This window comes from Staurois parvus, unplaced genomic scaffold (genome assembly GCF_062004578.1).
Source record: "Staurois parvus isolate SC_StPar_1 unplaced genomic scaffold, SC_StPar_1.0 ptg001885l, whole genome shotgun sequence".
Lineage (NCBI taxonomy): Eukaryota > Metazoa > Chordata > Amphibia > Anura > Ranidae > Staurois > Staurois parvus.
In genome coordinates, this window is record NW_028319681.1 from 14,803 (window position 1) to 133,479 (window position 118,677).

At 47.5% G+C, this 118,677-nt stretch overlaps 1 protein-coding gene and 1 non-coding gene across 5 annotated transcripts; both read right to left on the reverse strand.

Moving 5' to 3' along the window:
• Positions 1-7,141: 7,141 nt before the first annotated feature.
• Positions 7,142-91,816, reverse strand: CHD4 (chromodomain helicase DNA binding protein 4). Of its 4 annotated transcripts, none has more exons than XM_089664329.1 (41): positions 91,696-91,816; positions 81,138-81,301; positions 56,154-56,272; positions 54,461-54,649; positions 50,715-50,833; positions 50,370-50,620; positions 47,606-47,730; positions 47,387-47,522; positions 46,149-46,196; positions 45,415-45,593; positions 45,087-45,323; positions 44,794-44,997; positions 43,501-43,709; positions 39,414-39,545; positions 39,236-39,332; positions 38,963-39,154; positions 37,359-37,559; positions 37,127-37,264; positions 36,921-37,042; positions 34,465-34,638; positions 34,009-34,150; positions 33,784-33,915; positions 31,378-31,495; positions 31,089-31,213; positions 29,160-29,397; positions 28,907-29,076; positions 26,044-26,224; positions 25,819-25,905; positions 25,613-25,701; positions 25,364-25,497; positions 23,480-23,624; positions 21,800-21,965; positions 19,973-20,055; positions 19,051-19,261; positions 17,393-17,440; positions 17,190-17,312; positions 16,148-16,256; positions 13,328-13,460; positions 11,126-11,321; positions 8,822-8,986; positions 7,142-7,672 (listed from the first exon to the last, which is right to left on the reverse strand). In XM_089664329.1, the coding sequence occupies exons 2-41, from the start codon at positions 81,214-81,216 to the stop codon at positions 7,551-7,553; spliced, it is 5,868 nt and encodes a 1,955-aa protein (XP_089520455.1). In that variant the 5' UTR covers positions 81,217-81,301; positions 91,696-91,816; the 3' UTR covers positions 7,142-7,550. The 4 variants fall into 4 exon arrangements, with proteins under 4 accessions (XP_089520455.1, XP_089520456.1, XP_089520454.1 ...); XM_089664330.1 differs by having other exon boundaries at positions 25,613-25,698; positions 28,904-29,076; XM_089664328.1 differs by having other exon boundaries at positions 28,904-29,076.
• LOC149433880 (small Cajal body-specific RNA 11) lies at positions 20,183-20,319 on the reverse strand. Its single transcript, XR_016308835.1, has one exon.
• Positions 91,817-118,677: the final 26,861 nt, after the last annotated feature.

Genomic DNA, 118,677 nt, shown 5'->3' on the forward strand with positions numbered 1-118,677 from the left:
CTACAGGAGTGGGAACATGTTACACCCCATGTAACATGTTCCCAAATATGAACAAAGATGAACTTATCCTTCAATAGCTGTGGTGCAAATGTATAAAATGTTTATGGGGAAAAAAAACAAAACAAAATTCGCAGCATTTTCTGTGCAAATTCCACACCGCATCAGAATCGCACTCCGTTCATTCGAAACGATGCGAATCGGTCCGCAAAACGCGGTGCGATGTGCAGAATCGGATCGCATAGGTGTGACTACCCATGCGATTCGATTCCAGTGCGGACCCAAAAAAAGATCCTGCACCTTTTTGGTGCGGGTGCGGTGCGAATAGAGCCATACAAAATGTACGGCTCCGATCGCACTGCACACAAATCGCATGCGATTTGCACATACATGTGGTGTGGTTCCTGTGTGAATCACATGTGATGTACCAGACCGCACAAGTGTGAACCCGGCCTGTCTCCCTTTATATCGTAAAGCACTGTAAAAACTGTTGGAAGTAAATAATAAATCATGTATATTTCCAGATGCACTGCATTCTGCAGGATTTCATGTGACATCATACCGTGGGTCAAAAAAAAAAAAAAAAAAAAAAAATCACAAAGCAAACTCTTTACTTGCGTTGTCCTGCATTGCAGTAAAATGTTGCTTGCATGTTAACACAATGGAGAGCGACAGTGAAGTGTTGACAGGGCACAAAACCCCCCCCAAATTTTTAGATATCTGTTTACCGACCTGAATTCTACAGCTGCACTGAAATGCAGAACACATCCAATGTGAATTAGCCCCTTAGAGGCAGGAAAAAAACCCCTCTGCCAGTACATCCAGGAGCAGCAGAGTTCTGACAGAAAATAAATGCTTGCCGCTTCTAAACACGCATTTAGGCTCTGTTCACACCAATGCGTTTTTTAGTGCTTTTTGCAGAAAACGCACTACAGTCCATTCAACATGGTTTCCTTTGGAACATGTGAACATCTGTGCTTTTTTTTTTTGAGTCGCTATGTTTTTGGAAAGGGTCAGGGACTTTTTTTCTTTTTTTTTTTAAAAGTAAAAAGCAGCATTTTTGCTACAATAGAGGTCAATGGAGAACCTGCTGAAATGCATGCTAGTGTGTTTTTTGCCACGTTTTGCATTTTTATTCTGCCCAGCAAAAAAATCCCCCAAAAAAACAAAATCTTTATATTACAGAAAAAAAAAAAACAAAAAAAACAAAAAAACAAAAACGCAAAACATGGTAAACACGCATCTAAAATAAGTGTAGAAAAATGCAAAACGAACTGCTAAATGGACAAAAAAGCAAACTGCATAGGTGTGAACGGAGCCCAATGCTATGTGTGTCAAGCATCTGAGTGTTCGTTCATTTCATTGGAAAGAGTAATTTATTCTGGCCATTGAAATGAATTAATGCCCAAATGCTTGACATGGATAAACATTCCTAAATACGACACCTTTTACAAGGAGTTTTCACTGCCAATACACTGCTGTCAGGAAAAGCTTCTAGAGTTAAAAGTGTTACTAAACCCCAGACCCCACCACTCACTACATCCGCTCTCCCCGGACCCCGCATTCACTACATCCGCTCTCCCCGGACCCCGCATTCACTACATCCGCTCTCCCCGGACCCCGCATTCACTACATCCGCTCTCCCCGGACCCCGCATTCACTACATCCGCTCTCCCCAGACCCCTCATTCACTATATCCGCTCTCCCCAGACCCCTCATTCACTACATCCGCTCTCCCCGGACCCCGCATTCACTACATCCGCTATCCCCAGACTCTGCATTCACTACATCTGCTCTCCCCGGACCCCGCATTCACTATATCCACTCTCCCCGGACCCCGCATTCACTACATCCGCTCTCCCACAGTACACAGAACTACAATTATTTTAGTAAATATAAACCTCTAAATACCTTCTCATCAACAGTACATAGCAGTCTTGGGACTCCTATCAGTGGCCAGCCAAGCACTGGTTAAAGCTTGTAGGAGTTTTCATTCTCCCGATTGTCCTATGAGGCTGCAGGACCTCAGACCCTCTGTCTGGACAGTACCGATTGGCCCTGTGCTGATCACATGCACTCTCCCAAGAAACAAAAACCCTCTAGCAATACACTCCAAGCTAGGCATGTGCAGCTTGCCCAGAAGGCTCTATCAGCAGATGGATTGGGGACAATAAAGGAAGCTTTACTGCATATACAGACCGATTTTACTGTTGTGAGTTTAGGACTTTCTGGGTGTGTACGAGGCTGAAGGATTAAACTGAAGGTAGAAAAGTTGTTCTGCAAATATTTACAGTCTCAGTGAAATTATTTCTGGATAAAATCTGTCTGCTTTTTTCCCTCTGCAGCAGTATTTGAGGCTTTTTTTTCTAATCCTCCATTTCAAATATGTTATATTTTTCCATCTTCAGTCTCAGGGAAAAAACAAAAAATAGACATTACAGATGCATACAGATGTTCTCCTGACAGAAAAAGTACATACTGTCCAGCAGATCAGTTCGATTTTGAAAGAACATATTTATTTATTATCAAATAATTGTCTCTCCTTCTTACATTGCTGCCCAGTGTAGCTGCTTACAGACTCTGCAGCCACTGTGCTGTGTTTGGCTGTTGTCTCTAAAAAATGGGTGCCATGTTGCAATTTGGCATAAAAGCCCCACCTCTAGAACTTGAATTAGTGGTTTTGAGGTATATTTGGTACACTATTTAAAAAAAAAAAAAACACACACAAAAAAAAGTTTGCACAATATAGTGTGGTACTGAGAGGATCACAAATTTGCAAATGCTGCATCCACTGCAAAATACGGACCTACTGTTGCTACACATGCCTGTCAGGTCCCAAGCCTTCTATTCTGGCTTTTTCACTTCATGGGTCACGGACCTGGCATAATCATGCAGGGAGGGACTCCACACCCTCTGGGCATCATGTTTCAGGTAAGAGATTGGTTAGGTAAAGTAGAATTATACACTTTTTTTTTTTATTGTGGAAAGAATAAGGCCATGTCAGTTTTTTTTGCCATCTGTGTCCTATTAGGGAAATTTACCTTCACTTCCTGTCCCATAGCCAAAACAGAAAAGTGAGAAGAAATCCCTGCAAATTAGGCAAATCCCTTGGGGCGCCTCCAGGTTGCCAAAACTAGGGTCCCCCATTGGAATATTTCCTATTACTGTTCTGCAAACAACCCAAAATGTAAGATTTTTACTTTGAGCCCTCAACACTAATGTGATGTGGGAAACGCAGCGAATCCTGGAATCGCACAGCATCCATGCGATCTGGTATGGGTGTCAATGTTACATTACCACCCTGAAACAGATCGCAAAACGCAGTATGATTACCAGAATTCACATTGCGTGGGTGTTAACACCCATGGGATGCAAATCAGGTGCAGGGGTGGGGGGGCGGGGTTCAGGGTCCTGCACCTTTTTGGTGCAGGTGCGATTTGAGCTATACAAAATGGCTCAAATCGCACCACACACAGACCATGATGTGTGATTTGCACAGAAATGTGGTGCGGGTCCTGTGCAAATCACGTGTGATGTCCAGCACCGCACTAGTATGAACCCGGGGGTCAATGATAATGATAAAACAGGACAAATAGAAAGTGTCAATCTCCCAATGGGGACACAGACAGCAATACAAAAATTGACAGGTGCTCTAATCTCACTACACTTTCCAAAGCTTAAAGAAGTTTTACTTTAATTATACTTTGTCAGAACCGGACACCTTTTTTTTTTTAAATAAAAAGACCCTTTTGGCTATCAATCATATTGTGCATTGTTTGTACCAGCCCAGATGGGTTGGAGTTTGTAGAGATGAATGTATAATTTTCCAGACTGGCTTGTTACCCCTTCTTTTCCAAGATAAAACAAACACCAATGAAATGGAAAAAAAAAAACAAGAACACAACAAAGCTCCCAGGGTTTCCATTTCCACAGGTCCCATTATAAGTTATTTTGTAAAAGCTAATTTCAATGCTGAACTGCAGGCAGATTAAAATGAAGAAAAAAAAAAAAAAAAAAGTATTTCTAAAAACAGTTTTAAGCAAAAATAAAAATGTCACTTTGTATTAACCTTTTGCATTCCTTGTACAACTCAGCGCTTACCGAGGGTGAGAGAAGCAGCACAAGGAGCCAATCAGTTGTGTTCAAGGAACATGCTGAGAGGAAGGGGGGGGGGGGGGGGGAGAGCGAGAGGAAGGGGGGGGGGGGGGAGAGCGAGAGGAAGGGGGGGGGGGGGAGAGCGAGAGGGAGAGGGGGGGGGGAGAGCGAGAGGGAGAGGGGGGGGGGAGAGCGAGAGGGAGAGGGGGAGAGCGAGAGGAAGGGGGGGGGGGAGAGCGAGAGGGAGAGGGGGAGAGCGAGAGGAAGGGGGGGGGGGGGGAGAGCGAGAGGAAGGGGGGGGGGGAGAGCGAGAGGAAGGGGGGGGGGGGAGAGCGAGAGGAAGGGGGGGGGAGAGAGCGAGAGGAAGGGGGGGGGGAGAGAGCGAGAGGAAGGGGGGGGGAGAGAGCGAGAGGAAGGGGGGGGAGAGAGCGAGAGGAAGGGGGGGGGGGAGAGAGCGAGAGGAAGGGGGGGGGGGGAGAGAGCGAGAGGAAGCGGGGGGGGGGGGGAGAGAGCGAGAGGAAGCGGGGGGGGGGGGGAGAGAGCGAGAGGAAGCGGGGGGGGGGGGGGAGAGCGAGAGGAAGGGGGGGGGGGGGAGAGAGAGAGGAAGGGGGGGGGGGGGGAGAGCGAGAGGAAGGGGGGGGGGGGGAGAGCGAGAGGAAGGGGGGGGGGGGGAGAGCGAGAGGAAGGGGGGGGGGGGGGAGAGCGAGAGGGAGGGGGGGGGGGGGGGAGAGCGAGAGGGAGGGGGGGAGAGGGAGGGGGGGAGAGGGAGAGGGAGAGGGGGGGGGAGAGGAGAGGGGAGGGAGAGGGAGAGGGGAGGGAGAGGGGGGGGGGGGGGGAGAGGAGAGGGAGAGGGGGGGGAGAGCGGAGAGGGAGAGGGGGGGGGGAGAGCGAGAGGGAGAGGGGGGGAGAGCGAGAGGGGGGGGGGGGGGGGAGAGCGAGAGGAGGGGGGGGGGGGGGGGGGGGGAGAGCGAGAGGAGGGGGGGGGGGGGGGGAGAGCGAGAGGGAGGGGGGGAGAGCGAGAGGGAGAGCGAGAGGGAGAGGGGGAGAGCGAGAGGGAGAGGGGGAGAGCGAGAGGGAGAGGGGGAGAGCGAGAGGGAGAGGGGGGGGGAGAGCGAGAGGGAGAGGGGGGGAGAGAGCGAGGGAGGGAGAGCGAGAGGGAGAGGGGGGGGGGGGAGAGCGAGAGGGAGAGGGGGGGGGGAGAGCGAGAGGGAGAGGGGGGGGGGGGGGGGGAGAGCGAGAGGGAGAGCGCGAGAGGGAGAGGGGGGGGGAGAGCGCGAGAGGAGAGGGGGGGGAGAGCGCGAGAGGGAGAGGGGGGGAGAGCGCGAGAGGGAGAGGGGGGGGAGAGCGCGAGAGGGAGAGGGGGGGGGGAGAGCGCGAGAGGGAGAGGGGGGGGGAGAGCGCGAGAGGGAGAGGGGGGGAGAGCGGGAGAGGGAGAGGGGGGGGGAGAGCGCGAGAGGGAGAGGGGGGGGGGAGAGCGCGAGAGGGAGAGGGGGGGAGAGCGCGAGAGGGAGAGGGGGGAGAGCGCGAGGGAGGAGGGGGGGGGAGAGGGGGGAGAGCGCGAGAGGGAGAGGGGGGAGAGCGCGAGAGGGGGGGAGAGCGCGAGAGGGAGAGGGGGGGGGGGGGAGAGCGCGAGAGGGAGAGGGGGGGGGGGAGAGCGCAAGAGAGGGGGGGGAGAGCGCAAGAGAGGGGGGAGAGCGCAAGAGAGGGGGGAGCGCGAGAGAGGGGCGAGAGAGAGGGGCGAGAGAGAGGGGCGAGAGAGGAGAGCGCGAGAGGATAGCGCGAGAGAGGGGCGAGAGGATAGCGCGAGAGAGGGGCGAGAGGAGAGCGCGAGAGAGGGGCGAGAGGAGAGCGCGAGAGAGGGGCGAGAGGAGAGCGCGAGAGAGGGGCGAGAGGAGAGCGCGAGAGAGGGGCGAGAGGAGAGCGCGAGAGAGGGGCGAGAGGAGAGCGCGAGAGAGGGGCGAGAGGAGAGCGGCGAGAGAGGGGCGAGAGGAGAGCGCGAGAGAGGGGCGAGAGGAGAGCGCGAGAGAGGGGCGAGAGGAGAGCGCGAGAGAGGGGCGAGAGGAGAGCGCGAGAGAGAGAGGGGAGTGAGAGCAGGGAGGAGGCAGGGAGGGAAGGGTAGTGTACTGCTTGAATATCCAATCAGAGGCTGGAAAAGCAACGACTTTGGATAAGTTCACCTTTCGTAGCATGTCATGCTACACGTTACACCTTAAATATGAGTATGTTCCTGTAGCACCGGCCCCTGAAGCCCGATCCCCCGTTGTGACAGTTAGTGGGGAGAACTTCTGCCCCCCCGCTAGCTGTCACAATTTTTTTTTTTTTTTAAACGCAGCTATGTGAGGCTAAGCCAACGTCATTCAGAGTTCTGTGATCAGGAAACTACAAGTCGCTTTGTTGCTGTCAGCTCGTAGTTCTCAATTAACTACCATGGTTCTGGGGAGCGCTCTGGTAGTTCATGGTCTCTTCCTGTCAGTGGGTATCTGCCAGCCCATAAGAGGTATAAGCAGACAGATACAGTAGCTAATCTGCAGGAGTCCCGCATGACACCCACAACCTGGCTTCAAGTAAAATAAATATCGCACATTTTTTTACACCTGCAAAAAAAAAAAAAAAAAAAAAAAAAAAAAGCGCATTTATTTATTTGTTTTAAAAAGGTGAACTTATCCTTTAACTGCAGCAGAGAAAACTCTGGGTCTCTAGTCTGACTGCAACCTCAGGAATGAACAAATACTTTATTTGCACGTAAACCAACTCCCTTCTATGTATGTAGCCGTATCTGGAGTTCTGCTTTAGGGTGTGCTAATCACATGGACTCTGGATCATCTGGTCATCTGCAGGTTCGGCCTACCATTTCACCCTGAGAATTGTGTCCAAAGTATTACCAGTGAGAAATGGAGACTGAGGACTATACTGGCACACAAAACAACTGCCAAGAGCAGGGGGGAGGACTAGAGTTTAATAGAAATACGCAGGGTAGAGTACCTCATGCCCACCAACCACCGCCATCAGCCAACTCTCATCAGCATACATGAGTCAGGAAACATCTCGATAGCATTTTGTGTTTTTATTATACGACAACGCGTTCTGTATTAAAAAGGATGGAGGTAGGGTGTCTGTCCTGGTTGACACCCCTCCTGCCCCCCTCGGGCAGTGTGAGGGGATTGGCGCAAATAAAATTAAAGACCAAAAACAAAAAAAAAACCCAAAAGTATTTCCTTCTTAACCCAGGCAGCAGCTCCTGTGCACAGGTCGAGTTTCTGGCCTTTGGGGCATTCGATGCAACCCTGAACTCCCCCCGAGGGAGGGGTGAACCCCATTGCAAAGCAGCAGCACCATAGGATCTGCCTCCAGGCTTGTGCGGTCACAGTGACGCCCTTGCAGGACCAGGATTCCTGTGACCCTCTAATAAAAATGTTCCCGGGGTGGGGTTCAGCTCTGCTGAGTCTTCTCCTGGATGACTATTCGGTGAACCGGTCCAATGCCCTTTTCCCCGGGGCCCTCTGCTCTTGGTTGGGAATGTTTGGGGTGGGTGGACACTGACCTCCTGACCAGAGGAGGGTGTTCATTATTGCTGAGCCATCTATGGGGGAAAAAAAAAAAAAAAAAGTTAAAAATTGGGAGAGAGAGAGAAAGAGAGAGGGGGGGGGGGGGAGAGAGCGCGCGAGGGGGGGGAGAGAGAGGGGGGGGAGAGAGGGGGGGGAGAGAGGGGGGGGGAGAGAGGGGGGGAGAGAGAAAGAGGGGGGGGGAGAGAGAGAGGGGGGAGAGAGAGAGGGGGGGAGAGAGAGAGAGGGGGGAGAGAGAGAGAGAGGGGGGGAGAGAGAGAGGAGGGGAGGGGGGAGAGAGAGAGAGGGGGAGAGAGAGAGGGGGGAGAGAGAGGGGAGGAGAGGGGGAGAGAGGGGGGGGAGAGGGGGAGAGGGGGAGGGAGAGGGGGGGAGAGGGGGGAGGGAGAGGGGGGGAGAGGGAGAGGGGGGGAGAGGGGGGGGGAGAGGGGAGAGAGAGGGGGGGGGAGAGGGGAGAGAGGGGGGGAGAGGGGAGAGAGAGGGGGGGAGAGGGGAGAGAGAGGGGGGGAGAGAGGGGGGGAGAGGGAGAGAGAGGGGAGAGGAGTGAGATGGGGTGGGAGGGAGTGAGAGGGGGAGTGAGAGGGGGAGAGAAGGGGGGGGAGGGAGAGAGAGGGAGTGAGAGGGGGAGAGAAGGGGGGGGAGGGAGAGGGAGAGAAGGGGGGGAGGGGAGGAGTGAGAAGGGGGGAGGGGAGAGAGAGGAGGAAGAGAGGAGAGAGAGGGGGAGGGGAGGAGGAGAGGAAGAGAGAGAGGGGGAGAGGAGAGGAAGAGAGGAGGAGGAGAGGAGAGGAAGAGAGGAGGAGGGAGAGGAGAGGAAGAGAGGAGGGAGAGGAGAGAGGAAGAGAGGAGGGAGAGGAGAGGAAGAGAGGAGGGAGAGGGAGGAAGAGAGGAGGGAGAGGGGAGGAAGAGAGGAGGGAGAGGGGAGGAGAGAGGAGGGAGAGGGGAGGAAGAGAGGAGGGAGAGAGGGAGGAAGAGAGGAGGGAGAGGGGAGGAAGAGAGGAGGGAGAGGGGAGGAAGAGAGAGAGGGGAGGGGAGGAAGTGAGGAGGGAGAGGGAGGATGAGAGGAGGGAGAGGGGAGGAAGAGAGAGAGGGAGAGGGGAGGAAGAGAGGAGGAAGAGGGGAGGAAGAGAGGAAGAGAGGAGAGAGAAGAGAGAGAAAGAGGGATAACTCACCTGTTGGGGTTGAGGTTCTCCGGTCCTGCTTGCCAGTCGGCTCCAAAATGTTTCTCTCTGACATCTGCAGTCGAACGGCCACAGGTGGAATTCGGGCAATGGTGGTGGGGAGTCTGGTGACATCTGCCTTCATGTCACTTAACAGTTCCTCCAACTGCTTAAGTACTACCAGTAGTGAGAGACACAATGAGATAAGATACAAACTAAAGCACGATGTCACAGAACATGTCCACTCTTAGCAGTTCATTCTCAAAACGAAGAGAAAACAAAAAACATAACAAAACCACAACCCACACCACATACACATGTGCATTACCCCTTTACACCAGTGCCACCCAGCCCTTTAAGGGGATTCTGATCAAGTGACCACCGTGACTGGCTGTCACATAAATCGGGACCGCAAGCAGCAATCAGGAGCTTTTCATCAGGAACTGGCAACTGTGCAGGGAGAGCGCAATCTCAGCATAGTTTGTTTACATTTTGGTACTCAAACATGCGGCCGCTCAGTGTCAAGGCTCAGTCGGGTTCGGAATCTTTTGTCCGCACGGCGGTGATGTCACTCCCGGGAGTGACATTGTTGCGGAATGCAAAGCAGACTGTAAATGTGGTCTGAGTTGCGCATGTGCAGCTCAGATAACATTACCCAACAGGCGGGGGAAATTGATCACAGAAGAGACCTCTAGGGTCTATGCCAGTGGTTCTCAACCTGGGGGGTCGAACGACCCTTTCACAGGGGTCCCCTAAGACCATCAGAAAACACATTTCCGATGTGTAGAAAGCAGCTACTCTGTTGAAAGCAGCAGTATTGGAGGTAAAAGGACACTCATGAATTATAATTTCTGGGTAAATAGTTTTATGGTTGGGGGTCACCACAACATGAGAAACTGTATTAAAGGGTCACGGCATTAGGAAGGTTGAGAACCACTGCTCTATGCCATTATATAAGCTCTGTCTGGGAATTTTGTATATCTTTAGTTTACTTCCACTATAGAGGCGATAGTAAAGGATTATATTTTATTTTTTAAAATAACAAACATGTTATACTTGCCTGCTCTGTGCAATAGATTTGCACAGAGCAGCCCTGATCCTCCTCTTCTAGGATACCCCGCTAGGTGCCCCTAGGGTCACTCCTGCATGTTTCTCCCAAGCCAGCTCTGTGTCCACAGACATCCCCTTCCCAACTCCCTCCCCTCCGGCTGTGATTGACAGCAGTGGAAGTGTCACCGGCTTCTGCTGTAGTGTCTGAGCCAATGAGGAAAGAACTGAGGGAGCCACTGCTTTCCTGCACAGCGCTGGATCAAGACCAGGCTCAGGTAAGTATCAGGGGGTGCTGCATGCAGAAGGCTTTTTACCTTAATGCATAGAATGCACTGAGGAAATTAAAAAACAAAACAAAAAAAAAAAAAAAAAAAAAAAACCACACAAAAAACAACCCTCTGCCTTTAAAACTGCTTCCCCGCCACCCTATAGCAGATATACTGCTACAGGGTAGCAGAGGTGTGCAAAATCACGTATATTATACATGTCATTCTGCATTTCCGGGTAGGGGGTCCGTGCGAGCCGTGCCCTAACCATGCCGCCGTCAATCACCGGGTCCTGGCCAGTGATTACCAAGCATCTCCGATGGGGAAGAAGACTGTTCACTGTCTTCCTCCCTGTCAGCTCCGGCACACTGCTCTGAATGGCTGTGCAGTGTGCTTACAGTAAAGCATCCCCCCCCCCCCCGGGGGGCACTGATGGGCACAGGCGAGTGGCACTGCTGAACACCGATCAGTGCCCTAATGATAGGTGCTGATCCCTCGTCTAACAATTGCCGGTTATTGGCTGTACTCTCCTCACGCTACGACAGCATAAGGAAAATGCAGCCGATAACCGGCAACTGCATTTACCGGTGATCTGCTATGTCATTGGACACAGCTGATCACATGATAAAAGGCAGCTGTGATTGGACTTTTACCACAACATGTGATCAGCTGTGTCCGTAGGACACAGCAATCACGGAGATCGCCGGGTGTGTGCCCCCGGGGAGCGCGGGAGGAGTGTTCTGGGAGGACGTCATATGATGCCCTCCCAGAACTGGCCGGCCGCAGTGAAGCCATCATTCGGCTATCTGCGCTCGGCAAGTGGTTAAAGAATTTAGCTGTGGATTTGTTACCAGTATATAGCGGGTGACAACTTGCAGAGCAGCTGGGCTTTAATCCCATGGAGAGCCACAGACAAGACGAAGTGAAGGCTGAGCATATATTAGCAGCTGGGAAGTTTAGAGAGCAAAAAAAGGGTAAAAGACGTCTATGCAAGAGTTACCTTTATGTAGAACAGCATTTGCTGGCTTGTTTCCTGCCATGGACTCTTTAGATAGGTGCTGATGACTTTCTGCCAAACACTCCACCTCTGCGAATCTTGTGTTCAGAGCCATGGAGGGGTGGGAAGGGTCTTCTGACATGTTCAGGTAAGCGGCTCTTCTAAGCTGCTCTTCTATGACAAGCGCTTGTTCTAAGAGCTGTGCAGAAACAAAAAAACACAGTGAGAACCGGGTGTGGTTCTGCCCATTGGGCCTCTTCGTATGTGCAGTGAATGCTTTAAACCAGGGGTATTAAACTGGCGGCCCTCCAGCTGTTGCAAAACTACAAGTCCCATCATGCCTCTGCCTTTGGGAGTCATGCTTGTAACAGTATGCCTTGCAATGCCTCATGGGACTTGTAGTTTGGCAACAGCTGGAGGGTGGCCAGTTTGATACCCCTGGATTAAAGCATTCACTGCCCGTAACACCCATGCTTTAAACCAGGACCAGAACAGATGGGCACGAGCGCGGATCACTTGTGATCTGGTACAGTTTGCTGCAGTGCGAGCACGAACCGTGCCGGAGCAAAGTTCTCTCCATAGAGAATGGTGTGGTGAAATAGGGAATGCTGGTCTGGGTAGCAGGGGGGGTATGCCCGGGAACATTTACTTACCATCCAGCACGAGTGCAAATCAGCGAGGTCTACTAATCGCACTATTAGCTTACGTATGGCATTATCGCCCTATCACAAAAAGAACCAGAGAAATACTGAAAGTAGCAGGATTAAAGGGATAAGTCCCTGGTCACACTGGGGGAGACTTGCATGCGACTTGAAAATCGCATGCCAAGTCGCACCCCATTGCCCACAATTACAGCGGTCATATCGGTGCAGTTCTGACTTGGTTAAGGCCGCACCAATTTCTAAAGTAGTGCATCCACTACTTCAGGTGCGACCTGTATACACATCTGTGTCAAATGTCTTGCAAATCGCAATTCCATCCCAACTTTGAAATAGTGCGATTTACAGTTAAGTCGCACGATTTCAATAGTCGGGGGGGATTGGAGAGGTTATGGGGGCTAAGTTCACTTTTTGTACAAAAATAATAAAAAAAGGCAAATTTTTTTACCTGGGGAAAAAAAAAAAAGAAAAGGGTATATTATTTTTGTCCACAGGAGTCTGGAAAGCATAGCGCCAGCGATCGGTAGATCACTGATACCATGCAGGTCTCCTGCAGATCTGTCAGAATATCTGCATGCTGTACCGGTATGTACGGACAAGCAGATATTCTGACAGGAAGCTGCAATGAACTACCACCGGACTCCACAGCACCGTGATCGTTCATTGAAAACTACAAGCCCACAGCCGCTAAGGCTGCTGGGACTTGCAGTTCATTCATTCACGGAAGTCCGTGAAGGCCCACACAGCAGAACTGTTTTCAAATCTGACAGTACAGAGAAACTTCTCCCGTATTATCTGTCAGAGGAAGGGGGGGGGACCAGGTGCAGTGTTGGTAACATGTTACATGTTCCACCCTAAAAACGTGTGGGACACGTAACATGTTCCCAAAGGTGAACGTCTCATTTAACATTTACAGGGCAGGTGTCTATGAACTTGCTTTAATGGCATCAGATAGTTTGAGATTCATCCAATCTCATTTAGAATTGATTGACCAGTTCACGTGATCTGCTTTAAAGCAGCTTTGCATTCCCATAGACATCTATGTGTATGCAAAACCTGTCTGAAGCAAACCAAAGCCAGTAATTACAAGCCTTTAGACAGAGAAATCCCCCCCCCCCAAAATACAGCACTTTCTTTCTGCTGTACTTCTACAGGGTGCCCCCAAAGTCTGGACACATAGGCAAAATGCATTTGGAGAAGAAAAAAAAACAAAAAACAAAAAAAAAAAACACATTTTTTGTTCCTCCAAATGCATTATATATAAAATATAATATAATCTATCTCATATATAATATATCTCTATCTATATATAGTTGTTGATATTTTATGTGTGTCCAGAATTCGGGGACACCTTGTATTTTCTCTCTCTAATATGGGCCTGCAGTAAAGGAGGGCCGGACCTCTCTAAGTCCCCCAAGAGCCAACTGTAAATGATTTTAAAAGTAGTTGGGGAATAGTTCTGAAGACTAGTACAAGAGGTAACTGCGGCGGTGTCAAATAATGACCAATAAAGACAGCCAGATCATTGCACTGAGGTTGGACTTACTTTGAATCGCCGTGCCAGGAACTTGTTCTTGATTTCCAGGAAGTTTCCTCTGTTCACCTCTCCCTTGAAGGGTTCATTGAGAATGGCATATCGAACATCATTCTGGATGTCTTGCCAGCGTGCATAGCCATGTCTGATCACAGCTCAGGAAAAACCATCTACTTTATGTGATATCAAATACCATCACTTACCACTAGATATCATCTGTGAGGAACGTCCTTAGTAAAGTCATGACCATCAAGTGCCATTCATATACAAAAACATTACCACTCCAACAAAATAAAATGGATGAAACAATATCCACTTGCCCTCCAGAAGATTTATACCCCTTCATGACCAGGCCATTGTTTGCCATTTAGCACTGCGCTACATTAACTGACAATCACAAATGAAATTTATATCTTTGGGTTTAAAAAAAAAAAAAGTTTTGGTGGGACATTTTTACCTCTTGCTATAAAAACACACACACACACACACACACACACACACACACACACACGTAAACATACATACACATATATACACACACACACACACTGGGGCAAAAAAATTTTTGCCACAAGATCTACATTTTGTATTCTAAAACCATAAGCACCAATATAAAATTTCCTTTTTTTCACACAAATAAAGCTTTTTGGTGGTACCTGATCACCACTGGGGTTTTGTCTATTTTTTGCACTATAAAACGAAAAAAAAAAAGCCACAATTTGTCTTTTTTTTTTATACAAACATTTTCTTTACTTTTTGCTATAAAAAAAAAAATATATATATATTATAATATATATATATATATATATATATATATATATATATATATCTATATCTTTTTTTTTTTTTCCTCCCCCCCCCCCCCCCATAAGTTTAGGCCAAAATGTATTCTGCTACATGTCTTTGGCAAAAGTCCCAATAAGTGTATATTAATTGATTTGAGTGAAAATTATAGCATCTACAAACAAAAATGGTATAGATACAGGATGTGTTTTCTTACGTAATGGTGGAGATCAACGACTTTTAGTGGGACTGATAGCACAGCGGTCATTCGGACATTGGGTGGGAACGGATTAACACAAATACAGAGATCAGTGCTAATAATAAAAGCACTGACACTGTACTAATGGCACTGGACAGAAGGTTAACATCTGGGGCACTCAAAGGGTTAGCTGTCTCAGGGACTGTTTTTACTGTGCACGGTTTTACTAGGGGATTTGCTGGTTTTGATCTTCCTGCTTTGTGGTCACCTAAAGCCTAGTGTCTCACAAAGATAAACTCAGCCTCTGTCTGACCATGCATATTATAGGGAAAAACCATTTTGACATCAGGTCTACATTTTGTATTCTAAAACCATAAGCACCAAAATATATACCGTATTTTTCGCTCCATAAGACGCACTTTTTTCCCCCCAAAAAAGGGGGGAAAATGTCAGTGCGTCTTATGGAGCGAATATAGAGCGGCCGGTCCGGTATTTCCACCGCCGCCGTGCAGAATACCGGGCCGGCCGCTCAGCTCTGCAGCGGGACCTTAAGGAGAGGACTGCTGACCTTTGGGGAGGTGGGGAGCGGGTACCTGAATTGGACAGGTACCCACTCTTACTTCTTTGTTCTTTGATCTTACCTGTTCCTCTATCCAGCGGCGCGCTGTCTTCCCGGCTTCTGTAGTGTGGGCACTGGGCATGACAGCCGGGTGCCAAGTGTGCATGCGCAAGAAGCGGTGCTTTTTGTGAATGGTAAGGCGGTACCTGGGACACATGACCGATCCCAGAAGCCGCCGGACCAATCACAAAGCGCAAGTGCTTCTCGCTCATGCGCACTGGGCACCCGGCTGTCATGCCGAGCGCCATTACAGAAGCTGGGAAGACAGCGCGCGGCTGGATCGAGGAACAGGTAAGATGAAAGAACAACTCCATGGAAGTGGGAGCGGGTACCTGTCAAATTCAGGTACCCGCTCCCCACCTCCCCAAAGGTCAGCAGTCATCTGTGCTGTCCGCAGTCTCTGGTCATCCCTGTGCTGTCCGCAGTCTCTGGTCATCCCTGTGCTGTCCGCAGTCTCTGGTCATCCCTGTGCTGTCCGCAGTCTCTGGTCATCCCTGTGCTGTCCGCAGTCTCTGGTCATCCCTGTGCTGTCCGCAGTCTCTGGTCATCCCTGTGCTGTCCGCAGTCTCTGGTCATCCCTGTGCTGTCCGCAGTCTCTGGTCATCCCTGTGCTGTCCGCAGTCTCTGGTCATCCCTGTACTATGTCCGCAGTCTCTGGTCATCCCTGTACTATGTCCGCAGTCTCTGGTCATCCCTGTACTATGTCCGCAGTCTCTGGTCATCCCTGTACTATGTCCGCAGTCTCTGGTCATCCCTGTACTATGTCCGCAGTCTCTGGTCATCCCTGTACTATGTCCGCAGTCTCTGGTCATCCCTGTACTATGTCCGCAGTCTCTGGTCATCCCTGTACTATGTCCGCAGTCTCTGGTCATCCCTGTACTATGTCCGCAGTCTCTGGTCATCCCTGTACTATGTCCGCAGTCTCTGGTCATCCCTGTACTGTGTCTGCAGTCCATTAGTTCAGAATTTTTTTTTCCTGTTTTCTGCCTCTAAAACCTAGGTGCGTCTTATGGTCAGGAGCGAAAAATACGGTATATATAAAAAAAGGGGAGTTGTGTGTCCTCCCCACTTCCCAACTAAAATGGTCACCTCCTTTTCAATGAAGGCCATCCACAAGATTCTGGAGTGGCTATGGCCAAATTCCCCCTCAGATCATGCCTTAAAGATGAGAGAGAAACGAGACTTCACAGAGGTCCTCAATCATGTCTTCTCTGGTTTAATAAAAGGATACGTTATAATGCCAGAAAGCAGCCAGTAATCATGTCTCCTGTGCCAGATCTCGTAAGTCTTCTTGGTTACAGTCGCTGCTCTTTCTTCATTTTGCCATAATGAGTGCAGCTCTGCAGGATAGAGAGAAAAGTGAGTACCATGGCTTTCAAATCCACCGTCTGGAAGGCTGTGGAACGACTGTCACTACGGCCATAGTGGAATTAGAATTATCAGCAAATCTTATACTCCCTGAAATTCCCAGTATTCAAGTCATTGCAGGAGTAGGTCTTTAACCTCTTGGCGCCAGCCACACGCAAACATGAGGCCTTCCGGCGTCTGGGCCTTGACGCCGAGCGGCCGCATATTTGCGCGCAATTAAGAAAAACGTGCTGAGAGCACGCACCCTGCGCACATGTCCGGTACTCACGGAAAGGTCCTGATCTCTTTAAAATCGGGACCTTTCCCGATAAACTGACTGCCGTGATGGTGAATCACAGCGGTCACATGACCCTAAAACCCCACCCCGCCTCTCGGCTTCTGAAACCCTTAAAGGGCCGGGAGGTGCCGGCACAAAGGGGTTAAAGTGCAAGTACAGTCTGCAAGATCTGAATTTCCTCCACCAGTGTGGACTCTACTAGCTACATTGAAGCAGACATCATTTTTGGGTCTTTGACCGGCTCAGGATGATGCAACTCACACACATGCACAGGGCAGTTGATTCTTCCCAGCATGAAGGCATGCTGAAAATGTACATCAGGGGTCTCCAAACGTTAAGAAAAGGGCCAGTTTACTGTGCTTTAGGGGGGCCAGACTGCCCAGTAGAAAACTCCCCGGCATCGGTGCCATCATTGGTTTTAATGGGAGGGAAAGCTCCCCATTGACATCAATAAGAATACTGCCCCATTGATGGTGTTAGTAAGGAAAACTGGTGATCCTCACAGGTACAATACCCACCAACATCTTCTATAAAACCCATTCAGGATGTGGGATAAGTACACCTTGTTCTAAGTGACACCCCCCCCCCCACCTTCCTTGTAAACTCCCACACATTGCACAATTCTCACCTGTGAAACCTCCATCCGCAATGTTGAACATGAATCTCTGTTTTGTGGCAACAACTTTCTTCTTCTCGTCCGCAGCTTCTTTAGGCGTCTCTCCATTTTGTAATGGGACTGGTTGGACGTCATCTAGAGAAGGAAGCAAGCGTCGATCAGAGTTTTCTTGCGTGCGGCAGGGAAGAATAATAACCAACGTCAAGGACACTCACCTTTCTTGTCGTCTATAGTGATGACGTCGTCAGATTTATCTGCCTCTGCTGGAAGAAAAAGGAACGCTTAGACACGAGACTTGAGGGCAGTGACAGCCTAAACACAGCATGTGAAACCACAAGCGTCCCTAGGGGCGGTGTCACCCCCCCGTGCGGTAACCGGCGGTGTCACCCCCCCGTGCGGTAACCGGCGGTGTCACCCCCCCGTGCGGTAACCGGCGGTGTCACCCCCCCGTGCGGTAACCGGCGGTGTCACCCCCCCCGTGCGGTAACCGGCGGTGTCACCCCCCCCGTGCGGTAACCGGCGGTGTCACCCCCCCCGTGCGGTAACCGGCGGTGTCACCCCCCCCGTGCGGTAACCGGCGGTGTCACCCCACCGTGCGGTAACAGGCGGTGTCACCCACCGTGCGGTAACAGGCGGTGTCACCCACCGTGCGGTAACAGGCGGTGTCACCCACCGTGCGGTAACAGGCGGTGTCACCCACCGTGCGGTAACAGGCGGTGTCACCCACCGTGCGGTAACAGGCGGTGTCACCCACCGTGCGGTAACAGGCGGTGTCACCCACCGTGCGGTAACAGGCGGTGTCACCCACCGTGCGGTAACAGGCGGTGTCACCCACCGTGCGGTAACAGGCGGTGTCACCCACCGTGCGGTAACAGGCGGTGTCACCCACCGTGCGGTAACAGGCGGTGTCACCCACCGTGCGGTAACAGGCGGTGTCACCCACCGTGCGGTAACACGCCTCCAGAAAGGAAGGAGCGGTGCCAGTGTAACGGTAAAATGAGCACCCCTTTAAGCAACGGCGCATGTGCTGGTTTCAGGCCGAAGAAGCCGATCTCCGACTTTAGCACAGAGCAGGCGATCGGCTTCTTCGGCCTGAAACCAGCACATGCGCAGTTGCTTCAGGGGATACGCATTTTACTGCTACACTGGGGCGGGGGAAGCGGTCACTGTGCCTGCATCCTGCTCCTGCACCCCCTGTGATGATGTCACCCGGTGCGGCCCGCACCCCCACTGTGTGAAACTTAGCTGCAGTCAAGATTGCTTTTAATCCTTTCAACTCTAGAAAGAACTCTGATAAATTCTGCATGTACTATTTGATATAAAAACAATTTAGATGGAAATATGCTAGTGTTTCAAATATTCTGTGGGAAAAACTAGAATGTCCTACCAGCTAGGGTACAATGCAAAAATGCAGGTCACACTCTGTGCTTGTAGAAGGGACAAGCTCCAGGGACCAGGCCGGTCTGCTTTGATTAGTGTCCTTTCTCCCAAGGACAGGGCTTATACCCCTAAAGAACATGTGAAAATGTCCCCTGATGAACACGTGTTACTGCACTACAACATTTACTGTAAAGCCCAATATGTGCTGACACATTCTAGGAGATCTTTAATGGCCGCCGACAGCAGAAAAAAAAACACAGCATCAGTAGAAAATAGCTGCCTAACTCTTGGCGCATGAACAAAAACAAAAAAAAAAAACAAAAAAAAAAAAACAAAAAAAAAAAAAACCATGCAACCCGCCAGCCCATGAGAACATTCCAAACTGCAGAACCTTTGATTGGGACTATACGGGAATCAAATATACTGCTGTGGCAGTTGCAAGTTTCCAATGTGGAGTCTGTAATATCCAACTGAAGATTTCCATTTCCCTCACCTTTCTGGGTCTCCGTCTCCATTGGCTCCACTGCTGCTGGAGGCTTCTCTTCTTTCTCCGGCTCCTCCGGTTTTGCCTCCGCTGGGGCAGGGGGAGATCGGTTCTCTGTGGAGGTTGTTGTGGAGGCTGTTGTGGATGGTGGTGGTGGTGGTGGAGGTGGTGGTGGAGGTGGTGCCGCCGCAGCTGCTGCAGCAGCAGGTTGGGTGGTCTGCTAAAAATAAGAGGCAACAGATCCCTGAATGAAAGCCCCTCAAGGATACTAATGGATATTTCAATAAAGTGTTGCTTAAGTCTGCAAATGCTAGATGCCTGGCTGTGTGGGCAGCCTGGACATCTCATAATGAAACATGGCAAGTGGTGCCAATTTCTTGGCTGAATCGTGTGGATACTTTTGCAGCGTAATTTTACATTACAGAACAATGCAGTGCTTCATTAAGTGCACCTCATGCCCGACTGTCTAGTACACGGGTGTCAAACTGGCGGCCCTCCAGCTGTTGCGAAACTACAAGTCCCATCATGCCACGGCCTTTGGGAGTCATGCTTGTAACGGTCAATTTTGCAATGTCTCATGGGACTTGTAGTTTGGCAACAGCTGGAGGGCCACCAGTTCGACATGAAAAAGAGAGGAAGGCGCCTCTAACAGCAGTACATATACTTCACTTAGAGGTGCCTTCCTCTCTTTTTTATGTTTACTGCATTAGAGCCTTGCATCCACTCTAAGAGCCGCCCCGGTGTTACTGCTCCCATCCATCCATCCCTGATATCCATCTGGCACCTTTATCCTACAGCTACAGAGGTTAGGCTCTAACAAGCATACCCTATATAATATACATCCACCAGTTTGACACCTGTGGTCTAGTAGTTTGGGGTAGGATATGGTGACAGGGTCTCTTTAAAGAGGAAACGCCAATCATTGACTCACCTCTGTATTTTCCTCTGGGGGTTTGGTTTCAGATTCTGGTGTGTCTTCCTTTACAACAACCTCTTCAGTTTTTGCAGGTTCGTCTACAAAAAAGGAAAACAGAATAGAACCAATTAAATACTAAAAATAATTGCTTTCACCCCAACATGGTTCATTTTACAGTTTGGTGTTCTATGGGTTACTGCCCTTTGCCTACCTACAGAAGGTAGCCATGTCCTGTCGAGCCTTTAAGGGAGAGCACTTTACTGTGTGCGGCCCTCCTAAACAGACAGGTTTACTGTTCGTCCAGCCATGGCTTCCCACAAATCATGAAGTGAAGAGGGGAGTCTGTGATGAAGACTGGACAGGGGAGCCGTGTGGCTCAACTCACACAAAGCCTATAGAATACAGTGAGGAGCCCATAGCAAGTGGCTTCAATTTTTTCTGTACATGTTGGAAATTCCCAGGCAACATGTTAACTTTACAGCAGGAATCACTGGAGGAGCAGCAGCACCATAGGAAGGTGTGCAGTTTTTTTCCCCCCTCAGCAGTGGGGGACAGAGCAAAGGAAGCTAAAAAAATACTCAAAGACATTTCTGTGAGACAAAAACGCACCAAAAAAGAGAAGATTACAGAAATTTGTTGTACAAGTTAACCACTTCCCGTCCGGCCCATGTACATAAAAGGCCGAACGGGAGCAGTGCAGGAGCGGGTAGCCGTTTATAAACGTCCTCCCCGCCTGTGTGCTCTCCCTGGAAGCACACGGCACCGCGATCCGGTGCCCGCTGTGTCCTCTGTGTGAGGTCCCGATCATGTGATCACTGATTGGCAAATCAGTGATCACATGAATAGTAATAACCAAGATGATCATTGCTTACTACATGTGAAATCTGAATGATTACAGAGGTCACATGGTACAAGGCTATTTACAAAAGCCTTGTACCATGTGACAAGCTGTGACCAATCACAGTATTTCTCAATGACTGCAAGAATGCAGCCAGAGAGAAGGAGAAACGATTGATATTACAGCTTTTATGGGTGTAAAAGCAATCCGTGTAAAAAAAAAAAAAAAAAAAAATCATCACCCCCCACAAGTAGAGTAGTAAGCAAGATGTCACTTCCTGATATTGCTTACTGCATGTGAAATCTGTGAATGATCAGAGATCACATGGTACAAAGCTATTTACAACAGCATTGTACCATTTGACAAGCTGTGACCAATCACAGCTCACACAGTATTTCTCAATGGCTGCAAAAATTCAGCCAGAGAGGAGGAGAAAGTATTGCTTTTACAGCCTTTATGGGTGTAAAAGCAATCCGTGCAAAAAAAAAAAAAAAAACTTATCACCCCCCACCACAAGTAGTACAGTGTCACTATGGTGACACTGTACTGCTAGGGTGACAGTATGTTAAAAGAACAAAAACAAACAATAAAATGTCAAATTTTAGTAAAATTATAATTTTGGTTATAAACGAATTTGGGTTATTTATTTTTTTGTAACTAAAAAGAGATGGCTGAATACATTTTGGCCAAGATTTATGAAGAAAGATTTATTTGCAAGATTTATTTGCAAAATTGTATGAAAAAAACACTTTTAAAAATGTTTGGACTTTTTCATTTATGTAGCAAAAAAATAAAAATCCCAGTGGTGAATAAACACCACCAAAATAAACGTTTTGTCTCAAAAAAATGCTAAAAAAATTCAGATGGGTATACAGTGTTGCATGACCGCGCAATTTTCATTCAAAGTGTGATAGCGCTGAAAGCTCGAAATTGGCCTGGACGGGAAGGGGGTGAAAGTGTCCGGACTTAAAAGTGGTTAATAATCTTTCACCAATATAGCTCACCAGTTGCAGGGGTAGGAGCTGGCGTATTGGGCTGTGTATCCCCGGGGGTAGATGGAGTGGGCGTTTTGGGTGATGGAGAATCGACAGGGGAATTCTTCTTGTTCTCCTCTGCCTCCGCCAGTTCCGGCATACTCCAGCGCCCGTTCACGTGCTCGAACTCTTGAACCTGTAAGAAAATGACAAGTATACAAATGAAAGAACAAGCCACAGCTCCATTCTGCATGAGAAGTAAAGTTTGATATAATCAACTCAAATATCTCCAAGCAGATAAGAATCAAAAGGATTTAAACTCTTTGCATCAACCGCACGCAAATGTGCGGCCTCCCGGCGTCTGGTCCGTGCAATTAAGAAAAACATATGCGCTGAGAGCGTGCGCTCTACGCACTCCCAGCACAGATGTCCAGTACTCCCGGAAAGGTCCCGATCTCCTCTTTCGATCAGGACCTTTCCCGATCATGTGACCGCCATGACAGCGAATCACGGTGGCCACATGACCCTAAAACCTCGCCCCACCTCCCGGCTTCTGAAACTCTTAAAGGGCCGGAAGGCACCAGCACCAAGGGGTTAAAGAGGAACTAAACCCATTGATTTACCAGTTTCCCAAACAGTTACATTCAAGGCATGCCATAAACGGTAACAGTAAAGCCGACTATACATGGATCAAATCTTGGCTGGTTCAGCTGGATCGACTTCAGTACAACCAGCCAGTTGGGAGTTTTTACATGCAAACACTGCTGGCAGCTATATCCATCTATCTATATATGTGTTCTGCCGGCAGGGAAGGCTTCCTCCAGCAAAACAAAATAGCGCTGTGGGAGGGATTCCCCCATCAACACATTGGCAGTTGCTGGAAAGAAAATTGCTTAATGTATGGTCTGTCTTATAGGTACTAGTGTGCTTATGTTGGCTTGACCGATTGGTTGAGAGCCATCTAATGGCTGCTGTCAAAACGGATCACATGTGCAGCACCATGCTAACAGCAGATAAAACAGAGGCCAAGATGGCAGCTTCCATAAATGCCGCTCACACCGGTGAGATTTGGGAAATGAATTTGCACCTGAAATTTCATCTAATGAATGTGAATGCCAGTGTCTTAACCCCCGGTTCACATTATGCGTGTGGTGCCGCTGCAGATCCGCACGAAAATCCGTGCAGCCGCACCACCCGCACAGAGAATTGCAGACCCGCGGGTGCCATTAGTTCTAACGGCACGCCGCCCGCACTGGGAAACGCAACCGTACTGGGAACCTCGGCTGCATTTTACAAAGAAATGCAGGGACTTCTTCCCTGCATGTCACGGGCACGGGAGTCCATTCAAATGAATGGGCTCTCGTGCCCGAGCAAAACGCGGCCCCCGCACGGCCGCATAGGTGTGAACCTAGGGTAACATTTGTGATTTGGATTTCAAAAAGTAGTTCTTGCAGGACTTTCTGCAGTTTATTGCGATTTCACATACAGAGAAAATGCAAAATCGCACTGAAAATTGCAAGAAATCGGTGAAACTCTTCTCAAGCAGCAATTAAGTCTCCAAAAATCTCTCTGAAATTGCACACAAATCGCAGCGGTGTGACCGGACAGTCACTGTAAAGAGGATTTAGTTCCACTTTAGGAATCCACCACAGTGACATTCTGATTTTTTTTGCCAATTCTAAATGATAAAAGTACACAGGAGATATTGACCTTCTTACGAATGAGCGACATAACGCCAATCCTGGTTAACACATGTTGGCGGGATAGCCCTTCTCTTGGGACTCCATCTGCAAAGGTCTCAGCCCCGTCTGCTCCAGGTTCACAGAGATGACGCATGAACAACGACACATAGGCCCTGGGAATTAAAGAGATTGAAGAAGGCTCATGAAATATTACATGAAATGAACAAATTTAGAAGCAGCCACTAAAGATCTATCTTCATATTGCTACACACATTGCAGAAGAGGTAAAAAAAAAAAAAAAAAAAAAAAAAAAAAAAAAAAAAAAGGACTAAAAGACCTGAAATGTATCTTAACCACTTCAAGTCTGGACACTTTCTCCCCCTTCCTGTCCAGGCCAATTTTCACCTTTCAGTGTTATCACACTTTGAATGACAATTGCGCGGTCAGTGTTGTACCCATACGAATGTAACTTTTTTTTTTTGAGACAGATAGAACTTTATTTTGGTGGTATTTATTCACCGCTGGGATTATTTTTTTTGCTATATAAATGAAAAAGTCTAAACATTTTTTTTTTTTCAAAAAGTGTTCTTATAAAATTTTGCAAATAAATAGTCTCTTCATAAATCGTGGCCAAAATGTATTCAGCTATATTTTTAGTAAACAAAAATAACCCAAAATAGTTTATAACCAAAAAGTATAATTTAAAAGTTTTTACATTATTTTTTATTAATTTTTTTTTTTAACATACCATCACCCTAGCAGTACAATGTCATCATAGTGTAGGGGGTGATGATTTTTTTTTTCTTTTTTTGCACTGATTGCTTTTACACCCATAAAAGGCTGTAAAAACAATCATTTCTCCTTTTCTCTGGCTGCATTCTTTCAGCCATTGAGAAATACTGTGAGAGCTGTGATTGGGCACATGGTACAAGGGTGTGTGAATAACCCTGTACCATGTGATCATTCACAGATTTCACAAGTAGTAAGCAATGTCGTCAGCAAGTGACATCTTGCTTACTACTCATGTGATCACTGATTGGCCAAATAGTGATCACGTGAATCGGGACCTCACACAGAGGTCCAGTACAGCGATTGGTGTTTCGCTGTGTCCTCCAGACACAGAGGTCCAGTACAGCGATTGTCTGGAGGACACAGCGAAACACCAATCGCTGTACTGGACCTCTGTGTCTGGAGGACACAGCAAAACACCAATCGCTGTACTGGACCTCTGTGTCTGGAGGACACAGCAAAACACCAGAGTGCGAGGGAGTGCACACAGGCAGTGAATGCAGGGCCCGTTTATAAACGGCCACCCGCTTTGGCACTGCTCCCGTCCGGCTGTTTATGTCCATGAGCTGGATGGGAAGCGGTTCACCAAGGAACAAAAATATTGCATCTTACAGTCTTTAAATATGGTGGCTGCATTAGTTCTCCTGTCGCCTTTATTCTTTATTTTCAGCTGGAGACCCTGTAGGCACCACGCCTTCCTGTTCTAGGACGTCAATGCTCGCTCATTGTACTGGATGCATGGAGGAGCAGCTTTCATTCTAGCACAGGAATGTATGACTACAGAAGACCTCCCCCACTCCATTCTTGTAACATGAGGGGATGGGGCTCTGTAATTCAGAGGTAACATGGCCAAGGCCTATAAAAACTGAGAATACTATAGCATGGATAGGACAGGACTGAATTTCTTGCAAATCTGGTCTAAAGGCTTTTTTGCACTCACCAGTCAGATATATATTAAATTAAAAAATCAAAAACAAAAAAACCCACACAATTACAAAAAAAAAAAAAAAAAAAAAAAAAAAAAGAAACAAATTTAATGGTCTTTTTCTAAAGAAAAAAAAAAAGAAAGCAAATAAGAGGGTTTGTTAGGGTTTACATACACAAAAGGAAAAGTGATCCTTACTTGAACTCCTTCTCTGATTTTCCACGCAGATCTCTCACAAGCCACTGGGTGGTAAAGGCATCCTGAGGGGGCATTCCATAGCGCATAATGGCATTCAAGAAGGCCTTTCTCTGTCTGGCATTGAATCCCAATACCTGAAAAGAGGAAGACATATTGCTCTGTTAATTCATAGCTCTTACGGTGCTTTTCTGCAGAGTACGATCCAACAGTCCTGGAAAACCAAAATCCCAGGTATCCATCCACACATACTTCGATATTGCCTCCCACGCGAGCCAGTAGCGGAGGGAGTGGTTTGTCCTTGTCATTTCTTAAGCCTTTCCTGTTGGGTCGACGAGCTGCTGCGGATGGATGAGATTTGTCAGGAAAAAATTGGCAGGATGGATAAGAAACAAAACAAAACAAAAAAAAAAAAAAACAACACCATCAATGAAAAATATGTCAAGATGATTACTCACCCTCTGATCGCTCATCAAAGTCTTCATCGCCTTCTTCTGAAGCCACAGAATAATCAGACTGGTTATCAGACTGATCATCCTGCCAATCTAAAATAAAATACACATAAGGATCACCAAATGGTAACCAAAAAAAAAAAGAAAAAAAAAAGGTATTTGACATTCGAGGACAATACTGAGAAGGATCACCAACATTGTAGGATAGCGGCAGGCGGGCCTAATTCTCACCTCTGTCCTCTTGGCTGCCATCATTATAATTGACTTGTTTTCGGATTCGCTTTCCTTTGCCCAGATTTCGTGCCAAGTCCTCCTGCTGCTGCTCATAGTGATGCCGGAGAAGTTTCTCCCAATAGTCTGGATCCACGCTCTCCTCCTGCTTGATGATCTCACGGACAACCTCCTCTTCATCCTGAGCAAGCAACAGAAAGCTGTAATAGCTGTTCGAGATTTAGGCCTCACTGGTTCATGGCCCAACATTACCAGGTACACATAGGGGGGAGGTGTACTAAAAGTGGTGCACATAGAATCTGAACATAATAACCAATCAGCTTCCAGGTTTTAGGCTGCGTTCACACCAATGTGTTTAGTGCTTTTTACAGATACACACTACAGTCCATTTAACATGGCTTCCTATGGAACATGTATGCTTTTTTGAGCGGATTCATTTTTTGAAAGGGTCAGGGCTGTTTTTTTAAAAGCTAAAAAGCAGCGTCTTAGCTACAATAGTTTAAATGGAGAAGCTGCTTCACGCAAGGTAGTGCATTTTTGCGTTTTGCATTATTATTCTGTTCAGCAAAAAAAAAAAAAAAAAAAAAACTGAACATAACACGAATCACGGTAAAAACATGCCAAAAACACACCAAAAAAACAAAAAACAAAAACAAAAGAAAACACTGCAAAAAGCACTGGAGAAAGCATCAAAAGCAAAATGCAAATATGTGAGCGGCGCTTTAGGCTGGCCATACACGGGTCGAAATTTGACCGATTTTTCATCAGAAAATTTTCAGACCTAAAAATAAAATCGGCCGATGTTCGCTGTTAGTGGGGTCAATGGCACCGGCCGATTTTCGTGGTTCCTCCCCTTTTCGGTGATCGGGCATGTTGGAAAATTTGTGAAAAACTACCGATTTTCGACTCAATGATGGTCAAATTGTACAATCGTTTTTCCCAAAAGAAAGCCGTGACCTGGAAGGAACAGAAGTTTCGCCTGTTATATGGGGTGAACTTTATTACTCGGTTGGCCGATTTTCTAAAGCATTGATGGCGCCATCGGATTACCGAGCGAACAACATTTCCGATTTTCAGACGAAAAATCATTCAGAATTTGACCCATGTATGGCCTGTATTAATGTCAAAGCTAAACTGAACAAGCTGAAGTTAGAAGCGGATTGGTTACTATGCACAGCTGCACCATATTCTGGGTGCTCCGGCTTTAGTAAATCTCCTCCATACTCTACAGATTCCCATGAGAGCCAACAGGAAATCCCCTTCAAGCTTTCAATCAAACCTTTAGGGTATGCACCTTCCTGTGCACAGCCCTCTTAAACAGATCTTGGGCACAAAATCCCCCAAAGAACATAAGAGCCGGGACAACTTAATTCCCGGAATGCCCGCGGCATAGCACTACGGTGGCGAGTCACACAGCCATCTGCACTAGAGCGTGTTCTGATATGTTCTAGCTCGCAGTCTCCTGGGTCGCAGACCAGTGGACGTAGCCATTACAGGGTAGTAGAAGGAATGACACGTGTGTGTTTTGCTAGTGGCGGAAAACGAGTGAAAGGAATCTGAAGAAGCGGATAAACATCAAATTTTGCGTGACGATTGACAACAGTGCAAGTGAAACTTTAGCTGTTACTATAGGCTTACAGGAAATATTCCAGGTAAAAATCAAGTGTTTTTGAATGGCATAGGTGGTGTATGGAGGGGTGAGTAGGCAGCCAAAAAACGCAAAGGGCGGATAAAAATGTGGAAAACGAAACCGTTACAGGAATCTGTTCGGAGGAAAAAGACCGGAACTCTGGCCTGACAAGTGGATTGTCCTCCCCGACAATGCTCCTGCACACGATGCATTGTTTGCGAGTTCCTGGCCCAAAGTCTATTCCAAACTTGACCAACCACCTTATTCCCTTGACTTGGCACCATGTGACTTTTGACTGTTTCCAAGATCAAAATATGGCCACAAAAAGGACATTCTGGACATCCAGCGTGCCACGACAAAGATACTGCGCAGCGCTGTGGAAAACTAATTCTAGAAAAGTTTCCAGCAGTTGCAAAGTCCTCAAAAAAAAAAAAAATAAATAAATAAAAGGCCGTTGCTCCACAAGGGGACTACTGTGAAGGTGACTGGTATAGGTAAGCAAGCATTTTTTCCAGTCCAGTATGAGAAATAAATTGTCACACCTCATTCAATGAATAATTCTAATCTTTAGGGATTTAGGTCAGAACAGGACTGAAGGATATTCTCTGAAACTAGGTCTTTATGTATTCTTTATTTCAGGTGCTTATATAGCGCCGTCAATTTACGCAGCGCTATATATATATATATATAAAAATATATATTTGTACATTCACATCAGTCCCTAACCCTCAAGGGGCGTACAATCTAAGGTCCCTAACTCACATTCATACATACACATACTAGGGACAATATACACAGGATCCAATTCACCTACCAGCATGTCTTTGGAGTGTGGGAGGAAACCTGAGTACCCGGAGGAAACCCAGGCAGGCACAGGGAGAACATGCAAACTCCAGGCAGGTGGTGCCGTGGTTGGGATTTGAACCAACGACCCTAGTACTGTCAGGTGGAAGTCCTAACCATTTAGCCACTGTGCTGCCCCAATCTTGCAATCAAAGGAGGAAAACTACTGCAGAAAGCGGAAGGTAGGGGATCCTAAGCCACAGAACAAATTTGTATTGATTCTAGTTCTAAAAGGCTCAAGGTTGGACACCATTTTTTCTTCTTTCACAGACATTTCTAACTAAGCATACAGTGCAGGTCTAATCGTTTTACTGCATCAGTCCAGCTTCAAAATGGACCGTGAAACCATTATCCCCGGATGAAACCCTTTAAGTGGAAGTTACTCACTACCATTTCCTCTTCTCTGACGACATACTGAGCCACCTTAAACGAGCTCAGATATTCGTTCATTCCTTGGATCTCGGTGTCCTCTATCTGATCTTGGTTCCTGTCCAGTAGTTTATCAATGGCTCTGTCATCATAGTGAATAACACTGATGTCTTCACCCTCCTTGTTTTCACCTACAAGGATACAAAAAGGTGTTAAGGCCTGGTAGACATTGTCCTTTATCACCTTCCCTCATGGAACTTCTATCGTGACTTACCGCCTTCTGTTGCTTCATCTTTAAAGAGCTCCTCAGTACCAAACTTCAGGATATCGTCCAACTCCTGCTTGGACATTGACCCAGTTTTGGAGCCGAGACCCGGCCTTACGACCAAGTGGGTCAGCATCATCTTCTTCTTTGCTACCTGAGTAATCCTCTCTTCTACGGAGGCACGAGTGACGAACCGGTAGATCATGACCTTTTTATTCTGTCCGATACGGTGAGCTCTGCTGAAAGCCTGTTGGGAAGGGTAACGTTCGTGAGAAGTGGGAGATTAAGAACATATCTGTGAGCACATGGGCAAAGTGCTTGATATTTAGAGCGCAAAAGCTCATCATGCAGAAATAGATTTCCCCAAAATATTGCCCCCTCCTTATGACAAGCAGAAACCAGAAAGTTGGTTAATATTCACTGTCTGAATTATTAATGAAAAATAAAGTGAAGGCTTCTCTCCCATGCAAAAACTAATGTATTAACATAGGGGGTGCCCTACAAAATTTTTCCAAAATTTTGGATCCTTGGCTGGCAATTCCTGGCCTACACAATTTTTTTTTTTTTGACAGGTTACTAGGCTGAATTTTTACTTTTCTTCAGATGGAGGTCACATGCTATGCAAATACCTACCTACATCTGTTTTGTCTCATTTCACTCAAATGTATGGATTCACAGACAGATATGACATGTAATAGGATGTCTTTCCATGACCCTTGCTGTAACCACTCATAATGGCTGAGATGATAGTTGCTGCCTGTGATGCATCATTGCTGGATATGCTTCAGGGGTGCTACATCACCTATACCTGTATAATTCTAAATATATGTATCCTATATGATGTATTGTGTATGGAGCTCCTCCATGATGGTTTTGCTCTACAACACGGCTGCATTTTGAACTTCTGCCCTTTTTCTATCAGGGCCCTTTCACACGGGCAGCTTCCATTCTTAACAGCAAGAGATCTGTGAGCTGATCCCCTGATAATCGGAGCAAGACAGGTCCGTTTCTGCTCAGCTGATTCAGAATGGACACAAAAACTGACCTTGCGCTCTATGGACGGTCAGGAGTAAACGGATTCCACTGTCAGTTTACACCTGGCTGCCTCTGATCATGCCCACCCAATTGGAGAAGGATCGAGTCTTTTTTTTTTTTTTTTTTTTTTTTTTTAGCAGGCCCAGAGGTAGGAAGGTGTAAATGGACACATTCACCTAACCAACTGAATGAGCCCCCCTGAAAAAGTGGCAGGCAGACTTGATCAGATCACCTGTGTGAAAGGGTCCTTATTGTAGGTGTTTTTTTCTTTAATATATATAAGCCTGCTGTTTGGTTTTGCCTGTTTTGTAACTTTTATAAACCTTGATAATTATCTGATAACAAAAAAAAAAACACAAAACAAAAAAAAAAAAAAAACACAAAAACACACACAACAAACACATGAATTAGCAAACAAAGCCTAGTGGGGCTAATTTACTAGTGCTGGAGAGTGCAAAATCTGGTGCAGCTGTGCATGGTAGCCAATCCGCTTTCATGTTTGTTTTGTTTTTTTTAAGTGGAATTGAACAAGCTGAAATTAGAAGCCGACTGGCTACCATGCGCAGCTGCACCAGATTGTGCCCTCTGCCGTTTTCGTAAATCAGCCCCAGTGTGTCCAAATGCTGGCATTTACCATTTCACCAGAATGACACAAATTACAACAAATTAAATGTTTCTGAATAACGGACCATAACCTAAAACTACAAGAGCTTCAAGAAAATAAAAAAACAAAAAAACAAATTGAGGCAAGTAGGTGGATAGATTATGAAAGGAGGCTAATAAACTAAAGCTGAGGAATACATGGGTGCAATGGACAAGTATTTTGCATGGCAAGGTTTGAGAGAGAAGTGCTCGGGGACAGGTTTTATCCAAATCGCAAGAGGCAAGGAGAGCCTTTCTTACCTGAATATCATTGTGAGGATTCCAATCCGAGTCATAGATGATTACAGTATCGGCTGTAGCGAGATTAATTCCCAGACCTCCAGCACGGGTGGAAAGTAGGAAACAAAACTGCTGAGCTCCAGGAGCTACAAGACGAAAAAACGCAAGACGGCATCAGGCACAGAGTGCGAAAAAAAACACAAGCTGTAACAGTTTACTAAATGCAGACCACACGGCCGCCTTCCGATTCTGACAAGGTGAAAAGATAATCATGAAAGCCAGCCAAAAGTTACTTGGACAGTATACTAACCATTAAAGCGATCGATGGCCTCCTGACGCATGTTTCCAGTAATTCCGCCATCTATTCTCTCGTATTTATACCCCTCGTGCTCCAGGAAGTCTTCCAGCAAGTCCAACATCTTGGTCATCTGGAAAGAGACATGGAAGGTCAAACACACCGCAGTAACCCTGTATACTGGAAATGGAAGGATGGTCATTTCCTTAACACAACAGATACAGAAGCTGAAATCGATTGGTCAATTTAGAATTTTGTGATTTGGGTGGGCTTTTACAAATTACTAAAATCATTGAGCAATGCTGAATAGTTTACTCAAATCTTAATTAGCTTTCTTTGGAACCCTTTCCTCATTTACTATTAAAGTGTATTTACAGCCATCTTGGTATCTCATTAGCGGGAGTAGAAAGGGATTGGAATTGGTCAGGCACTGGGGAGTTACACTCTTTCCCCCCCCCCCCCCAATATCTACTGTCACTGGGTCAGAAAAAGATATAAAATAGGATACAAATTTAAACAGGAAGTGAGGAGAAATCTAATGGTGACCCCTTTTTCAGTGATCAAAAGGGCATTTTCCCCACCATTCCTATTGTACATCCATGACTGGAAATAAAGAGGGCCTGTCGATCCCCTGATACAAAAACATGAACAATCTAGATACACAAAGAATGCTCATGAATAATGTAATAGTAACTAACATTTCTTCCCATTGTAAAAGCCAATATGCAAGTATGGCATGCCATGGTCAAAGGATTCACAAGTTAACTTTATACTCAAAGGGCATTTTAAAGCCACGAATGTTTTTATTCTTTGTTTGTGCATGTTAGTTTCATTTTTTATTTATACATTTTTTCATAATTTTTATTATTTATTCCTTTTTCTCTTTCTTGTTATTCCACTTTGTTTTTATTTTCTTCCCTGTTTTTTATTTCAATATTCTTTATTGAAGATTTTCAAGAACAGAATATAGCAGGAATAAATCGGTTCAATAGCAAATGTATTTATACAACATCAAAATGATAGTATTTACCCCACCTGTTGGCTGGGGTCAATAGCGGGATTTGGGCATTAACATCAGAGGTAGTCTTGGCTTTGTGTAGAACCTTGGTAAGGTGTGTGAGGTGATAATGGGCCTTTGAATAAGGGGGGGGGGGAGAAGAATGGGGAAGGGGGGGAATAAGTGTAACGGGGTGGAGAAGGGGGATACCAGTCTAAAGGTGGTAATGCAGAGGTATGCATAGTGTCAGAGTTGTACTGAGCAGTTAGGATTTTTTAACCAGCGATTCCATTGGAGTTTGAATTTGTGTTGGGTAGAGTTGTTAAAGGCGGATCTTTTTTCCATTCCACATTGGAAATTAAGGTCTGATTAGTGACTTGAGAGATGGAGCATTGGTAGTGTTCCATAATCTAGTTATATTGATTTTGGCTGCGAAGAGTGGGTGGACAGTGATAGTAAGGGAATTGTAGGGGAGTTTTTCAATCCCAATGTGTAGAAGTGCAAGTGAGGGGTTTGGGGTTATCTGTGTTTTGGATATTTCAGAGAGTAACTGGAAGACACTGTTTCAAAAGGATCTGATTGATTTACAGGACCATAGTATATAATATTGATCCAATGTCTCCGCATTGTCGCCAACAAGAGGAGTGTTTTGGGTAGTAAATGGCTAGTTTGACAGGGGTTAGGTACCATTGGTGTACAATTTTTAGGTATGATTCCCAGTGCGAACTACATCGGGTTCTTCCTTGTTTTTTGATAATGGTTTTATATGTATAAGTTTTGTTACAATGTACTAGTAGGTGTATCCTCAGGATTCAGGAGTCCCGATTAGGACAGGTGTTCTTTATTAACCAAGTCCTATATAAAAAGACAGCACTCGTCGGTTTCTGTGCTATGATTAACCACGAGATCGTGTGAAACACGTTAACAGGTCTTGTACACAGATCCTGGTGTTTTGTGTGTCCTATGGATTAATAAATATACAAAAAAAATTCCTTAAAAAAATCTCCCTGAAGAAGCCCGTGAGGGCGAAACATGTAGGGAGTAACTACAATTCCCTCCTAGATTGTAAGCTCCAAGGAGCAGGGCCCTCAAATCCCTCTTATATTAAACTGTATTGTTAAGCGCTGAGCAAACGGTGCGATATAAATCCTGTACAATAATAATAATCACCAAGTTTGAATCTCAGTTTTACCCTTAGTACGGAAATAGTTTTTATGTTTCTGTATTTTTTCCCTTTCTTGTGTTTTTTACAAAAAATATGAAATAAAAATTATATAACTTTTTAAAATGTTTAGTATTCATGTTCATGCACCCTGAAAGTCCCATCTTCTCTATTGACTATATACACTATATTCATCAATCCTCCGGTGTGCGGCTGACCCTTCGTCCTGTTGCAAAAGGGAACGCAGCAAGGGGTATCTAACCTGGGAAAAGATCAGCACTCTGTGTCCATTATCCTTCAAATTTCTCAACATCTTTTGTAGCAGCAGAAGCTTTCCGGCTCCTTTGATAAGAGCACTGCCATCATACATTCCATTAGGCATCTTGGGAGCTTCCTGTGAAATACAACATTGATCCAGTTATTGTCAGATAATGCAAGCCTCTCTTTGCCCAAGACTACTGTAAATAAACTGATTTTATCCTCTTACCATAGCAGCCACTGGGAAGAGGTATGGATGGTTGCAGCATTTCTTCAGATCCATCACCACGTTCAGCAGAGACACTTGGTTACCACCTCCTCGAGCATTCAGAGCCTCAAAGTTTCTAGTAAGGATGAACTTGTAGTATTTCCTGTAAAATGTAAGAAGCGTTAGCGGCTGTAGAAATCTTATGGCTCCTGCTTTTGTCCGATTCAATAAAAACACCAAAAAAAAAATTCTTACGGCTCAGAGATGACGGACTGCCAAGTTACTTACTTCTGCATAAGGCTTTTGTATCGATTCAATAAAACGCAAAAAAAAAAAAAAAATCTTATGGCTTAGAGGCCACGGACTACCAAGTTACTTACTTCTGCATAGGGCTTTTGTATTGATTCAATAAAACGCGAAAAACAAAAAAAAAATATATATCTTATGGCTCAGAGACCAGACTACCAAGTTACTTACTTCTGCATAGGGCTGAGCTCCACACGCACGATGAGTTCGGTCTTAGAGGGCATATTCTTGAACACGTCGGCCTTCAATCTCCTCAACATGTGAGGACCCAGCATGTCATGAAGTTTCTTAATTTGATCTTCCTTGGCAATATCTGCAAATTCCTCCAAGAAGCCTTCCAAGTTGCTACAGAAAGAGAGCACTTTGGTTTGATTTGCCGCTAACCACGTGTAATCCTTATGATGTGTGTAACACAAACAGCTAAAATATTACTTGCCGAAATATCTGTAATAAACATTCTACCCACACGAGCATCCGGTGTTCATAAGGCTACGCAAAAGGGCAACTCTGTTTAGAGTCAGTCATTGCTCAACTTCTCCCCTCACTTGAAGCACAAAAACCATTTAGGCTCAATTCACACTTTGCATATTGGAATCACAAGCAGAATTGCAGAGATTCCAAAACATGTGGCAATCCCAGCACAAAATTGTGGCGCATGTTTGGATGTGATTATCCTTCAATAGCATTTCAAACGACGCAATTCTGCTGCGATTGCCACACCTTTACAAATCTTGTAGCACAAAAAAAAAAAAAAAAAAAAAAAGGAAAAGAAAATGCAAGCTGTAAGTGATCACATCAGTACTATGTCATACCGCCACCCACCCGCCACGGTGTTGTAACACAGCAGCTGGTGTGAAATGTGTCCCGAAAATATCCTTGCATCTGCAACCACTAGTACACTCCCAGTTAACATTTTTCAAGCCAGCCTTTTTCAACCAGGGAGGGGAGAGGGGAGAGAAGGGGAGGGGGGAGGGGAGAGGGGAGAGAAGGGGAGGGGGGAGGGGAGAGGGGAGAGAAGGGGAGGGGGGAGGGGAGAGGGGAGAGAAGGGGAGGGGGGAGGGGAGAGGGGGGGAGAGGGGAGAGAAGGGGAGGGGGGAGGGGAGAGGAGAGAAGGGGAGAGGAGAGAAGGGGAGGGGAGAAAGGAGGAGGGGAGAAAGGAGGAGGGGAGAAAGGAGGAGGGGAGAAAGGAGGAGGGGAGAAAGGAGGAGGGGAGAAAGGAGGAGGGGAGAAAGGAGGAGGGGAGAAAGGAGGAGGGGAGAAAGGAGGAGGGGAGAAAGGAGGAGGGGAGAAAGGAGGAGGGGAGAAAGGAGGAGGGGAGAAGGGAGGGGAGAAAGGAGAAAGGAGGAGGAGGAGAGAAGGGAGGAGGAGGAGAGAAGGGAGGAGGAGGAGAGAAGGGAGGAGGAGGAGAGAAGGGAGGAGGAGGAGAGAAGGGAGGAGGAGGAGAGAAGGGAGGAGGGAGGAGGAGGAGGAGAGAGAGGGAGGAGGAGGAGAGAAGGGAGGAGGAGGAGAGAAGGGAGGAGGAGGAGAGAAGGGAGGAGGAGGAGAGAAGGGAGGAGGAGGAGAGAAGGGAGGAGGAGGAGAGAAGGGAGGAGGAGGAGAGAAGGGAGGAGGAGGAGAGAAGGGAGGAGGAGGAGAGAAGGGAGGAGGGGAGAAAGGAGGAGGAGAGAGGGGAGGGGAGAAAGGAGGAGGAGAGAGAGGAGAGAAGAGGAGAGAGGGGAGAAAGGAAGAGGAGAGAGGGGAGAAAGGAAGAGGAGAGAGGGGAGAAAGGAAGGGGAGAGAGGGGAGAAAGGAGGAGGAGAGAGGGGAGAAAGGAGGAGGAGAGAGGGGAGAAAGGAGGAGGAGAGAGGGGAGAAAGGAGGAGGAGAGAGGGGAGAAAGGAGGAGGAGAGAGGGGAGAAAGGAGGAGGAGAGAGGGGAGAAAGGAGGAGGAGAGAGGGGAGAAAGGAGGAGGAGAGAGGGGAGAAAGGAGGAGGAGAGAGGGGAGAAAGGAGGAGGAGAGAAAGGAGGAAGCGAGAGGGGAGAAAGGAGGGGAGAAGAGAGGGGAGAAAGGAGGGGAGAAGAGAGAGGAGGAGGAGGGTGAGGGAGGAGGAGGGAGGAGGGAAACAATGGAATACTAGTCAATACCAGTGTGCAAAAGTGTACTTGCTTTGGAAGACTAAATCACTGCTAACATTGGGTATGCGCTCTTTAAAACCATTTGTTTCGTTTTAATAGTTTGTAATGGATGCCTCGAGATTGTGCAGAATTGTTAAGGGTGACTTGACTAAAAAAAAAAAAAAAAAAAAAAAAGTCTTCTGGTAGGGGAACCTTGTCAGTGGTGACAACTCTTTACCAGTCAATGCTGCAGAGGTCAGAGGTTCCAGAGCCATTTTACATGCCCCTCTAAATACAAGGGCTAAGAGAGAAAGCAGCAACACAAGGGTGGGAGTGCCGAGGGCTCAGTTGTAAGATTTCCATCCTCAACTCAAAGAAAAGTACTCAAACGCAAAATAAGGCAACTGCTTTGTTAGAAATTAGCAAAAAAGGGAGAGGTACACATGGGCAAGGTACATGGGCAAGGTACCCTACTAAAATGTACCAATGCATCATTGTCAAATGTAATTATGTCAATGCTATTTGGATACATACTTGAAACGCTCTGGAGTCAAGAAATTGAGCAAATGAAACAATTCCTCCAGATTGTTCTGCAGAGGGGTTCCTGTGAGAAGTAGTTTATGCTGAAGACTATAGCCATTCAGAACTCTGAAAAACTGAGACAGGGCACACATGTTAGAAATGACGACACCAAAACCCACAGTATCCCTTTATTCAGATAAGCCGTAAAGCCTTCTTACCTTGGACTGGTTATTTTTCAGACGATGAGCTTCATCCACCACAAGACAAGCCCAATCTATTGATCCCAAGATAGCCATGTCTATGGTAATCAGCTCATATGATGTCAACAGTACATGGAATTTTACTGAGGCCTCTTTCTGTAGAGCAGACAATACAAAAAAAACAATAAGGGCAGGCTGTCCTTTCCAAGCAACACAGGACAGAATGAAAACAGATGCATATATTACAAACCTTCATCCGCGAGGCTTTCTTGCCCCCTCTGATTGCATTGTCTTCAAACGAGAACTCGTTCTCACGAATGACGGCTCGGCTGTCCTTGTCCCCAACATAAGTGACAACGTAAATGTCAGGAGCCCACATCTCAAATTCACGCTCCCAGTTGATGATGGTAGACAGGGGAGCACTGACCAGGAAGGGACCTTTGGAGTGACCCTGAAATGGACAGAAGAGTTGGACTGCATTGAAGTTTTATTAATAGACAAAAACGTTCTAAATCTGATGCTTCTGGTACTGCACATCACGAAAATGCATCAGAGAACCCCACATTGGTACTGGAGAGCCTGAGTGAAGGTCATACCCCAAGACCCCAGTCTTGTATAAAGGATGACCATCTTCAGGAGGTCCCTACATGACAGCCTGATAAAAAAAACAAACAAACAAACCGAGGATGTGTCCTATGTGGCTGGAGGAAACAGAACTGAGGTGGGCCCATGGCTTTTTTTGTAACCTGTTCCCGACCGTGCAATAGCCGAAAGATGGCTACAGCGTGATCGGCTAGTTCTGGGAGGGCGTCCAAGGACGTCCTACCAGAACCACGCCGTCCGGGGCACACACTGAACGTGATCTGTGATCGCTGTGTCCTTCGGACACAGCTGATCACATGGCCACAGAACGGACCAATCACAGCCGCTTTTACCATGTGACTAGCTGTGTCCAATCACAGCTGATCACCGGGTAACTAGGAAATGCCAGTTATCGGAAGTCCTCTCCTTATGCTGACAGTGTGAGGAGAGGATAGCCAGTAAGCAGCATTTTGCAGGGGGGACATCTACACTGATCCTCAGGGCGGCCCACGGGGCCCACCAGGGCGGCCCACGGGGCCCACCAGGGTGGCCCACCAGTGCGGCCCATCAGTGCGGCCCACAGCGCCCATCAGTGCGGCCCACAGCGCCCATCAGTGCGGCCCACAGCGCCCATCAGTGCGGCCCATAAGTGCAGGCGAAAACTTACTTATTTACAAAAAACTTTATAACAAACTAAGAAAAATGTTCTTCAAAATTTTTGGTCTTTTTTCAGTTTAGCAAAAATAAAACCCCTATAGGTGATCAAATACCACCAAAAGAAATCTCTATTTGTCTAAAACAAAATGATAAAAATTTAATTTGGGTACACTGTTGCATGACCACGCAATTGTCAAAGTATGAGACCGCTGAAAGCTGGTGTGGGCAGGAAGGGGGTAAAAGTGACCGGTAGGCAAGTGGTTAATAGAAGACGTGGATCATGTGTTTACTGGTGGGAGGAGCCTCCATCTCTTATGGAAGCGGTCCTGGAAGATGACTCAGGAAAAAAAAAAAATAGCATTTACAAATCACTAATATTTGGAGAGGATTATTATAATACAGTATTTATAAAGCACCAACAGTTCGCTCAGCGCTGTACAATACAATGGGAGACAATACATGACAGTACAAGAACAATACAATGCGATACACAAGGGGTTCGAGGGCCCTGCTCCTTTGGAGCTTACAATCTAGGATGAGAAATATTTGCTAGAAGACCAAAATACATCCAGTATACTGACCAAACATTTTATGGGTTAGGAAGACCAGACTCACCTCTTTATAAAGAGAGTACAAGAATACTGCAGTCTGCACAGTTTTGCCCAAACCCATTTCATCGGCAAGAATGGTATCCGTGCCCTGTGCCCATGAGAAACGCAGCCAGTTCAATCCTTCCAGCTGGTAGGGGTGCAAGGTTCCTCCAGTAGAATCCAAGTAGTCTGGCTGGCGGTCGTATTTCACTGTGGGCTGAGAGAACACAGGCTTATGAGAATCAACAAAAACAGAACAATACCTGTCTCCAGAGACAACACACACTTGGCAACTTACGTCCACAGTCGGGGTGTCTGGAGGTCGCTCGATCTTTCTGAGTTTAACTTTCTTCATTTTTTTGCCAGGTCGTCCTTCGTCACCACACATTAGTTCTCTGCGAATTCAGAGGAGGTTATATAACCAAAACGCAGCATATGAGATAGCAGCAGATACCCAACAAAGTGGAAACCCTCACCTGTGGTTCCAGTACGCCTGTTTGTATATGTCATAGTCCTGAACATCTGCATCTTCTAACTCCCAAGATGCCTGGTCGTACGGAAGATCTCGCCACTTGATCAAGTAATGGACATTACCTTTCTTGTCCACACTGAGGAAGCAAAAACAGAAAGCTGTTAAATCAGCAGTAATTCAGTGTTTCCCAAGCCTGAAAACTAGGACACCAAGCTAAAAAAGAAAAAGAAAAGAAAAAAAGGAAAGGAAGAGAAAAAAAAAGAAAAGAGAAAAAAAGAAAAGAAAGAAAAAGCAAGAAAGAAAAAGCAAGAAAGAAAAAGCAAAGAAAAAGCAAGAAAGAAAGAAAAAGCAAGAAAAAGGAAAGAAAAAGAAAAGAAAAAGGAAAGAAAAAGAAAAAAAAAAGGAAAGAAAAATAAAAAAAAAAGAAGAAGAAAAGAAAGAAAGAAAGAAAGAAAAAGAAAAGAAAAAGAAAAAAAGAAAAGAAAGAAAAAGAAAGAAAAAGAAAGAAAAAGAAAAAGAAAGAAAAAGAAAGAAAAAGAAAGAAAAAAAAGAAAAAGAAAGAAAAAAAAGAAAAAGAAAGAAAAAAAAGAAAAAGAAAGAAAAAAAAGAAAAAGAAAAAAAAAGAAAAAAGAAAAGGAAAGGAAAGAAAGAAGAGCTCTGCAGAGGATTATAATCCAAAAGTTATAAAATATATACAAATTTGGTGCTGGAGGGGCATAATGTAGCTACATAAAAGTCCATGTGGGGGACCATTAGTATTCACAATGAAAGTACATTCGTAAAGAGCGGCATCAGTGGCAGCACCCTCAGAGCAAAGCAGAACTTTGTATGTAAAAAAAAGAGAAAGAAGAGGGGTGCCGGACTAAGTGCAGCATTAAAATGTAAATTTATTGGTAAAACGACAATTAGCAACTCACAGGAAGTGAAAAAGGAAAGAGCCCATCACCAACGTGGTCCGGGCTCCCAGGAGGCAGCAGAGAACAAGCGGGATCCACGCATCCGATGTTGGTTGGAAGGGTATCCTGGAGCGGCCGGCCGCCGCAGGGAACCAGCGTGGAACGCAAACGGAACTGGGGTGGACGTAACGTCAGCGAAGGAGCGTGACGTGGGTGGGCGGTAACGCATTTCAAAGCACAGCTTCTTCTTCAGATCTTCCAGCCAACATCGGATGTGTGGATATACCGCTTGTTCTCTGCCTCCTGGGAGCCCGGATCACATTGGTGATAGGCCCTTTCCTTTGCGAGTTGCTAATTGTTTTACCAATAAATTGTAAATATTAATGCTGCACTTAGTCCGGCGCCCCTCTTCCTTCTCATAATCAACATACAGAGTTTGGCTTTGCTCTGAGGGTGCTGCCACCAATGCCACTCTTTGCTAATGTACTTTGTCTTGTGTCCAACCTCCTAGAGGCAGAGCATAAACCCACAAAAGGTCTGCTGTGTCCCCCAGTCAATGCTAGGGGAAAAAAAAATTAGAAAAAGCAGCAGCCTACCAACATGTAATGCCTATGAAATGTTTTGCCCTTGGACCCTTTGTTTCTTGGGTAATTTTTACAATAAAGCATTGTTGCCCAAATGCCAGGAGCATGAGAGGTGACTGATGTGTCATTTCTCTAGGTCAAAAGGAACAAAGTCACAAGATATCCTACAGAGAGCAAGATAAAAACTTGTTTATGGAATGAAACGTGTTTATGACATCTAGTAACCTCACATTAGGACAGTGTTTCTCAACTCCAGTCCTCATGGACCCCCAACAGGTCATGTTTTCAGGATTTCCCTCAGATGAAACAGCTGTGGTAATTACTAAGACAGTGAAACTGATCAAATCACCTGTGCAAAATAATGGAAATCCTGAAAACATGACCTGTTGGGAGTCCATGAGGACTGGAGTTGAGAAACACTGTATTAGGAGATAAAAACCTGTTTAAAGACGTCTAAGTTAGAAAGCCTTAATTCTGGGGGAGAGGAGAAGAGGTTTTGGGGCAGATAGGAAGAAAAAGTGTGACTTTTCAGATAACAAATATGGTGGTTGAACATGACTCTGTTATCCTCACGGGCCCTTCTGCTAGCTCCTCCTGTGGCGGGTGTGGCGCCGCCCACTATTGGACAGCTTCCAGAAAATTGGTTTATAAGGCAGAGGTCCAGGCGAGACCAGCAGAAGCCCATCCCCCTTAGTGGCCAGAGGACACACTGATGCTGGGATTTTTACCAAGGCTATATGGGCTCATCGACTGGTTGCGCCTACAGCTTCCCTGTGACCCCCTGGGCAGTTTGTTTCCGATGGGATCTGTTCCTTCCCGCCTTCACATAGCTTTGGTAATGTATTCATTCTATGCTGTAACGCTGTCAAATAATGTGTCTATTTCATGCTGCAATACTCACATTATAATTGGTGTGTGCAATTGTGCAGATTGTGATGATGAGAAAATATATCCTGTGTGTCATGATAATAAAAGTGGAGGTTTTGACAGTGCAAGAATACCGCAGTTGGATTCTGTTATTTAGTGGAGTGCCGGGTGAATGCTATGATGTGCCAGGACGCAGGTGTTCATGGGTGAATGCTATGATGTGCCAGGGCAAGTGTTCATGGGTGAATGCTATGATGTGCCAGGGCAAGTGTTCATGGGTGAATGCTATGATGTGCCAGGGGGCAAGTGTTCATGGGTGAATGCTATGATGTGCCAGGGCGCAGGTGTTCATGGGTGAATGCTATGATGTGCCAGGGCGCAGGTGTTCATGGGTGAATGCTATGATGTGCCAGGGCGCAGGTGTTCATGGGTGAATGCTATGATGTACCAGGGCGCAGGTGTTCATCCGGTAGAGGGTCTTTCACATGCGTAGAATATGTAATGCTTTAAATGCCGATTAAAAAGGTACCTGTGTGACTACATGTTGATTGTGTGTGTGTATATGACTTGCTTTTAGTTATTGCACCCAGCATCTCTATTACACAACATAAGAATTTATATTTTCTCTTAGCCGTCACCAAGTACTTTGTTGCAAAGTTCTCTGACCACCAGTAACCAGATAGCCTCAAAAAAACAGAAAATGTTGCTTTGCTCTATAGGCCAGGTATTCCCAATGTCTCCAAACACCATATACCCTTGGTAAAGGTCCACCCCATTCTACTTGTACAAGAGCTATAGTATTCATAAGTATTCCAACTTCAATACACAACTGTATTCTCCTGGAAGCCTTATGCAATTGTGGATGCACTGGGCAAGAGGCTGGAGTGTTGACGGCATGCTAAGCACCATTTCTGGCTTCATTTTAAAGTCCAGAAGAGTTTGTGCAGAAGTGGTTAAGTACACAAATAAAATGCCGAACAGACTGAATAGGTCCTACTAAATGGCCTCCAGTTGCTTGATTATACCCAGGGGACAGCAGCGTTTCTCCTGCTTGCATGCACCTTAAAAATGACTGTATACATGACATGTGAATAGTACCCTGGGTCTGTGCCTCTACACCTAGCAGGTAGGCTTTTAACCTAGTGCTCTAGGCCACAAACGTCAAAAACTAGGCCTACGGGCTGAATCCGACCCGCCAGGCCATTTCTTGTGGCCTTCGCACCTCTCCTGCAGCAACCCCCTCGTCTCAGTAGGTCGGCAGCCTAGAGGCTCTTCTCTGCATCCCCCCGTCTCAGCAGAGTGGATGACAGAACTCCTCCTACAGATCCTTCGCCTCAGTGTAGCCGTAGCACCCCCTAGTCTCAGCACTGAGCAGACTTTGGTAGCCGACTCCAGCCCTCCTCCAGACCCTGCACGTTCCACGTCCCAGCTCCACACCCAGCAGCACAAGGCAAGGGGTTGCATTGAAATGTAAGGGAGGCTGGGGGACTCAACTTCTGATGGTGGGTGGGCTTATGACATCTAATGAAAGGGGGGTGCTCTGAACATCTAGCCTTACAAATACAACTGACCCTTTAAGGGCAACCATAATGCTGATGTGGTGAAATTCAATTAGGCACCCCTGACCCACCTGGTTGGCTCTGAACCTAGTGCTTTAGGTTCTCCATAAAGACGGATCCTGTCCAAGGCTAAGAAAGGTTCAATTACACATATGACGTCTCAAGCTTTGTCACCAGCATCTTACCTGTGGTTTAGTACTCTGTGAATCATTATCCACTCAGGCTTGATACCATAGCGGAAAAATTTCTCTTCCAATTCTAGATATTTTGGATCTTTGTTCTTCCTTTTGCGGCTCTTCTCCTCTTCATCTACTCCATAATCGCCGGCTGGAGGATCGTCCATGTCGTTCTTTCGCTGGTAGTTCCTAAACATGACCTGACAGTGCAGCTCCAACTGTACAAAGAGGGACAATGATGAAGAACATTTTTTTCTTCAATAAAAGTTAGATATCTACATCGGTCAGCCATAACATTATCACCACCCACCATAACCAAAGCATGGACTCCACTAGACTTCTGAAGGTTTGTTGTGGTATCTGACACCAAGCCGTTAGTAGCAGATCCTGCAAGTCCTGTATGTTGTGAGTTGGGGCCTCCATGGGTCAGACTTCTTTTTCCAGTACATTCCACAGATGCTCAATTGGACTGAGATCTGGAGAATTTGGAGGCCAAGTCTATACCTCAAACCATTCTTGAATTCATCAGACTAGGTCCCATTCTTCCATTGCTCCGTGGTCCAGTTCTAAAGCCCATATGTCCATTGTAGATGCTTTTGGCTGTGGACACGGCTCATCATGGTCCCCCTGACTGGCTAAAAACAGCCAATACACAACTGATGCTCTGTGTGTTCTGATACCTTTCAATCAAAATGTGCTCGAACCTTCAGCTATCTGAGTTACAGTAGCTCTTCTATTGGATTGGACTATACAGGCCAGCTTTTGCTCCCCATGTGCACCAAAGAGCCTTGGTCACCTACGACCCTGTTTTGCCTCATCTTCCTTCCTTGGACCACTTTCGGTTGGTCCTGACCACTGCAGATGCGGAACATCTCACAAAAGCTGCTGTTTTGAAGTTGCTCTGACCCAGTCCAGCCATTACAATCCGGCCCTTGTCAAAGTTGCTCAAATCCTTACACTTGTCCATTTTTTCTGCTTTCAGCACCTCAACCTAAGGGATGAGTTTACTTGCTGCCTAATATATCCCACCCCCTTTCGGATGCCACTTTAATGAAATCAACAATATTCACAAAAAGTTATGGCTGATCGGTGTATATATTTCATCACAGGAAAAAAAAAAAAAAAAAAAAAAAAAAGCAAGAAGCCAACATTCCATCATAATCTGCAAAACATCCACATTAACACAATGCCAAATAGAAAAAAACAAAAAAACCCTGCAATCTATTTTCTGCATTTCCCAGAGGATCTCACTCACTCATTTGCAGACAGTACCCAGGACACGGTCCTATTCGTGCCACATACCTGCAGTTCTGTCACCCAAGAGCAATGTAGATAGGACATGCCCTGCCACTTGACGAAGAACTCCCGCTCTGGTCTGCCCTCCAAAGGTTTGGGAGGGGGAGCATCAAGATTGGCATCTGTTGATTTGGGCACAGGGGTGGGAGGCGGCGGCTGCCCCCACTTCCATGTCAGGATTTTCTGGATTTTACCCTTCAAGGCTGGACACTAAGGCATAGATGACATTAGGGTTTTAGAACCAAAAGCTGTGCATTTTATACATCAATATCCTTCAACAGAACGACAGAAATACATACCGTGCATCTTGGGCACAACCATTCTCCATTGGGTATCTCTGGCAGTGGCGGGTTCAGACAGTGAATGTGATAAGAGGAAGGACAGGCGTCACAGCACAGCAGTTCACCTCCATCCTTACAAACACGACAGAACTCCATGTGGTGATCCTCCTCCTCAGGGTCACCTACAGTCTCATCCAAATCATCATCACACTCGGAGTTATCTTCCTTAGCTTCCCATTGTACTCCCTCCTTTTCCTGCAAAACGTAAAAAGGGTCAATGAATTTGAAGGGCAGACAAGGCGGAACGCCCAGCGTCTATCACCGCGGTGCAGATGTAGCCACTTACACAATGTGGGCAGCTCCATTTGCCCTCGGGTGCCTTGTCCATATCTGGGTCCAGGCAAACCATGTGGTATGCTCGAGGACAGGTATCACACAGGATGATCTCCCCTCCTTGCTGGCAAACTTCACAGTAGTCCTGGTGGTCCGTTTCATAGCCATCAACGCCACCTGCTGTTTCATCCTCTAAAAAGGGGAAAGAAAAAAAAAAAAAAAAAATTCAAATACCCTTTTCTGTGACAATGTTTCTCCTATATCTACCTATTTCAGGTACTTCTATAGTGCTGTCAATTTACATATATATTGTACATTCACATCAGTCCCTAACCCTCAAGGTGCGTACAATCTAAGGTCCCTAACTTACATTCATACATACACTAGGGACAATTTAGACAGGATCCAATTCACCTACCAGCATATGTTTGGGATGTGGGAGGAAACCGGAGTACCCGGAGAAAACCCACGCAGGCACAGGGAGAACATACAAACTCCAGGCAGGTGGTGCCATGGTTGGGATTCAAACCAACGACCCTAGTACTGCCACGCGGAAGTGTTAACCATTTAGTCACTGTGCTGCCCACCTATAGTTCTACCTGAACTCTAGGCAGGTATAGAAGATACATAAAGGCTGCTCTGGATGCATACTTCAAGTAAAATTCCAGGCTAAACCTAACTAGTCTGAAAAATACCCCCTCCCCACCTTTGCTGACTGACATGTATAATAAAGATGTATATACTTGCCTATTTTCAGCTCGCTTTGGTCACGTGATCCCCTGTCAGTAGCGGCAGCTGCAAGGGAGAGGACAGAGAACTTGACAATGTTTGGGAATGCCTGGCAGCAATGACATCACCCTTATTCTTCTGTGACCCATCTGTTTTCAGGGCTCCCTGCTCTCCCCTGCCGCTGACTGACACAGGGGAGCTGGATTATGTGACCGGACCAAATCCCCTCCGTCTGCCAGTGGCAGCTGCAGGGGAGAGTACTCAACAATGTTTGGGAATGCCTGGCAGCAATGACATCACCCTTAGGCTTCTGTGACCCATCTGTTTTCAGGGCTCCCTACTCTCCCCTGCCGCTGACTGACACAGGGGAGCTGGATTATGTGACCGGACCAAATCCCCTCCGTCTGCCAGTGGCAGCTGCAGGGGAGAGTACTCAACAATGGCTGGGAATGCCTGGGAGCAGTGACATCACCCATAGGCTTCTGTGACCCATCTGTTGTCAAGGCTCCTTGCTCTCCCCTGCAGCTGCCGCTGACTGACACAGGGGAGCTGGATTATGTGACCGGACCAAATCCCCTCCGTCTGCCAGTGGCAGCTGCAGGGGAGAGTACTAAACAATGGATAGGAATGCCTGGGAGCAGTGACATCACCCATAGGCTTCCAGGGCCCCTCTGTTGTAGGTGGTCCCTCCCCTCCCCTGCAGATGCTGCTGACTGATACAGGGGAGCTAGATCATGTGACTGGACCAGACTGAACATAGGCAAGTGTATACATCTTTATTACACAGGTCAGTCAGCATAGATGGATGTTAGGAGGGGATGGAACTTTTTTTTTTTTTTTTTTTTAAAGACTAGTTAGGGTAGCCTGGAGAAGCACTTGAATTTGATGTATCTGCCTCTTGCAAAGCTCATAATGGAAAAGGGAAAAGCAACACAAGGAGAAAATCACTTATGCTGCAGTGCTTATATGCTAACAAGGAGCTCTATAGTCAGCTGTTTCTCTTTCACTGTCAAATTCACAGACTGGGGGAGGGACAAGACCTGTACGTGTTACTGAACCGCACTACAGAAAAATCAGTTCTGCCCGGCAAGACAGCGCTCTGCGGCAGAGCAGTGGAAATCTCAGACCCACATGTGCAGAAATTTAAATCTTTTGGCAGCTTAAACCGCTCCCATATAAGCATTTCATCTGTGTGTTTGGTCATTAGTCTAGAGTTCAGCTTTAACTACCAGCCGCTCTCCAATCCTGACCGTTACCTTTCTTCTTCTTCTTGCTGGCTTTAAGTTTCTTGCGACTTCGGCTACTCTTGCTGGTGGATCCGTCAGATACAGACATGCTGTTCATGCTGCCCTCATCATAGTCTGAGTCCACGTCAAGGTCCTCCTCTTCACTCTGCAGAGATGAGATCATTGCAAAGGTTCAGCTCACAGCCTGACAGCAACAATAAAATAGAAGCAGTGACAGTGGACACTTACAGAGGAGCGCTTCCGCTTCGAACCAAAACCCCCAAGCTTGATCTTCAGAGGAGCCACCTTCTTGGCTTTGGTCTTTTTATTTTCTGGCGGACGAATAACCTTTGGTTTTTTCCTGGCGTTGGGTCCTAGAGAAAAATATTGACATTTAGCGATTTTTATTAAACATTCAGCGAGGAACATCACCATATCAAAAGAAAAAAGGTTTTTGTCACCACTTAAACCTTGGCTTTAGGTTTTAAAGGGTTCGTTCACCTTTACAGATAAAGGTTAGATGTAAACACACACACAAACAAAAAAAACACACACACAAAACAAAAAAAACACACACACAAACAAAAAAAACACACACAAACAAAAAAAAACACACACAAACAAAAAAAAACACACACAAACAAAAAAAAACACACACAAACAAAAAAAACACACACAAACAAAAAAAACACACACAAACAAAAAACACACACAAACATGGTCCCCGCTGTACCTCTGGGGTTGCTGGGCTGGCGGCACTCCTGCTGCCAGACATACGATGTTGGGGTTTGAAATCCCAAATCTTCTCCATGCAGTGCTTCCAGGATGAGCCAGATCAATTCTGATTGGTCAGCACCATCACAGTAAATTGTTCTGGTCCATCCTGGAAGCGCTGCACAGAGAAGAGCGAGGATTTCAAATCCCCAGACCGCTGGACGGGCTGCAAGGGGTGAGGACAGCTAAGCAACCACGGAGGTACATACAGCAGGAACCAGAGGGGAGGGTGTCCAGTGTTAGTTCACCTTTATTTTTTTTGTAAAAGGCGAACACTTTAAATTTGCTAATCACTTATGTAAAGTTAATCTAAAAACACAGTAGTAATTCAAACACTGCCATCTCCTAACATACAAAAGGCGGCTATTCTTTAAGGCCATAGATAGAGTGGCTGGTTGGACTATTCACCAGACGAAAGGGAAATTTAAAAAAAAAAAAAAAAAATACTAATACAGCCACCACATCAAAATGATTAGCAAGTTGTAACCGATTTTTATTTTTGAGCTTAGATATGTCTTAAAGTATAACTAAAGGAATTTTTTTTTTATTTTTAGTGAGTGGATAGAACACCGGTCAGGTTTTTAAATCACTGTCTGTGTCCACACTAAGGAGATTCGCTCTATTTGTCCTGTTTACAATTATTAACCACCTTAGCGGTATTCCCAAGTGTATCTCGGGGTAAAATTTCTATACCAAAAGCGGTAACCCCGAGCTACACTTGGGCTTACCATGCGGTGCTGCTCTGGGGGTCCCTGCAGCACTTACCTTGTCCTTCGCTCCCGCGATGTGTCCCCTGCAGCGTCCCCGGCCGATGCCGGCATCCGGCTTCTGTGTTCCGGTCCCTGTGCCGTCAGGATATACGGGAAATACGGCGGGAAATTTGAATTTTTTTAAAAATGTCATTTTTGCTGTCATTGCTGTTTTCAATGCATTTCACAATGCCCTGCCTGCATTTTGAATGTTCTTTCTGCCTGGAAACTTAGAAAAGTCCATGGCGTCCAAAAAGCGTCCCTTTACATCAAAAGCGGTTTTAGACCGGCTAGAGAACAGCGATAGTAAATCAGAACCACTTGCAGAATTGAGTGATAATGATTCGTGGGGGAAATTCATCATCAGACACTGAAAACGATTTTGCGACTTTGCTCAGCGATGTGCGAACTTGGCGCTCTATTTCACATTTCAGTGTTTTTGGTTTGATTATATTATTGAATTAAATTATTATTATATTATTTTTTATGATTATTTATTAAATTATAATTTATGATTTCGTGTTTCAAGTTTTATCCTACCCGGGATGTTTACTAGACTCTTGTTCGGACAGATTTCAGTGAGTTATTCCTAAAAATTACAGCCTACAATAAAAAACTACATATTTCCATGCAAAAAAATGGTACCGCTTTCAGCACAAAAAATCAGAAAGAATCAGACCGCCGAGGTTAAAAGTGAAAGTAAAATCCAAAACTTTGGGTTGTCCAATGGGGACACTAGTTCCAGTGACCTGCCCCCCCCCCAGGAATTCCCTTAATTTGCAGTGATTTCCCTTCACTTCCTGTTTGGTTATGGGACAGGAAATAAAGGAATTAATATGAAACCACAGTGAATTAGTGAAAGAGTGGCACATACACTTCACAGTGCCAAAATTTATAAAAAAAATACTGAAATACATTTAAATTATCAACATACTATCCCAACTTTTTCTTATCATATGACCTCAAAATATCTTCCAGTGAATGAAGCCAGTGAAGCCTCGCCTCATTTATTAAGCTGTGGAGCAACTGCACTTGACTGGCAATAGACTGCAACAGTCTATTTGCCTTTCAAAAATGAAACCCATTGATTCCTTTACCAGCTGCCCTAACTCAAAAAAAAAAAAAAAAAAAAAGCCACACTATGGGGTCTATCTATATAATAAAAAATAAATAAATAAATTGCTGTGAGAATGTCCTAGAAGTGTTATATCTATCTATATTTATCTCTATATCAGTGACCAAATAATCAGGTGTTCAAATCAACCCACTATAGTGAGCAAAATAATGTATTTTCTCACTATAGTGGGTTGATTTGAACTTGATTTTTTTAGTCATTGCAAATTTATTTTATATATTTTTTTTTGCTAATAGTTCTACTTTAATGTCCATTCTTCCACTTTCTAAGCCAACAAGCCATATAACCAAAAAAATTACAGCACATTTATTTGGCCTTCTAAATTCCTCTACACACACGTGATTGGCACACTTGCCTTTTCCTTCCTTGGTCTTGGCTTTGCGTAGTGGAACCTCAACTACTGGTGGTGGGGGAGGAACAACAACCACCTCAGTAGATGCTACCATACTGGCAACCACGGCCTCAGCGGCGGCAGCTGCAGCAGCCACAGACGCCCCAGAGCTGCCCTTCAAGGGATTGTTGGTGCTGAACTCCCTCCACTTGGCTCCGAGAACCATCATCATCTTAGAAACAGCAATTTTAGGGTTCTTTGCAGCAATTAGAGGCCTAAACAAAACAGACACGGACAAGATCAGAATGGTATGCAATGGAACCTCAAAAGTAGAATCAATCTGTAGAAAGAGAAAAGCCAAAAACGTACCTAACAAACTGACTGAAAGCCTTGTAGTTGGTTAACGTCCTGTAATCGTCCTCTGTGAACATGTGGTCAATGTCCTCCATGCCCCAGTCTTCCAAGAGCTGTGCTGAAGTCTTTGGTTCCTTGGAGGCGAAAAAAGAATAAATGTTTATGGAATTAAAAGGCCAACCACACAACACTGCTAATACAAAGTGAGGAAATCAGTTTTAAATGTTACTCAAAAGGGAAACTTAACCCTCCTGTCCCTTACAGCCAAGGAAGCTGCCATCTTAGCCTCAGTTTGATCACATGTGCAGCACCATGGCATCTGCAGATCAGCTATGACACCAACCATTTGATGGCTTGACAATTCAAATGAGAACACAAACTTAAAGCTATCATTGATGGCATGCCTTGAATGTAACGTTTTGGATAACACCTACTGTTACTTCACCGCGGACCCCGCATTCACTGTACCCGCTCCCCCCGGACCCCGCATTCACTGTACCCGCTCTCCCCGGACCCCGCATTCACTGTACCCGCTCTCCCCGGACCCCGCATTCACTGTACCCGCTCTCCCCGGACCCCGCATTCACTATACCCGCTCTCCCCGGACCCCGCATTCACTATACCCGCTCTCCCCGGACCCCGCATTCACTATACCCGCTCTCCCCGGACCCCGCATTCACTATACCCGCTCCCCCCGGACCCCGCATTCACTATACCCGCTCCCCCCGGACCCCGCATTCACTATACCCGCTCCCCCCGGACCCCGCATTCACTGTACCCACTCCCCCCGGACCCCGCATTCACTGTACCCGCTCCCCCCGGACCTCGCATTCACTGTATCCGCTCCCCCCGGACCCCGCATTCACTGTACCCGCTCCCCCCGGACCCCGCATTCACTGTACCCGCTCCCCCCGGACCCCGCATTCACTGTACCCGCTCCCCCCGGACCCCGCATTCACTGTACCCGCTCCCCCCGGACCCCGCATTCACTGTACCCGCTCCCCCCGGACCCCGCATTCACTGTACCCGCTCCCCCCGGACCCCGCATTCACTGTACCCGCTCCCCCCGGACCCCGCATTCACTGTATCCGCTCTCCCCGGACCCCGCATTCACTATACCCGGTCACCCAGGACCTCGCATTCACTATATCCGGTCACCCAGGACCTCGCATTCACTATATCCGGTCACCCCGGACCCCGCATTCACTATATCCGGTCACCCCGGACCCCGCATTCACTATATCCGGTCACCCCGGACCCCGCATTCACTATATCCGGTCACCCCGGACCCCGCATTCACTATATCCGGTCACCCCGGACCCCGCATTCACTATATCCGGTCACCCCGGACCCCGCATTCACTATATCCGGTCACCCCGGACCCCGCATTCACTATATCCGGTCACCCCGGACCCCGCATTCACTATATCCGGTCACCCCGGACCCCGCATTCACTATATCCGGTCACCCCGGACCCCGCATTCACTATATCCGGTCACCCCGGACCCCGCATTCACTATATCCGCTCTCCTCGGACCCTGCATTCACTATATCCGCTCTCCTCGGACCCTGCATTCACTATATCCGGTCACCCCGGACCCCGCATTCACTATATCCGGTCACCCCGGACCCCGCATTCACTATATCCGGTCACCCCGGACCCCGCATTCACTATATCCGCTCTCCTCGGACCCCGCATTCACTATATCCGCTCTCCCCGGACCCCGCATTCACTATATCCGCTCTCCCCAGACCCCGCATTCACTATATCCGCTCTCCCCGGACCCCGCATTCACTATATCCGCTCTCCCCGGACCCCGCATTCACTATATCCGCTCTCCCCGAACCCCGCATTCACTAAATCCGCTCTCCCCAGACCCCGGGGTGGCCAGACCAACATGTCAGAGAAGGCAACTTATCAATTGACTAGAAAACAGACTTCACTCTGCTCATTTTTTTTTTTTTTTTTATCAGGACAATACCCACAAAATGACCCACAAAAGAGCTTTATTTCGAAAGTCTTGTCAAACCAGCACTGGAACAGATCAGCCAGTGAGCAATCAAATATTGTGGGCTACTCCTAATGCAATGGAAGATACAGTTCCAATATGGGTTAACCCCTTCCGCCCACCATGGCGTCACCAAAAAAACAAAAAAAAAAAAAAACAGTTGTGAATGCCTGGGAGGGGGGAGGAAGGGAGAGGATTGGTGATCATGCAACCACTGATTGGCTGTCACAGTGGTCGCATGATTGGGAGCTGGTCCCACTGGTTATCGACCATTAACCCGGACCAAGAGTCATCTTTGTCAGCTCAGTTTCTGTACTGGCACTATGCATGCTCTCAGAATAGAAATAAATGGCCAACCAGCGATGCCTTAGTGTGCCATGTGGGTGTTAAAGCCCACCCTAAGGGATTTACTGGAGCACTCAAAATCTGATGCAGCTGTGCATGGTGGCCAAATCAGCTTATTTAAAACCCACTTCCCATCCGACCCATGTATATAAACGGCCGGATGGGAGCACTGCAGGAGCGGGTGGCAGTTTATAAATGTCCTGCCTGCTCCCCGCCTGTGCGTGCTCCCTGGGAGCGGGCGGCACCGTGATCCGGAGGACACAGTGGAACACCGATTGCTGTACGGGACCTCAGTGTGAGGTCCCAATCATGTGATCACTGATTAGCCAATCAGTGATCACATGAATAGTAAGCAAGATGTCACTTCTGACATTGGGATCATTCACAGATTTCACGGGTAGTAAGCAGAGGTCACATGGTACAAGGCTATTCACAACTGCCCTGTACCATGTGACAAGCTGTGACCAATCACAGCTCTCACAGTATTTCTCAATGGCTGCAAGAATGCAGCCAGAGAGAAGGAGAAATGATTGCTTTTACAGCCTTTATGGGTGTAAAAGCAAACCGTGTAAAAAAAAAAAAAAAAAAAAAATCAAATCTTCACCACCCCCCCACAAGTAGTACAGGTGACACTGTACTGCTAGGGTGACAGCATGTTAAAAGAAAAAAACACATAAAAAAAATAAAAATGTAAATTTTTTTGAAAAATAATAATTTTTGGCTAAACTAATTTGGGTTATTTTTTTTTTACTTAAAAGATAGACGAATACATTTTGGCCAAGATTTATGACGAAAGATTTATTTGCAAAATTTTATAAGAAAAAAACAAATTTTCAAAATGTTTGGACTTTCATTTATAGAGCAAAAAATTAAAAATCCCGGTGGTGAGTAAATGCCACCAAAATAAAGTTATCAGTCTCAAAAAATGCTAAAAAAACCCATATGGGTACAGTGTTGCATGACCGCGCAATTGTCATTCAAAGCGTGATAGCGCTGAAAGCTGAAAATTGGTCTGGACAGGATGGGGGTGAAAGTGTCCGGACTTGAATTGGTTAAGGTTTGCCAATAAATCCTGGAAGCCGACTGGTTTCTATGCAGAGTTGCACCAGGATTTGCACCCTCCGGTTATGGGTGTAAAAGCAAACCGTGTATTAAAAAAAAAAAAAAAAAAAAAAAAAATCAAATCTTCACCACCCCCCCACAAGTAGTACAGGTGACACTGTACTGCTAGGGTGACAGGACTATAACCGGAGGGTGGATTTGCACCCTCCGGTTATAGTAAATGAACGTCAGATGTTATGCAGGTAGCAACAGGTTAATATCTGAGCTGATGCATAAACCATGTACCCTCTGCAAATAAAGGAATAAAAAAAAAAAAACTGTTCTGTACTCTCTGGCCCCACTGACCTTGGAATCATCATCGTCGTCTTCCTCCTCTTCACGTGGTTTCACCTTCGGTTTCTTCTCTTTCTTCTGAGTTAGCTTCTTTTTCTTCTTCTTTCCAGGGGTGTAATCGCTGCCTTCACTGTCTGAGCGGACAGGTCCCAGATCATCATCCCCAAAATCATTTCCTTCCCCTGAGCTGTCGTCCACATCCTGCAAAAAGATTATGGTGTCGCTCATTCCACACTTAACATAAATCCATCGTATGCCCAAATTAAGGCTCTTGGAACACATGGTGCACATGATCTGGTGTGCGTGGCAGAACTGCTTCTCTCTGCATACAAGTCAACAGGAATGGGCAAGTAGCTCAGGATAGACTGCAGGTCAAAGTCCCTGTCAAGGAACCCAGAAGCATCTCAAACCGATCTCCAAAGCAAACTGAATGTACCGTATTTTTTGCTCCATAAAGAACCCCCCCCCCCCAAAAAAAAATAGGGGAAAAGGTCTGTGTCTCTTAAGGAGCGAATATGGAGCAGCCGGTCCAGTATTCCCGCCACGTTAGAATACTGGGCCGGCCGCTTGGCTCTACTGTGCAGAACCACCTTCTCGGTCCTACCTGTTCCTCAGTCCAGAGGTGTCCTGCTTTCACTGGCCGTCTTCTCTCTTTGGCGTCGGCATTCAGTGTGGGCTCCCAGCTGTGACGGCTTGCGGCTTCACAGCTGGGTGCCCACTGCATATATGCGAGAAGCACCCCCCCTCCCCCAAGCAGGTCTGCAGCCTCTGGTCATCTCCTGTATAGTGTTTGTGTGTCCCTCGGTCCAGCGGTGTCCTCACCATGGCTGGTTTCACTGGCCGTCTTCTCTCCCTTGCGCCGTCATCTTCAATGTGGGTACCCGGCTGTGACACCTTGCAACTTCACAGTCGGGTGCCCACTGCGCATGTGCAAGAAGCGTTGCGGTTTGTGAATGGCCCCGTACTCGGAGACCTGTCACGTGTCCCACAAGACAACGGGGAGGACAACTCCGTGGAAGTGGGAGCAAGTACCTGCCAAGTTCAGGTAAACATCCACCCACCCCTCCCGTGTCCGCAGCCTCTGGTCATCCCCTGCACCGTGTCCGCAGCCTCTGGTCATCCCCTGCACCGTGTCCGCAGCCTCTGGTCATCTCCCGCACCGTGTCCGCAGCCTCTGGTCATCTCCCGCACCGTGTCCGCAGTCTCTGGTCATCTCCCGCACCGTGTCCGCAGTCTCTGGTCATCTCCCGCACCGTGTCCGCAGTCTCTGGTCATCTCCCGCACCGTGTCCGCAGTCTCTGGTCATCTCCCGCACAGTGTCCGCAGTCTCTGGTCATCTCCCGCACAGTGTCCGCAGTCTCTGGTCATCTCCCGCACAGTGTCCGCAGTCTCTGGTCATCTCCTGCACAGTGTCCGCAGTCTCTGGTCATCTCCTGCACAGTGTCCGCAGTCTCTGGTCATCTCCTGCACCGTCTCCGCAGTCCATTGGTTCAGAATTTTTTTTTCCTCTTGTTTTCCTCCCCTAAAATTTAGGTGCGTGTCTTATGGAGCAAAAAATAGGGTACATTGTATTTGTCCACCTACACACGCCCTTACTCTGTAACCCCATGACACATCCCAACTGCTACCTGGCTTCCACTTTGCCCACCTCTGCCCTGAGAGCAGCGTGCCACCTACCTTGTATACAGTTCAATTAGATGCTTACCTCCTTTTTCTGACGCTTTCCTTTGGGGGCTTTGGATTCCCGTGCCTTTTTGGGTTTTTTCTTTTTCTTTACCTTCGGTGTTTCGACTTCCGAGAGATCATCATCCAAATCATCCTCATCTGCAAGAGAAGGATGAAGATCAATTGACTTGTGTGGAAAATTGCAGCAATGGCTAACCAGTCAATAACCAAATCTGATACATCTATGTATTTGATACAAGGAATACACATCACCACCCCGGTCAAAACCCAGTTTCTGGAATGCGTTCACTCCAGGGGGTGTGCCAAAGTTTGGCAGTCAGGCCTTCTAGAACCAAAAGAACAACCAATGCAAGACAAGTATTAACCACCAAGGTTGGCTGAAGGCCATCACACTTTCTTGCAGTCTAGGTCAGTCTGCAGCCCCTCCGATCTGTCAGGGAAAAGTTACTCATATCCTGGACTATAGAAATTTGTGTCAAAAGTAAAAGGACGGCTCTGCTTCAGATAAACATACCCAAAAGACAAACATTGCTCTACGTACAGATTTGAATTCTTAAAGTGGAGCTCCACCCAAAAGGGGAAGTTCCACTTTAAGCCTTTGTTCCCCGCTCCCTATTAAAGATTAGCACCTTTGGGGAGCGGGGGGCAGCAGGTACCCGCTCCCACTTTCGCTGCGATCGCCTAGGCAATCGGAAGTTGTCCTCCTCCCCTCTCTGTAGTCTTCTGGGACATGGACAGGTCCCAGAGGACTACAGGCCATTCACAAAGCGCAGTGCTTCCCACGCATGCTCAGTGGGTACAGACCAATCAGGGGCGGACTGACCATTTGGGCACTGCCCGAAGGCCTGGGGTCAGTAGGAGGCCCCATGAGATGCCCTTGGTACCTTCCTTTCATAGGCTTTTTTGGGTGTGGTTTGAGTGTGGGCGATAAAACAGGAGCCCCAGGATCCCCTATTGCCCGGGGGTCCCATGAGTTGTCAGTCAGCCCCTGAGACCAATATAAATGAATGCTGAATGAAGATATGCAGCGTGCAAAGTATTCTATTTGTAATGGGACGGGAAGTGGGTAATGCAGAGAGGGAAAGTTAAAGAAAAAAAAAACAAAAACAAACAAAAAAAAAAAAACCTCTGCACACCTTCATACCATCCTGCATGTGATGAAGCTTTAGGAGCAGCATATCACAGGGAGAAGGAATGTGTAGCAGGACACGGTAGGAGGGGTAGGTGGGGGGTGTTAAACACATTACTCAACCACCAGATCATTTCTATGTTAGAAGGGAGGGGGGGGGGAGGGGGTGGGGCAAGACGCATACTGTGAAGGCAGTTCTATGCGCACACAAATTAGATGACCAAGAAGCAATCTGTTCCTCTCCTCCATTTTAGAACCACAAGTCTCAGCAAGCTGCCAACCAACAAGGTCCACCTCCCATTCTGCCACTTAAATAAAAAAATTAAAAAGAGCAGCACATAATTAACAGACATTGGAGGGGGGGGACCGGTCAGGACGCATCCCTTGTGCACAGACCCGCTGCAGCCATTTTGTTCCTACGCTTGGCTGAGCAGAGATGCGCTGACCTGGCAGGGGTGGGCACGTCAGCACAGCCGGCCAAGCGCTGCCATTTCTAGGACACAAAGGAGGTCCCTCGCTGCTCGCAGACGCACGCAGCGGCCATAGGCACTAGAAGACAATCCCCCTATTCAGGTCACAGCCTAAGTATGGCTGCTCTTTATTCCAAGGTTAGGAAGAGATTCATTCGGCCGGAGACTCCCTATTGTCTGAAGCTGATCGCCGCTCAGGACTCGGATTAAAGCGAGTGGCGGCCCCGCGTGCTGCCTGGACTACTTGCTGCATAATCCGTCTGACAGACATTTCAGAGGCCGCTGAGACCTCAGGGATGCACAATCACAATGATGGCGGACAGCAGAGGGACAGTCAGTGTAGTCCATCCTCGCCGCCTGTCATGTACACAACATTCCTGCCCATTACAATGGACATTCCGCTTTCTAACGGTTCAGTTGTTGAAGATGAACAACTAAAACCAACATAAAGGAATCAGACATAGAAAGTCTCATGAACAGTATATGGAGTACGACGAGCTGAAACAGGCAGCAGGAAAGCATTGCTGGGAATGTAAAGGGGAACTCCAGCAAAAAGGACATTTTAGTTATAGGTGAAGCCTGAGGTCATCCTCTAGTACAGAGGTCACCAGACTGCGTATGAGGGCCGCATCATGTGTACTACAAAAAAGCTGGGTTTGGGGGGGCCTCCCTACATCAGGAAGATTCCCCCACGCCTTACATCACGGTCTCAATTCAGGGTGCCCCCCATTACATCAGGGTGTCCATCAGGGAGGCCCCCCCCCCATCCTTACATCATGGTTCCCACTCAGGGCACATAAGGGGGGCACCCTGATGCGGAAGCATGGACACCCTCTTTGGAGACCATGAGGTAAGGGAAAGGGGGGGGGGGGCGCCTTACCTCATGGTCTCCAATGAGGGTGTCCATGCTCCCGTATCAGGGTGCCCCCCTTATAGCACATTGTCTCCACTTCCACATCAGGGTGCCCCCCTTACACCACGGTGCCACTCCTTACACCCTGGTGCCCATTTAGGGTGCCCCCCCACCTTGCACCCTGGTGAACAGAGTGCCCCCCCCCCTTACATCACAGTGCCCATTCAGGGTGTACCTGCTTTCACATCAGGGTGCCCATCCAGACGCCCCCATTTCCACATCACGGTGCCCCTGATTCCACATCATGGTGCCCCCCCTTACATCACAGTGCCCATTCAGGCACCCCCGCTTCCACATCAGGGTGCCCATTCAGGCACCCCCCACTTCCACATCAGGGTGCCCCCCCTTTACATCACAGTGCCCATTCAGGGTGTACCCGCTTCCACATCAGGGTGCCTATTCTGGCACCCCCATTTCCACATCACGGTGCTCCCCCTTACATCACAGTGCCCATTCAGGGCGTACCCGCTTCCACATCAGAGTACCCCCCCCCCCCCCCTTACATCATGGTTCCCATGTACAGTGCCCCCCTTACGACCCACATGTTTTGCCATCGTTGACAGAATCTCGCCGATTCTGCCTGCGATTCTTAAGCCCCCCCCAAGTGTGAACAGGCCCCCATACAGTAGGTTTGCAGACCTGGAACTTCAAGCTCAGAACTCTATGACCCTTTAAAGCTGAAGTCCACCAGACTTAGAAATCCTCCCCTGCACTATGTCTGCGAGGATTAACCAATCATTTCCGGAACACACACAGAATGCAGATGGCAGCAGAATTAGGCCAAGTCAGAATTTCACAGGAATTGTACTTTCATGACCTACCCCATTTTAGGCCAAGACATCACTGGGTCTCTGTGCTTCTCTATGCAATGCAGGCATCTCCTGGCTGATGGGAGGGGCTGTATATAGCTTCCTGAAAACATCACAGCACCCTGCACCAGTACTCCTCTCAAGAGCCCTCAGTCCTGATATAAGCAGTGGGAGGAGTTCTGCAAATAGCAAAATGCCTTGATGGCCACGCATTGGTTTGAAGGAGTGGGTGCTCGTAGGCAGACCATCGCCGTGCCGACCACCCGAGACAACGCCCACATGTGATGCTGAGCCTCCATGATTGGAAGAACTGAAATCCAGTGAATGAAGAGGGTGGGCCAGGGATGATCAGGCTGGGGAGGAAAGTGCTAGATGATGCTGGACGTCCTCCAGCTAGGAAAAGAGCGAGGCTATGACTTGCTGCAGCTTCTAATGCACATTGTGAGAAGCTCCCAGTGTGCGGTGAAATCAGAGCAAGCCATTTCAGTCCACCTGTACAAGACAGAAGGGGGAGGCTGGAGGTCACTTAAGACATTGAGCTCCAATGGTGATATTCAGCCAATCGGCAGTGGACAAGTGATGCTGTAAGGTCCAGACACATGGTGTCATTGGTAGCTATAGTGATGGCTCGGCCGCCACCGGGCCCAGGCGCATGGTGTCATTGGTAGCTATAGTGATGGCTCGGCCTCCACAGGGCCCAGGCGCATGGTGTCATTGGTAGCTATAGTGATGGCTCGGCCGCCACCGGGCCCAGACGCATGGTGTCATTGGTAGCTATAGTGATGGCTCGGCCGCCACCATGACACACGATTCTGATAAGGGTAGGTGAAACAAAGTACGCTACTTCCAGACCTCCTCCACTGCCTGCCCTCTGCCGCTCAGATCTCTGATGTATAGGGGGTGCCTGGCGCCTGTGTGATGTGGGAGGGGCGCCTGTGTGATGTGGGAGGGGCGCCTGTGTGATGTGGGAGGGGCGGCTGGGGACTGATATTTGCAGGGGGATCTTGGAGGGGTGTGCCTATTGTGATGGGGACCTCCTCTGATGTAAAGGGGTGTCTGATGTAATGGGCAGGGACCTCAGATGTGAAGGGGTCATGGTATAATGTGGGGGAACCTCAGATGCAAAGGGGTTGTAGTATAATGTGGGGGAACCTCAGATGCGAACGGGTCGTGATAATATGGGGGGGGGGGACCTCAGATGTGAAGGGGTCATGGTATAATGTGGGGGAACCTCAGATGCGAAGGGGTCGTGGTATAATATGGGGGGAACCTCAGATGCGAACGGGTCGTGATATAATATGGGGGGGAACCTCAGATGCGAAGGGGTCGTGGTATAATATGGGGGGGGGAGCCTCAGATGCGAAGGGATCGTGGTATACTGTGGGGGAACCTCAGATGCGAAGGGATCATGGTATACTGTGGGGGAACCTCAGATGCGAAGGGATCGTGGTATACTGTGGGGGAACCTCAGATGCGAAGGGGTCGTGGTATAATATGGGGGGGAACCTCAGATGCGAAGGGATCGTGGTATAATATGGGGGGGAACCTCAGATGCGAAGGGATCGTGGTATAATATGGGGGGGAACCTCAGATGCGAAGGGATCGTGGTATAATATGGGGGGGAACCTCAGATGCGAAGGGATCGTGGTATAATATGGGGGGAACCTCAGATGCGAAGGGATCGTGGTATAATATGGGGGGGAACCTCAGATGCGAAGGGATCGTGGTATAATATGGGGGGGAACCTCAGATGCGAAGGGATCGTGGTATAATATGGGGGGGAACCTCAGATGCGAAGGGATCGTGGTATACTGTGGGGGAACCTCAGATGCGAAGGGGTTGTGGTATAATATGGGGGGAACCTCAGATGCGAAGAGGTTGTAGTATAAAGTTGGGGAACCTCAGATGCGAAGTGGTCGTGGTATAATATGGGGGGAACCTCAGATGCGAAGGGGTCGTGGTTTACTGTGGGGGAACCTCAGATGCGAAGAGGTTGTAGTATAAAGTGGGGGAACCTCAGATGTAAAAGGTCAAAATGAAATAGGGGGGAACCTCTGATGTAAGGGGTCGTAGTGTAATTTAGAGGGGAGGTGCCTGGTGTGATTTGGGGGGGACCTCTGATGTGAAGGGGTCATAGACTAATGTGGGGGGCCCTCTGATGTGAAGGGCTGCCTGGTGTAATGTGGGGGGGGGGGCACGCTCTGATGTGAAGGGAAGATTGATGTGATTTGAGGGGAACCTCTGATGTAAGGGGTCGTAGTGCAATTTAGAGGGGAGGTGCCTGGTGTGATTTGGGGGGGACCTCTGATGTAAGGGGTCGTAGTGCAATTTAGAGGGGAGGTGCCTGGTGTGATTTGGGGGGGACCTCTGATATGAAGGGGTCATAGTATAATGTGGGGGGCCCTCTGATGTGAAAAGATGCCTGGTGTAATGTGGGGGGAACACGCTTCGATGTGAAGGGAAGATTGATGTGATTTGGGGGGACCTCTGATGTGAAGGGGTCATAGTATGTGGGGGGTGCTCTGATGTAAAGGGGTGCCTGGTGTAATGTGGGGGGGGGGGGGGGGGGGAACACGCACTGATGTGAAGGGAAGATTGATGTGATTTGGGGGGAACCTCTGATGTAAGGGGTCATAGTGCAATTTAGAGGGGAGGTGCCTGGTGTGATTTGGGGGGGGGGGACCTCTGATATGAAGGGGTCATAGTATAATGTGGGGGGCCCTCTGATGTGAAGGGGTGCCTGGTGTAATGTGGGGGGAACACGCTCCGATGTGAAGGGAAGATTGATGTGATTTGGGGGGGGGACCTCTGATGTGAAGGGGTCATAGTATGTCAGGGGCCCTCTGATGTGAAGGGGTGCCTGGTGTAATGTGGGGGGGGGGGGGGAACACGCTCCAATGTGAAGGGAAGATTGATGTGATTGGGGGGGGCCCTCTGATGTGAAGATTGATGTGATTGGGGGGGGCCCTCTGATGTGAAGATTGATGTGATTGGGGGGGCCCTCTGATGTGAAGATTGATGTGATTGGGGGGGGCCCTCTGATGTGAAGATTGATGTGATTGGGGGGGGCCCTCTGATGTGAAGATTGATGTGATTGGGGGGGGCCCTCTGATGTGAAGATTGATGTGATTGGGGGGGGCCCTCTGATGTGAAGATTGATGTGATTGGGGGGGCCCTCTGATGTGAAGCAGTGCCTGGTGTGATAGGGTGACTGATGTGAAGCAGTGCCTGGTGTGATGGGGTGACTGATGTGAAGCAGTGCCTGGTGTGATGGGGTGACTGATGTGAAGCAGTGCCTGGTGTGATGGGGTGACTGATGTGAAGCAGTGCCTGGTGTGATGGGGTGACTGATGTGAAGCAGTGCCTGGTGTGATGGGGTGACTGACGTGAAGAGTGGCTTCCAGAATGACGTTCTTGCCATCCGGCACCTCTGCATGGTCTCAGGCATTGTTCCAGGTTCAGGTTTCCTATTGATAATTATATTTTAGACCGGGGGGGGGGCCTCAAGATTTCGCACATTTTAAGGGTCCCCCAACCGGAAAAAGGTTGAAAACTGATCTAGACAATGCAGTGTAACCATCTCCGTCTCAGTAACTGGGGATGAGCCCCCCCATGATGCTGAAGTATCAGCTGCAGTATTGTAGCAGTAACAATATTCCAATGATAAGCAATCAGTTGCCTCCATGTCTTCTCACAGCGAGCACCAGAATGGTCTGAACTGGGTGGAGATGGATGGCGTCACGCTGCAGGCTCATTATCATTCTAGGTGACTATGGTGAGTCGGCCATGTGACAGCCCTCAGGTCACTGTGCAGTACATGGCTAAGAGAACAAAAGCCCAGAGCGGCAGCTCATGGATGGGGGGGGGGGGAGGGGGGAGCACAGGAGGAGGAAGGTGACGGGTATGGACATGTACAAGGAAAAAATAAATAAATAATAGGGAGATTGAACGCATTTTTCTAATGAAGGATCAGCCATGGAGGGAGGAGGATGGGATCAGACGAAGGCCCCGACACGCAGCAGATGCAGATGTGAAAAGCACATGCTGGGAGGAGGTGGGGGCTTTCCTTGTCCGACAACCCCCCTCCCGCCCACACTGCACACGCAGCTCTGCAAGGGGGAGGCTAAGCTTTTGTTTCTTTAGGACAGGACAGTTAATGGCTGCTTTACTTTTCCACATTGACAAGATGGCAGCATCCCAAACAGATTGGCTGCAGCTGTACCTGGAGGCAGCCAGACTCCGGAGACCAGAGCACCTCGTACCTCTTCCTGCAGCTGACTGCACACAACCCAACCAGGACCGAGGGAAGGAAATGACTATTATATAGAAGAAGAATAAAAGATTACAGAGCACGTTCTCCTCCAGGGTGTATAGAGAATGATCATCTCAAATTACTTCGATTTCAAACCCCATAGACGATGCACTGGCCATACAGGCAAAGCCAGCTATTACATGCATAGATTTCACTCAACACACAGGCTGAACTAGAGAAAGCCAGGAGATTCCTGTTTAACATGGATGGAGGAATCCCCACCGCTGACCATTAGATTCCACAAGCCACGACACCCACGTCTGCCCGAATACCTGAGAAGTGACCACTTCTGATGGAACGTAGTCCCTTGTTCAGATGACAATTTTCACCCACCTCCTCCAAATCCAGTGGTGGAGACAAGGTTGCCCACAGCTCAAATTCTGGTAGATCCAACAGCATATTGGACCTTCTTTAGCCCTAAAAAGGTTCCCTCACCAATACTTGGACCAAGCCTCACAATAAAAGTGGCTGTAGATAAGATTTCTCTCAATCAGCCCCGTGGCTCTCAGAACACCCGAACAGTGGCTGCGTATCACAGGATTGAACCAGAATTTTTTGGACGAGAATTTCCAACCTGGCTCCATTGACTAAAGCCAGTTGAAAAACCAACTTGTCAAGATGGGTGGGGAAGATCGGGTCACCCACAGATCAAATGTTGGTAGATTCAGCAGAAATTGACCATTGAGCCACGTAGGTCCATTTTTAGCCTTCCAAAGGCTCAGTGGCCAATGCCACACAAAGCTGACCGTACACGTCAACATCACTCTTTCAGCCCAGGAGGTTGCCAAAAGACCTGAAAAGTACCCTGCATCCAAAATGGACCCAAAAGCTTTTTGGCTGAATTTTTCTACCTGGCTCCTTTGACCAAAAAAATAATTATCTCTCTATCTATATAGGATCTATAGATCTATCTCTTGGCACGCAGACAGGTCTTGAATTTTGGCCATTCCTGCTGTTGAGCCACAAATGACCATCTTTGTCCCTGCAAAGACCTCTCAGCAATGCTTGGACCATGCCTCACAATAAAGCTGACCATACACGAATACTTCTCACTGGGCTGAACAAGAGAAATGACTGGATGTCTCTGCTAACCACACTAAACCATGTGACCAGCTTCAGCCTTTTGGAAACACATGCGCCAATGTTTGGGCCATGCCTCATAATAAAGCTGGCCATACAGGTTGGGGCGCCATATAGGTCTGAAGGAAAGAAATCACTCAATTCTGCCCCCCGTAACCAGGCTAAACCATGTTGACGGACAAACCTGCAGTGTCAGCTATTGGACAGAGACAGCCAGATTCTGCATCTGTCAGAAAACCCAAACAGTGCTGGTATCTGACTGGATGCAGGCACTATTCAGCTGAAAACCTTCCACTGGGTTCCTGTGACAAGAGTTGATAAAACAAAAAAAAATATAAATAAAATACGGACTCATCAAGCCAGGTATTGTAGGCAGGGCCGCCCATGGCTCAAACTTCAGCTGCTCAGAAAAACCCCCAAAAAAACAAAAACCGCAAACACTATCAAAGTTTGGCCGTGCTTGGCTGCCCTAATCCACATTGCATTACCTCCCAACCTCCCATATCCCGAAGTACAGAGTATTCCCAGCACAGGCAGTAGAATATCCCCGATACAGAAGAGTACTCAGGTTTCTGATCCACTTGGTACAAACCTAGAAATCAATGAGGCCCAACACGCGCTGATGGAATGAAAAGGTCAGCCTCTCTTAAAATTTCCAGATCTCAGGGAACCCTTGCTAAGGCCAATTCATTGGGGGTCAGTGGGAAGAACGTCCCCTGCCTTGGGGGGCCAGTGGGAAGAACATCCCCTGCCTTGGGGGGCCAGTGGGAAGAACGTCCCCTGCCTTGGGGGGGCCAGTGGGAAGAACGTCCCCTGCCTTGGGGGGGCCAGTGGGAAGAACGTCCCCTGCCTTGGGGGGGCCAGTGGGAAGAACGTCCCCTGCCTTGGGGGGGCCAGTGGGAAGAACGTCCCCTGCCTTGGGGGGGCCAGTGGGAAGAACGTCCCCTGCCTTGGGGGGGCCAGTGGGAAGAACGTCCCCTGCCTTGGGGGGGCCAGTGGGAAGAACGTCCCCTGCCTTGGGGGGGCCAGTGGGAAGAACGTCCCCTGCCTTGGGGGGGCCAGTGGGAAGAACGTCCCCTGCCTTGGGGGGGCCAGTGGGAAGAACGTCCCCTGCCTTGGGGGGGCCAGTGGGAAGAACGTCCCCTGCCTTGGGGGGGCCAGTGGGAAGAACGTCCCCTGCCTTGGGGGGGCCAGTGGGAAGAACGTCCCCTGCCTTGGGGGGGCCAGTGGGAAGAACGTCCCCTGCCTTGGGGGGGCCAGTGGGAAGAACGTCCCCTGCCTTGGGGGGCCAGTGGGAAGAACGTCCCCTGCCTTGGGGGGCCAGTGGGAAGAACGTCCCCTACCTTGGGGGGCCAGTGGGAAGAACGTCCCCTACCTTGGGGGCCAGTGGGAAGAACGTCCCCTACCTTGGGGGCCAGTGGGAAGAACGTCCCTTACCTTGGGGGGCCAGTGGGAAGAACGTCCCTTACCTTGGGGGGCCAGTGGGAAGAACGTCCCTTACCTTGGGGGGCCAGTGGGAAGAACGTCCCTTACCATGGGGGGCCAGTGGGAAGAACGTCCCTTACCTTGGGGGGCCAGTGGGAAGAACGTCCCTTACCTTGGGGGGCCAGTGGGAAGAACGTCCCTTCCCTTGGGGGCCAGTGGGAAGAACGTCCCTTACCTTGGGGGGCCAGTGGGAAGAACGTCCCTTACCTTGGGGGGCCAGTGGGAAGAACGTCCCTTACCTTGGGGGGCCAGTGGGAAGAACGTCCCTTACCTTGGGGGGCCAGTGGGAAGAACGTCCCTTACCTTGGGGGGCCAGTGGGAAGAACGTCCCTTACCTTGGGGGGCCAGTGGGAAGAACGTCCCTTACCTTGGGGGGCCAGTGGGAAGAACGTCCCTTACCTTGGGGGGCCAGTGGGAAGAACGTCCCTTACCTTGGGGGCCAGTGGGAAGAACGTCCCTTACCTTGGGGGCCAGTGGGAAGAACGTCCCTTACATTGGAAGCAAACTCTACAGGGTGGCCAATGCTGGCCTCTAGTTCTAACAATGCTAACGGCCTGGCTGTAAAGCTCCATAATCAAGTGTTTGGCAACAATATGGGTAGAGAGAGAAATAGTTTGCTTCGTGTCAAGAAAGATTTCTAAAGACTTTAATTCCGATGCCTTTTCTTCAATTTGCAGGTGAACGGGGCTGTATACTCCTGCAGACACCATTTGCCTCGATTCGCTTTGAGATTGTCATGTTACATTCACATTTAACAAGTTCTGAAAGCCTTGCGCAGTGCGCTGCAAATGCCTCTTCTGAAAAATTGGTTTCAGCACTTTATGTATTAAAAGCTGATGTGAAAGAGGCAAGACACACATTGATGTAGCACTAAATTCAGCAACACTCCAAAAAATTTCTTTTTTTTAAGCAAGCGGTGTTACCTACCTAAACTACTTACTATAAACCTCCATTAATCACTGTACAGCAGAGCTCAGATGGCAGGAGGAAGAAACAGCACAAGGATTCAATTAGTTGCAAGGAGCATGCCATTAGGTGGAGAGAGCAGAGAGACAAGCTCCTCGGGATACTGGCTGGGGTTGAGACAAGACCTGTAGGTGCTTCTCAACTGCAGCAAAGATAAAGCAGGTCTCCAACCCCACCAGGCAGGGCTGTGCTCGGTGGTAGGGCTGTGTAAATGTCAGAACTGGATGGACATACAAAACAGTTTCAGTACATGCTTTCCCCACAGGTGCCTAGTTTGTCTGGAGTTCAGCTTTAACCCTTTCCATGCAGTGGGAGCCGGCCCTTTAAAGGTTCATAAAGACCAGAACAGTTTCATGGGCTTCCTGGTCAAGTGATCACTGTGACTGGCTGTCACAGTGATCAGTGGATTGGGAGCCCGTCACAGTGATCAGTGGATTGGGAGCCCGTCACAGTGATCAGTGGATTGGGAGCCCATCACACCAGTGCCTGTCAGTGCATAGTGCTGGGGCGCCGAGTGCGCGGGCTCCCAGTACAGAACAGGGACGCTGCATGTATATGTGGCAGTGTGGCATTAAAGCCCTCCGACATGGGCAGCACAGTGGCTAAATGGTTAGCCCTTCCACCTGGCAGTACTGGGGTCGTTGGTTCGAATCCCAACCACGGCACCACCTGCCTGGAGTTTGCCTGTGCTCCCTGTGCCTACGTGGATTTCCCCTCTGTGTACTCCGGTTTCCTCCCACACTCCAAAGACATGCTGGTAGGTGAACTGGATCATGTCTAAATTGGCCCGAATATGTGTATGTATGAATGTGAGTTAGGGACCTTAGATTGTACGTTCCTTGAGAGTTAGGGACTGATGTGAGTGTACAATATATATGTAAAACCATGGCACCACCTGCCTGGAGTTTGCATGTTCTCCCTGTGCCTGTGTGGGTTTCCTCTGGGTACTCCGGTTTCCTCCCACACTCCAAAGACATGCTGGTAGGTGAATTGGCTCCTGTCTAAATTGTCCCTAGTATGTGTATGTATGAATGTATGTGAGTTAGGGACCTTAGATTGTACGCCCCTTGAGGGTTAGGGACTGATGTGAATGTACAATATATATGTAAAGAGCTGTGTAAATTGACGGCGCTATATAAGTACCTGAAATAATAAAAAAAAAAAAAAAAAAAGGTACCTCAAGCACTTTAGTGTTTCATCCATAATCTTCCCATCATGAAGATGGCCGCTAGGGGCTAAACACAGAGCAACTAACTGGCACCACAACCTGAGGCCACCACATGGTGGTAATCTCCGGACACCCACAGAGCTTACACTTCAAGCTCTTGAATTAAAGTAGAATTATGGAATAACCCAAACGATGCTCATCGCTGTCCCTTCCCCCAACAAACGTGTAATCAAGACGAACGCCTATTCTCACCGATGTCTGCAAGAGGGGGTACCCCAACAATAGATGGGCCCTTGAAGCCTATGGGTGACTTCACAGATCCAGGTTTTGCTAGCGGTTGTCAGAGCGCTCTTCTCCCCTGCAGCTGGCGCTGGCCAACACAGGAGATCACATGACCGGAGCAGGCTGAATTATCCAAGTATACAGACTTATCTCATACAGGTTAAGCAGCATAGGTGTTTGTAGGGGGAGGGGCAGATATAAGAGTAGTTCATGTAAAGCTGCCCATATAGGGATTGCAATTTTGATCCACGCATGGGCACTGTGGTTGACTAAAAGAGGATCTACCAACTTACTTCTGTACAACAACCGTTTTGGAAAGGAACCACTTGATCAGCCATTATCACCCAAACCGTCCTCTCCCCATAAGACCTCCTACTCTCTAGCTCCCTTGTCTCCTCCTCCCATGCTCGTCTACAGGGCTTCTCCAGGGCTTCCCCCATCCTCTGGAACTCCCTACCCCAATCTATGAGACTATCACCTACTCTCCTCACCTTTAGGCGCACCCTGAAAACCCATCTCTTCAGGGAAACCTACCCCGCCCTCAGCTAATACTGGAATCCTCTACTCTCCCAACCACTCCATCCCCCACAGTTATTACCTTTTGTACCACTAGCCCCTCCCTCCTAGATTGTAAGCTCCAAGGAGCAGGGCCCTCGAACCCCTCTTGTATTGTGACTGTATTGTCTCCCACCATAATGTAAAGCGATGAGCAAACTGTCAGTGCTATATAAATCCTGTATAATAATCAGCACTGCAGGCTATAGCCTGCAAAGCTGATCAGTGTATTTGGACAGCAGAGAAGGAAGTGGGTCATTCATTGAACAAAAAGCCCCCCCCAAAAAAAAACTGACTAACGGGCTGCCTTATCCTCATATATTCTCTCATGTATAATTTATACATGTACATCAATACAAAAAGGAGGTAATACTCCATGTGTGCAGGTAAAAATCCACAAAAAGAACAAAAAACAAACAAAAAAAAAACGAAAAAAAAAAAAAAAAAAAAAAAAAAAAAAAAAAAAAAACAGTAGCTGATAGGGCACAGCTTTTTTTTTTTTTTAAACCATTTCCTTTTCAAGTTGGAAGGTGGGGGCGTCTGGGTGGAGCCGAATCAGCACACAAAGGGATTTCTAAAGCATTTGAAGCAGCAGTCGAGTCTTGTACCTTGTTAGCCATCAGCAAAAAGTAGACGTTTGAGTTTAGGGCGATGCCATTAATTAGCCAACTAGACAGACTGTAGGGCAGGGACAGGCAACTGCACCCCTCAGCTGTTGAGTTCCATGTCTCCTGAGGTATTACAGCGAGTTACAAGAGGCATGATGGGACTTGTAGTTCCACAACAGCTGGAAGGTAGGTTCTATAGGTCCCCAACTGTAGGGTAGGTTTCGAGGCATGCTGGCCAATGTCCCTCGAAAGCTTGCCCTACAACTTATTTCATTGGTCAATATATGGCATCGCCCTAAAACCAAACTTCTACTGTCCTACAGAAATGCAGGAGACTGACAGCTGTCCAACACCATTTTCTTCATACTTGGCCCATGTCCTGCCATATTCTGTGCACTGGAGGCCATAGAATTCGTTCACACAGCTTCCTGATGAAGGTCCATGAACGGCCTTGAAGAGCAACAGACCTCTGTCCACCGTAAAGACGGCCATGGATGGGCCCAGTTGTTTAAAAAATAAAATGATGGATGATGAACATATTCCTCCATGCACACAATCACGTAGATCAGTGGTTCTCAACCTTCCTAATGCCGTGACCCTTTAATACAGTTCCTCATGTTGTGGCGACCCCCAATCATAAAATGATTTACCCAGTAATTATAATTCATGAAGTGTTGTTTTACCTCCAATACTGCTGCTCTCTACACAGTAGCTGCTCTCTACACAGTAGCTGCTCTCTACACAGTAGCTGCTCTCTACACAGTAGCTGCTCTCTACACAGTAGCTGCTCTCTACACAGTAGCTGCTCTCTACACAGTAGCTGCTCTCTACACAGTAGCTGCTCTCTACACAGTAGCTGCTCTCTACACAGTAGCTGCTCTCTACACAGTAGCTGCTCTCTACACAGTAGCTGCTCTCTACACAGTAGCTGCTCTCTACACAGTAGCTGCTCTCTACACAGTAGCTGCTCTCTACACAGTAGCTGCTCTCTACACATCGGAAAAATGTGTTTTCGGATGGTCTTAGGGGACCCCTGTGAAATGGTCGTTCGACCCCCAAAGGGGTCGCGACCCACAGGTTGAGAACCACTGACGTAGATGGAGGAGTCCTCTGGCAGCTAGTGCTCTCCACTGATCAGCAGCTGCAGCCACTGATTTGAGAAAAAAAAAAAAAAACCTATCCAAACAAAAGTCGACTATTAGTTCGTGGATCGAAATTCATCCAGTCCCTGCTGAAACTGCCACATTTCCAGCCATCTACGGTCAGCTTTAGAATCAGCAGCTACCTCCAGGGGAAAACTTCCCATAAAGTACAAACTCTGAGGGGTATTTCCTTTGGAAACCTTGGCGAGTCATTTGTACATGTAGAAGTCAGTATGTGAATCAGTTACGCCTCCATTCTCTAAGTTTGCTTTTTAAACTTTGGGAAATAAAAAAAGTATCTGGAATAAGCAGAGATACAATAGGTTGTAGACTTGTTAGTAGCACCCAGAATTCCTGCTGTCCCCCCTCTTCTCCTTAGGGGTCTGTATTGAATGTAAGGGATGTGCTGTAGGTACGCCACTAGTGGGTCACCCATTCATTTCAACTGCTTACATAAAGTGTCAAAAAAAAAAATAAAAAAATAATAGGATAACCGCTCAGGAGAGGGCCACGTTTACCTGCACAGGGGTTGTGTGCAGACAATCCCATTCAGCGGATACAAGTTCAGTATTCCCAATGCACACGTCCCTGGAAATGGCTTTTTAGTAGTATTGGGTGCTGCAATGACCGCAGGCCGGGAACCGCAGACAATCCAAGTGGAAGAATGTCAGCCGCACACCAAGGAATTCCTCAGAAGGGTCCAGAGCTTTTAGTGGTCACATAATATATACTGTGGCAATGTTTCCGAGCCACGCAGGGCCCCTTTGTCAGGCAATGAGCCTGATGAAGGGGCCCTGAAGCTTTGGACCCTTCTGAGAGTTCCTTGGTATGCGGTTCCCAGCCTGTGGTCACTGCACCACCCAATACTACTAAAAAGCCATTTCCAGCAACGTGTGGGTTGGGAAAACTGCACGTGTATCCGCTGTTGTGTGCAGACAGTCCCATTCAACTGGGATGCAGTGGATACACATGCAGTTTTCCCAACCCACACGTTGCTGGAAATGGCTTTTTAGTAGTATTGGGTGCTGCAGTGACCGCAGGCTGGGAACCGCAGACAATCCAAGTGGAAGAATGTCAGTCGCACACCAAGAAATACTCAGAAGGGTCCAGAGCTTTTAGTGGTCACATAATATATACCGTGGCAATGTTTCAGAGCCACGCAGGGCCCCTTCATCAGGCAATGAGCCTGATGAAGGGGCCCTGAAGCTTTGGACCCTTCTGAGAGTTCCTTGGTATGCGGGTGACATTCTTTCACTTGGATTGTCTGCGGTTCCCAGCCTGTGGTCACTGCAGCACCCAATACTACTACAAAGCCATTTCCAGGAATGTGTGGGTTGGGAAAACTGCACGTGTATCCGCTGTTGTGTGCAGACAGTCCCATTCAAATGGGATGCAGTGGATACACATGCAGTTTTCCCAACCCACACGTTGCTGGAAATGGCTTTTTAGTAGTATTGGGTGCTGCAGTGACCACAGGCTGGGAACCGCAGACAATCCAAGTGGAAGAATGTCAGCCGCACATCAAGGAACACCTATACACACGTTTCAGAGCCACGCAAGCACCCTTTATTAGGCAGCTTGCCTGACGAAGGGGCCCTGCGTGGCTCTGAAACGTTGCTGTAGTATATATGTGACCACCAAAAGCTTTGGACTGTTCTGAGGATTCTTTGGTGTGCGGCTGACATTCTTTTACTTGGATTGGCAGCGGATACAAGGACACAGCTGCAGCTCCCAACTTTTTTTTTTTTTTGCCTTCCTCTGGATCAACTGTGGGTATAGGACTACAACTTTTTTTTTTTTCCCCCCTCTATGGTTGAACTGGATGGACTTTTGTCTTTTTTCAGCCAGACTAACTATGTAACCTGACATCTGAGTTAATGTGCAGGGCCCAAACAAAAACAAAACAAAAAACACAGCAGTGTGCATTCAGGGCTGTGTATCTGCATGGATGTCAACTTGGGTGCAATGACCGTGTCCATGTAGCTGCTGCATCCCAACTGACACAAATGGGCCTGCCAGCAACACCTATATGCATCCCCCATGCAGGTAAGTGCAGCCTTCACACAGGTGCATGCTGTAGTCCCGCCGTGTGCACAAGGCCTTAAGTACATGTGAGGAATGGCCGCTCCCATAATTCAATACCAACAAATTACCTTGAAGGGCGAGGCTTGCAAAACCTTGAAACCTCAACCCTCCATGTTCTTCTATAGTCAGCTCCGCAACGTAAGCTGCCAAATTTTGTTTGTTTATTTTTTTTCAAAGAAATGCCTGGTAAAGTTTGGGTTACACTTTTTTCCCCCCACATGATCAACAGCGTGGCATGGTGGAGCCCCTATCTTAGTATATTTTGTCATCATTGTCCCAATAAAGAGATTCATCACTTTCTGCCCCCCGGGTTGCAACAGGAAATACTTTTAGGGCGCACTCACGCTACCACTTGGCCCCGGTACAGCCCCTTGGGCTGGCTTGTTTGTGTAGTGCTCCAAACTGAGCCTGGTGAATCAACCTGCACCCAGGACCACTAAGGACAGGTAGCCCTGGGCGCAGCTCATTAGGAGCCGGTATGGCTTGCCGCAGTGCGAGCGCACGCTGTGCCACAGCACGGTTCTCTCCATGAAGTTGGTGGAACAGATTGGTGGGTCTCCTAATAAACCAGCGGGGAAGAGGGGGAACGGGGTTGACAAGCTCAGGGGATGGTTCAGTTAAACCGGCCCAGGTGTGGAGTAGACCCATAACCACAGCCTGGCACAGCTCACCCTCTTGGTTCAGGTTCTGTGTGTAGAATGAGTGCTCCGGACCGGGCCCAAGCACAGAACTCCCCACAAAGCACCAAGAACATTTTTTAAAGCAGTAGTCAAGTCCCTATTTTACCTTTTACCTATGGCAGGGGTGGGCAACTGTAGCCCTCCAGCTGTTGTAGAACTACATGTCCCATGATGCATTGCAAAACTGACAGTTACAAGCATGGCTCCCAAAGGCAGAGGCATGATGGGACTTGTAGTTCACCAACAGCTGGAGGGCCATAGTTGCCCACCCCTGACCTATGGTAAGCTTACAATCAGGCTCACCCGCAAGTCCAATGAATATCTCCGAAATGTGCACCGTTTAGGAGATATTCACATCAGCAATAGCCGACGACATCGCCCGCGCAGCGATGCTCTGCATACAGGGCACACAGTATGCCGCTGAATGCAGAGCGTCGCGCAGAGCTCCTGCACACAGACGTGAAAGTGAGGTCATAGCAGCCCTGGCCATTCAGATAGATGGCCGCAGCCCGTAAACCTAGAAGGAAGACTGGGGGAAGATGGAGGCGCTGCGAGGCAAGCGCGACAGCGCTGCGGGGCACTTTGTGTAGGCAACTATCAATGTGCAAGTATGGGGTGCGTACTAGTATTATGGCTGAAACCTAAAGGGGACCCAAAATTACCCCCCTCGATGGTTTACTACCACTTTAAAGCACAGTGTAGTTACAGACCAGTTGGGGAAGTGGGGCCAATCAAACTGGGGCATTGATCTACTCATCCACACCCAGCGTGAGTGTACCCACACACAGCGGTCACAAGTACAGGTGACCGCCAACATTTCCCACACCTTTGTTCTGGTGACAACTTAGGGCTCATGTACACTGCAGCTGATAAACTGACATTCAGGAGCTTTTCTGCGTTTTTTTCAGCAGCCCCCAAACTCTCTCTATGTGTCCATGTACACATCGTCATTTACAGGCAGTAGAGTTTACAGTCGTTTTTTTTTTTTTAACGCACCAAACTTGCGTTCAGGAGTAATTATCAACGTTTCAAACGCCAAACACTTGTAAACGCACATAAACGCGGTATGCAAACACAGCTAAACAGACTTTTTTAACCTACGTTTTCCAGCAGTCAGTTTCCATCGTTCAGACGTGTTTTCCAAACGCCCCGTGTGCGTGGAGCCTTAATGGTTGAGTTACACAACACCTTCTTTATGAGACAAAGGCCAACAAGACCAATACAGAAAAAATAAATAAAAGAGAGTGGGGGTGGGGGGAGTTAAAGAGTGTAGATCCTTAATGCTCAACCTGTGGCCCCTAGCTCCCAGCAGTAGAGGGAGCATTGATTTTTCAATGATCCGTTAATAGTAGTTGTGACAGGAGTCACTTTGGGTGGGGAGCCCATGGAGAAGTAGGGGGGAGACCCCTGTCTTAGCTCCCCATATCCCTCTTATGTGTAAGTCACCCTGTGCCTGTTAGGGGTACAGGGTGATCTGTCCTAATATTGTGTAGCCATGTCTAGGAAATAGATGGGGTGGGGGTTGTGGATTGTTTGGTGTCATATGGATGCATCCCATTGTTCTATTGTTTGTCTTGCTTGGGAGCAAACTATTATGGGATGTATGTGTTTATGTGTATTAGCTTGGTGGTGGTGGGTCGCCAGCAGCCCTCCCTCCTGATGGGAATGTCTGCTGGAGTGAAGTTTAAATACCTGTGTGTCTCTTGTTACTAAATGTAGATTGCCCTGCCCTGTGTCATTATGCAGGGAGGGGGGATTGTCCCCTAAGTGTATATATCTTGTATCTGTGCTCAAATAAACTAGTCTACTTTCTGGCTTACTTAAAATCTGTGGTGTCTGTGGTCGGTGTTCGGACAGGGAAGCGGTATTATAATGGAAGTACCCAAGCGCAGGCTGGGTCGGTACAGTAGTAAAGTCTAGTGGTATAATACAACATGTCCCAAGTCTGACGGTCTCCGATAGCATGTCTCCAACCGCTCCTGTAGAACAATCTCTGACCATTTCCTCAAGTAAATCCTCAGTCTGACAGTTTTCTGTAGCATTAAATATGTGGCCCTAAGGAGAGACATTAGGGGCCACAATTGAGACCCCCCCCCCCATAACCATGCAAGTTGACAACTGGTGTAGATCCATTAAAAAAAAAAAAAAAAAAAAAAAAAAAAACACAACTAGCCCCACATGGGCTTTTTCTTTACTACACAGGTCTCCAGCACAGGTTCAAACTACCACCTACATACCAATGGTTTTAAAGATGGCTGCCTACTTTCTTTTCCCAACTGGTTTACTATTCACTATCAAAGATGCATCGAATACAGGAACACTACAAGAGAGCCGATAATATAGGAACACTACAAGAGAGCCGATAATATAGGAACACTACAAGAGAGCCGATAATATAGGAACACTACAAGAGAGCCGATAATATAGGAACACTACAAGAGAGCCGATAATATAGGAACACTACAAGAGAGCCGATAATATAGGAACACTACAAGAGAGCCGATAATATAGGAACACTACAAGAGAGCCGATAATATAGGAACACTACAAGAGAGCCGATAATATAGGAACACTACAAGAGAGCCGATAATATAGGAACACTACAAGAGAGCCGATAATATAGGAACATTACAAGAGAAAGCTTCAACAACCCCAACCTAGTGCAAGAGCTGTAGTCTTCCCGACCCCCTGGAAGAAGAGCCGGTTCTAGAGCAGCTGGCCCTTGTGCTGCCCATTACTAGAACATGCCTCCAGTTGAAGGTGCCATTGTGACCCCCTTATGATGATGCCGCCAGGAGCCTGGGTCACTGACCAGATCAGGAACATCGAACACCCGACATACATACTTTCTTTGGGTCACAGTCTCAGCAAATTAGTATGATGGCCAGGGAACTAGCATGATAAGAAGCCGGGAGTGACAACCTACAGTGTGTTTCAGTAAGGCACCTCTTTAAAAAGGAGGCCTGGGCTGGGGATCTTTTTAAATTATTAGGATTAGTGACCGCTGACATTTATAGCAACGTACTGGAATGAATCCGCAGTGAACTAGTAATGGTTTTACTGAAATACTCCCCACTGAGCCAGCGCCATCTTTGAGGATTCATCATCACGAACCATCATCTCTTCCTAGTAATGAGATGCATCCAGCTGAGAAGATGTCACATGAACCCTCACATGTACAGAACACCTTTCCACCCACAGCATCCTCATGGGACAAGCCTTTCACAACAGCAAGGTCTTGTATTTAAATGCACATCTAAACTAAAAAGTAATATACTGCATATAACAAAAAAAAAAAAAAGAAAAGAAAAAGAAAATTTTATATATATATATATATATATATATATATATATATATATATATATATATATATATATATATATATATATTTAAATATATTTAAATAATAATAAAATATATTTCTATATTTTATTTAATATATACAATATAAATAATAAAATACATAATAAAAATATATATTCTATAATAATATAAAAAATATATATAGTTATTAGAATTATTTAATTTATTTATTTCTCCCCCCTATTCTATTGGCGTCTTTGTTTTCACCAAGTGACCCTGCTGTAAAGTACTTGCTGTCCTAAGGTGACAACACTCAACCACTCCACTAGATCTCAGGGAGCAGTCTGTTGTCACCCTGAGTTGCTGCCCCTGATTTGGGTTACCTCCTCCATTATTACATAGGGACTGGTCAGCTGCAATGTTGTTGGTAGCAGTAAAACAGACAGTTGAGCAATGGTTTTACCACCCCCTGAATACGCGCCTGACCACTAACACACAGCCGCCCATGGCAGTACACATGCTACATCAAAACTTAAAAAAAAAAAAAAACACAGCATGTTGCTTTTGGTTGGCAGTGCTGCCAAACATGAGGTTCTATGGGGCCACGCTGCAACTGAACTGCAGCCATGTGCAATGCATGCAATTGTGCAGCGGTAGTATGGCAATTACAGGGTTAAATCAGGTGATGAGGAGGAGACATCGCCTCACCGCTTGCCAAAAGCCTATAAAAAGCAACCAGAGTGTGGATCGCTGTTCGGAGGAGCAATCCTTGCTGCACTTGTGAGCGAGTCAACGGTATCGGGCCAACAAAATGAAATCTGTAATATTCAAATGTGTATTTGTTAAAATGGAAAAAGCCTACAGAGGGTGGGCAAGCTTTACCGGCAGAGAACGTAAAAGGAGAAGTATATCTGCAGGATCATGTTGCTTGACCTTAGCGAAAGTATGCTGCATTGTGGCAGGAGCCAAACCACCAAACGCATCAATGCTGGGGCCGGTGATCAGCGAGTGTCATGTGACAAGGCTAAATTTGCTTATGGTCAGATGCTGCATAGAGAGCAGATAATAGTACAAAGGAAGCAGCTCATGGAAATGGTAACATTGTCCTCCAAAACACGACTTCAGTGCCATCCTTCCTCATTCTCTGCCCAGCCTGAACCTCCATGTACAATGAAGTGATCAGTACGGCGGGGAATCCGTGTCCTGACCCAGAGGTAGAAGGTCCCAGGCAGGCAGGCTTATGGGACCCGAGGCCAAAAGTGCTTTGCAGGTCCAGCAAGTCACTGAAATAGGACCCTAAACTCCTTTCCTCAACATGACGTACAAATCATGGAGATGCCCTTTAATTCCAGGGCAGACACCTTCACCCCCCTTCCTGTCCAGGCCGGACACCTGCACCCCCCTTCCTGTCCAGGCCGGACACCTGCACCCCCCTTCCTGTCCAGGCCGGACACCTGCACCCCCCTTCCTGTCCAGGCCGGACACCTGCACCCCCCTTCCTGTCCAGGCCGGACACTTGCACCCCCCTTCCTGTCCAGGCCGGACACCTGCACCCCCCTTCCTGTCCAGGCCGGACACCTGCACCCCCCTTCCTGTCCAGGCCGGACACCTGCACCCCCCTTCCTGTCCAGGCCGGACACCTGCACCCCCCTTCCTGTCCAGGCCGGACACCTGCACCCCCCTTCCTGTCCAGGCCGGACACCTGCACCCCCCTTCCTGTCCAGGCCGGACACCTGCACCCCCCTTCCTGTCCAGGCCGGACACCTGCACCCCCCTTCCTGTCCAGGCCGGACACCTGCACCCCCCTTCCTGTCCAGGCCGGACACCTGCACCCCCCTTCCTGTCCAGGCCGGACACCTGCACCCCCCTTCCTGTCCAGGCCGGACACCTGCACCCCCCTTCCTGTCCAGGCCGGACACCTGCACCCCCCTTCCTGTCCAGGCCGGACACCTGCACCCCCCTTCCTGTCCAGGCCGGACACTTGCACCCCCCTTCCTGTCCAGGCCGGACACTTGCACCCCCCTTCCTGTCCAGGCCGGACACTTGCACCCCCCTTCCTGTCCAGGCCGGACACTTGCACCCCCCTTCCTGTCCAGGCCAATTTTCAGCGCTATCACACTTTGAATGACAACTGCGCGGTCATGCAACACTGTACCCATATGAATTTTTTTTGAGACAGATAAAAAACTTTATTTTGGTGGTATTTATTCACCTCTGGGATTATTTTTTTTTTTTTGCTATATAAAATGAAAAAGTCCAAAGATTTTAAAAGAAAAAAAAGTTTTATAAAATTTTGCAAATAAATAATCTTTCATAAATCTTGGCCAAAATGTATTTATCTTTTTAGTACATAAAAAAAAAGCCAAATTAGTTTATAACCAAAAATTTAAATTTCAGAAATTATTTTTACTTTATCTTTTATTATTTAGGTTTTCACATACTGTCACTAGCAGTACAGTGTCACCATAGTGACACTGCGCTACTTGTGGGAGGGGTGAATTATTATTTTTTTTTTTTACACCGATTGCTTTTACAGCCTTTATGGGTGTAAAAGCAATCATTTCTCCTTCTCTCCGACTGCATTCCTGCAGCCATTGAAAATACTGTGAGAGCTGCGATTGGTCACAGCTTGTCACATGGTACAAGGCTGTTGCGAATAGCCCTGTACCATGTGATCTCTGTGATCATTTACAGATTTCACTAGTAGTAAGCACTTCTGACATCTTGCTTACTACTATTCATGTGATCACTGATTGGCCAATCAGTGATCACATGATCAGGACCTCACACAGAGGTACCGTACAGCGATCGGTGTTCCTCTGGAGACAGGGGGCACCGGATCGCGGTGCCGCGCGCTCCCGGGGAGCGCGCACAGGTTGAAAATGCGGGCACCGTTTATGAACAGCAACCTGCGCCTGCACTGCTCCCGTCCAGCAGTTTATGTACATGGGCCGGACGGAAAGTGGTCAAAATGGACAGGCAAAACCTTGCGGTTATTTACTTGTATTCTTTCCCTGTCCAAAGCAAGATCATTGGTCTGTAAAGGTTCCCATGGAGGCTGACCTGTCTGCTGCCTGTCGTCATGGCTGATTATCTAAGCTTCTGGAACAGGGTAAACCACCAAAGTATTTCGTTATCTCAGGTTAATCCTGTTTTTTAAAACAGCAGTTTGGGGGTGGGGGGGGGGCCTGATCCATCAGCACAGAGTTTAGAGAGAAAATAGATAGTAAGCTCCCAGGATCAGGCCCTCCTAACCCTCTTGTATTGAACTGTATTGTTGCTGTATTGGCTCCCGTTATATTGTAAAGTGCTGAGCAAACTGTTGGTGCCATAAATCCTGTATAATAATAATAATAATAATAAAAAAAAGGGCTGATGAAGACCTTGTTCAAATATGTGGTGCCTTCTGAAGAGTAATCCAAACTGGTGACAGGAAGTGAGGAGGCATCATATCTCTGCCCATTTTAAACCCCTAAACTGCACACCACCATGCCTCAACCAATGACAAGGAGGGAATACATGTTTAGGGAGAAAAAAAATAAAAAAACCCCAATGAACATGTAATCTGAAAACAAAGCCACACTTCGGGAATTTACAAAAGCAAAACCTGGAGTCCCACTGCAAAGGGGTGGTTTTTGTTTTTTGTTTTTTTAAATGCCGGAGTTGGGCTTTAAAGTCAAACTAAAACAAACCAAGCTGATCAGTCCATCAGCACTTAAAGCTCAAATATTTCTGAAAGATTATTTTGGAATGAAACAAAGCATATCTTAGAACATTAGATTGTAAGCTCTTCTGATCAGCTCCCTCTTAATCTTCTTGTATTTTATTGTATTGTAACTGTATTGTCTTCCTTTATATTGTAAAGTGCTGCATAAACTGTTGGCACTAATATATATATATATATATATATGGCGCTATAACAACAAACTCATCAGCAGTCCTGAAACAAATCGGAAGAACAACGTTGGCGTTTTATTTGAAGGATTATTAGCGCGCATCCAATCAAAAGACCCTACCTTGGTGAAGGCCACTGTTCAGCATGACTTCAATTTCACCATCACTGCCCGGAGAGGAAGGGTCCAGTCCAGAAGCCATTCTTGAAAGAACAAATGACACCACAAAGCAGAGACTGCGATCCGGGGAATGCTGGAGAGGTCACCGTCTGTCACAGGAGAGGTGGCTGCAATTAAATGATATTGGGAGTTAAAACACACAAGACACAGGAAAAGCCAGAGACAACTTATCAAAGGCGCAAAAAGAAAGATGGGCAGCACAGGGGCTAAGTGGTTAGCACTTCTGCCTGGCAGTACTCGGGTCGTTGGTTCAAATCCCAACCATGGAACCACCTGCCTGGAGTTCACATGTTCTCCCTGTGCCTGCGCGCGTTTCCTCCGGGTACTCCAGTTTCCTCCCACACTCCAAAGACATGCTGGTAGGTTCATTGGCTCCTGTCTAAATTGGCCCTAGTATGTGTATGTATGAATGTGAGTTAGGGACCTTAGATTGTACGCTCCTCGGGGGCGGGGACTGATGTGAATGTACAATATATATGTAAAGTGCTGCACAAATTGACAGCTCTATACAAGTACCTGAAATAAATAAAATAAATATTGCACTGCGTGTAGCCTCTCACTCATTACCCAAAAAGTGTTATTTTGAGAAAAATCAAACATGTTATACTTACCTGCCCTGTGTAATGGTTTTGCACAGAGCGGCCCCGATCCTCTCCTCCTCAGGTCGGCGATCCCGGCTCTTCCTCTTATCCAAGTGCCCACCCCAGGGTCGGACTGACCATTTGGAAACTCGGCACTGCCCGAGGGCCCGGGGTCAGTGGGGAGCCCCTTGAGATGCCCCTGGTACCTTTTTTCATATGCTTTTTTGCGTTTGGGCAAGGACACAGGGGCCCCATGATCCCCAATTGCCCGGGGGCCCCACGAGTTGTTTAGTCCGCCCCTGGCGGCCACAGAAAGCCGCCTGCTATGGGGGCGGTTGAGTGGGCTCAACCCCAAGCCAGGCTATGCGATTCTATAGATTGAGCACAGCCTGGCTTGGCCCGCCCCCTCCAGACAAGATTTGACTGACAGCAGCAGGAGACAATGGAGAAAAGCTGCTGCAGATGGTCAGAGCTGGATCGAGATTGGGCTCAGGTGTTTGAAGGGGGTGACGCTGGGTGGCGGGGGTAGCAACTTTTGAGAATGCATTAAAGTGTATCTAAAAAGGCAAAACTTTTTTTTTTAGGTTTGGAAAGAGTGAAGAGGGATTAGAATCGCTGACAGGTTTTTATTGTTGTTAGGGATATTCGCCCTCTCCGTTTGTCCCGTTTACCATTATCAGTGAAAGTAAAAGAAAATTTTGGGTTGTCCCCAGAAAAGCAAGAGTGGAAATCTTCCAGTGGGGACACTAGTTATGAGGACCTGGAGGTCCCCAAGGAATTCTCTTCATTTGGAGGGATTTCCTCTCGCTTCCTGTTTGGCTATGGAACAGGAAATGAGCGGACATCTCCCCAACGGGACAGGAAATGAGCGGACATCTCCCCAATGGGACAGGTAATTAGCAAAAATCTCCCCAATGGGACAGGAAATTAGCAGAAATCTCCCCAATGGGGACACAGATGGTGAAAAAAAAATCTCACAGGGGTTATAACCCTCGCAAAAAAAAAAAAAAGAAAAAATATAGCTCTACTTTATGGTTAAAAACCTTTTTGCCTTTAGAACCACTAACGTATGCTACAGATTCTTGCCACTACTGCAAATGCATGTGGTAGGAATGCCTACCGGCTCATTTACACGTATATCTCTTCCTCAATGCCTGCTTTAGCCCGGCTTCATACTGATGAGGTCCGGAACTCGCAGTTTTTCATGTGCGAATTCTGCACCGCATCAGAATTGCACCCCATTGATGCGAACCGATGCAGGTGTGTATGTTAACAACACCCTGAAACCAGTCCGCAACACGCAGTGCAATGTGCATAGGTGTGACTACCCATGAGATCTGATTCTAGTGCAGACAAAAAAAAAAAAAAAAAGGGGGGGGGGGGGGGGGGGTCCTGCACCTTTTTGGTGCGGGTGCTGTGCAATTAGCGCCATACAAAAAGGTATGGCTCCAATAACACCTCACACAAATCGCATGCAATGCTGTGCAGTTCCTGTGCAAATCACATGCGATGTACCGCACATGTGAACCAGGGCTTAACCCCCTGATCCCTGCATCGTCGCGCTGCAACCACATGCATTGCTGGTGGTTGTGGGGTGCTTACATAGCAGCCTCGTTCAAGTTAATGGGCTGCGCTAGGAAGGCACTAAAAGAATCAAAAAAGGCACAATTCCTGCCACAGCATGTGTACAAACCCGGCCACTGCCTGTCTGGCCAAAAAAGAGTTGTAAAAACGCAGCTCACCCACAGGGCTTTACCACCCCTCAACCACCAGTGTGATGGAACCCTACTACAGATCATCTGGCAGTAGCAGTTGTGTTGATTTGCTCTTTCAATTCCTTTACTAGAAAAAAAAAAAACAAAAAAAAAACAAAAAAAAAACAAAAAAAAAAAAAAACACACAAATCTTGGATACCCAACGCATACATCAGGAGGCCCGAACGCATGACAGCTGCGAGCGCATTAATGAAGATCAGGTGATTGCTCCGATCCAAGGTTCAGGAGCACGGATGGATGGATGGATGGATATGCTTTCACCGACTAGAGAACGCACCAACTGCATTTCTCTTCCCTCCTGACATTTGTCCAGCCCTGTAGGCAGAGAGATTGCTCATCAGACTCCATGCCAAAAGCTGGCGTTTTCCATGTGTTCCTCCATTGCTGGGAACGCTCAGTGCTGGTTTCAGAAAGAGAAGTCATTCTACACAGACCGGAAGAGTTCAGCCGGCCATACGTGGATCGAATCTCTGGGTTGGTTCAGAAAGGACAATCCAAGATTCGGTCCATCTGTGGGCAGGCTGGTTGTACGGACGTTGATCCATGAACCGGACTTCAGTACAACCAGCCTGCGATTGTTTTCATGGAACCACTGCTGGCAGCTATAGCCACCAGCAGTGATCATTGTGTTCTGCTGGCAGGGAAGGCTCCACAATAGCGCTGTGGGAAGGATTCCCCCCCCCATCAACACACTCAGTGTTGATGGGCGAATAGAGCGATTTTCTTTCCACCAAAGAAAAATGCACAAGCTATGACTAGCCGAAATCTAGCCATACACAGATCACTACTATAGTGATTGCCGTTTCCGAGCCCCATGCCGAGCGGCTACCCAGCTGCTTAGTGAACGCAGGAGGTCGTTCATTTGTCTGGCACAAGCGCATTCAAAGAACACTTTGCATTCGTCTCTATGAACGCAGAGCATTCGGACTGGATGGCAAACTGCAGTGGCAAGAAGGCGACATGATCTCCACCTCTACATTGGGAAAAATGGTGCCCGTGCCGAGCGTGCATCCCCCTGTGCTCACAATGCAGCAGCACAGGACCAGGAAACAAGCAGCAATCATTCGCAGCAGTAACTACAACATCGATTTCCAGCTTCCACATCTACGGCATATAGGGGGTTATTTACTAAAACTGGAGCGTGCAAAATTTGGTGCAGCTCTGCACAGAAACCAATCAGATTCAAGGTTGTATTGTCAAAGCTTCATTGGTCAAGCTGAAGTTATACAGGCCATACATGGGTCAAATTCCGAAAGATTTTTCATCCGAAAACGTCGCTCGGTAATCCGGCGGTGCCATCACGGATTACGCTCGGTAATCCGGCGGTGCCATCACGGATTACGCTCGGTAATCCGGCGGTGCCATCACGGATTACGCTCGGTAATCCGGCGGTGCCATCACGGATTACGCTCGGTAATCCGGCGGTGCCATCACGGATATCGCTCGGTAATCCGGCGGTGCCATCACGGATATCGCTCGGTAATCCGGCGGTGCCATCACGGATATCGCTCGGTAATCCGGCGGTGCCATCACGGATATCGCTCGGTAATCCGGCGGTGCCATCACGGATATCGCTCGGTAATCCGGCGGTGCCATCACGGATATCGCTCGGTAATCCGGCGGTGCCATCACGGATATCGCTCGGTAATCCGGCGGTGCCATCACGGATATCGCTCGGTAATCCGGCGGTGCCATCACGGATATCGCTCGGTAATCCGGCGGTGCCATCACGGATATCGCTCGGTAATCCGGCGGTGCCATCACGGATATCGCTCGGTAATCCGGCGGTGCCATCACGGATATCGCTCGGTAATCCGGCGGTGCCATCACGGATATCGCTCGGTAATCCGGCGGTGCCATCACGGATATCGCTCGGTAATCCGGCGGTGCCATCACGGATATCGCTCGGTAATCCGGCGGTGCCATCACGGATATCGCTCGGTAATCCGGCGGTGCCATCACGGATATCGCTCGGTAATCCGGCGGTGCCATCACGGATATCGCTCGGTAATCCGGCGGTGCCATCATGGATTACGCTCGGTAATCTGGCGGTGCCATCACGGATATCGCTCGGTAATCCGGCGGTGCCATCATGGATTTCGCTCGGTAATCCGGCGGTGCCATCAATGATTTCGAAAATCAGCCGACCGAGTCATAAAGTTCACCCCATATAACAGGCGAAACTTCTGTTCCTTCCAGGTTACGGCTCATGCGCATATTCTTTTCGGAAAAACGATCGTATGATTTGACCATCGAGTCGAAAACCAGTTGTTTTTCAAGAATTGTCCAACATGCCCGATCACCGAAAAGGGGAGGGACCACAAAAATTGTCCGGTGCCATTGACCTACTAACAGAGCGAAAATTGGCCGATGATTCTTAGGACAAAAAAAAAAAGAAAAAAAAGTTGAATTTCGACCCATGTATGGCCGGCATTAGAAGCCAATTGGCTCCCATGAGAGCTCCAGTTTTAGTAAATCTCCTCCACAGCTACAATGGTCCAGGCCTGATGTCTATGCAAAAATTGCCGTACCTGAAATTCACCTTTAAAATGTGTCGCCCCCACCCCCATCAAGGCAAGTAGTGAAAATGCAAAACAACAAAAAAAAATAAAAAAACAAAAACATAAAAAACCCCTTACACTTTTATTTATTTTTTTAACTTTGCTACGCTACTGCACAGTCAGAAGATCCCGAATACCTGGAAAGCACCTACAGCAGTGGTTGTCAACATATTTATTATTTATTTCAGGTACTTCTATAGCGCCGTCCATTTACGCAGCACTTTACATATATATTGTACATTCACATCAGTCCCTAACCCTCAAGGGGCGTACAATCTAAGGTCCCTAACCCTCAAGGGGCGTACAATCTAAGGTCCCTAACCCTCAAGGGGCGTACAATCTAAGGTCCCTAACCCTCAAGGGGCGTACAATCTAAGGTCCCTAACCCTCAAGGGGCGTACAATCTAAGGTCCCTAACCCTCAAGGGGCGTACAATCTAAGGTCCCTAACTCACATTCATACATACACATACTAGGGACAATTTAGATAGGAGCCAATTCACCTACCAGCATGTCTTTGGAGCGTGGGATGAAACCGGAGTACCCGGAGGAAACCCACGCAGGCACAGGGAGAACATGCAGGTGGTGCCGTGGCTGGGATTAGAACCAACGGCCCTAGTACTGCCAGGCGGAAGTGCTAACCATTTAGCCACTGTGCTGCCCAACACATGAGCTAAAAGGGCCTCATAAGCACCCCCTTACATCACCAAAGGGCCACACAATGTTCAATATATGTAATGCTTGGGAGGACGGTCAGAGACTGCAGACCTAATAGAGGAAATGAGGGTCAGAGAGTGTGGACAGGATACATTGCTGGCTGGGAATATGCTGCAGAAGACGTTACAGAACTGGAAACACGTTACACGAGGCTGGTAGAGATCAATGCCATTACCCTAATCAATGTTCTCACTGCAGACTGTTGAGGTCCGAGGGCTGCAAATCGCCCTCGGGCCGCAGGCTGGGCACCAGGGATCTACAGGCCTCCGATTCCCACAACATCTCCCATCAACCAGAAAGGAGGACAACCCTATCACTTTGCAAAAGGAACAAAAAGGTCCCAAGTTGGGGGTAAAACATTGAAGATGTTGACTGGGGCGCGTTCAGAGAATGGGTGGCCATACACGTATCAATAGATGTATGAGCGATGGATCATGGAATGAAATATCAAACGATGCAACACACAGATCAACGATTGCTCAAGAACACGTAGTATCCCTTGCAAAAATATGATCAGAAACAGCGTCGATTACAAAGATGATCAGAAACAAAAAAAAAAAAAAAAAAAAAAGGATCGTTGAATCAATCTGTATTATGATGAATTGTCAGAAAACATGCAGATATTCTTCTGATCCATCAGAAAGAAGGCCATAAAATCCTGCCACGGCCAATCGGCTTTGCCATCTTTAAAATCTATTGAAAGCTCGCCAAGTTGTTCTATTGAAGGATCTTATGATTCTTATACAAATCAATCCTTTTAGCTGCATCGTTCGAATGATCACATTGATCATGTGCGTGGCCACCGTACCCCTTTGGATCAATTTCTCCATCCCCCCCCCCCGGTCACCTTCTCTAACACCACCACCAAGTCAGAAGACTTCAAGCTGCAAGAAACGCCATAGCTTTATACAAAGCTGCGAACGACGAACAATGTACCCTGATGTCAGTAGCAGCTTAGATGCGAAGGCTAAAGTTCACATTCGTGCCACTGCCGAGGATATAAACACTGCTCCTAGGGGCCAGTCCGTGAACTGCAGCTTCCGGAGCCCTTTGTCAGGCCATCGCAGCTCAGGTCTGATGTGATAGGCCAGCTGGGAGTTGTGGTGAAAGCCATGACCAGGCCATACAATGGGAGGGCTCAGTGCCCCAAGCATGGTCTTCCCATCAGTCTAGAAGGAGCAAGGCCTTTCTATACATCAAGAAGAATAGAATTCCTTATTCCTATGCATCTAAAAAGGAGCACAGCCTTCGTATCCATCCAAAAAGAGCACGGTCTTCCTGTACACATAGAAACATAGCCTTCCTATCCATTTAGGAGCAGAATGGCATTACTATCGGTCTAAAAAGAGAATGGCCTTCCTGCACATATAGAAGCATAGCCTTCCTATCCATCTAAAAGGAGCATGGTCTTCCTACAGTTCTAAAAGGAGCATGGTCTTCCTACAGTTCTAAAAGGAGCATGGTCTTCCTACAGTTCTAAAAGGAGCATGGTCTTCCTACAGTTCTAAAAGGAGCATGGTCTTCCTACAGTTCTAAAAGGAGCATGGTCTTCCTACAGTTCTAAAAGGAGCATGGTCTTCCTACAGTTCTAAAAGGAGCATGGTCTTCCTACAGTTCTAAAAGGAGCATGGTCTTCCTACAGTTCTAAAAGGAGCATGGTCTTCCTACAGTTCTAAAAGGAGCATGGTCTTCCTACAGTTCTAAAGGAGCATGGTCTTCCTATAGTTCTAAAGGAGCTTGGTCTTCCTATAGTTCTAAAAGGAGCATGGTCTTCCTATAGTTCTAAAGGAGCTTGGTCTTCCTACAGTTCTAAAAGGAGCATGGTCTTCAAGCCTTCCTGTACATCTAGAAGTAGCATGGTCCTTCTATTCATCCAAAAGCATAGCCTATCGGTCGATATGAAGGATGACCTTCCTATTGGTCCACAAGAAGCAAGGCCTTCGAAACCATCTAAAAGCATATCCATGCTATCTAAATGGAGCATAGTCTTCCTGTACACCTGGAAGGATAGCATATCAGTCTAAAAAGGAGTAGAGCTTCCTGTACATCTAGAAGGAGCATGGCCTTTCTACCCATCTAAGAGCAAAGACCTCCTATTAGTCTAAAAAGGAGTGTGGCTGTCCTGTACGTCTAGAAGGAGAAGAGACTTATTGGTCTACAAGAAGCAGGATTTCCTATCGGTGTAAAAGAAGCTTGGCTTTCCTGTGCCTCTAGAAGTATGGGTATGCTAATGGTCTACAAGGAGAATGGTTCTCCTTGCCATCTAGAAGGAGAACGGCTTTCCTATCCATCTTCCAATCACAACTGCTAGGATCACGGTCTTCCTATACATCTATGAGGAACATGGTCTACCCATCCAACTTCCAATCCCATCTACAAGGAACATGGCCTTCCTATACATCTTCCTATCACAAGGACCACAGACTTCCTATACATCTACAAGGAACATGGTCTACCTACCCATCTTCCAGTTACATTTACAAGCGCGGCCTTCCTATACATCTACGAGGAACATGGTCTACCTACCCATCTTCCAGTTACATTTACAAGTGCGGCCTTCCTATACATCTACGAGGAACATGGTCTACCTACCCATCTTCCAGTTACATCTACAAGCGCGGCCTTCCTATACATCTACGAGGAACATGGTCTACCTACCCATCTTCCAGTTACATCTACAAGCGCGGCCTTCCTATACATCTACGAGGAACATGGTCTACCTACCCATCTTCCAGTTACATCTACAAGCGCGGCCTTCCTATACATCTACGAGGAACATGGTCTACCTACCCATCTTCCAGTTACATCTACAAAGAGCATGGCCTTCCTATACATCTACAAGGAACATGGTCTACCTACCCATCTTCCAGTTACATCTACAAGGAGCATGGGCTTCCTATACATCTACAAGGAGCATGGGCTTCCTATACATCTACAAGGAGCATGGGCTTCCTATACATCTACAAGGAGCATGGGCTTCCTATACATCTACAAGGAGCATGGGCTTCCTATACATCTACAAGGAGCATGGGCTTCCTATACATCTACAAGGAGCATGGGCTTCCTATACATCTACAAGGAGCATGGGCTTCCTATACATCTACAAGGAGCATGGGCTTCCTATACATCTACAAGGAGCATGGGCTTCCTATACATCTACAAGGGGCATAGGCTTCCTATACATCTACAAGGGGCATGGGCTTCCTATACATCTACAAGGGGCATGGGCTTCCTATACATCTACAAGGAACATGGTCTACCTACCCATCTTCCAGTTACATCTACAAGCGCGGCCTTCCTATACATCTACAAGGAACATGGTCTACCTACCCATCTTCCAGTTACATCTACAAGGAGCATGGCCTTCCTATACATCTACAAGGAACATGGTCTACCTACCCATCTTCCAGTTACATCTACAAGGAGCATGGCCTTCCTATACATCTATGAGGAACATGGTCTTCCTAGTCATTTAGAAGAACGGGAGATGGAGAGGAAAGCCATTCTTTTAGATGACTAGGAAGACCATATTCCTCATAGATATGATTAGAAAACGGAAAGGAAAACCAATCACTTCTATGAGGAACATGGTCTTTCTAGTCATCTAGAAGAATGGCTTTCCTCTCCATCTTCCATTCTTCTTGAAAATGACTAGGAAGACCATGTTCCTCATAGATGTATAGGAAGGACATGCACCTCCTGGAAGATGGATAGGTAGACCTTGTTCCTTATAGATGTACAGAATGTCCATGGTCCTCGTCATAGTGATAGCAAGATGTATAGAAAGGTCATGTTCTTTGTAGATATGATTGGAAATTGGAGAGGAAAGCCAATCACATCTACAAGGAACGTGGCCTTTCTATATATCTATGAAGGACAGTCTTCCTAGTCACCTAGAAGAATGGCCTTCCTCACCATCTTCTGATCCCATCTACAAGAAGCATGGGCCTTCCTATACAGCTACAAGAAACTCGGTCTTCCTAGCCATCCTCAGATCACATCTACCCTTCCCATTGGTCTAAGAGAAGGACAAACTTCCAGCCTCCAAACTCTCGAACAAAACCATCCCAATAAAAGGTCGTCTACAGGAACATCAACAACCAGGCTTCCAGGTCCGGATTAGAGCTCAGCCTCCGAATACAATTGACAACACGTCCATCTACAGGATCTGTACGGAGGTCTGGGGGCTTCAGTTTGCTCCCCTCCATTAAAAAAAAAAAAAAAAAGTTTTGGCAGTTGCCCAATTTAACCCCCAGATGGCAAATAACCGGAGAGATCTCTAATGTGCCGGGAACGGCCAGGATCACCATCCACACACAGTACAATCATACGGATGGAAAGCTTATATGTAGCAATCTATAGATCACTTCCAATATATAGGAACTCTATAAATAGACTCTCAGACACAAACCTACCTCTATCTATAGGACCTCTACCTACTATATATACACCCCCCCACCCCCTCCCAATCTCAGAGGTCTCCACACCCCCCAGGACATTCTGTTGCCCACTCTGTCCATTGTTGTCCTCCTGATGAGATTTGGAGGCAATCTCCCCCCTCCCCCTCTGTTACATTGTACAGTATAATGTTACATTGTATCATGTGGTAGAGAATTCTGTTACATTGTATGTCCCAGTACAGTAGGGATCACGTGCTCCCCATAGACAGGCTGTAGAAGTTGTCAGGGAGGTGATGCGGCCTCTCCAGGCCCGGGTCGGTGTGTCCTCCTCCCTCTCAGTGTCTCTCACACACAGATATCTCATTGTCCTCCTGCCCTGGGCTCCCTGTCCACCCTGCGGCCCGCGGGCCTAACCCTCCCGCCTCCACTCTCCCTCTCTCAGTGGCCCCCGGGCCGCCCTGCCCTCACCTCCGGCCGGTGTGGCTGTCCAGGCTCCGGCGGCGCGCTCGGTCTCCACTCCCGCTCCTTCCCTCCTGTACACCGGCAGTGATGGTGGAGGCCCCGCCCCTTCCCTCCTTCCGCCCCGTCACCCCGGCAACCAGCGAGTTGCCCTAGAGATGGGCGGCCGGACATCCCATAATAAGCCGAGGGAGCCTGCCATCCCATAATAACAACAACCCTCCTCCTCCTCCTTCCCCCTCCTCCCCCTCAGACATCCCATAATAAGCCCGGGGAGTCTGGCATCCCATAATAGTCTCTTCTCTCCCTTCACACACAGCCCATAGTAACATGAAGGGAGCCCTGACATCCCATAATAGTCACTGGCATCCCATAATAAGCTGAGGGAGCTCTGACATCCCATAATAGTCACCACAGCCAGGCATCCCATAATAACCTGAGGGAGATTGACATCCCATAATAATCACCAGGCATCCCATAATAACTTCTAGGGAGCCTGACATCCCATAATATGCCCCTCCTCCTCCTGGCATCCCATAATATGCCTGTCATAGCACCTCACACAGTGCCAGGTGTCCCTCCATGGCAACCTCAGTCCAGGCACTGAGTGGTCCTCATCACAGTGCTATGTCCATCCTTCACTGACAGCCTCAGGGATCACCATCACTCCTCATCCCTCCACTGTAACCTGGGGGATCCCCCTCATCCCTCACCCCTCCACTATAACCTGGGGGATCCCCCTCACCCCTCCACTATAACCTGGGGGATCCCGCTCATCCCTCCACTATAACCTGGGGGATCCCCCTCATCCCTCACCCCTGACCCCTCCACTATAACCTGGGGGATCCCCCTCACCCCTCACCCCTCCACTATAACCTGGGGGATCCCGCTCACCCCTCCACTATAACCTGGGGGATCCCGCTCATCCCTCCACTATAACCTGGGGGATCCCCCTCATCCCTCACCCCTGACCCCTCCACTATAACCTGGGGGATCCCCCTCACCCCTGACCCCTCCACTATAACCTGGGGGATCCCGCTCATCCCTCCACTATAACCTGGGGGATCCCCCTCATCCCTGACCCCTCCACTATAACCTGGGGGATCCCCCTCATCCCTCACCCCTCCACTATAACCTGGGGGATCCCCCTCACCCCTCCACTATAATCTGGGGGATCCCCCTCACCCCTCCACTATAACCTGGGGGATCCCCCTCATCCCTCACCCCTCCACTATAACCTGGGGGATCCCCCTCATCCCTCACCCCTCCACTATAAGCTGGGGGATCCCCTGACCCCTCCACTATAACCTGGGGGATCCCCCTCATCCCTCCACTATAACCTGGGGGATCCCCCTCATCCCTTACCCCTCCACTATAACCTGGGGGATCCCCCTCATCCCTCACCCCTCCACTATAACCTGGGGGATCCCCCTCATCCCTTACCCCTCCACTATAACCTGGGGGATCCCCCTCACCCCTGACCCCTCCACTATAACCTGGGGGATCCCCCTCTCCCCTCCACTATAACCTGGGGGAACCCCCTCACTCCTCCACTATAATCTGGGGGATCCCCCTCATCCCTTACCCCTCCACTATAACCTGGGGGATCCCCCTCATCCCTCCACTATAACCTGGGGGATCCCCCTCATCCCTCCACTATAACCTGGGGGATCCCCCTCATCCCTTACCCCTCACCCTTTCACTATAACCTGGGGGATCCCGCTCACCCCTCTACTATAACCTGGGGGAACCCCCTCACTCCTCATCCCTCACCCCTGACCCCTCCACTATAACCTGGGGGATACTCCTCACCCCTGACCCCTCCACTATAACCTTGGGGATCCCCCTCACTCCTCCACTATAACTTGGGGGATACTCCTCACTCCTCCACTATAACTTGGGGGATCCCCCTCACTCCTCCACTATAACTTGGGGGATATTCCTCAATCCTCCACTATAACCTGGGGATCCCCATCACTCCTCATACCTCCATTACCTGGGGAATCCCTCACTCCACATACCTCCATTATCTGGGGGATCCCCCTCATCTCTCACTCCTCATACCTCTTATACCTGGGGGATCCCCCTCTTCTCTCCCTCCTCATTACCTGGGGAATCCCCTTCATCCCTCACTCCTCATACCTCCATTACCTGGAGAATCCCACCTCATCTTTCCTCATACCTCTACTACTACCTGAGGGATCCCCCTCATCCCTCACACCTCCACTATTACCTGAGGGTTCCTCCTCATCTCTCACTTCTCATACCTCCATTACCTGAGGGATCCCCCTCATTCCTCATACATCTACACCATCCCCCCTCACTCTTCATACCTTCACCATTACCTAGGGGGGATCCCCCTCATCTCTCACACCTCCACCATTACTTGAGGGATCACCCTCATTCTTAATAGCTTTACTATCCCCCCTCATCCCTCACTCCTCAAATACCTGGGGATCCCCTTCATCCCTCACTCCTCATACCGCCACTATAACCTGGGGGATCCCTCTCACTCCTTATCCCTCTATTACTACTTGAGGGATCCCCCATCACTCTTCATACCTCCACCATTACTTAAGGGATCCCCCTCACTCCTCATCCCTCCACTATTACCTGAGGAATCCCTCTCACTCCTCATCCCTCTATTACTACTTGAGGGATCTCCCATCACTCCTCATATCACAAGGGAAATGGTGGAGGTATGAGGAGTGATGGGAGATCCATCAAGTAGTAATAGAGGGATGAGGAGTGAGACCTCCCCCTACTTCACATCCCTGTACTACCACCTGGGAGATTCCCTTACTCCTCATCCCTCCGCCATTACTTGAGGAATCCCCCTTATTCTTCATACATATACACCACCTGGGGGATCCCCCTCACTCTTCATCCATCTACTGCTACAATCTCTTCATCCCTTAACTGTAACCGAGGATCCACTTCAATCCTCATCACTCTACCAATAAATGGGGGATCTGACATTGCTCTTCATCCCTCAAATGTACCTGAGGGATCCCCATCACTCCTCATACCTCCACCATTATTATCTTTACCTAAAGGATCCCCTCACTCCTCTTCCCTCTACTGTACCCAAGGGATCCCCTCACCCCTCTACCATTACCTTAAGTATACCCCTCCTTTCTCATCTCTCTAATGTACCTGAGGGATCCCCCTCACTCTTCATCCTTCTACCATTACCTGAAGGATCCTTCCGCACTCCTCATCCTTCTACCATTATCTGAGGGATCCCCCTTCAATCCTCATTCCAGAAAGATTCCTCCTCGCTCTGCATCCCTCTGACATACCTGAGGGATCCCCCTCATTCTTCATCCTTCTACTATTACCTGAAGGATCCTTCCACACTCCTCATCCTTCTACCATTATCTGAGGGATCCCCCTTCAATCCTCATTCCAGAAAGATTCCTCCTCGCTCTGCATCCCTCTGACATACCTGAGGGATCCCCCTCACGCTTCATCCTTCTACCATTACCTGAAGGATCCTTCCGCACTCCTCATCCTTCTACCATTATCTCAGGGATCCCCCTTCAATCCTCATTCCTCCGCCATTCCAGAAAGATTCCTCCTCGCTCTGCATCTCTCTGACATACCTGAGGGATCCCTACTTACTCCACATACCTCTGAAGTACCTGAGGGATCTCTTCTCACTGTGGATTCCTCTACCGTATCTGATGGATCCCTATTCACTTCACATCCCTCTTACACGCACTATATTGCCCGCAGTATTGGGCCACCTGAGGGATCTCTTCTCACTGTGGATTCCTCTCCCAGTAGCTGAGGGATCCCTCTCACTCCTCATCCCTCTCCCATTACCTGAGGGATCCCTCTCTCTCCTCATCACTCTCCCGTTACCTGAGGGATCCCTCTCACTCCTCATCCCTCTCCCAGTACCTGAGGGATCCCTCTCACTCCTCATCCCTCTCCCATTACCTGAGGGATCCCTCTCTCTCCTCATCCCTCTCCTGTTACCTGAGGGATCCCTCTCACTCCTCATCCCTCTCCCAGTACCTGAGGGATCCCTCTCTCTCCTCATCCCTCTCCCAGTACCTGAGAGATCCCTCTCACTCCTCATCCCTCTCCCATTACCTGAGGGATCCCTCTCTCTCCTCATCCCTCTCCCGTTACTTGAGGGATCCCTCTCACTCCTCATCCCTCTCCCATTACCTGAGGGATCCCCCTCACTCCTCATCCCTCTCCCATTAGCTGAGGGATTCCCCTCACTCCTCTCCCATTACCTGAGGGATCCCTCTCACTCCTCATCCTTCTCCCATTAGCTGAGGGATCCCTCTCACTCCTCATCCCTCTCCCATTACCTGAGGGATCCCCCTCACTCCTCATCCCTCTCCCATTACCTGAGGGATCCCTCTCTCTCCTCATCCCTCTCCCATTACCTGAGGGATCCCTCTCACTCCTCATCCCTCTCCCATTACCTGAGGGATCCCTCTCACTCCTCATCCCTCTCCCATTACCTGAGGGATCCCTCTCACTCCTCATCCCTCTCCCATTACCTGAGGGCTCCCTCTCACTCCTCATCCCTCTCCCATTACCTGAGGATTCCCTCTCTCTCCTCATCCCTCTCCCATTACCTGAGGGATCCCTCTCACTCCTCATCCGTCTCCCATTAGCTGAGGGATCCCTCTCACTCCTCATCCCTCTCCCATTACCTGAGGGATCCCCCTCACTCCTCATCCCTCTCCCATTAGCTGAGGGATTCCCCTCACTCCTCTCCCATTACCCGAGGGATCCCTCTCACTCCTCATCCCTCTCCCATTACCTGAGGGATCCCTCTCACTCCTCATCCCTCTCCCATTAGCTGAGGGATTCCCCTCACTCCTCTCCCATTACCTGAGGGATCCCTCTCACTCCTCATCCCTCTCCCATTACCTGAGGGATCCCTCTCACTCCTCATCCCTCTCCCATTACCTGAGGGATCCCTCCTCACTGTGCATCCCTTTTTTGTTTCTTTCCAAGTCCCACGGTGTAGTGAACACCCTCACAAAACTAGCACCTGTGAAAAAAAAAAAGTGAGCACACAAAAAAGTGCACAGGGTGTACAACTTGCCCTCCTCCAAACAGAAAGGGCCCTAGCCCTGATCCCCCGGGGCACAAGGATCCTGACAGGGACTGAGGACCTCATTGGTCTACCTGGCCATAACCAGATGGACCCCTTTCTTCAGGAGGCCTGCCGAAGCAAGGCCACCCCGAGTACTCAGTGGGGCTTCCCCCAAAGGGAGACCCCATGGGAGGTGGAGAATCTGACCAAAAAGCCACGTGCCTTCCCCCCTCCCCCCCAAGACTTTCAAAGCAGGTCTGAGGCCCTACACCCTACTAATCAGGGAAGTGAAAAAGAGTGTACCTTACCTACAACCGGGGACAGGCCACATTCAACCCGGGAGGAAAAAGGCCCCCCCCCCCCTCCCGGGCCAGCGTTCTTCCTCCCGAAAACTGATAAGAACAGATACCACACTTGATCTTAGCCAAAAGGCAGCATCACTTTAATGTACCTGAGGGATCCCTCCTCACTCCTCCTTCCTCTACTATTACCAGAGGGATCCCTCCTCACTCCTCCTTCTACTATTACCAGAGGGATCCCTCCTCACTCCTCCTTCCTCTACTATTACCAGAGGGATCCCTCCTCACTCCTCTACTATTACCAGAGGGATCCCTCCTCACTTCTCCACCCTCTACTGTTACCTGAGGGATCTCTCCTCACTCCTCCTCCCTCTACTGTTACCCGAGAGATCCCTCCTTACTCCTCCTCTCTCTACTGTTACGAGGGATCCCTCCTCACTCCCCCTTCCTCTACTATTACCCGAGGAATCCCTCCTCACTCCTCCTTCCTCTACTATTACCCGAGGGATCCCTCCTCACTCCTCCACTTTAACCTGAGAGATCCCTTGTCATTCCTCCTCCCTCTACTATTACCCAAGGGATCCCACCTCACTCCTCCTCCCTCTACTATTACCCAAGGGATCCCTCCTCACTCCTTCCTCTACTGTTACCCGAGGGATCCCTCCTCACTCCTTCCTCTACTATTACCCGAGGGATCCCTCCTCACTCCTCCTTCCTCTACTTTTACCTGAGAGATCCCTTGTCACTCCTTCTCCCTCTACTATTACCCAAGGGATCCCACCTCACTCCTCCTCCCTCTACTATTACCCAAGGGATCCCTCCTCACTCCTCCTCCCTCTACTATTACCCAAGGGATCACTCCTCACTACTCCTCCATCTACTATTACCAAAGGGATCCCTCCTCCTCCTTCTACTATTACCCAAGATATCCCTCCTCACTCCTCCTTCCTCTACTTTTACCTGAGAGATCCCTTGTCACTCCTCTTCCCTCTACTGTTACCCAAGGGATCCCTCCTCACTCCTCCTCCCTCTACTGTTACCTGAGAGATCCCTCCTCCTCCCTCTACTGTTACCCAAGGGATCACTCCTCACCCCTCTACTATTACCCGAGGGATCCCTCCTCACTCCTCCTCCCTCTACTATTACCCAAGGGATCCCACCTCACTCCTCCTCCCTCTACTGTTACCCAAGGGATCCCTCCTCACTCCTCCTCCCTCTACTGTTACCCAAGGGATCCCTCCTCACTCCTCCTCCCTCTACTATTACCCAAGGGATCCCTCCTCACTCCTCCTCCCTCTACTATTACCCGAGGGATCCCTCCTCACTGTACCATACCCTTAACATAAAGGGAGTTTTGAAATCCCTTAAAAGCCACAGACATCCCATAATAAGCTGAGGGAGCTGTGACATCCCATAATAGTCACCACAGCCACGCATTCCATAATAACCTGAGGGAGTTTGACATCCCATAATAATCACCAGGCATCCCATAATAACTTCTAGGGAGCCTGACATCCCATAATATGCCCCTCCTCCTCCTGGCATCCCATAATATGCCTGTCTCAGCACCTCACACAGTGCCAGGTGTCCCTCCATGGTAACCTCAGTCCAGGCACTGAGTGGTCCTCATCACAGTGCTATGTCCATCCTTCACTGACAGCCTCAGGGATCACCATCACTCCTCATCCCCCTGCTACTGCCTGGGGATCCCCCTCAGTTCTCATACCTCCACCACTACCTGAGGAATCCTCCTCGTTCCTCATCCTTATGCTGTATCTAAGAAATCCCTCCTCCCTCCTCATCCCTCTACCATTACCTAAGGGATCCCTCATCATTTCTCATCCCTGTAATGTACCTGAGGAATCCCTCCTCGCTGCTCATCCCTGTAATGCACCTGAGGAATCCCTCCTCATTGTGCATCCCTGTAATGCACCTGAGGAATCCCTCCTCATTGTGCATCCGTGTAATGTACCTGAGGAATCCCTCCTCATTGTGCATCCCTGTAATGTACCTGAGGAATCCCTCCTCATTGTGCATTCGTGTAATGTACCTGAGGAATCCCTCCTCATTGTGCATCCCTGTAATGTACCTGAGGAATCCCTCCTCATTGTGCATTCGTGTAATGTACCTGAGGAATCCCTCCTCATTGTGCATCCCTGTAATGTACCTGAGGAATCCCTCCTCATTGTGCATCCCTGTAATGTACCTGAGGAATCCCTCCTCATTGTGCATCCCTGTAATGCACCTGAGGAATCCCTCCTCATTGTGCATCCCTGTAATGCACCTGAGGAATCCCTCCTCATTGTGCATCCGTGTAATGTACCTGAGGAATCCCTCCTCATTGTGCATCCCTGTAATGCACCTGAGGAATCCCTCCTCATTGTGCATCCGTGTAATGTACCTGAGGAATCCCTCCTCATTGTGCATCCCTGTAATGTACCTGAGGAATCCCTCCTCATTGTACATCCCTGTAATGTACCTGAGGAATCCCTCCTCATTGTGCATTCGTGTAATGTACCTGAGGAATCCCTCCTCATTGTGCATCCCTGTAATGCACCTGAGGAATCCCTCCTCATTGTGCATCCGTGTAATGTACCTGAGGAATCCCTCCTCATTGTGCATCCCTGTAATGTACCTGAGGAATCCCTCCTCATTGTGCATTCGTGTAATGTACCTGAGGAATCCCTCCTCATTGTGCATCCCTGTAATGTACCTGAGGAATCCCTCCTCATTGTGCATCCGTGTAATGTATCTAAGGAATCCCTCCTCATTGTGCATCCCTGTAATGTACCTGAGGGATCCCTCCTCAATCATCCCTCCATTATCTGAGAGATCCCTCTACTATTACCCTGAGGGATCCCTTCTCAGTCTTCATCCCTCTGCCATACTTGAGGAATCCCCCTCACTCTTTGTCCCTCTAGCATTGCTTAATGGACCCCCTCTCTCCCTCTTCATCCCTCATCTGTACTTGAGGGATCCCATTACTCTTCATCCCTCTACTACTGCATGGGGGATCCTCCTCACTCTTCATTCCTCTACTGTACCCGAGGGATCCATCTCGCTCTTCATCCCTCAGCTTCACCTAATGGATCCCCCTCACTTCTCAACTGTACCTGAGGGATTCCTTTCACTTCTCAACCCCCAACTGTACCTGGGAGAATCCTCCTAATTCTTCATCCATCTACCATTACTTGGGGGATCCAGGGGAGGACTGACCATTTTGAAACTCGGGCACTGCCCGAGGGCCCGGGGTCAGTAGGGGGCCCCATGAGATGCCCCTGGTACCTTTTTCATAGGCTTTTTTGAGTTTGAGCAAGGACACAGGGGCCCCATGATCCCCAATTGCCCGGGGACCCCATGAGTTGTCAGTCCACCCCTGGGGGATCCCCCTCACTCTTCATCCCTCAAAAACTACCTGGGGATCCCCCCTCACTCTTCATCCCTCAATTGTACCTAGGGAATCCCCTTACTTCTAATCCCTCCACCATTACCTGAAGGATCCCCCTAACTCTTCATCCCACCATCTTTACCTAGACTCCTAGAGTATCCCCCATCACTCTCAATCCCTCAACTGTATCTGGGGAATCACTCTTCATCCCTCCAAATCTACTTAAGAGATCCCTCTAACTCCTCATCTGTATTCCTTTACCTGAAGGATCCCCCTCTCTCTTCATCCCTCAACTGTACCTGAGAGATCCCCCACACTCCTCATTCCTCCACTGTTAGCTGGGGAATCCCCCTAACTCTTCATTCATTATAAAGCACTGAGTAAACTGTTGGCGCTATATTAATCCTGTATAATATTAATTCTTTATCCTTCTTACCACTGCCTGAGGGATTCCCCACATTTTTCATCCCCGTACCATTACCTGGCGGATCCTTTTCACTCCTCATTCCTCTACTATTATCTGAAGGATCCTTCTCATGCCTCATCCCTCTACCATTACCTGAGAAATCCATTCTCACTCTTCAACCATTTGACCTACCTATTAGATCCCTCCTCACTCTTCATGCGTTTGACCTACCCAAGGAATACCGTCTTACATTTCATTCCTGTGGGATCCCCCCTCACTCTTGATTCCTCTGATGACGTGGTGAGATGACCTTTGTAGTATCTGGAGCTCTCCTTTAGCTTTGTTGTACTTCATATAAATCCAACAGATAATAAAGAGTCCAATTTCTGACGTACTTGTCACAGTCCTATCACTATAACTCTTTCAGTGCTCAGGAGCCCTGTTGTGTTACATGGTCACATGGTCATTTTACTCGCATAAAGGGCTTTGAACCATTCCAGTCAGTCCCTTCTCCCGGAAGATGCTTATAGTCTGAAGATATCTTCTTTGTCTCCTACAGTCCTTCTGTTTTCCAGTGCAGGATGCGCAGCCCGGCCTCAGAGGACTGTCGCATGGGTATGAGTCAAATTGTGCTTGAGCTATGGTAGCCTCAAATGTATGGTTTATCATTGAAAATGGTGTATTGGTGGACCTTCCCTGGCCACCATGAGCTTCAGAGGGTGGCTGAGCTATGGTAGCCTCAGAGCTGTACAGCTGGTCTTTGAAAATGGTGAATTGGAGATCCTTCCCTGCCCACCAGCAGCTTCAGAGGGCGACCGAGCTATGGTAGCCTCACAGCTATATTGTTGGCCATTGAAAATGGTGGATTGATGGTCCTTCCTTGCCCACCAGCAGCTTCAGATGGTGGCCAAGCTATGGTAGCCTCAAAGCTGTGTGCTTGGCCATTGACAGTGGTGTATTGGTGGACCTTCCCTGGCCACCATGAGCTTCAGAGGGTGGCTGAGCTATGGTAGCCTCATAGCTGTACAGCTGGTCAGTAAAAATGGTGAATTGAAGGTCCTTCCCTGCCCACCAGCAGCTTCAGAGGGTGGCCAAGCTATGGCAGACTCAAAGCTGTATGCTTGGCCATTGAAAATGGTGTATTGGTGGTCCTTCCGTGTCCGCCAGCAGCTTCAGAGGGTGGCCGAGCTATGGTAGCCTCAAAGCTGTACAGTTGGTCATTGAAAATGGTGGATTGGTGGGCCCTACCTGCCCATCAGTAACTCCAGAGGGTGGCCGAGCTACAGTAGCCTCAAAGCTGGATGGTTGGTCATTGAAAATGGTATATTGGTGGTCCTTCTCGGCCCACCAGCAACTGCAGAGGGTGGCCGAACTATGGTAGCCTCAAAGCTGTACAGTTGGTCATTTAAAATGGTGGATTGGTGGGTCTTACCTGTAGTAGTCTACAGCAGTGTTTTTCAACCTTTTTTGTGCAAAGGCACACTTTTTTCATGAAAAAAATCACGAGGCACACCACCATTAGAAAATGTTAAAAAAATTTACCTCTGTGCCTATATTGACTATATATAAAGTAATTCTCTTGAATAGGAATCAAACACAAAGAAATTATTTTATAATTACTTTATTATGAAATAATAAAGTATTTTATAATTGGACCCGGGGGCCGGACCAAGAGTAGATGAATGATGTGTATGTGTCATCCATAGTAAGTATAGTAATATTCCCCCATAGTAATTAATCCCCCATATAGTAATTCATTCCCCATAGTAACTCATCCCCCATATAGTAATTCATCCCCCATAGTAATTCATCCCCCATAGTAATTAATCCCCCATATAGTAATTCATCCCCCATAGTAATTAATCCCCCATATAGTAATTCATCCCCCATAGTAATTCATCCCCCATATAGTAATTCATCCCCCATAGTAATTCATCCCCCATAGTAATTCATCCCCCATATAGTAATTCATCCCCCATAGTAATTCATCCCCCATATAGTAATTCATCCCCCATAGTAATTCATCCTCCATAGTAATTCACCCCCCCTATAGTAATTCATCCCCCCTATAGTAATTCATCCCCCCTATAGTAATTCATCCCCCATATAGTAATTCATCCCCCCTATAGTAATTAATCCCCCATATAGTAATTCATCCCCCATAGTAATTCATCCCCCATATAGTAATTCATCCCCCATAGTAATTCATCCCCCCTATAGTAATTCATCCCCCATAGTAATTCATCCCCCCTATAGTAATTCATCCCCCATATAGTAATTCATCCCCCATAGTAATTCATCCCCCATATTAATTCATCCCCCATATTAAGTCCCCAAGCCCCCCCTGTGTCAATTCACTTACCTTTGCTCCGCGCGTTCCTCTCGCCGTTCCGGTGTAGCATGAAAATCTGTCTCCTATGAGGATCTGTCCCCCTCGACATATCTGCGCATGTGCCAGTTTCAGGCATTAGCAGCCGATCGACGATCTCCGGCACATGCGCAGATACGTCGAGGGGGACAGATCATCCTGACAGTATCACGCTCTGCGGGCCGGATTAAAAGGTCCGCCGGGCCGTAGTTTGCCCATTGCTGTTCTAATGATTGGTCTATTTGTGAGCCGAGGCCACATGTTACGGATGAAATTGCAATTTTTCCCACGGCACACCAGATAATATCTCACGGCACACTAGTGTGCCGCGGCACAGTGGTTGAAAAATGCTGGTCTACAGCACCTTCAAAGGGTGGCCAAGCTATGGTAGCCTGAAAGCTGGATGGTTGGACATTGCAAATAGTGTATTGAGAGTCCTTCCCTGCCCACCAGTAGTCTCACAGGGTGGATGAGCTATGGTAGCCTCAAATTTATATAGTTGGTCATTAAAAATGGTGTATTGGTGGTCCTTCCCTGCCCACCAGCAGCTTCAGAGGATGGCCGTGCTATGGTAGCCTCAAAGCTGTACAGTTGGTCATTGAAAATGGTGGATTGGTGAGCCATACCTGCCCATCAGTAACTCCAGAGGGTGGCCGAGTTATGGTAGCCTCAAAGCTGGATGGTTGGTCATTGAAAATGGTATATTGGTGGTCCTTTCTGGCCCACCAGCAGGTTCATAGGGTGGCTGTACTATAGTAGCCTCAAAGCTGTACAGTTGGTCATTTAAAATGGTGGATTGGTGGGTCTTACCTGCCCATCAGTAACTCCAGAGTGTAGCCGAGCTATGGTAGCCTCAAAGCTGGATGGTTGGTCATTGAAAATTGTATATTAATGGCCCTTCTTGGCCCCCCAGCAGCTTCAGAGGGTGGCCAAACTATGGTAGACTCAAAGCTGTATGTTTTCCATTTAAAATGGTGTACTGGTTGTCCTTCCCTGCCCACCAGCAGCTTCAGAGGGTGGCCATGCTATGGTATCCTCAAAGCTTTACAGTTGGTCATTGAAAATGGTGGATTGGTAGGCCATACCTGCCCATCAGTAACTCCAGAGGGTGCCCGAGCTGTGGTAGACTCAAAGCTGGATGGTTGGACATTGCAAATAGTGTATTGATGGTCCTTCCCTGCCCACCATAGTCTCACAGGGTGGATGAGCTATGGTAGCCTCAAAGCTGGATGGTTGGTCATTGAAAATTGTATATTGATGGCCCTTCTTGGCCCACCAGCAGCTTCAGAGGGTGGCCAAACTATGGTAGAGTCAAAGCTGTATGTTTTCCATTTAAAATTGTGTACTGGTTGTCCTTCCCTGCCCATCAGTAACTCCAAAGGGTGGCCATTGTATGGTATCCTCAAAGCTTTACAGTTGGTCATTGAAAATGGTGGATTGGTGGGCCATACCTGCCCATCAGTAACTCCAGAGGGTGGCCGAGCTCTGGTAGACTCAAAGCTGGATGGTTGGACATTGCAAATAGTGTATTGATGGTCCTTCCCTGCCCACCATAGTCTCACAGGGTGGATGAGCTATGGTAGCCTCAAATCTATATAGTTGGTCATTAAAAATGGTGTATTGGTGGTCCTTCCCTGCCCACCAGCAGCTGCAGAGGTTGGCCTACCTACTTATAAATATTTTTATTCTTTGTGCACTAACATGGAGAACATACAAACTCCATGTAGCAGGAGTCATCCATTCCATATTCTATTCATTATACAGTTTTGCAACATTATAAATTGTATCGACTTTTCAATCGATCTATTATTTCATTTGTCATCATAATGTAACATTGCAGTTTTTAGGCCAGTTACTGCAGCCGTGGTCTTGTTTTAACCTTTTCAGACTCCTGACGTATCAGACACGTCCAACGAGCTGAGGAGACCCAACCACACACGGCTTGATAAAAAAATCGAAATATTCAGTTTGAAAGTAAACTGTACTTTTTAGCCCAATAAACTTGTCAGTTTCACTTCTCTAAATACATTTCGGGTGCAAAAAGTGTGCAAAAGTCACAGTGACAGTTTGTTTCCTTCAGAAAGCAGCTACAGCTTGAGTAGAAAAGGCTGTCCCCTGCCAGCATGCTTTAGAGAAGGACCCTTGCTCTCTGTATGGAAGCAGTGGTCTCTCTGCAGACGTTTTGGATGGAGTAGGGAAGGGTTAAAACTGCTCTTAGCTTTTTTTCTGTTGACTGCACCCTTTTAGGCTCCGTTCATGCAGTTTGCATTTGATCAGTTTCTGCAGAGCTTTTCTTGGTGCGTGTTGTGTTTTTGCACATGCGTTTTAACACGTTTTTGATGCGTTTTGTGTTTTTTTTTTCCAACTTGTTGCTGGGCAGATTAAACGCATAAAAAACGCTTAAAAACGCATCAAAAACGCACTACATGCTTTTCCGCAGCATCTCCATTGAAGTCTATAGAACCAAAAACACATTCGATATGTACATATGGGGGAGCACGGTATATGAAAAGTAATCAGGTGACAACTCTTCTGACAATAGGATCAGAAAGTAGCCAGGCAAAGCGGAGTGGCCATTGTACTGCAAGCATACCTGAGCCAAAACCCCTCCCCCACCACGGTTAACGTGCGTTCACATTCAAAAACAAGCAGGGAAGGAGTGGCTATGCTAGACTCCACCTCCCATGATGCAATGCATCACCCACACTCTTCCCGCTCACAACCCCACCCTTGCTGCACATTCCTCACTCTCAGAGCATGTGTCACCGCTTCTTAAAGGGAAAGTAGCGTGTATTTTTGGAGAAAGAATATTTGACGTTATTAATGTGAGGTTTAGTTTAAAATCATTTTTCACGAGTCTTTCACATTTTTACATACATACATATATTATACATACATACATATATTATACATACATACATATATTATACATACATAACATATATTATACATACATACATATATTATACATACATAACATATATTATACATACATACATATATTATACATACATAACATATATTATACATACATACATACATATATTATACATACATAACATATATTATACATACATAACATATATTATACACACATAACATATATTATACATACATAACATATATTATACACACATACATATATTATACACATACACATATATTATACATACATAACATATATTATACACATACACATATATTATACATACATACATATATTATACATACATAACATATATTATACATACATACATATATTATACATACACACATATATTATACACACATACATACAGTGGGGATCGAAAGTTTGGGCACCCCAGCTAAAAATTTGTATTAATGTGCATAAAGAAGCCAAGGAAAGATGGAAAAATCTCCAAAAGGCATCAAATTACAGATTAGACATTCCTATAATATGTCAAAAAAAGTTAGATTTTATTTCCATTATTTACACTTTCAAAATAACAGAAAACAAAAAAATGGCGTCTGCAAAAGTTTGGGCACCCTGCAGAATTTATAGCATGCACTGCCCCCTTTGCAAAGCTGAGACCTGCCAGTGTCATGGATTGTTCTCAATCATCGTCTGGGAAGACCAGGTTATGTCAATCTCAAAGGTTTTAAATGCCCAGACTCATCTGACCTTGCCCCAACAATCAGCACCATGGGTTCTTCTAAGCAGTTGTCTAGAAAACTGAAACTGAAAATAGTTGACGCTCACAAAGCTGGAGAAGGCTATAAGAAGATAGCAAAGCGTTTTCAGATGTCAATATCCTCTGTTCGGAATGTAATTAAGAAATGGCAGTCATCAGGAACAGTGGAAGTTAAAGCAAGATCTGGAAGACCAAGAAAAATATCAAACAGAACAGCTCGCAGGATTGTGAGAAAAACAATTCAAAACCCACATTTGACTGCACGATCCCTCCAGAAAGATCTGGCAGACACTGGAGTTGTGGTTCACTATTCCACTATAAAGAGATACTTGTACAAATATGGTCTTCATGGAAGGGTCATCAGAAGAAAACCTCTTCTACGTCCTCACCACAAAAATCATCGTTTGAACTTTGCAAATGAACATATAGACAAGCCTGATGCATTTTGGAAACAAGTTCTGTGGACCAATGAGGTTAAAATTGAACTTTTTGGCCGGAATGAGCAAAGGTGCGTTTGGAGAAGAAGAGGCACAGAATTTAATGAAAAGAACCTCTGTCCAACTGTGAAGCATGGGGTTGGATCAATCATGCTTTGGGGTTGTGTTGCAGCCAGTGGCACAGGGAACATCTCACGAGTAGAAGGAAAAATGGATTCAATAAAATTTCAGCAAATTTTGGATGGTAACTTGATGCCATCTGTGAAAAAGCTGAAGTTAAAGAGAGGATGGCTTCTACAAATGGATAATGATCCTAAACACACCTTGAAATCCACGGGGGATTACATCAAGAGGCGTAAACTGAAGGTTTTGCCATGGCCTTCACAATCTCCTGACCTCAACATAATTGAAAATCTATGGATAGACCTTAAAAGAGCCGTGCGTGACAGACAGCCCAGAAATCTCAAAGAACTGGAAGACTTTTGTAAGGAAGAATGGGCAAAGATACCTCAAACAAGAATTGAAAGACTCTTGGCTGGCTACAAAAAGCGTTTACAAGCTGTGATACTTGCCAAAGGGGGCAGTACAAGATATTAACTCTGCAGGGGGCCCAAACTTTTGCAGACGCCATTTTTTTGTTTTCTGTTATTTTGAAAGTGTAAATGATGGAAATAAAATCTAACTTTTGTTGACATATTATAAGAATGTCTAATCTGTAATTTGATGCCTTTTGGAGATTTTTCCATCTTTCCTTGGCTTCTCTATGCACATTAAAACAAATTTTTAGCTGGGGTGCCCAAATTTCGATCCCCACTGTATATTATACATACATAACATATATTATACATACATAACATATATTATACACACATACATATATTATACACATACACATATATTATACATACACACATATATTATACATACATACATACATATATTATACACACATACATATATTATACACACATAACATATATTATACGCACATAACATATATTATACACACATACATAACGTATTTCCCACTCCATAAGACGCACCTAGGTTTTAGAGATGAAAAACAAGAAAAAAAATATTCTAAACCAATGGACTGCAGACACAGTACAGGAGATGACCAGAGACTGCGGACATAGTACAGGGGATGACCAGAGACTGCGGACACAGTACAGGAGATGACCAGAGACTGCGGACATAGTACAGGAGATGACCAGAGACTGCAGACAGTACAGGAGATGACCAGAGACTGCAGACACAGTACAGGAGATGACCAGAGACTGTGGACGCAGTGCAGGAGATGACCAGAGACTGCGGACACAGTACAGGAGATGACCAGAGACTGCGGACACAGTGCAGGAGATGACCAGAGACTGCGGACACAGTGCAGGAGATGACCAGAGACTGCGGACACAGTGCGGGAGATGACCAGAGACTGCGGACACAGTACAGGAGATGACCAGAGACTGCGGACACAGTACAGGGATGACCAGAGACTGCGGACACAGTACATGAGATGACCAGAGACTGCGGACACAGTACAGGAGATGACCAGAGACTGCGGACACAGTACAGATGACCAGAGACTGCGGACACAGTACAGGGATGACCAGAGACTGCGGACACAGTACATGAGATGACCAGAGACTGCGGACACAGTACAGGAGATGACCAGAGACTGCGGACACAGTACAGGGATGACCAGAGACTGCGGACTTTTAGGGAAGGGGAGCGGGTACCTGAATTTTACAGGTACCCGCTCCCACTTCCGTGGAGTTCTCCTTCCTATACTGTGGGCACCCGACTTTGACAGCCGGGTGCCCACTGTGCATGCGCGAGAAGAGCTGCGCTTTGTGAATGGCCCGGCATCTTTTGGGACCTGTCATGTGTCCCAGAAGACACCGGACCATTCACAAAGCGCAGCGCTTCTCGCGCATGCACAGTGGGCACCCGGCTGTCACAGATGCCGGGGCGGGAAGACTACAGCGCTGGACCGAGGAACAGGTGAGTTCCTGCCGCAGAGAACAGCTGAGCGGCCGGCCCGGGATTCTGACATGGTGGCGGCGGAAATACCGGACCGGCCGCTTTATATTCGCTCCATAAGACGCACTGACATTTTCCCCCCTTTTTTTGGGGGAAAAAAAGTGCGTCTTATGGAGCAAAAAATACGGTATTATACATACATAACATATAAAGCCATTTATAACTCTGCCCCAAATTACATCACCAATCTTGTCTCCAAATATCACCCAAACCGTACTCTCCGCTCCTCGCACGACCTCCTGCTCTCTAGCTCCCTTGTCTCCTCCTCCCATGCTCATCTCCAGGACTTCTGCAGAGCCTCCCCCATCCTCTGGAACTCTCTACCCCAATCTATCAGACTATCGCCTACTCTGCCCACTTTTAGGGGATCTCTGAAAACCTATCTCTTCAGGAAAGCCTATCCTGCCCTCAGCTAATAATGGAATCTTCTATTCCTCCTACTAGTCCATCCCCCACAGTTACTACCTTTTGTAGCTCTAGCCCCTCCCTTTTAGATTGTAAGCTCCCAGGATCAGGGCCCTCCTATCCCTCTTGTATTGAACTGTATTGTTGCTGTATTGTCTCCTGTTATATTGTAAAGTGCTGAGCAAACTGTTGGCGCCATAAATCCTGTATAATAATAATAATAATATATAAATCCTGAATAATAATAATATATAAATCCTGTATAATAATAATAATAATAATATATAAATCCTGTATAATAATAATAATAATAATAATATATAAATCCTGAATAATAATAATATATAAATCCTGTATAATAATAATAATAATAATATATAAATCCTGTATAATAATAATAATAATAATAATATATAAATCCTGTATAATAATTATAATATATAAGTCCTGTATAATAATAATAAATAATTACAATATTACATATATATGTATATAATTTTATTAGATGACTTGTATAAAATATTTATATTATTATTATACTGTTTTACCGTGTTCCAGTGCAGTTCTGTGCAGAAAAAATGCCGCCTGTTCTACTTTTTTTTCTGCACCCGGAACGCACTGGAACTGCGAACGCTGATGTGAACTATGACATTGACAACCATATCACCTGCTTTCTGTGCGTTTTGCGATGCATTTTCAACGCGTTCCAGTGCGTTTTGTCTGCATTCCAGTACATTTGTTCCCTCTCTCTTTTTCTTCAATTTAAATAGGGACATGTGCATTCCGGTGCGTTTTTTGATGCATTTTGGTGCATTTTTGTCGCAGTTTACTGCGTTCCACTATAGTTCTGTGCACCCGGAACGCACTGGAACTGCAAGCGCTCATGTAAACTGTAACACTATCACCATGTAACCATATCACCTACTTTCTGTGCGTTTTGGATGCAGAAAAAAAAGCAACTGAAATGCATGGAGTGTGAACTGGCCCTCAATAGGGACATGTGCGTTCTAGTGCTTTTTTGGTGCGTTTTGGTGCATTCCGGTGCGCTGTTGATGCATTTTAGCACATTCCAGTGCAGTTCTGTGCAGAAAAAATGCAGCCTGTTCTACTTCTTGTTTCTGCACCCGGAACGCACTGGAACTGCAAGCGCTGATGTGAACTATGACATTGACCACCATATCACCTACTTTCTGTGCATTTTGGATGCAGGAAAAAAAACAACTGAACTGCATGGAGTGTGAACCGGCCCTCAATAGGGACGTGTGTTCCAGAGCGTTTTAGATGCATTTTGGAGCATTCCGGTGCGTTTTTGATACATTTTACCGCATTCCAGTACAGTTCTGTGCGGAAAAACTGCAGCATGTTCTACTTTTTTCTTCTGCATCCAGAACGCACTGGAACTGCAAGCGCTGATGTGAACTATGACATTGACCACCATATTATTGACTTTCTGTGCGTTTTGCGATGCGTTTTTGACGCATTCCAGTGCGTTTTTTATACATTCCAGTTCATTTTTTCCCCCCTCTCTTTTTCTTCAATTTAAATAGGGACCTGTGCGTTCCAGTGTGTTTTTTGGTGCGTTTTTGCTACGTTTTACCGCGTTCCAGTACAGTTTTGTGCAGAAAAAATGCCACCTGTTCTACTTTTTTTTTTCTGCATCAGGACCGCACTGGAACTGCGAACGCTGATGTGAACTATGACATTGACCACCATATCACCTACTTTCTGTGCGTTTTGGATGCAGAAAAAAAAGCAACTGAAATGCATGGAGTGTGAACTGGCCCTTAAAAAAAAAAGTCCCTGACCCTTTCCAAAAATGCAGCGACTCAAAAAAAAGCAGAGATGTGAGCGGTTCCATGGGAAGCCATGTTACGTGGACTGCGGTGCGTTTCTGTAAAAAGCACTAAAAAACGCCCTGGTGTGAACGGATCCTGAAGGACAGCAGCTTCCATGTGGATCGAAGGTCCCTGCCCCCCCCTCTCTGGCTGTCTAGGCGGCCGGCGGTCCTGTATAACAAAGCCCCCATGTCACCATGCATGCTGTAATCATGACCATGTGATCTCATCAGCACAAAGATTTCCCAGCATGCTCTTGTCCCTCCATACATATTGCTGGACGGAGAGATGAGCTCCCCGGGGAGGCGCCCTCCTCGCTGCAGACACGTCATTTACATATTTCCCAGCTGTCCCTCTGCGCTCATCCATCATCCATCCTCGTTGTGTCTTCGCTCTTTGTTGTCCATCCAAATGCGTTTACACCGCGGCTCTCCCTGCCGCCTCTGTACATCGAACTCATTACAAGTCGATGGAACTCTCACCGCAAGGACAGTCGCCTTCTAAAAACACTTCGGATCAAAATCAGAGCAAATCTTTTTTTTTTTTTTTTTTCAATAGATTTGTTTTCATCCGTTTCAGAATCTCAGCGCCGCTCATCTCTGGCGGCCTCTTTGCAGCCACTTCCTACATGCAAGCTCTGTGAGGGCGAGGTTCCGGATGGTGTCACCGGTGGGCCAAGGCATTTGTAGGCGGCTTTGGAAGCTGTGTGACCGTGCACTGGGGGCTTTACAAAGGGGGGGGGGGGGGGGCTGGCGTACCTGCAGGCTGTTCAGCAAAACATCTAACTAATCTGGGGGGAGAGCTATGAACTGGGGGGGCTTTATAGCAGAGGGGGATGGGCTCTGTAGTATTGGGGGGGAGAGCTTTGTAGTGGGGGAGAAGTTTTAGGGGTTGAGGGAAAAGCTCTATACTGGGGGGGGGGTTTGTTATGGTGTTTTTTCCACCATTGACATTTTTCCCTTCCAGTGACACCACTGGTACGATACGGAAGATGGTCAGAGACTGTGGACATGATACAGGAGATGGTCAGAGAGTGCAGACATGATACAAGAGATGGTCAGAGACTGCAGACATGATATAGGAGATGGTCAGAGAGTGCAGACATGATACAGGAGATGGTCAGAGACTGAGGACATGATACAGGAGATGGTCAGAGACTGAGGACATGCTACAGGAGATTATTATTATTATTATACAGTATTTATAAAGCGCCAATAGTTCGCTCAGTGCTGTACATTACAAAGGGGGACAGAACATGTGACAGAACAATACCAATACAATGCAAAACATGAGGGGATCGAGGGCCCTGCTCTTTCGAGCTTACAATCTAGGAGATGGTCAGAGACTGAGGACATGATACAGGAGATGGTCAGAGACTGAGGACATGATACAGGAGATGGTCAGAGACTGCAGACAGGATACAGGAGATGGTCAGAGACTGCAGACATGATACAGGAGATGGTCAGAGACTGCAGACAGGATACAGGAGATGGTCAGAGACTGCAGACATGATACATGAGATGGTCAGAGACTGCAGACACGGTACAGGAGATGGTCAGAGATTGTGAACATGCTATAGGAGTCGTTAGAGACTGCAGAAATGCTGCAGGAGATGGTCAGAGACTGCAGACATGATACAGGAGATGGTCAGAGACCGAGGACATGATACAGGAGATGGTCAGAGACCGAGGACATGATACAGGAGATGGTCAGAGACCGAGGACATGATACAGGAGATGGTCAGAGACCGAGGACATGATACAGGAGATGGTCAGAGACCGAGGACATGATATAGGAGATGGTCAGAGACCGAGGACATGATACAGGAAATGGTCAGAGACCGCGGACATGATACAGGAGATGGTCAGAGACCGAGGACATGATACAGGAGATGGTCAGAGACCGAGGACATGATACAGGAGATGGTCAGAGACCGAGGACATGATACAGGAGATGGTCAGAGACCGAGGACATGATACAGGAGATGGTCAGAGACCGAGGACACAGTACAGGAGATGGTCAGAGACCGAGGACATGATACAGGAGATGGTCAGAGACCGAGGACAGGATACAGGAGATGGTCAGAGACCGAGGACATGATACAGGAGATGGTCAGAGATCGAGGACATGATACAGGAGATGGTCAGAGACCGAGGACACAGTACAGGAGATGGTCAGAGACCGTGGACATGATACAGGAGATGGTCAGAGACCGAGGACATGATACAGGAGATGGTCAGAGATTGTGAACATATTATAGGAGTCGTTAGAGACTCCTATAATATTATATATCTCTGTTTTTTCCCTTAATGAATAAAGTGAGGAATGCCCACAAGGCCTCTTCCCAGCAGAGGAACGCTAGAGATATCTCCCGGCCCGGATACAGGACACAGGACACAGGTCAGGGGTGGAGAACACATAAAGGTACAATCATTGAAAAGAAAATATTTTCTGATCCGTTACTCAGAATATTTTCGATAAATAAATTCCATCCGAGAAATTAAATACAAAAAATTACAGAAATCAATACAGAGGCCGGGCATACAGGAAAGCCACATTATTACAGAAGAGTTAGGTTGGGCTGCCACCTAGTGGTTATCTATAGTATTTGCTTTTTTCTTGGAGGGGGGGGGGGGTTCATGAAACCATACTATATCCTCAGTTGATCGCCAACTGCCATGTGCTCAGTATTCTCAGTTCCAGAGACCTCAGGTGTGGCCTCTGACATCACAAGAGAGCAACATATAATATTCAGTGAATATCACAGAAATCTGTCAGAGACTGCGGACATGATACAGGAGATGGTCAGAGACTGCAGACAGGATACAGGAGACGGTCAGAGACTGCAGACACGATACAGGAGATGGTCAGAGACTGCAGACATGATACAGGAGACGGTCAGAGACTGCAGACAGGATACAGGAGACGGTCAGAGACTGCAGACATGATACAGGAGACGGTCAGAGACTGCAGACAGGATACAGGAGACGGTCAGAGACTGCAGACATGATACAGGAGACGGTCAGAGACTGCAGACAGGATACAGGAGACGGTCAGAGACTGCAGACATGATACAGGAGATGGTCAGAGACTGCAGACATGATACAGGAGACGGTCAGAGACTGCAGACATGATACAGGAGACGGTCAGAGACTGCAGACATGATACAGGAGACGGTCAGAGACTGCAAACATGATACAGGAGATGGTCAGAGACTGCAGATATGACACAGGAGATGGTTGGAGACTTCAGATATGACACAGGATTTGGTCAGAGACTTCAGATATGACACAGGAGATGGTCGGAGACTGCAGACATGACACAGGATTTGGTCAGAGACTGCAGATATGACACAGGAGATGGTTACAGACTGCAGACATGATACAGGAGATGGTCAGAGACTGCAGACATGATACAGGAGATGTTCAGTGACTGCGGACATGATACAGGAGATGGTCAGAGACTGCAGACATGATACAGGAGATGGTCAGAAAGTGCAAACATGCTACAGGAGTGGTCAGAGAGTGCGGACATGATACAGGAAATGGTCAGAGAGTGTGGACATGATACAGGAAATGGTCAGACTGCGGACATGATACAGGAGATAGTCAGAGACTGCAGACATACTACAGGAGATGGTCAGAGACTGCAGACATGCTACAGGAGATGGTCAGAGACTGCAGACATGCTGCAGGAGATAATCAGAGACTGAGGACACAATACAGGAGATGGTCAGAGACTGCAGACATGATACAGGAGATGATCAGAGACCACAGTCATGATACAAGAGATGGTCAGAGACTGCAGACATGATACTAGAGATGGTTAGAGGGTGCGGACATGATACAGGAAATGGTCAGAGACTGCAGACATGATACAGGAGTTGGTCAGAGACTGCGGACATGATACAAGAGACAGTCAGAGACTGCAGACAGGATACAGGAGATGGTCAGAGATTGTGTTCATACTATAGGAGTCGTTAGAGACTGGGGACGTGCTTCAAGGGGCAGTCATAGATCAATGATACATTATATGAGACTGCAAGAGAGCACTGCTATTCCAGGCTCTTTACAGATCAGTGGAATCACAATTCCACATTTGTGTAATCTGCAGCCTCCTTTACAATGGCGTTGATAGATCTCTCAGCACGATGCATTCTAAATAAATTATATATATATATACATCTATTATGAAAATACTGTATGTACAGTTGTGTTCAAAATACTAGCAGTCAGACATCACTAACTGGATCAATCACTGTTTTTGGTAGAAATGATATTTCTACATGGCAAATAATTTCCTAGCAGGTGTAGTAGAGTAATAGAAATCCAACAGACCCAACAGTCATGACATGCATGCTGCTGATTCTGTGTCATTGAATCACTCATTGAAAGGGGCGTGTTCAAAATAATAGCAGTGTGGAGTTCTATTAGTGAGGTCATTCATTCTTTGAAAAACAGGTGGCAATTATTGCCCTTATTTAAGGAAGGAAGGCAGCAAATGTTACACATGCTGGTTACAGTGCATTTCTCTCTGAAATTCTGAGGAAAATGGGTCGTTCCAGACATTGTTCAGAAGAACAGCGTACCTTGATTAAAAAGTTGATTGGAGAGAGGAAAACATATAAAGAAGTGCAGAAAATGATCGGCTGCTCAGCTAAAATGATCGCAAATGCTTTAAAATGGCAACCAAAACCTGAAAGACGTGGAAGAAAGCGAAAAACTACCATTGGAATGGATAGAAGAATAGCCAAAATGGGGCAGACTCAGCCAACAATCAGCTCCAGGAAGATGAAAGAAGGTGTGACGTTCCCTGTGAGGACTGTTACAATTAGAAGACGCCGATGTGAAGCCAAGCTATCTGCAAGAAGTCCCCGCAAAGTCCCACTGTTGGGAAAAAAGACGTGTGCTGAAGAGGTTACAATCTGCAAAAAAGAGCACATTGACTGGCCTAAAGAGAAATGGCGCAACATTTTGTGGACTGATGGAAGTAAGATTGTTCTTTTTGGGTCTAGTGGGCGGAGACAGTTTGTCAGACGACCCCCAAACACTGAATTCAAGCCACAGTACACTGTGAAGACCGTGAAGCATGGTGGTGCAAGCATCATGATATGGGGATGTTTCTCATACTACGGTGTTGGGCCTATTTATCGCATACCAGGGATCATGGATCAGTTTGAATCCATCAGAATACTTGAAGAGGTCATGCTGCCTTATGCTGAAGAGGAAATGCCCTTGAAATGGGGGTTCCAACAAGACAACGACCCCAAACACACCAGTAAACGTGCAACATCTTGGTTCCAGACCAACAAGATGGACGTTATGGAGTGGCCAGCCCAATCCCCGGATCTTCATCCAATAGAAAACTTGTGGGGTGACATCAAAAATGCCGTTTCTGAGGCAAAACCAAGAAATAGAGAAGAACTGTGGAATGTGGTCCAATCATCCTGGGCTGGAATACCTGATCACAGGGGCCAGAAGTTGGGGGACTCCATGCAACACAGATGTACAGCAGTTCTCAGAAACAGTGCGACTACAACCAAATATTCATGAAGTCATTCAAAGGAAAGCAAAATCTTCAAATATTTCTCAGTTTATATAGTGAATGTTTGAGTTTGTAAAGAAGAATACAAACACTGCGATTTTTTTGAACCGTCTAATATTCACTTTTCTTCCATTTTTTTAGAGGAACAACACAAATTTGATGTATTTTTCTTCATGTTGTGATTTGGAATAGAATGTGTCGTGTTCCCAATGCATTTGTGTGGATGGAAATAAAAGCTATTAGAAGGATTTTCAGCTTTATTCACTTTTTTCAACACACTGCTATTATTTTGAACACAACTGTATATATACAGTAAGTAATATAATATCGGCATGTAATAATGATAATAAAACAATGAAAAAGCTCTATATACACCAATCAGCCATATCATTCTGACAGTGAACAAGATTGAGAAGTTTGGAGGCAAACGGGAGCAAGGAGATGGGTCTTAGGTAATTCCAACAGGTGGGGTCCAGCGAGGGTTTAGTAAGTATGGGGGTAACCAGTGCATGTTTAAGGGAGGAGGGAAAGGTGGCGGTGGAGAGGGAGAAGTTCAAGATGGGGGTTAAAGAGTTTAGGAATTATTATACAGTATTTATAAAGCGCCAATAGTTCGCTCAGTGCTGTACATTACAAAGGGGGACAGAACATGTGACAGAACAATACCAATACAATGCAAAACATGAGGGGATTGAGGGCCCTGCTCCTTGGAGCTTACAATCTAGGAGGGAGGGGATGGTGGCACAGGAGGAGATAGCTGTGGGGGATGGAGTGGTAGGAAGAGTGGAGGAGGTCGGCAAGTTAGCAGGGGGTAGGGTAGGCTTCCCTGAAGAGATGGGTTTTCAGGGTGCGCCTAAAGGAGAGGAGAGTAGGTGATAATCTGATGGGTTGGGGCAGGGAGTTCCAGAGGATGGGTGACACCCTGGAGAAGTCCTGGAGGCGGGCATGGGAGGAGGAGACCAGGGAACTAGAGAGAAGGAGGTCTTGTGAGGAGCGGAGTGTGCGTGTTGGGCGGTACTTGGATATTAGGTCAGTGATGTAGTTCGGGGCAGTATGGTGGACGGCTTTGTACGTCAGTGTTAGGATTTTGAATTTGATCCGTTGCGCAATCGGAAGCCAGTGGAGGGATTGGCAGAGGGGGGTGGCGGAAACAGGAAGGAGGCCACAATATTCGTGAGGGGACAGGGTCCAGGGGACCGGTGGTGAAGTGGGCCTTGGAAAAGAGTTTGGCAACTTCCTCAGTGGTAACAGGGTTGAAGGAGAAGAGTGTGGTGTTGGGCCTGGTATGTTGGTTGGAGGAGGAAGCTTGACACTGGAGATCTCATCACGAATTGTGTCGATCTTCTTCTTGAAATGACTGGCAATCTCCTGGGCAGTAAGTACGTTGGTGGGTGGAGGTCATGGGGGTGGAGTAAGGAATTAAGGGTAGAAAAGTGTTGACGAGGATTGGATGAGGGGTCTTGATGAGAGTGTGGTAGTAGGTTTGTTTAGCAGCATGGAGGCCAGAGGTGTATTTAAGAAAGGCGGATTTGTAGAGGCTTTACCACT

Excerpts from the sequence above, each read along its gene's own strand:
- CHD4 (XM_089664328.1), bottom strand. The coding sequence starts at position 81,216 with ATGGCTTCTGGACTGGACCCTTCCTCTCCGGGCAGTGATGGTGAAATT. Across the intron at positions 39,155-39,235 it reads CAGACACCCCGACTGTGGAC|CCCACAGTGAAATACGACCG; the intron begins GTAAGTTGCCAA and ends GTGTTCTCTCAG. Across the intron at positions 26,225-28,903 it reads TCAGAGAAGAGGAAATGGTA|GATGAAGAGGAGGTTGTCCG; the intron begins GTGAGTAACTTC and ends TTGCTTGCTCAG.